General features: G+C 46.3%; 2 protein-coding genes and 4 long non-coding RNA genes across 6 annotated transcripts; 1 reads left to right on the top strand and 5 right to left on the bottom strand.

Annotated features, from left to right (window-relative positions):
* Positions 1-6,233: 6,233 nt before the first annotated feature.
* On the top strand, positions 6,234-19,043 carry LOC142923000 (uncharacterized). Its single transcript, XR_012940467.1, has 2 exons — positions 6,234-8,043; positions 18,334-19,043. It is a non-coding gene; the product is annotated as an uncharacterized LOC142923000 (long non-coding RNA).
* Positions 19,044-26,497: 7,454 nt separating this feature from the next.
* LOC142923001 (uncharacterized) lies at positions 26,498-31,951 on the bottom strand. The gene is made up of 2 exons (XR_012940468.1): positions 31,295-31,951; positions 26,498-29,078 (listed from the first exon to the last, which is right to left on the bottom strand). It is a non-coding gene; the product is annotated as an uncharacterized LOC142923001 (long non-coding RNA).
* A 10,443-nt stretch (positions 31,952-42,394) lies between these two features.
* LOC142922980 (uncharacterized) lies at positions 42,395-44,238 on the bottom strand. Its single transcript, XR_012940450.1, has 2 exons — positions 44,106-44,238; positions 42,395-43,225 (listed from the first exon to the last, which is right to left on the bottom strand). It is a non-coding gene; the product is annotated as an uncharacterized LOC142922980 (long non-coding RNA).
* Positions 44,239-56,504: 12,266 nt separating this feature from the next.
* On the bottom strand, positions 56,505-62,415 carry LOC142922975 (uncharacterized). The gene is made up of 2 exons (XM_076063909.1): positions 62,158-62,415; positions 56,505-58,972 (listed from the first exon to the last, which is right to left on the bottom strand). Exons 1-2 carry the CDS (start codon positions 62,339-62,341, stop codon positions 58,320-58,322), a joined length of 837 nt encoding a protein of 278 aa, XP_075920024.1. The 5' UTR covers positions 62,342-62,415; the 3' UTR covers positions 56,505-58,319.
* Positions 62,416-94,075: 31,660 nt separating this feature from the next.
* Positions 94,076-99,413, bottom strand: LOC142922992 (NACHT, LRR and PYD domains-containing protein 3-like). The gene is made up of 3 exons (XM_076063924.1): positions 98,873-99,413; positions 95,920-96,656; positions 94,076-95,384 (listed from the first exon to the last, which is right to left on the bottom strand). The coding sequence occupies exons 2-3, from the start codon at positions 96,550-96,552 to the stop codon at positions 94,851-94,853; spliced, it is 1,167 nt and encodes a 388-aa protein (XP_075920039.1). The 5' UTR covers positions 96,553-96,656; positions 98,873-99,413; the 3' UTR covers positions 94,076-94,850.
* A 10,554-nt stretch (positions 99,414-109,967) lies between these two features.
* LOC142922983 (uncharacterized) lies at positions 109,968-114,358 on the bottom strand. Its single transcript, XR_012940453.1, has 3 exons — positions 114,279-114,358; positions 111,675-111,767; positions 109,968-110,798 (listed from the first exon to the last, which is right to left on the bottom strand). It is a non-coding gene; the product is annotated as an uncharacterized LOC142922983 (long non-coding RNA).
* Positions 114,359-144,179: the final 29,821 nt, after the last annotated feature.

The raw sequence follows: 144,179 nt of genomic DNA on the forward strand, positions 1-144,179 counted from the left end.
CTAAATAAACACACAGAGTTACAGTAATGAAAGCAAATATAAATAATACAAAACAACTGATGCGTCACATGGGAAATCGACGTAATGGAGTTAAGGGATGATAGAATATTTGAGTAAGGTGCGACACGGGTGTCCTCTGGCCCTTTCACGACTTAACATTTTTTTTGACTACGTAGTTTGAGACGATTTCCATGGATGTACCAGTAGAATCTATATCTGGTATAGATATAATGGGAGGCTGATCGATGCCCCAGTCCGGTCATGGTATGGCTCTCTATTGTTAAACCATATTATGAATGCGGATGATCTGGTGATTACTTCCCACTCTAAGGAGAAGTTGGAGACACTACAGCTAAACATGGAGCATTCTCCTAAATTATGGGCCGTTACCATCAGCCTCACAAAAACAAATCACCTCCCTGGGTATTTTACATCATCAAAATGCTCCCCTCCCTCAATTCCCCATGTGTTTTGGGGCAGTTGTGGAGAGAGTGGAGATATTTCCGTACTTGGGCAGTGTGCTGATGACCAACTCTGTTTCAGTAGCCGAGGTCTCACTTCGAATCATTCGAGCGGCATTCTATTTTCATCAGCTGCTGAATACTGTGTGGAAGCTACCTGGCATGTCACTCCATACAAACCTTCATGTCGTCTGGACCGCAGTTATGCCCTCCCGTATCTCTCTCGAAAGGAACATCTGCACTGGGTGAAACATTTTGGTAAGCCCACGATATATCCAGGGCTTAACCAGACTGGACTTTGTGAGGAGCTCAGATTCCTGGAATATCTGGACAAATGCCCATCTGTGGGCTCCTCCAGCAATCGAGGCTGCGTTGGTTGTGTCATGCAGTCCGGATGCACAGCCACGGCATCCCCAAGCAGCTTCAATTTGGCTGGATAGATGGTGCTAAATGGGCGTGGTACGGGCTAGAGAAGAGATGGACTGATGTGGTACAGAAGGATGTGGAGCTGATTGGACTTATTGATGACTGGTATCAGCAGTGTCACGATCGGCTTCTGTGGAGGAGGTTCATGAAAAGCGCTGCTGGGGAGGTGGAGGCAGTCGCCCTCCAGCAACAGCATAGGGCAGAGGAGCAAGGCTCAAAACAACGAGCAGAGCGCCAAACAACTGACACAAATAAAGTTGGCACAGTGGGGAGCACGGCTGTTGCATCTGCCGATCATTTTCCTCAGTCAATCCATGGCACCTGCGTCTATTTACATGACCTCCTGCCAGCCAGTCTTCGACACTTCACGTGGCCTCAAAATGCACTGAGAATGGCACAAGTGCTGTGGTGATACTCTTTGGTTATATTGGATAAAGTCACGTAGGTAAAAAATAAAATAACAAAAATCACGACGTTTCGGCCACAACACAAGCGGCCTTCATCAAGTGAAGGGACGAGACTGTCTGGAGGACAGCAAAAGCTTTAAATCTGCTGTGGTGATGTCACCGCCACTTAGGGGTGAACGACGGTTGTTCCGTTGTTGTTGTGCGTGTGTGCACGGACGTATGTACGCCTGTGAGTCTCGTGTATGGAGAGAGAAAGAGAGGCAGCCGTGCGTTGTGCTGGCCTGTGTGCCATTCTGAGCTTCATAGGCGCTGCTCACTAACAGCGCTTGCCCCAATATTCTGGTAAGGCTATACGGCGAATGATTGTCGCTGTTGTGTGTGTGTATGGACGTTCACCCCCCTCCCACCGCCCCCGTGTGTGCAGTTTTAGGGACTCATTACGCCCCCTCCCGACAAGCAGGCCAGCATCCGAACTAAAGGTAAGTGACAATAAAAACAGATTTTTTTATTCCATTTAAGTAACTTTATGTTTTGCTCACAATACAGTATTTATTACATTGTTGCATGCAAATGTACGATATTTTGTCTTACATATGACTTTGACAATGTTTCCATGTTTTGCTGAACCGTGATAACATCTTTAAAAACTTACAGTATGTGGATTTAAATACAGTACACTATTGTATTCAGACTTATGAACCGTTCGACTTACGGACAGTTCTCAGGAATGGAACCGATAAGTTGTATTATTCGCTAACAGCACCTTCCATTGGTATGGTTGACTACATACAATGCAAAGAAAGTTAAATATAGATACATATATATTGTACAGCACTTTCCCCAATAGTATGTTGATGTTCTATGGGGTATGTTTGTCTTTCTGAGTAATGTTTTAATTGGGGCGGTGTCATTTTCACAATTTCCCCAATGTTTTTACATTGGCCGACTTGCGCTTCAGCAATTTTCGCACCCAATGGATAAATCTCTTCTTCTTCTTCTTCTTGGGCTTGGTGGTGGCAGAAGTGGTGGTGGAAGCTGTGGCAGCGGCGGTGGAAGGGGCATCGGTGGCATCATGGTACATTTGAGACACGGCGCATTTCAATTCTTTCAGCTGGCTACTGAGATGAAGGTTCTCTTCATGCAGCCTCTTTTCCCCATGCCACATGTCCTCGTGACGCACCAGCTTCCCGCGTAGCCTAAACTGTTCCTGGCCTCTCTGCGGATCCAGGAAGTTCAACTCCGTCAGGTGGGCGTGCAGCGACCTCCGGAGATCTTTGTTTTCACAGCGCAGCGACATTTGCCGCTGTGCTGCATTGCAGTCTCGGAGAAAATCCGCATGGAGAGACTTGCTCTCCCTGCAAGGCACTCTCGTGGACTCCATGCTGCATTGCAGTCTCGGAGAAAATCCGCATGGAGAGACTTGCTCTCCCTGCAAGGCACTCTCGTGGACTCCAGCTCCAACTGGCACTCTTTAAGCTGTTGAACCAGGCTCCTGTTCTCTCTCTGGAGAGTCTCTCGGTTCTCCATCAACTCCTCCTGCTGCTGCTGTAGCTCCAGACGGAGCATCTTGTTCTTCTGACAGAGCTCCACATTCTGCAGGCTCATCCTCTCCGTAGACAACGTCGTGACCTCATGGTCAAAGTCTGAAATGGAAAGCGTAAAAAGAAGATAAATGAAGATCCCCATCCCAAGCATGGCCAAGACCAGAACGTCAACGATCAGCAGCACCATGCTCAGCTCGTGTTGACGGCACGCGGGACGGAAGGAAGTGTGAGACGCGTCACGAAGGGGCGTGTTATTTATACAAACGTCATTACCGGATGTGACGTACGCTATGACGTAAAGCCATCCCTGCCCACTTATTGGCAATCATTGCCCATCACGTGACTCGACAGCCCCGCCCCTAACCGCGCAGCTCCTCCCCCATACTCTTCTTCCGCCTTCCCCACGTGACGCGAAGCGAGCCAATCACGCGAGAGGCGGCGCTCGGTAGGCCCCGCGTCCGCTTCCCGCCATTCTTTCAATGGGCGGCGGCGCGCAGGGGGGGGGCGGTGGGGGCGGGGCCGAGTTCACTCCACGTCGCGAGTCGGGAGGAGGAGGGAGGGGGAGGGGCCAGGAGAGACGAGGGGGAGGGGCCAGGAGGGACGAGGGGCCAGGAGGGACGAGGGGCCAGGAGGGACGAGGGGCCAGGAGGGACGAGGGGCCAGGAGGGACGAGGGGCCAGGAGGGACGAGGGGGAGGGGCCAGGAGCGGGAGGGGGGGAGCCGTGGCGCCGCTCTTGGGCCGCGAGGCCTCCCCCTGGGTCCGCGGCGCCACGCGGAGACCGCGACAGCAGCAGCAGGAGGTGGTGGTGGTGGTGTTTGTGGTTGTAGGCACGGGAGAGGTGGTGGTGGTGTTTGTGGTTGTAGGCACGGGAGAGGTGGTGGTGGTGTTTGTGGTTGTAGGCACGGGAGAGGTGGTGGTGGTGTTTGTGGTTGTAGGCACGGGAGAGGTGGTGGTGGTGTTTGTGGTTGTAGGCACGGGAGAGGTGGTGGTGGTGTTTGTGGTTGTAGGCACGGGAGAGGTGGTGGTAGTGTTTGTGGTTGTAGGCACGGGAGAGGTGGTGGTGGTGTTTGTGGTTGTAGGCACGGGAGAGGTGGTGGTGGTGTTTGTGGTTGTAGGCACGGGAGAGGTGGTCACGGACAGGCGGTGAGTGCCGGGTGATGGAGGGGGGGGTGAGGGAGTGGATTGCAGGGTGAGTGAGTTAATGAGGAGAATTAATAGGTGAGGAGGGTGAGTGAGTTGAAGGGTGAGGTGAGTGAGTGGTGAGTGGTGAGTTCACGACAGGGAGATTGGGGCTGAGTGAGTGAATGCAGCGCACGGTAAAGATCCCCTGAGAGCATTCGCAAGAGTTGGACATTGAGTGCCGCTGTCAGGGTCCACACGCAAATTACTCACTTGGCATGATATACAAATTAACAATTGTAAACGATAATTTTTAAAAAAGTACGCTATTAGTCAGAGCTAATGCGATGTGCGTTCAGCATATTTGTACCACGTTAACCAACGTCAACATCGTCATTTAGAGTAACCATTAGTCCATACGTGTCACTTGATGATAGTCCCCGGGTCAATCACAACTTTGCCGTGCGTGCAGGCTTTGTCTCTGGCTGCTCGCTAGGGCTGCGATGCCTTTCCATGCCACAAGATGACGTTCATTGCTCCTTCCACACCGCGACAATATTTACTGCAGTGTTCTATAACGCGGCAGTTGCGTTGCTGAATAACACCGCGTTGTGTAAACTCCCTCGTTACAATGACTAATACAGGGTAAAGCACAGTCCGTGATAACAGCGTGAGATGCGTGTGTCGGCTGAACAAAGACCGAGGCACGTGGGGAGCATCAGGAAGCATCCAGCAGCATCCCAATGCCTCGTGTGACGCTGTGCCCAGGCAGCCGTACAACCGCACATTCCTACTCGCGCGACGTGGTTCTGTTGACTCAACCACTTAGCATCCGCGTTATAAAACGTGTTCCCTAATACATCCATCGTGCTATATCCAAATGGCGTTATGAAAACAGCGTTGAGGCAGAACGAACTCTATAAACTTTTTATTTTACCAGGTGAGACCCCTCTGAGCTATGTGGCTGTTTTTCAGAAGCGACCTTTCCACAAATGTGTGCAGTGGTTAATTTGCTTAACAGCTTTACACCGAACTCCTTGCTTGTGGTTAAACATGTTTGCGACTTTGGTGATTGAGAACTATGCAGATTTAGATTTATAGTAACATGTACTTGGTGTGAGATGAACTTCCAAACAATTTCCTTTGCTCAACATCTTGGAATTAGTTTAACACGTAGGCTTTCGCGACCAATATTATTCATAATAAAGGTTTTTGGGTTAGATCGCGTTTATTTATAAATGTGTCGTAACCCTCCACCACCCGACACGGCCAATCAGCAAAAAAAAAAGTGTCACGTTGACAAAAGACAAATAATTCACTACTTCAGCCCACCGGTGTGTTGAAGAGTTAATCCACATTTACAGTTTGAGTACGACGTTTCGCTGGTAAATACTTCCAGCATCATCGGGCAATTCGCCAGAATGGTAAAGCCCTCGCTTTCTCCCGGTTTTATATAGAGCAGCAGGGTGACGTCATCACTTAACTCATCAGGTGCAGTGATTAGAGGCGGAGGGGGGGGTAATGTAATTATATAATCGATTAGTAATCAGTCATTGGTTATGATTAGTAATGAGTTGTAGATTAGTAATTCTTTAAATCAAAATGTAATGTGTATTATTTAATAATACGCTTCCAGGCCGCACTAAGCCGGTAGCTGTCAGGGCGATTAAAGTTATTCTTGTTCCTCTCAATTTCAATGGATTCTCTAATTAGTCTTTGCCAGTAATAATTAGTTTTACACACCACTGCAACATTGTCAAAATCAATTGAGTGTCCTTGTTGACAAGCATGTTCTGCCACTGCCGACAGTTGTGTTTGAGATAATTTAATATTTCTCTGATGTTCTTTTAGTCTTACTCTGATGTTACGTCCCGTCTGCCCAATGTAGCAGCTGCCACATGAACAATTAATCCGATATACACCTTCTGTTGATAGTTTAGGTAATGCGTCTTTAGTGCAAGATACTAGTTTTTGAATTTTGTGTACTGTACCAAATCTTACTGTAATGTTTTGCTTTTGCAAAACGCGGGCTAATTTGTCAGTTACTCCTGACATATATGGAATTTTTATTGTTTTAACAATCTGGTCGCTTTCAGTAGTATTGCTTTGCGATCGTGATTTGGCATTCAGTGCTCTGTTAATTTGAGCATTATTGTAGCCATTCTGTCGTAGTGCGTCTTTAACGTGTTTAATCTCTCTCACTAGACTCTCACCATCTGACACTGTTTTCGCCCGATGTACGAGCGTCTTGATAAGAGAGGATTTTTGAGCTGGATGATGATGTGATTCTGCATTCAGATAGGCATCAGTGTGCGTTTGCTTTCTGTAAACGCTGTGTGTTATTTTACCGTTTAGGCACAAAACCCGGCCATCCAGTTCACCATGGAAATGGAGGTGAATAACACACTCCCATTCCTAGATATTTTGCTTGGACATGGCCTGAATGCTTGTCAACAAGGACACTCAATTGATTTTGACAATGTTGCAGTGGTGTGTAAAACTAATTATTACTGGCAAAGACTAATTAGAGAATCCATTGAAATTGAGAGGAACAAGAATAACTTTAATCGCTCTGACAGCTACCAGCTTAGTGCGGCCTGGAAGCGTATTATTAAATAATACACATTACATTTTGATTTAAAGAATTACTAATCTACAACTCATTACTAATCATAACCAATGACTGATTACTAATCGATTATATAATTACATTACCCCCCCCTCCGCCTCTAATCACTGCACCTGATGAGTTAAGTGATGGCGTCACCCTGCTGCTCTATATAAAACCGGGAGCAAGCGAGGGCTTTACCATTCTGGCGAATTGCCCGATGATGCTGGAAGTATTTACCAGCGAAACGTCGTACTCAAACTGTAAATGTGGATTAACTCTTCAACACACCGGTGGGCTGAAGTAGTGAATTATTTGTCTTTTGTCAACGTGACACTTTTTTTTGCTGATTGGCCGTGTCGGGTGGTGGAGGGTTACGACACATTTATAAATAAACGCGATCTAACCCAAAAACCTTTATTATGAATCTTGGAATTAATGTCTATTTAAATGGTCAGCTTAAGTGATTCCGTGATGTTTATGTAACTTGACCATTAAGATTATCTATGGAGCACAATTATTTCAGTATTATTTTTCATAAGTAAACTTTAAACTGAACCCATATGTGATATTATATTGCCTGATTATTTTAATTTTTAATGTAGTCTACATGCTCTTCTGGGGATATTACCCCACATTTACCACTCATTGATGTTCCCTTTGACATTGGTAATTGGCATTGTCACACCATAGTAATTCATGGGCAATTATGTAATTCGAGCAGGTATTTTTAGGAAACTCACCCATGGGGGACCATTTTCAAATGTATTGCCTTAATTTAATAATACAAATAATTTATATATAATTTGACAGTTCTTATCATTGTATTGCAGAAACATCTGTGTGTCTCTCTGTGTCGTTCTCTCTGTGTCTATCTCTCTCTGTGTCTCTCTCTTTGGGTGTCTCTCTTTCGGTGTGTGTTTTTCTCTATATGTGTCTCTCTCTTGTGTGTGGCTCTGTGTGTGCCTCTCTCTGTGTATGGATGTCTCTCGGTGTCTGTGTCTCTCCTTTTCTACGATCCGGTGTTGTATGTATATGCAAATTCCACCTCTTGCTCCGCCCACTTACTCTTGGGTTGAGCTTATCTCAAGCCTATATGACTTCGTGTTTCAGCAGCTTACTCGCTATATTTTTTCACCTGATGATGGTTGCTTGTGTTGCGATCGAAACGTCGTGATCTATTATTTTTTCTACCTACGTGACTTTACAGAAAGAACCAAAGAGTATTGTGATTGTAATTTTTATTGTGATCGTTGTGGTGGAGGTGGTGATATTGATGGTGGTGTTAACGATAGCGGTGATTTCGGTGGTTGTAATGGTGGTATTGATGGTGGTAATGGTGGTTGACTATTACCCCTCTCGTGTCCTTACTTCCACCACCAGGTTTAAGAATCTGCTGGTGTCTGTGCTGGAGGTGGACGTCTGGATATCTGTGCGGTCTGGAGCGGTGGACAATAGACTTCTGCAGCTCAACCAGGTGGACGCACTGGGCAGGGGGCAAGATGGTGGTGGCCTTAGAGACCCACTTACTCCCACAGAGAGCCATAGACTCACTCACAGAGTACACTCACACAGAGAGCCAAAGTCTCACTGACACAGAGCCATAGGCTCACTCACATGGAGACACATAGACTCACTCACACAGAGAACCATTGATTAACTCATTGTTTTTTTCGGTAAAGTCACGTATGTAGAAATACCATAAAATTATATTAAAATAAATCAATCACGACGTTTCGACCGCAACACAAGCGATCTTGTGTTGCAAGATCTTGTGTTGCAAGATCGCTTGTGTTGCGGTCGAAACGTCGTGATTGATTTATTTTAATATAATTTTATGGTATTTCTACATTAGTGACTTTACCGAAAAAAACCAAGAGTAATTTATGCAGTCACGAAAGCTATAATTCTTTATTAACACACTTCTACGGGGAAGTTACCTTTACAATTCTGTACTAAACTAATTGCGCCCCCTTACATTTTCCTGCCCCTCCCTCTTCTGCTGCTGCCGTGCCCCTTGCTTTCTTCGGCCCCTCCCCCCACCTCTACTACTTATTTTAAGCCTCTGTCTGTTCATCCCTCCGGCCCCTTTTTTCTTGCTTCTCTGTCCGTCTTTCCTCTTCTTACCTCTTGTGTCCCTGTATATGTATTTCTGCTATCTTATACCTCGTATTTGTTCACTCTGTCTATGCTGGTATGTTCAACCCAGAGGATGAACACGAAATTTAGCACTCTTCTGAAATTCGTGGTCTGCCAGGCAAGTGTCTAACTGTGTCGTTGGCCGACTGGTATTGCATCACGTAAATTTTTCTTAGGTTTGTTGAATTCTCGTCTCTCATCTTCTTGTTGTATTTACCTCCGTGCAGTTTAACGCTCTCTATGTGTTGCGTTGATGTCACCATATGTGCTATTTGTTTTTTACACCTGATGAAGATCGCTTGTGTTGCGGTCGAAACGTCGTGATTGATTTATTTTAATATAATTTTATGGTATTTATACATACGTGACTTTACCGAAAAAACCAATGAGTAATTTATGCAGTCACGAAAGCTTTAATTCTTTATTAACTATTGATTAACCCACACAGAGAACCATAGAGTCACTCGCACAGAGAGACATAGACTCACTCACGCAGAGAACCATATGCAGTATATCCACGTTTTTTATGTAATGTGTTTTGCTTAGCGCACCCCACACCCACTATAACGCGAGTAGCAGAGTAGCACATGACGGACTGCTCTCATGAGTGGTGTGGGTCTTGGCAGCATTGTTCTGTATTGCTGGGAGCTGATGCTGTACCGGTGCGCGCTGTGTTACGTGGCGTGTCATCCTCTTCCTCAGCCTTTGTTCCAGCATGTGTGTAGTGTCATCTCACTCACTCCCTTATAGTTTTCACTCATCATATCTCCCTTTCACGTCCTTTGTATGTATATTGATGAATGTAACACAATTTTTTATTATTATTTGGCTGCTATAAATTTCCACGTCATAAGCCACTTCATTCAGCTATCATTTGTGGCCAGTTCGCTTCTGATAAAGAAGCTAATAGCTTAGAGGGCTTTACTTGGTAAGATACAAAATAGTTTATTTTTTGGTCATTTGCTTACCTTTCCTATACTTTGCACTTCGATTGTGTTTTTGCATCGTTTGTTCTTGTAACTTTCTGTACCACCCCAACTGGAAATCTGTGAAAAAGGGCTTTTTAGATTCCTCCAGTATAAATAAAGATTATAATATAGATCTTCTACATATACACAACACATTTAAAATAAACATAGAAAACAGTGTACTGTACTCTCAATTAAAAATAATAATAAAAGTTTGTGCTGAAACGGAGCCTCCCCCTTTACCGTTATTCCTTGTAGAAAAGTTTTCTGCTTCACGTAAAATAGCTTTAAGCAGCAATTTTCGACAACGCAACCCCCACGTTAAGCAAGGATATGTGCACAAGCTTGTGTGCATGTGTGGGTATGCGTATCATTCGGTAATTGTATAGTGTTTCGCGTATTACGCGATGAACTTGACAACACCGGGACCGATGAACTAAACTGGTTTTGGGCTAACCCTAGGTCGACTCAGCCTCCAACGAATACCTGGTGCGGTGTGTAAACATCACTACTCGGGAGATAAAGGCGGCCAGGCATGGTGCTAGCCACCCACCTCATTGTGTACCGTGCTGGCTTTCATAGGTGCTCGCTAAAGCACTTGCCTCAAGAGTCTGTTGAGGTTATACAGACAACCTTTGTCTTTGTGTTTAATGTTTTAATTGGTGGTGGTGTAATTTTAAATGTAATTTTTTTTATGGCCGACTTGCACTACGGCCACTTCTGGACCCAACAAATAAATATGTTCCTCTTCTTGGTGGCAGTGGTGGTGTATATTTATAGAGTGCCTTCTCTCTTGACATAACAAGCACAAGGTGGTGACAGAATGGAATGATTTAGATGGCAGCGGTGTACAAAGATTGAGGAATGAGTGACAGCGATAGACGGTGAAGGGATCAGAGAAGAGTAGGGACGAGAAGGAGTGGAGGCTTAAGGGGAGAGAAGAGGTAGAGAATGGGAAATGGAGAAGAGGTGGGGCTTTATGAGAGGAATGGAAGAAGGTTAAATAGAGGGACCATAAATGAGATGTGGCACAGAGAGAAGGAAGGACAGAGAGAGACAGAGAAGATTGGGAACAAAGAGGATGAGAGAGGACATGGAAGGAGATGAGAGGCAAAATTAGGTAGGGCAAGTCCATGGAGAGGTTTAAAGACCAGCGACAGGTATTTGAAAAGACAGCGGTAGTGAACGAGAAGCCATTGGAGTTGAAGGAGGAGAGGCAAAGTGTGAGAATTAAAGGGGAGATTGAAAATAACTCGTGCAGAAGAATTGTTTAATTTGTTGGGAGGGGAGTGAGGAAACCAAGAAGAAAATTACATTTGTAATTAGAGGTAGCTCTTTACATTATGAGACCTCCTTTGCCAGTAACAAGATATAGGAATAGGTTTTACCCTTTTAACTGGCACAGAAACTGACACCTTTATTCAAGGCATCATGTTTGCAATAACCACAACACAAGCAGTCAAAATGCAAACAAAAAAGACAACTCTGATAATAATATGCACTGTCCTTGAATTTGATTGGTCCACACCCGAGACGGCTTTCTTTAGAGCCTAGTCTCCATTGGTGTTGGACCAGAAGACGCCAAAAGGCATACTTCCGAGACGGCTTTCTTTAGAGCCTAGTCTCCATTGGTGTTGGACCAGAAAACGCCAAAAGGCGTACAACTCAAAAACAGCGCACTATCAGAGTATTGAGGGCTCGGAGTGAGCATTTACATTATGAGACCTCCTTTGCCAGTAACAAGATATAGGAATAGGTTTTACCCTTTTAACTGGCACAAAAACTGACACCTTTATTCAAGGCATCATGTTTGCAATAACCACAACACAAGCAGTCAAAATGCAAACAAAAAAGACAACTCTGATAATAATATGCACTGTCCTTGAATTTGATTGGTCCACACCCGAGACGGCTTTCTTTAGAGCCTAGTCTCCATTGGTGTTGGACCAGAAGACGCCAAAAGGCGTACTTCCGAGACGGCTTTCTTTAGAGCCTAGTCTCCATTGGTGTTGGACCAGAAGACGCCAAAAGGCGTACAACTCAAAAACAGCGCACTATCAGAGTATTGAGGGCTCAGAGTGAGCATTTACATTATGAGACCTCCTTTGCCAGTAACAAGATATAGGAATAGGTTTTACCCTTTTAACTGGCACAAAAACTGACACCTTTATTCAAGGCATCTTTGCAATAACCACAACACAAGCAGTCAAAATGCAAACAGAAAAGACAACTCTGATAATAATATGCACTGTCCTTGAATTTGATTGGTCCACACCTGAGACGGCTTTCTTTAGAGCCTAGTCTCCATTGGTGTTGGACCAGAAGACGCCAAAAGGCGTACTTCCGAGACGGCTTTATTTAGAGCCTAGTCTCCATTGGTGTTGGACCAGAAGACGCCAAAAGGCGTACAACTCAAAAACAGCGCACTATCAGAGTATTGAGGGCTCGGAGTGAGCATTTACATTATGAGACCTCCTTTGCCAGTAACAAGATATAGGAATAGGTTTTACCCTTTTAACTGGCACAAAAACTGACACCTTTATTCAAGGCATCTTTGCAATAACCACAACACAAGCAGTCAAAATGCAAACAGAAAAGACACCTCTGATAATAATATGCACTGTCCTTGAATTTGATTGGTCCACACCCGAGACGGCTTTCTTTAGAGCCTAGTCTCCATTGGTGTTGGACCAGAAGACGCCAAAAGGGTAAAACCTATTCCTATAGAGGTAGCTCTGTTAGATCCACTTCTATGGGTGACTGTCTAATACATTTGCGGTTCATAAAACAGTGCCCCAACCACTGCGCCACCATTCCCCACGCGAATTTACACACACAGATACAAAGTTCCCCCGTGTAGCCCGTATAGCCATAACAGACTGTGTGACCAAGTACTGTGAGCGAGCACATACGGATTGGTGGCCAGCACCACGCCTGGCCACCTTATCTTCAGAATGGCGATGTTTACACACCGCACCAGGTACTCATTTGAGGCTGAGTCGACACACAATAACACAAAGACAAAGATCCCCCATATAGCCTAAACAGACTGTTGCGAATTGCTATTTGCAAGCACCTTTGAAGGCTGGCAAGGCACACGAGGGGGTGGATGGCCAACACCACGCTCGGCCGTGTGTGGCTGAGTCGATACACAGATGTACACACACACGCGTTTACACACAGTATCACGTGTAAATGTCACAGGGACTTTATCACCACAAATAACTCTGTCAGCGCGTGATTTTATATAACAATTTAAAGGATTTCAACTGCACGGCCGTGCATACACCTGTGGACCCCTAAGTCGTATGTGCTGTGCAACTTTAGGACTTGTAAATATTCCCATGCACAGATCTTCTCGATGCGATTATGTTTTTAATTTAAGAGGATTATCATCGTAAATTTTTTTCCGAAGGTGCGTGTGTATGTATAAAAAGGATTTGATCAAGACTTGTCACACTAGACTTTCGCGACTACAATGTAGAATAGCAATGCATGGTGCTGTTTTTGTTTTATTTTAATTACTTAGATTTGCTCGGGGAGGGTACATGCGGAGTGTTTTTGTATCTGAATGTGTAAACGTAGAAATAATTAACCGACTGCTTAATTAGCTGATATCTATCTGCTTCACCGTTACACTCAACGGGAAGTGAATTACTTGGTTCATTGAGAACAGGGACATACTATTTGTAAGGGTTCAACACGACACTTGTGGCAAAGCAGAGCTCTAGGGCTGAAACCAATCAAACCTCCACACCCTCACTGTCTGACAAATTCGCCTGTCGTGTTTACTGCTGTGGATTCATATTCTGTATGTAGTTTTTGGTTTACATGTACACGATTGTCAAATACCACACGCATGCATGTGAGCACACAAGCAATAAATAGAGTTATATTCTTGGTTCTTTCGGTAAAGTCACATAGAAGGGAAACAATAAAATAATAAAAATATTATACAATGCAATTCTCACGACGTTTCGACTGCAACACAAGCAATCATCATCAGATGTGAAAACCACAACAATAAAATATGGTTGTGTACACACACCCACACACATATATAAGAGAAATGTATACATCGACACGTAGAACATCTTAACAACTCTTATTAAATTTTGATTTAAAGCTTTCGTGACTGCAGGGATTCATATTCTTGGTTCTTACCAATATATACACTGCACCAACTAAGGCCGGGTCAACCTAGGGGTAGCTCAGAACCACGCATGGCCGCCTGTGTCTCCCACGTGCTGACGTTGATGCACTGCACCAGCTAAGGCCGGGTCATCCTAGGGGAGGCTCAGTACCGTTTCATATGTTCGTCACTGATGTTAGCCGTGAGTGGACATTCAACTTGGGCATCCTGGTTAGTGACAATGCGCTGACCATTCTACTACTGCTCCGCAAACAAGCAATTTATATAGAGACATTTGGTATGTCGTTTTTAAATGCACGCTATATATACATACCCCTTTCAATTATAGGGTGCACATGTGCGTGTGGTTTGTTCACCCGTGTGTGCATGGTGCATGTGGTCCTTTACACGTGATCATCATTTTTGCAACTGAATTAAGTCTCGAGACTCCCCTTCGCACCAGTGCCGGACGATCCTAGTAGCACAAGTAGCTACAAATGATACGGGCCCCGCAATTTCAAGAACCCCGCGCGAAATGCTTTCAAGCTATCAATTCCGGTCCAGCGATTCTGCACTTGCTCTATTACTATCATACTATACTGCCTTCAACTTTTGTGAACGACTGGGTGTTTAAGTTTAGTGATTTGTCGTATTATCTTACTGTATAGCAAATGAAAAGATACAATAACTTTACTATGCAAGTTAAAAATCTGTGTTTTAATGTTTAGGTCTTTTTTTATTTACGGCCCCTTTATAACATTTGCTACAGGCTTCGCACGAGCTTAATCCGGCACTGCTTCGCACACAAGTGCACTCGCCAGAGACACCGCAGTGCTGTGGCAACTTCACTATTCCCACATTTCGCTTGACTTCCTATGACAAACGCCAATTACAATTTAGCTAAAGCGTGATGTAAAGCCATTGTAACGCCTGCCAGGGCTTCATTGCTCACTCGATATTTTCCGCAAAGCTGATGGGCCAGCTTGGAGTAGTAGGGGTGATCGGCATAAGGTACTACCACTAGAGTACAAGATACGTCTTTTAGTAATAATCCTATGCGATTGTACTCTGTTCTTCCATCTTATAATCATATGAAAATGTTTATAAGCAAGAGGGCACAGTACTGCGACATGGATGTGGCGTGATCAAAATTATTCCTGGAACATTGTTCCGGAGTGACCCGGCTGAAATAAATCAATGAGTGTCGCCGTGAACACTAAAATATCACTGAGTTCAGCAATTTTGCCGCCTATTTTACAAAGTAGATCCGTGGTACGTGAGCACAGCAACGAAAAAAACAGACAAAACCATCAAGATTGCAGATAACGAGTCCAAGGGGTATTGCACAGCTAACGAAACGAGGTATTTGATGGTCGTTAACGAGACACAGGAATATAAAAAACGGAGAATGCGTTATTACTGAAAGATGAAACAGACGAATAACTTTGGGTAAGAGTGCGGGTGCTACTGCCCAGAAGATATAAGTAGCTTTGTCTCCGTCATATATGCGTATTTATTCATAAAAAACATAATTCTTTTTACAGAACCCATTGTCCCCACGTTATTCTGAAGCGCATCTTATCAGCAGAATTGATTCAGTACAAGCAAACTCTGGACAGGTTTCGACATTCAGTATCCCATCAGCAGAGTTAGGGTGGCTTGAATCATCGCTAGGGAACTTCCAGATGGTAAAGACAAGGACCGTCCCTTGAATAATATGTATCCTAGTTCCATACAAATCTGTTTTAATACTTAAACAGAATGAGCATGAATTATATGAAGCAGACATTTCTTCGTAATTTAACTGTGTGGAGCCGGTCGCCACCTGGTGGACACACAACGATTGCATGTTGGCTGGGCGCTCATTCTCTGCTGCTGTCCTCAATATCCAGAAATCCACTTTCCGTGCCATCCGAGCTGTTTACTGCCTGTCATTTAAATGTGCAAATAACAATAGAACCCATCACAACAGAAACATCAACGCAGGCTGGATACAAATACGTTTAACAACACAAAAAGGGTGTGCATTGCTGGTGCACAAATCTATTTTCACCGAATTTTGACTTCAAACTTTCGTGACTGCAGGACTTAATATTCTTGGTTATTTCGGTAAAGTCACGTAGATATAAAATAAAAAAAATATGAAGACCGCTTGTGTTGCGATTGAAACTTCGTGGGTTTTTTGCTTTTATTATTTTCAATTTATTATTTTCAAATTATTATTTTAAATACAAATGTTCCTAAAATGTACTATTTATGTATTTATGTTCTATCTACGTGACATTACCGAAAGAACCAAGAATACTATTTTCACTGATTCTATTGTGAAATCTTTTGTTTCCAGCCTGCATAATTTATATTTGTTATGATTGGTTTTCTCATCATTTACAGATTGGGTTACTGTTGCCTTTAGCCAACCGTCAATGGGGTCACTATAGTGTAAAGGTCATCTCCATATATGGGGTTGCCAGAGGCATATAGCAAGAGAAAGTATTGATGACTGTCCTGCACTGATGAGTCCTAATTAGACGAATCCGGCCCATAGTTGCCTTTGTCTCACTGCTGCCTGTTGCTGGGACTGCCACCACGTGTCCTCAACTCTTTGAGTCTGTGGTCTAAACGACGACATGGCCACAAATTCAGTTCTTCTGAGCTGGTGGTCTAGATACGTTTGAGAGCGTGTAAACATTCATACTGCACACATCTGTATGATTCTGCATCTAAGACGACTCCCTGTACCTTCCAATGCCGTGAATCCTACACGTGGAGGGTGATGGTGGTGACGATGGTGAAAGTGGTGACGGTGGTAATGATGGTGTGGGTGGTGACGTTGGTGACTGTGGTGACGGTGGTAACGATGGTGAAAGTGGTGACGGTGGTGACGGTGGTGACGATGGTGACGGTGGTAACAGCGCTGACACTGGGACGCCTGCACGGCGCGACTGCCTCTCAAGGGCAAGGCTGGGCCACTTGGTTTGCGAGGAATGCAATCCTCTTTGCATTTCTAAAGGGCACCCCCAGTGGCAACGGTTTCTTTTTTTGCACGATAAGGCGACTCAGCATTTCACCTGCAAGTGGCTTTGCTCTGCACGTAGGGGTGCTGATTGCTCGATGTAAAATGCAATTGAGTAATGTCCGATTATCACGGTTGGCTAAGCACGGTGCGAAAGAAGTTCGACATACAAGAATCTTATTGCAGCCTCGTAATTTAATAACACACCGATGCACATTCTCGCATTTAGCCACAAACACACGCGCGCAGTAGAGCACACCCACAGTTGAGCACACCCACAGCTAGACGATAACGCGTGCTGCTCTCGAGTTATCTGCTTTCATCTGGCTCTCGTGATCGCCGGCCTTGCCTCGTCACAGCTGCTGTGGAGTCGCCTTTGTGCAGAATATAAATAACAACATAGAAACGCATACAGCCCCTGTCTACTGATCTATTTTATCATCTGTAAAACAAGTAATCCTGATTTGTTTACAGATGTTTTACTAACTAAAAGTCTATCCTTCCAAGAGCGGGTGAGTGAGCGGATGGGTGTGGGTGGGTGAGCGGGTGAATGTGTATGGATGGGTGGGTGAGCAGGTGAGTGGGTGGGTGGTGAGTGGTTGGGTGGGTGTGTGAGTGAGTGGGTGAGCGAATGGGTGGTTGAGCGAGTGGCAGGTGTGTGAGTGGGTGGGTGAGTGAGCAGGTGGGTGGTTGAGCACTTGGGTTGGTAAGCGGGTATGGTTGGTGGGCGGGTGGGTAGGCGGGTGGGTGAGAGTGTGAGTGGGTGAGCGGGTGGGTAAGCAGATGGTGAGTGTGTGAGTAGGTGGGTGAGTGAGCGAGTGAGCGGGTGGGTGGGTGAGCAGGTGGGTGGATAAGCAGATGGCAGGTGTGTGAGAGGGTGGGTGAGTGAGCGGGTGAGTGAGCGAGTGAGCGGGTGAGTGAGCGGGTGGGTGGGTGAGCGGGTGGGTGGGTGAGCAGTTGGGTAGGTGAGCGGATGGGTTGGTGAGTGGGTGGTGAGTGTGTGAATGAATGAAGGAATGGGTGGATGGTGAGTGGGTGAGTGGTTGAGAGCGTGGGTGAGCGAGTGAATGGGTGGACGAGTGAGTGGTGAGCAAATCGGCGAGCGAGTTGGTGAGCCAGTGGTGAGTGGGTGAGCGGGTAGGTGGATGAGTGGTGGGTGGGTTAGGGGGTGAGCGGTTAGGTAGTGAGTGGCTGGGTGAGCGAGTGGATGAGCGGCTGGGTGAGCGAGTGGGTGAGCGAGCGGTTGAGTGGGTGGGTGGTGAAGGGGTAGGTGAATGGCTGGGTGGTGAATGGGTAACTGGCTGGTGGGTGAGTGTGAGGGTGAGTGGGTGAGCGGGTGGGCGAGTTGTGAGCGAATGGCAGCGCTGCTCGTGAAGCTGAGTCTCTGTGAGTCTCTGTGTAAGCCTCCGTGTGTCTCCGTGTCTCTGTGCGAGTCTGTGAATCATGAGGTGAGTTTCTTTGCGATTCTTTGCGTGCGTCTCTGTGCGAGTCCCCGAGTCTCCGTGTCTCTCCCAGGACCCCCTGGATGCGTTGAGGCAGCGCTGCTCACGTAGCTGTGAATCTCTCAAGGCGGAGTTCTCCATCGGAGAGTCTCGCGTCACGTCCCGGACTCGCACCCAGGAGTCCTGCGCCCAGGAGCTCCTGGATCTGCCCCACTGCCAGGACCACTGCGTGCATCTCCACGGCAACCGCCGTAGCAATCGCTGCAACCAACATCACCGCGATGGTCACCGTAGAGACCGCCATGATTATAGCAACTTCCATCGCCATAGCAGCAACCACCATCACCGCAGTAATCACCGTAGTTACCACCATCACTGTCAGCAACCACAGCGTAGCAACCACAATCAGTCTAGCAACAACCACCATCACCACAGCCACCAATATGGCAACTACAACACAGCAATCACCATCAACATAGTTGCAATGACAGCATAGAAACCACATTCACTCTAGCAGCAAACCACCATCACCGCAGCAATCATCGTAGTAGCCACCGTCACCAAAGCAATCACCATAACTGGAACCCAATAGGAATGAGTCGTTATGTTGATGATGTTGACGATGATGTTTTTGTTGCTACAAGTTGCAAATCAACTTTTTTCTAAACTCAAATGAAGAAACACCATCTCTACCCCCCCCCCCCCCCCTTTCCTCGCGCTCAGTTGCATAGCGACGCCGTGTGTGCTGTAAGTACCAATAATAAACACCGAGTTGTCTCCAAAGTCCGTGTCTCCGCGATCTCTCTCCCTGCTATACTAAGGTTTTTTAATTTTTGCCCCCCTGATTCTGCTGAAGATTTCCTCTTCATACTTCCTCGTCTCCTTGTTCTCGAGTGCCTCCTCCTCTTCTCATTGCGTTCTGGATGTCCGTTTTAGTTTTAGTCGTAGGTTGCATAGTACCAACCACTGAGGCATGGACAGTCCTAAACATGGGATTGGAAACTGCAAAACAGGGAGTGGCTCTTCTTTTGAATAAAACAATGAATGCGGTGTGGGAAGCTGCGAATCTCAAGTAACGGTGGGCTCACCTCCCCATTATCGGGAGTCAGGTAATGGTGGCTTGGTCACAGGAAGATGCGCTTGAGAGTCTTCCACTCTGGTGGTGGGTGTCCATCTCGGACCCCATTAAAACCGACAGTGGCCTGGTTTCAGCCAGCTGATGAAAGTTGTAATAAATAATTTAATCATCACTTGCAGTTGGGGTTGGCATCGTCCCCCTCTCCTACTTATGCCCATCCATCCTGGGTTTAACCAGGCTGGATTGTGAGCTCACATCACGTGAGCTCTTCCGACGGGCAATGCTTGAGTTGACTGGGTCATCTAGCCAACATACCCAGCCACCACATGCTCAAGTAGCTTATGTTGGGGCAGATAGAGGGTTATAAACGGACATCACACAGGCTGGAAAAGAGATGGACTGATGCAGTAAAGGAGAATGTGGAGCCGAGTGTATTTGCTGAAGACGGCGCTCAGGGGAGAGCTGCATTTTGGGGACATGGGTGTTACGAGATAAGAAATAGGCTGAGCCATTGTCCCAAAGAGCACTTGACTCTAGAGCCTGTATGGGTATTAGGGGTTCTTTGTCTTAGCTTTTTGTGTGGAGGAGAGGGAAAGAGTGCTCCTAGCATAGAGAGAGAGAGAATTACAAATATAATGATAATAACAATGTTGTCCATCTATCTACGAAAACATCACCGGCATCCCAAGACTAATTTTTAAAGAAATTCCTGCCCTGGGACGGCTGACCATTTCCAAGAAACAGGTGTTTGGCTTTGTGTGGGAGGGAACCAGAGTACCGGGAGAAACTCCACGTTGCACATGAGAGGATAACACTCACAGTTCTGCAACAGATGGAATTCACAGACCCGCTTGCTGTACTGCTTGATAAAGGCCTTCCTACATATTATCTGTAGTAATGCTTTCTTGCTATATTTCATCCTTACCCCCATTATGGGTTGGTGAAGCGAGGGGGGCAGGACCGATTCTTCTGTCACTCGACTGATTTCAGGCCATGGGTTTCTAGTGCCGGTGCTCTAAGCACTGCAGCTGCTCCACCCGATATTCCTGTGCAACGTTGCACGTAAGATATTCTATCGCTATGGATTTTCCAGATGAAATATTTTCTGAAATGAAAAATGCAATGCAGGAAAAATAGAAAAACTGCCACGACACGGTGGGCAGGTGTGAGATAGAATGGATTAAAATGATCACGGCTGAACACCCATCCCGAGCACACCGTAGTGGTGTTCACTTCATCTGGTGGCGAGATGTTAACTAACACCTTGTGAAAGACCCAAGGCAGATCCCTGGGTTTGATCTTACAAGAAGCTCATGGTCCACCCTAAACCGCATCCACTGCACAAACCATGGCAGATGCGGATACCGGATGTACAAATGGAAAATGAAAAACTATCCAGTGTGCGACTGTGGTCATCCAGAACAGACCAATCAACATACAATGATGCAATGCCCGATTCCAAATATGAAGGAAACATGACAGGGACACACTGCTCTACTCTTGACGTGGTTATCTGGCTTGACCACCTGAATGTGAGTTTGTACTTGTTACTCTGCACCTATATCAGCCATACGAAAAGAATAAGACGAAATGATAGGGGAGGGAGAGGTAGAGAAAGGGAAATGGAGAAGCGGTGAGGCTTTAAGAGAGGAACAGAATGAGGTTAAGGAGGGGGACTACTTAATGTGCTGGGGAAGATTATTCCAGTGTAGGTGTGCAGGGAGAAGGATTGGATGCAGGGAGATGGAGGAACAGAGAATATTGGGAACGGAGAGGACGAGAGGGGACATGGAAGGAGATGAGAGGCAAGAGAAGGTGGGGCAAGGCCATAGAGAGATTTGAAGATGAGCATCAGACATTTGAAAAGACAATGGTCGTGAACGGGAAGCCAGCAAAGTTGATGGAGGAGAGGCAAAGTGTGAGAATAAATGGGAGATTGAAAATAACTTGTGGGAAGTCTTTTTTATTTGTTGGAGGGGAGTGAGGGCTGATGCAGGGAGGCCAAGACGACGAGAATTGGTGGTCCAGACGGTTAAAAATGAGAAAATGAACTAGCAGTGGGATAATAGTGGGAGGTATTAGTGATATAGTGGACGTGGCAAGTTATTAATTTGGCGGATCTAAATGGTAGTGGGCTGGGTTAGTGGTGGAGTGGGGGCTACGACTGGAGTGGGCAGGGCTAGTGGTGAAGTGGGTTGGACTAATTGAGGAAGTGGGCGGGCCTTGTCGCGGAGTGTGCGGGTCTAGTCGGGAATGGGCATCTCTAGTGGTAGAGTGGGCGGGGCTAGTGGGGGAGTGGCTCTGTGTACGAGTCTGGACGTTTTCGTGAGTCTGTAGCTTTGAGTTGATATACGAGCCTCTTTGTGAGTGTGTTTGTCGAAGCGAGACTGTCTGTGTGCCTCTGTGCGAGTCTATGCACATGGCCTGGCATGGCCTGGCACAAGTCTATGCAACCCTGTACGTCTAGCTCAGTGCGAGTACATTTCGCTGTTTGTCTTTTTGTATCAACATGCGTCTTTATATATCAATGTGAGTCTGTGGATCTCTGTGAGTTTATGGGTCTGTCTGAAACTGAGTGTCAGTGGAAGGCATTTGACTGGTAAGCCCTGTGATATCCACTTTTGTGGGCCACTTTCTAACACAAATGCTTGCACTGCATCATGATATATCCAAACAGATTATATTATTAGTCTCGTGACACCATTAGTAGGTCGATGAAAGTATTGGGTACAATATCAAAAATATGCAATAATATTGAAACCTTTAAATGGCAACGCCGCATGAGTAACCAGGAGAGTCCTCTTGTGAGTTACACCGAGTTTGTATTCTCCAGCACGTAGTCCATGCGAGAAGTTTGAATGCTTGACAAGCAAGAGAAGGAAGTGGAGTGAGCCATATGGAAATTTACTAAACCTCCTGCACCAAAAGCTCAATGCGCTGAAACTGAGAGCGCAGGAGTGGGGGTCACTGGGAGTCTCTTCTCTGTTTCCGTGTTTCATCATCACCACCTGCATCACGGCTACCCCCAGATACAAATACAACACAAATCCCCCATATACAGTACACACACACAAGGAAACCATACACAGATCCCTCATGTAGTCTACACAGGCTGTTGGGGAAAGTGCAGTTAGTGAGCACCTATTCAGGCTGACATGGCACACGAGGGTGTGGTGTGGCCAGTGCCATGCTCGGCCACCTTTGTCTCCGCACTACTGATGTTTACACACTGCGATGGGTACTCGGTTAAGGCTGAATATACACACTAAAAGCAGAATCTGAATATTTATACTGGAGTAATCCAATGAGTGGAGTCAAGACAGGACAGGAAGTTACAACAACCAATATAAATACACGATAAGAGTGCAAACTATAGTAAAGGTGAACAAATCACTTACAAATATGGAAACAAAATAAACTCTGTTTTATCATACCAGGTAAGGCCCAGAGCTATTATCTTGTTTTTCAGAAGCGACCTGGCCACATATAATAGCTCGAGGAAGTGGATTACCACTTGAAATTTATAGTAGCAAAATAATCTAAACGGATGTTTCTAAATGTGGAGGGAAAAACTGGAGGACCCAGAGAAAATCTCCATGTGTCCACGGAGAGAACTTGAACACTCCACATGTACAGCAGGTATCAGGGTCGGACCCCCAAACTCCTGCATACCAGCCGAGGAAGATAGCATCACACCACCGTGGCGTCACTTAATAATACATAATAGCATGCAAGTCCAAATTACATCAGATCCCAAGCTTTGGAAAGGCAGTAAAACAACAGCAATACACATTTCCAGACCACACCGAGACAATGACAGTCTCCCAATAAAATTGTACATTTAAATTTAATTATTGGTACATTTTCTGGGTTCTTTCGGTAAAGTCACGTAGAATGGAAATAAAAAAAATAAAGATAAAACAATAAAATAAAATTCTCCCTCAACGTTTCGGCCACAACACAAGTAGCCTTCTTCAGGTGAAGAAACAGAACTGTCGGGACAACAGCGCTTCAATGAACACTGCTAAGCTTGGCAGCGTCTTTAGGAAAACTACCCATATGATGCTTACTTAAAACCGGATTCCCACCACCATCCATCCCAGAAGAATTCCCTCATCAAGACTCTATACCATAGAGCCCAATGCATTTCCGACCAGGAACACATTGCCAGTGAACTCGAGCACGTACACCAAGCTCTCAAGGCTAATGGTTACTCCGACTACACAATCCACAAAGCCATCACTCCAACCAAGAAGAAGGATCCTCTTGAGGAGCCATTCAAAACCATCACCTTACCCTACATTGCGGGGGTCACAAAAAAGATCTTGAATAAAACAAGATCCAGGTCCGATTCAACACAGTACATAAAATCCGTGATCTGGTTCCGTCTGTAAAAGATGTGGTTCCAGACATACAGTACCCGGGCGTCTACAAACTAAGTTGCCTCTGTGGTAGCAGCTACATTGGAGAAACCAAACGACATATCTCGGACCGCATCCGTGAACATAAAGCAGACTTGAAGCACAGTAGGACGAATACCTCAGCCGTGGCAGATCACTGTTATAATTCAGTGGGCTCACATGACATTGACTTCTCCAAGACGGAGGTTCTCTGCAAGCCATCCGGCTACCATGAGAGATTCGTTCATGAGGCCATCCACATATACAAACACAGACAATTTCAACCGAGAAGATGGATTTTGGCTTTGTAACCATTGGAAAGACGTTATAAACCATTTCGGTTCTTGATTGATTGTATTTTACGGTGACTTTCAGACCGCAGTCCATTCGCTGGCACTGCCTCTTAGTACCTTTCACACGACGGTCAATGGTATGGTTTTTAGCATGTTGTATAATAATAAATAGTATAACAGTGTAATGTTTAACATAATTCATAAGGCAATATATAGTATCGTAATTGTATAGTGAATATACAGCAGTGTTGTATAGAGTAGGGTTGGTAGAATAATACATAGTGTAATATTACAAGTCTAATATTTTATAGTCTAAAGTATAGGGTAGTGTATAGCAATGCATTGTATAATTCAATGGTGGGGTTTGTCTATGGCAGTGTATATTACGGTGTATAGTCGTGTAATATATTAAAAAAAGTTTAATTGGAGGCATATCAATATAATGCATAATGTTAGAGCTTACATTGGGCTGTATATACGATATTATACAATGTAGTTTAGATTGGAAGGTTGTAATGTATAGTAGTCTAGTTTATAGCATAGTTGTAATGCAACACAGGATAGAGCAGCGCATCATGGCTGTTTCTCTTTCTCCCCCCTCCTCCGTTCCGAGCATAGATGGACTCGTCCGACTGAACAAAGCTTGCCGCTTTCCGTGGTGCTAACATTGAAAAGAAACCGCTACTTTTTTCGTCATAGAATTGTAATGTATAGTAACTCATTGCTCGTAGCTCAGCTGATTGGATAGTATATTGAGTTTATTGATAATGTTGATGTATACTCTTTAGTTATATTTGGTAAAGTCACGTAGGTAAAAATAAAATAACAAAAATCACGACGTTTTGGCCACAACACAAGTGGCCTTCATCAGGTGAGGGACTGGACTGTCCAGAGGACAGCGTTGGAGTGAAGACAGCCAAGCCCAGGTCGCGTCCTTTAAGCTGTGTGGGAGGAAACAAAAGACGCCTTGACAAAGGAATTAGCATAAAATGATGTACTGGACCGGCACGGTTGGGGAGGGGGGGGGGGGATTTTACATAATGTTGGGTAGAAGGGAAATAACCTGCTTTTAAAGTTTGGGATACCACTACTTGAAAAAATATACTGTACCATTGAAAATTAGTATAATGTTTGGTTTGATTTAGAGCATCTTTCCAATGATTGCTTAATTTGAAACCATCCTCTCGGTTGAAATTGTGTCTGTGTTTGTAAATCTGAATTGCCTCGTGGACAAATCTCTGATTAAAACCCGTGGGTTTGCAGAGAACCTTGGTATCGGAGAAAACAATATCGTTATCACCCACAGCGTTGTAAGTGATCAGCTACGGCAGAATAATTTGTTCTGCCGTGTTTCAAATCTGATTTGTGCTCGCGAATTCGGTCAGAGACATGTCGTTTCGTCTCCCCGATATAGCAGTCACCACAGGTGCAGCTCACAGCTTAAAGGACGCGACCTGGGCTTGGCTGTATTCACTCCAACGCTGTCCTCTGGACAGTACGGTCCCTTCACCTGATGAAAGCCACTTGTGTTGTGGCCGAAACGTCGTGATTTTTGTTATTTTATTTTTACCTACGTGACTTTACCGAATAGAACCAGAGTATGGATCCTTGCAGTCACGAAAACTTCAAATCTAGAATATTGATGTAGTTTATATTTTAGTTTTTTTATCAGTTTACTATTTGGTATTCATTATACAGTGTAGTGCATACCCAGTTACTTTACGTTAATAGCTCAACTTATTGAAGAATATATTGAGTACATGTATTATATTGATGTAGTTTATTCTTAGTTCTTTCACATCGGCTTATTGTACGACAGTTGGGTAGTTGCAGTTCTTTAGCATCAATATACTAAATGCCTCTGTTGATATGTAAACTCTGACTTTAACATAGCTACTTCCGTGACCAGTTACATGCTAATCTCCCAGTTACATGCTAATTTCTGACTTTAACACTCTGCTAATCCAACACATTAACACAGCTAGATCAATGATAAATTCTTCTGTTGATATGTAAACTCCTTTGTCAAGGCGCTCTGCTCCTCCCACCCAGCTTAAAAGACGCCGCCAAGCTTAGCAGTGTTCATTGAAGCGCTGTCGTCCTGACAGTTATGTTTCTTCACCTGAAGTAGGCTACTTGTGTTGTGGCCGAAACGTCGTGAGAATTTTATTTTATTATGTTTTATTTGTATTATTTTTTTCCATTCTACGTGACTTTACCAAAAGAACCAAGAAGATGAATCCCTGCAGTCACAAAAGCTTTAAATCGAAATTTATTGATACATTGTTAAGCATTCCGAGGCTGTTGAAGTGCTGTTATTCGGTATATAGATATATGTTGACATAGAAATTTGAAATATCAGGTGTATTTTTTAACCTGTTTTTTTACCTGGATAGCCTAATTTGCAAGTGTGACCTGACACCAAAAAATAAAACTAATAAATTAGAGCAATGAAGCAAAGAGAAATCAGAGCAAAAACAACTTTAATGCAAGAAATGAACATTCCACAATCATTAAATTTCGATTTAAAGCTTTCGTGACTGCAGGGATTCGTATTCTTGGTTATTTCGGGAAAATTCTCACGACGAAATGTCGTGAGAATTTAAGTTAAATTTTTATTATTTTATTATTTCCCTTCTACGTGACTTTACCGAAAGAACCAAGAATATGAAACAATCATTAATTAAACAAAATAAATCACATTACGGTTGCAACACAAGCGCCCGTCTTCAGGTGACAATCGCGATAGCCGCGATGTCTGCTGCGAGCAGCACGATGTCTGCAGCAGACACACCAATTGAAAGTTAAAATACATACATGTTAAACAGATATAGGGTGACTATCGAAGTCATACGTAAAGTGGCTAGGATATGTGCATGTTGTGTGATACACACCTCTATGTACGCACCAGTGATGTGCGGTGAGGTCAATGGCTGGGGAGGCACTGGCTAGTGTCAGAGCCAGATTCACATAGAGGGCGTGGCCTCACGGAGGGGGGCGTGGCCTCACTGAGGGGTGCGTGTTAGACACGTCCCCCTCAGTTATAGCTGCCTCCTCTGGTGCTTTTTCATTGCAATTTCATGACGAGACCAGCGAGCCTAAATATATTTATACACATACGTGAAATAAGTTACCTCGAGTATGGAAGGCGAGGACATGAAATGAAGGGGTCTACAAACATTACACACACGAACATATGCACACACAATTTGTGAAGTAGTGAATGCGAGGTGTGCAAGTCTCACACTAGCTCTTTACATCTGTGCAGTCCAGGCTGAAGCCTCTTCATTTCCTCGGTGCCAATGCCGCAGTCAAACAGGTTGAGTGTCTCCACAGGTTCCTCTCGATGCAGCAGGATCGAGGTGATGGCAGCGCAGTCTGGCAGGGACAGCCTTGTGAATGACAGGTCTATCTCAGTCATGGACCGAGTGGCATCACTCATGGACTTGCGGTCGTGCGGCTCGTGCACACAGTGCAGGAGACTGATGAGCCTGTGTTTGTCAACCTTCTGATTTTCCATGTTGTGATTGAGCCACTCGATTATTTCCTTTTGAGAATCTGCAGATGGAGGATCCAAGATACCCTCAAAGAACATCCATGGAGTGCTTGATGCTAGTCCACAAAAAAACCTCTGAAACACATCAAACCTCCCATCTTTGCTGTCCTCAATAGCTTTGATTATGTCACTCACTGGCCGTGTTGAATGTGTCAAATGCATGGCTATTGCTGCAAAGAATTCCTGGATTGTTAAGTGTGAAAACGAATAACAACTCCCTTATTCTTAGTTCTTTCGGTAAAGTCACGTTGAAGGGAAACAACAAAATAATAAAACGTGACTTTACCGAAAGAACTAAGAATATGAATTACTGCAGTCACGAAAGCTTTAAATCAAAACAACTCCCTTGTTTAATGCCCTCACATGTGAACACTTTGTTGATGAATGTACTTCCTAGTTCAGAAGAACTAACAACACACTCTTCTAGATCTTTTTGGCTGAACACCTGGATGTTTTGCTGAACCCCTTTCAGAGCCATATTTGCAAGAGACAATAAAATTTCCTTGGCTCCGTGGCTGCCACGTCCATGGTGTTCTACGAGCCCAAACACGTATTGTGTGAAGAGGTCGGTCATTGATTTGAGGATAATCTCAGAATGATCAGACTTTTGTAAATGTTCCTTCAGTGTAATGGCTGCTATATGACAGAATGAAGGGTTCTGGGACAATGTATTCACTGTTTCATTTTCCTGCAGGAGCTTGAGTACTCTTTCTGCTAGATTCCTATCTTTGTAAAAATTGCGTAAAAATTATATTTTATCCTCATGGGAAAACCCAGCAATTTCAACAGCTCGATCAACATTCACTCCACTCAGCTGCGCCATGGCAATAGGTCTGGTCGTTATCAAGACCGAGGCCTTGGGTAAGAGGTTTCCATTCACTAGTGCAGCAATGATGCCTTCTACTGTTGCCGTCTTACGTGGATCAGTGCAAGCATTGGCATAGTGAAGGCACTTTCCAAACTCATCCAACCCATCCATAACAAAAAGGGTTCTCTCTTGGTTTGCGTAAACCTCATCCGCTTTTTTTCCCAAACATGAGTGCAGCACAGAAAACAGCTCTGCGAGTGACACCTCTCCAACATCATTTATCTCCCTGAACGTTATGAGCACGATGTGCTCAAAGCGTCGTGCAAACACTCTCTCACCTGACAGCAGGCTGTGCACAATGAATTTGCTCAACATGGTTTTACCGCTGCCTGGAGTCCCAACTACAATAACCAGTCGGGGGTGTGTTTATTTTCCAATGAGATCAAAGATATTATTGTAAGTCATCCCTTCTCTCTGTGCTCTCTTCATCAGCTCCTTGTGCTGTTTGCCTCTCGCTAGTAACTCGTGCTGCTTGGTTTCTTGATGGCGGTAGTAGGGAACCAGAATTGGCTTCACCATTCTCTCCAGCAAAAATACTGCAGGTTCTCCAGGTCGTGCGTTGTAGTCTCGTGTTAATGATGTCAGCTTCAGCAAGAATTCTCTGTAATCATCACCAGGGTTATCTAAATTAAACAAATCATTTAAAAAACAAATTAGTTTCATTTACACTAAAAAAACATTCCTATAACAGACAAATATGTTTAAAATAAACTACGTAAAAAAAGCATATTTCATCATGGAAAATGTATTGCCATCATGTACATCACAAATTATTGTGTGGACATTTTCCCGATGTGTATTCTACATATCTCAACAAAAATTTACCACCACTTGTCTTGTTTGTTTTGCATGTGAAACAAGATAGTACCACCACATTTGAAATTACGATGTACATCAGCATAATCCCAACCTAATGCTATCAATTTGTGTCTAAAATGCACTGCTGCCTTGTCCTACAATTATTATTTTTTGTTGTTTAGGATGTTGAATTTTACTTTTTATATTTCACTGGTATTGGGGTTGTGTTTCCTTTTCCATTTCAAGCTGGCCTACATCACCTAGCAAGGGGGCTACACTGTGGTTGAGTGCAGTACACCAGGCACGGTCCTAGCAGCAGAGAAGATGAAGTGCTTTCACCTCCACAACAGCCACATGAATTACAGAATTCGTAGCATCCCACGTGTTGCATCGTAGGTTCACTTAAACTTCAAATAATCTGGTTACTGCATCATCAGCAAGCACTGTGGCATCCACTACATTGGGGAGTGTCGATTTCCAATAGCAAATTTGCTCAACAACTTCCATCTGCTTTCCAAGTAAACACTGAACCCAGAGGCGCACCACTTGGGCAATGTTGACCATAAGAACCGTGATACCTCTGTATCTGATTTTATTTTAATCTCTCGGGAATCATATATTCAGAGTCATTTAATCACGTCGACTTTTTTTCTAAATGAGAGGGATACAAATTTGACGTTTAATCTGGAGTGAATTATAACCAATCCAGTTTCAGTTTCATTTATTTTGTATAGCCCTGTGAGCCATTCGGCTCTTGAATCGGGTGCAACCGCAACAAATAAAAACAGGAAAAAGAAACATCTTAAAGTGACTACGCGCAAACAGAAAAATCCAGGAAAAAACAGCAAAGTCTTCCAGAAAAAGCACTGTATATCAATGCTGTGTGCAAAAATCCCAGTGGGATGCAAGTCAAACAATAACAACCATAAGACAATTTAGAGTAAAGTTATCAGTCTAACTCTGTACTACAACAAACAAATATGGCTAAACCAAAACGTTTTCGAAATCACCAAAAGAAAGCTATAAAAGCAATGGAACAGTGATCATAAGAACTGATTGAAATTTTACAATAAACGATATAAATAGCATGTACTACCAAACTTTGCAGCCATAGCTGGCTGCATGAGTCACTCCATAACAGCAGGAGTATCAGTAGGAGTGTCAACATTTTTAAAGAGTTAAGAGGATAGAGTAGGTTCCGTTTCATGAGTCAATGGCAATAAAAGGCTGGGTGTCCTTAGAAATAGCAGTGATAGCTAGTCAATATAAAAAAAATTAGGAGTAAAAAATGTCCACAAAGGAGGAGACATTGTACTGAGAAGAGCAGATAGCCAAGGACGGAGCCATGTGGAACACCATAGAATGGGGGCTTCTGAACGGAAGGCAGTCATTGCTTGGAAAAAATAGGGCTCACTTTTAGAGGGTGAAGCAGAAGCAGTGGGGAAGTGTGTGAGAGATGCCTGCGTAGCAATGCCGATTCAAGAGGATGGAGTAGAAGCAGCTTCCATAATTTAAGAGAGGTGGTCATTCACCCTGCAGTTTCAATGACATGGCCTTGGTGGAATCCAGATTGTACCAAGTCATGGAGACCATGGCAGCAGATGGGTTTGCTGCCATGGCCAAACATCTTGGGCTTGACACTTGAAAGAGCTTCATAGCTCATTACATTCTTCCAGCTGAAATAAAATGTCTGTGTCTGAAGAGGTGAGAGAAAATCACCATGTTTAAGTCTTTTGCAAGGAAAATGAGGTGTAGGATAGGACAGAAATTCAGGAATGTTGGGGTCCAGTGTGGATGTAATGTTTTGATACTGACACACATTTCCATTATCCATCCATCCTTTCCTCCAAGTTGCTGATTCCTTGTACATACCCTGCTATGGAATTGAATATTAATGTCCTCCTTCTGAGAGGAATGTTGTCATGCAAGGGTGGTGCAGTTTGTTAATATTAAATGACAATTCATATCAGTTCAAAGCAATTATTTCACTTAAATTTGGCAGAGACATGCAAATGAATATGTGAAGTTTAGCATCACTCACGAGAAGCTGCTCCAGGGATGGCTTTACCCGCAGTTCAGCTCAGATCGACACCCATCACGTTGAGCTGCTGCTCATGCTGTGATATCCACTGATCCATGAGAGGGATCTCGGATCTCAGCGGCACCAGCACGGCTTCAATGAATCTCATGCACACTTCTTCTCCCTTGCCGAGCACCAGGTCAACCAGGTGCCGTGTTCGCACAATGGGGTCATTCTCGTTTTTGAGGGACGCGTATTCGCCGTACAGGACTATCTCTGTTTGACAGGAATGGTCAAGCACTTCTGAAGACTTCGCCTGGAGGTATTCCTGCAGTTTCACTTTGTTGGTTCTAATAATCTCATATGCAGGATCATTTGATGCCATCACGACCAATGCATCGAGTCACCTGAGGAAAATGAAAACAAACCACGTGTCACCTGTAAGCATAGTCATGTAATTTTAGCCAGGTAAAAGAAATAATAATTATAAAAATAAAATGTTGCTACTAAATTCTAAGAGGTCTCGGTTAGGTACAATTGTGACTCTAGCTATTTGATCGTGAATACATTGGGTTATTTAAATTGTAATAAAAGCTTAAAATTGTTATTGGAATATATAGAAATACGTAAAATTGCATCGAAACACTTTAGGCATCTCAAAACACTCTTCAGTGCAAGCATTTGAACATTCACATGAACACAACACTACGATAAAAAAAAGTAAAATGTAAACCTAATTCAAAACACCACACAGGTTTAGCAGATTAAGCAGCTGTGTGACACCACGTGCTCACTGCCTCGACCATCGTGATGCCACGCAGACGGCGAATTGCGCTGTAATGTGCAATGATGGAGATAGCGTCACCTCTAGTTGAGTGACGATTAGAGGGTGGGAGCCAGGTTTGATCTTGGGTAGTCCCTATGTAGTGGGCACTCCCATGCTCTCAATGTATGGGTAGAGGGTGCTCTGAGGTTGTCTAGAAGTGGTATGACGTCACATACCGCGTTCCCAGCAACGGCTGGCGGGGCCGTTTGTGAGGGGGCCGGGGGAGCTGACGGAGGGAGCCGACGGGGCCGGGGGGGGGGGGGGGCGACGGAGCCGGGGGCGGGGGGCGACGGAGCCAGGGGGGGGGGCGACGGAGCTGGGGGGGGGCAACGAAGCCGGGGGGGGCGACGGAGCCAGGGGGGGGGGCGTGGGCGACGGAGCCGGGGGGGGGCAATGGAGCCAGGGGGGGGCGATGGAGCCAGGGGGGGGCGATGGAGCCAGGGGGGGTTCGACGGAGCTGGGAGGGGGGGGGGCGACGGAGCCAGGGGGGGGCCGACGGAGCTAGGAGGAGGGGGCGACGGAGCCGGGGGGGTGGGGGGCCGGACGGAGCCAGGGGGGGCCGACGGAGCTGGGGGGGCGACGGAGCCGGGGGGGGGGCGACGGAGCCGAGGGGGGGGGGCGATGGAGCCGGGGGGCGGGGGGGGCGATGGCGCGAGCAGAGGGAGCCGACACTGACTTTCTCATACATTATGCACTGACTCACTCACACATCATGCACTGACTCGCTCATCATGCGCTGACTCGCTCATCAGGCGCTGACTCGCTCATCATGCGCTGACTCACTCACACATCATACACTCGCACAACCACTGACCCATTCACTCATCATACACAGGTTCACTCATCGTGTGCTGGCTCACTCGCACATCATACACTCACTCTGCCGCTGACTCACTCACACATCATACACTGACTCACTCATCATGCGCTGACTAACACGTCATACACTCACTCAACCTAATACTAACTCACTCATCATACGCTGACTCGCACATCATACACTCACTCAACCTAATACTGACTCAATCATCATATGCTGACTCGCACATCATACACTCACTCACGCTGCTGCTGGCTCACTCACACATCATACACTGGGAGTGTCGTGCTGCCAGCTATGGCTGCAGGTTTTGTCGTACGTGTTATGTATATCGTTGTTAAATTTAAAATCACAGTTCTTATGATTACTGTTGTTACATTGTTTTTTTAGCTTTATTTTGGTCTGGTTGTGGTGTAATAGTTTTCTGCAATGTAGATTCATATTTTGTTTGTTGCGGTTGCACCCGACTTAAGAGCCGCATGGCTCACAGGGCTATACCTAATAAATGAAACTTGAAAACTTGAATACGCTTCACGGAAATGAGTAAACATGACCTTTTGTGGAGGTAGTGTTTGTGTGGGAAAGCCAAAACTTAAAGTACACACATGAGGCAGCGTCAATGTTACTGTAATGTTCATTATGTTAAATAAATCACTTATACAGGACAGCAGTGGTCAATGCGTCTGTGCAGCCACCTTCCTACGTCTTTGAATCTCCACCTACATTGTCTCTTAGGAATCCTTCAAAATGAGCGGCACGTTACATCATCATCAGCAGCCATTGTCTCTCTACCGCTGAATGAACGCCTCCCTATATTTGTTTAACGTGAGAAATTAATGAAAAAAAGTCTTAATTTAACATTTTTTATTAGTATCAATAATAACGAAGCATCTGGTCAGTGAGTATGCACCACGTGCATTTACAACAGCATGCAGAGCATGAGACTATAACGAGTTTTGTACATCATGTTTGTAAACCCAAGAAATCCATTCTTTAGTATGAGATATTTATACATTTAACTCTTTGTGTATTGAGCTGTGTGTATTGCATTGCTGCAAACTAAATATCTATACTGTACATATACAGGCCGGTCTGACTTAACCAGCGTTCTTTTTACAAGAATGTGCTATAACAAGCAATATTAATTTATCCCTGGGGTGTCACTATATACGTATGATTTTATGAGTAGTCAAAGAGTACGAGGAGATAATGTAATAGGGAGAAGGGGGTGAGGGCGTGGGCTTAGTCGCTTTTTCTCTCATAAAGCACACATCTCCACAGGAAATGAAAAAAATAACACCTGGCAAATGGACATACATTGATGTTTACGCCCAAGACGCAACAACTCTATTGGTTTCACTATCGTACAGCTCCACGCTACTCACAGCAGACGCGTGCTCCCTACAGAGGATAAACTGTCGAGCGTCTTCTACGCCGACAGCACGAGCTTCAACACAAACATCCCCCATGTAGCTCCACAGACTGGTGGGTTAAGTGCTGTTAGTGAGCCCCTTTGAAGACCCGCACGCAAAGTGGGGTAGAAATGGCCAGCACCACACCTGGCCACGTTTGTCTCATAGGTTATACTGATTACCCATTGTACCAGGCACTCATTTAATGCAGACACAACCTAGAGGACCCAAAACCAGTGTAGATATCACGTGCTATTGATAACTGTGGCTGAGTTTGTTGTGCAGCATGGCTCGCCACAAACACACAGGCGATGTACACAAACATACAAGATACAAATGAGAAAAATCTCCCATATCGTTTTTTACATTATTGGGATTAGTTCTGCTAGCGAGCACCTAAGAAGGCCAGTACGGCACATGAAGGGGTGGGTACATAAACACAATAACAATAAAAGCCATTCGCCACTCAAAATTGGTGACGTCAACAAAGTGTTTGTGCCAGGCTAAGTGCACATTGAGGTCATGTGGACTGTCGAAGGCTCATGGGCAGGAGGTTACAGGATAGATAAAGGTGTCATGGGTTGAGTGACAGGGATGACTGGCAGATCTACCACCTGTGCTCCCTACTGTTCCACCTTGCTGCATTTTACTCATTCTGCACTCCGCTCGTTGTTGTGAGCATCACTCCTCCGCCCTCCGTTATTGCTGGAGGCGGACATCCTTCACAAAACTCCTCCAGAGACGCTGATCTTGAAACCACTGGTCGAGCTGTTGGCAAGCCCAAACAGCTCCACCATCCTTCTGTTACACAGCAGTCAAACTCTTGCCTATAGCGATAAGCCCCTTATATCTGGACAAACAGAAGCTGTTTGGGTACACAGTGACTGGGCATTTGGGCTACATGACTCAGCCAATGCTGCCTCACCTGCCTTAGTATCTCACTGATGGGCATTTGTCCAGATTATTCAAGGATCTAAGCTGCTCACATAATCTAGTTTGTTAAGCCCACGGTGGATCGTAGACAACTTGGATATGCAAAACCAGTGTGGATGTTCCTTTAAAAGGGATCCAAATTTCTCAAATGTAGAGAAGGGAGGGAATATCTGGCTGAGAAGACCCAGAGCTTTACATGGAGCGACAGGCAATGCAGCATTCACAGTGTGTTACGCAGCTGAGATAATTATGTTCAACCGATTCGGAGCATGACCTCTGCTGCCAAACTGGAGCTAGTCACATGCACCCTTTCCAGGTATGGAAAATTGTTCTGCTCTGTCAAAAACTGCCCCACTGGTCATGGGGAGTGGAGGGATGGGAGAATACGATGACACAGAATACCCAGGCAGGTGCTTTTTTATGTGGGGATGAACGTAAACCCCATTTCTTAGTAGTACTCTCGAAGTTCAACAAAAGCTTCTCCAGCTCATACTGGATATAATTCTTATGGTGGGGATGGTTGTAATGTGGAGGTGGGCAGTGGTAATGCACACTCCTGTCTAATGAGGAACCAACAGTTTGGGACAATTTCAAGATTATGTAAACAACGCCGCCAAGACCTGCCCAACAACCTGTTGCAATATTGGAAATGAATGGATTAGTGATTAAACGTGGTGTTTAATTGAAAAAAGAACGTAAAAACTGCTACAAGGGCCTAAGAAGGCAATGCAAAACTCAGATCTGGCATGAACAGAGGGGGCCTGATGGAAAAGCTGCAGCAGTTGAACAATAACTCTCAGTCAAATAAAGGATGACTTTGCAAACTTCAGTCAGCTCAGGGGAGCCTACTTCAATATTTCCTGCGCAATTACAAATGCCAGTGGCAAGCTCCTCAGCAGTTGAAGGCAGAAACTAGCATGCTAGAAGTAATTATGCTCCCAAATGCAGAATCGCTCTTCGTCATATCCCTTTGAAGAGCTCATGCAAGCCACAGCAACCAAAGACCCTACACCTTCTGCATTGAGCCATTTGAGTATAAAGTGAGAGGTACCCTAAGAAAAATGAAAGAAATCACTAGTATCCAACACTTGCAATATCAGAGCAGAAATGCTGACACCCAGAGGCTCAACTATCATCACATGGGTGAGTAAGATCTTTTAACACACGTGGAGGGCAGGCTTGAAACCAGCTTTCAATGATGCAGCCTTTTTGGTTGGACTGCAGGCAGTCTTACTCGTGCCGTGTCAGTCATAGAGGTTGTTGGACCATGCTTATATTTGCCTCAAGCAAGTCTTGACGAACAAAGTGGGGCATAATCTGCTGAGTAGTGTAGTGGAGGCTGTGAAATGAGAAATAATCAATTAGAGTGCCTTTAAAAAGAGCCTCTGTCAAGGTGATGTGCACATCAGTGAGATACAATCATCATTGGGAACAAGGTGGTGTACATTCAGCCTACATTTCTAAAGAGAGAACATACAGTGATGATCACAGGAGAAATCTGTGGATGGTAAGTGACAGGCCCAAATAATTGCATCAAAAGAAAAGGGAATGAGTGACCTCCGAATGAGTAAAGGTTGATTAGAAGTTCCAACTGGAAGCCTTGGTTGCTGGGCGGAGAATGAGTGAAGGGGAGTAAAGCGAGATGGTAGGGACGATATAGGAGAACATTGGGAGGGGAATGAGATGATGGGAGAGGCAAACAGGAGCGTGTCCATGGTGGAACTTGAAGACAGCAAAGGGGATATTGTGCTTGATGCAGAAATTAATCGGATACCAGTGGAGGGATCAAACACGATCACAGCTTTACCAATTAAAAACCAGGCAACAGAAACAAACATGAGTACAGTATTCCCAAAGACAAGACTGTCACACTATATAAAGTCCCACTCATTTCATGGATCGTTATTAAACAAAGGTGTCGCTTTAATCGACATTGTGAACTCGGGATGTTACGGGACAATGAGTCCCATAGGCAACGCCACGGGCTGAAGGGCACAGTGGGGGCTATCACTCCCTCGACTGACTGTGCGCGAGTAACAGACTTCAGCCTCTATTGACGATCTCTGTGAACAGGGAGGTGGAAGCCAATAGAGTTCATGTCAACAACAAAAACCGTGACCTTTAAAGAGACAATGCTCCTGTTAAAATACGATTGACAGTACATTACCATTTTTACATGCTTCAGAGTACTATACCGATTTTAGAAGCAGCGTTGCTTTGTAGATTGATTTTGTTACTGATGGAGATAGTAAAAAAAGCATGTGGCAAGATGAGACGTTCATTCGAATGTCCTAGCCCCTTGGCATAGCCCCTAGGCTCGAGCACAAGACACTGATACTATTTTACTCAACACCCACCTCTATAACCCCCCTAATCGCTCCCCCTCAATCCCGCTATGTCCCCCTCCCCCCATAGCGATGTTATTTATCTTCCAAAAAAACTTCTTCGATAACACCGCTTTGAAATGAAATGTTTATAGTAAGAGACGATTCAGGCAATGGCCCTTTTGTCACAGCACTTCAGTCTCCTCGACTTGTGACATCGGCACCACCCATGAGGAGGCCGCATTTGTTGCACTCCAAGATGGCTTGGTGAACGCCCCTCCCTGCCACTACCCCGACTTTTCCTTGCCGTTTGTCCTTGATACAGATGCTAGTAACACTGGCATTGGAGCTGTTCTGTTTCAAGTTGTCAATGGCGTCGAGAGTGTTATCGCATAAGGAAGCAGAGTGCTGTCTCCGGCTGAACAGCGGTACTGTGTCACACGCTGATAACTGTTAGCTATCGTGTTTTTCTTGCAACAGTATCTTCCATATTTGTATGGGAGAGACTTTGAGATGCGCTCGGACCACGCGGCGCTGCAGTACGCGCTGCAGGTTGACCAGCCATCTGGCGAACTTTCACGCTGGTTGGAGGTCCTCCAGGACTACTCTTTTCAGGTTACCTATCGCAAAGGCTCCCATCACACGAACGCGGACGCCCTGTCGCGATTACCCACGAACGAGAGTTGCGCAAGTTTTTCGGGCTCCGGTCACTGTAAGCCGCGCAACGAAAACTCGCCCCCTACCCTTACGGCATCGGCCGAGGTTGTAACATCTGAGGGGGCTGGGGATCCAGTGGCGCGTGATGCTGTCATTGGATTGGACCACGACGAATGGGGGCGCCTCCAGGTTGAGGACGCTTCCCTGCTTAAATTGCGATGCCGTGTCAAAGAGACTGATGGGGGCGAGGATCGATGGGGTGTCGCCTCTTTCATTCTCAGAGGCGGATTGCTCATGCATTGGGGCGGAGAGATGCGATGTTCCAACATTGTTGTGCCCACCGCCCTGCGGAGTAAGGTCATTTGGGTGGTGCACGAGCGTCTGTTGCACTTGGGTGTGCATAAACTAGCATTGGCCACACGTAAGTCGGATTTCTTCTGGCCTGGCATGGCTGAGGATGCTGCCAATTTGTTGAAGGGGTGTGTGCAGTGCACGCGGTAGAAGCCGCTTGTGGGACTAAATATTTTCTGGTGGGAGTCGAGTATTTCTCATGATGGCCTGTGGCCTGGCCGCTTCCCAAACAGTTGGCGGCAAAGATCACTGAGGCATTCCTCAATGGCTACGTAATTGTAGTGGCATGGTTGAACATGATCGCCACTAATCATAGCCGTCAGTACTAGCTTGTGTCAGTAGGGAGCAGAGGGGAGGCTGAACCTGCTGGATTAATGATGACGGGCCGTTGGCCAAGGCAATCCCTGGGGGAGCATCGTGGCCAACGGTCGGGACCCCAGATCCCGGGAAGGGGGCTGGGGAGATGATGTCATTCTCCAGACCCTCGGAGACGGTCCTAGAAGGAAGGCGTGGCCAGGGGCGGAGTGAGCCAGGAGCCTATATATAAGTCAGGTCCCTGAGCGGTCCCAGCAGTTGTTGTCCGGCCGAAGACTGAAGAGCATCCTGGAGCCCTGAAGAGAAGAGCCCAATGGGCAGAGCAGAACCCCTGGCTAGGGTCGGCTCGAGCTTGTACCAGTGAAAGCTCCAGCTGATAACCCGTGAAGACTCAAGGGAAGACTCAAGCCCCAGCAGTATAGATGCCGTGATAGCCAGTGAGAGGCAAGCTAGTCTGGAGGGACTACCTCCATAGAGTATCGGGTGAAAGGGGCCATTACCCCATTGTGTAATAACCTGTTAATGTTATAATAAATGTGTTGCCTCAGAGTAAGCTTCCTCCAGTTTATTACCCACTACATTATGGACAAGAGTGCTCCCGAACGTCTTCTGAACAATCAGGGCAAAACATTTTCTTCAAAATTATTGCAAGAGGTGTGCGTTAGTTGTGAACCAAGAAAGTACGCATGTCACCGCACAATCCGCAGACGGATGGTATGGTTGAGGTGGCTGCACAGGACTCTGACCTCCATGTTGAGTCATCAGGTCAGCGAGAACACGACCCCCTGATTCATGTTCAGTTACAAGCCGCACCCAACAAGGCAAAATCTTAAATCTCTGACTCCGTGTGCTGCGAAGTGCGGGAGACTTCCAGGGTAAATTCTGATTTGTGCCGATTGGCCAATGAATGGCTGAGGGGCTTCCGTACTTCAGTGCAACCAAGCTCTGGGGACAGAGCTTGGTTGCACTGTCCACAGGTACCGTTGGGTACATCGCCCAATTTGCTCAAACCCTGGAGAGGGCTGGTTGATGTGATTCGGGTCATTCGACTGCAGTGTGTCCAGATCCGCTTGGGGCGGCGGAGTTGGTTTGTACACTCCTCTTGCCCTAAGCCCTTTATTGCTCCCTGTGAGTTTGTTCCATCTCCACACTGTGGGCGCCGAGGGACAGATGTGTCCGGCGAGCTGGCATGTGTGCCCGTTGAGGTTGATCCTCAGCGGAGTCGTGTGCTTCCTCCCTCAGGTGCCGCGCGCCTGATTTCCCCCGAGCCGCCGCCTGCGCTGTCTTCACTTGATTCGGGAGAGGAGAACCCGTCGACCCGGCCTACTGCTCTTCGACTGGACAGTTGCATATTCCCCCTGGGACCTCCAGAGAGAGTGAGCCCACCTCCACTGGAGACCCAGCCACGAGGACTCGCTCAAAAACTCTTCGGATTTTGTGACACCCATGCACACACACTCCCACACCATCAGTTGCTTGTCACACTCAGTAGGCCATATCGGTTATTGGCTGAACCTAGCCTTTGTTGTGCTTATGGGTATTGTTACACAGTGAGGATGGGAGTTGTTGGTGATGGAGGGGATTCCGTGCATTCGCGTTTTATACTTTCTCGTGTTGTTCTGTACATTTGTAGCTAGTGTATATATTGTATAGGTGGGCTTGGGTATTTATATGCTATTTGTTATTGTTAATTATTGAGGCACACATAGCGTTTAGTCACTTTTACTCGCTTTTTATCACCTTATTCACTTAAGCAACCATTGGAAAGATGTTCTAAATCATACCAAACATTAAACTAATTTTCAATGGTATTTATCCAAATAGTGATATACCAAACTTTCATAGAAGCTTATTTCACTTCACACCTACATTTGTAAACTCCCGCCCCGTGCCGGTCCTCTACGTTCCACTTAACACCCCCTCCCCCCCCGTGCCGGTCCTCTTGTGCGTTACGGTCATTTTATGCTAATTCCTTTGTCAAAGTATTTTGTTTCCTCCCACACAGCTTAAAAGGACGCGACCTGGGCTGGACTGTCTTCACTCCAACGCTGTCCTCATGACAGTACGGTCCCCTTCACCTGATGAAGGCCACTTGTGTTGTGGCCGAAACGTCATGAATTTTGTTGTTTTATTTTTTACCTACGTGACTTTACCGAATAGAACCAAAGAGTATGGATCCTTGCAGTCACGAAAGCTTCAAATCTAGAACTTATTCACTTGGTTAGTTTTAAGGGGGAGTTGACAGCCAGGACGGCTGAATGCTACGAATGGGGGGGGGAGGGGGGTAATGTAGTGACATCGGGAATGCCACTGTGTAGTGCCGGCCTGAGAGGCACGGCGTGCGATGTAATTACATCACCGACACCCCATATATGTGGGTGTAGTACCAGCCTTAGTGGGGCTTGGTGAGCGCTGAGTCATGGCGCTGAGTGGCACCACGTGTGGCGTGCAGTGCTGTTCTCTATAGGAGGGGTGTGAAAGTGTCAGCCATGAATGAGGTTAATGTGGGCCATTGCACTTTGTTTGACCATGGAAGGTACATGACGGGTAAATTCTACACAGGGGCCACAAGTTGGGGTTAGTGGGTAGTCACGTGTCAGGGCGAGATCTTGCAATAGGAATCGAGAAGGTAGTTGTGGCCAAGGGCGGAGCCGGCCACGACTGGTAAGCATATAAACCGGGTCCCCAGAGGGACCGGGGTTCAGCTTTGCTGTTGTCTTCTGAAAGATCTACATTCAACGTCCGTGAAGAGTCACCAACACATGGGCAGGACTCAAGCTGGAGTCCTGCTCGTTGTAGCTATCCCAGAGTGTTAGCGCAGATAGCCTGGTGGTCCACCACCATAGGTTGTTATCTGGTAAAAGGGAAGTTACCCCTTCGTGTTGGTATAAATACATTTGTTGCCTCCAAAGAGTATGTCTGCGACTCAATTGAACCGACTACACAATGGTGCAAAGGTCAGTAAAGTGACCGAGGCCACCAGGTGCTGTACCAGTATACCACATCAGATTAACAAGGGGCTCAGTGGTGGCAACAAGTTATCCCCTTCACCTGGAATGCAGGAGGTCGTGGGTTCGATTCCAACCCCAACGCCTGGATATTTGGAGTTTGCATATTCTCCCCGTGGTGGCGTGGGTTTTTCTCTGGATCCTCGAGTTTTTTTCCCTCCACATTTAGAAATATGCGTTTACAGTATTTGGCTGCTACAAATTTCCACGTGATAAGCCACTTCGTTGAGCTATGATTTGTGGCCAGGTTGCTTTTGAAAAATAGCTATATAGCTCAGTGGTCCTTACTTGGTACAATAAAATAAAAATCTGCCGATTCCTGGAGTTATACTATAGGAAGGCCTGGGTACCCAAGGGACCAGGTTACACCATTTGTCAGTTCAATGAAAAATCGACAAACAATAAATCCAACAAACACACCCAGTGCTGAAATGCACTGAAAAACAGTAAATGTACCAGAATGAAGCAGTACACATCTTGTCAAGTTGTATTTATACAACAAAGATAACTAAAGAAAAATAACCAAATCCACAATTAGATGTGGATGTGATAATAAAGTAAAGCCCTTCTGGATAATGGACACCCTATGCCCTGTCGGTCGTGTTGATTTTTTACCATATTTCACCACGCCGACTAGTGCGGGTTGGTGAAGCGAGGGGGGCAGAACTGATTCATTTGTCACTCGCCTCTGGATTTAGTCCATGGGTGTGTAGTGATGTGCGCTAAACACTGTGCAATTGGACGACCCCACATGCCCTGGGCACCCTTTCGCATGAGATATTCAAACTCAATCTATTTTGCAGGTGAAATATTTCTGAAATAAAAATGCAATGAAGGAAAACAGAGAAACTGCCATGACAGGGTGCACAGGTGTGAATTAATATATTATAATAATCAGTCACACGACTGACCATACAAGGCAAGCACACCATGGTGGTGCTCGCTTCATCCACCCAGCAACACACTTCAGCGCAATTGTTTCCCAGCGCCTATCTCGTGACTCGGTATGGGAATCGCTGCGGCGGTGTCCGCTCGTGCAGCTCCATGCGACCCACAGCAGACGAGCGCTCCCTATAGAGGATCCACGGTCGCGCGTCGTCTATGCCTACAGCACGAGCTCCGACACAAACATCCCCCATGGAGCTCCACAGACTGGTGGGGCAAGTGCTGTTATTGAGCTCCTATGAATGAAGCAGTACACATCTATGAAGGCCGCTGTGAAGTGTCGAGTCGCCCCGCGTCTCTCGCCCCTGACGCGGCCCAGTTCCCCGTGTAGCCTCCTCTGCTGTGCTCTCAGCCTCTGGCCCTTACGCAGCAGAAAGGAGAGGGGTGGAGGGGTGACGGGAGGAGTGAAAGGAGCGTTGAGGGGAGGGTTGGGGGGAGGATCGGTGGGAGGGGTGGGAGGGGTGGGGTGGGGTGGGTGGGGTGGGGTGGGTGGGGTGGGGTGGGTGGGTGGGGTGGGTGGGGTGGGGTGGGTGGGGTGGGGTGCCCCTTGCTTTCTTCGGCCCCTCCCCCCACCTCTGCTACTTATTTTAAGCCTCTGTCTGTTCATCCATCCGGCTCCTTTTTTCTTGCTTCTCTGTCCGTCTTTCCTCTTCTTACCTCTTGTGTCCCTGTATATGTATTTCTGCTATCTTATACCTCGTATTTGTTCACTCTGTCTATGCTGGTATGTTCAACCCAGAGGATGAACACGAAATTTAGCACTCTTCTGAAATTCGTGGTCTGCCAGGCAAGTGTCTAACTGTGTCGTTGGCCGACTGGTATTGCATCACATAAAATTTTCTTAGGTTTTTTGAATTCTCGTCTCTCATCTTCTTGTTGTATTTACCTCCGTGCAGTTTAACACTCTCTATGTGTTGCGTTGATGTCACCTTATGTGCTATTTGTTTTTACACCTGATGAAGATCGCTTGTGTTGCGGTCGAAACGTCGTGCTTGATTTATTTTAATATAATTTTATGGTATTTCTACATATGTGACTTTACCGAAAAAAACAATGAGTTAATCAATGGTTCTCTGTGTGAGTGAGTCTATGTGTCTCCATGTGAGTGAGCCTATGGCTCTGTGTCAGTGAGACTTTGGCTCTCTGTGTGAGTGCACTCTGTGAGTGAGTCTATGGCTCTCTGTGGGAGTAAGTGGGTCTCTAAGGCCACCACCATCTTGCTCCCTGCCCAGTGCGTCCACCTGGTTGAGCTGCAGAAGTCTATTGTCCACCACTCCAGACTGCACAGATATCCGACGTCCACCTCCAGCACAGACACCAGCAGATTCTTAAACCTGGTGGTGGAAGGACACGAGAGGGGTAATAGTCAACCACCATTACCACCATCAATACCACCATTACAACCACCAAAATCACCGCTATCGTTAACACCACCATCAATATCACCACCTCCACCACAACAATCACAATCAAAATTACAATCACAATACTCTTTGGTTCTTTCGGTAAAGTCACGTAGGTAGAAAAAATAATAGATCACGACGTTTCGATCGCAACACAAGCAACCATCATCAGGTAAAAAAATATAGCGAGAAAGCTGCTGAAACACGAAGTTATATTGGCTTGAGATAAGCTCAGCCCAAGAGTAAGTGGGCGGGGCTAGAGGTAGAATTTGCATGTAAATACAACACCACATCGTGGAAAAGAGACACAGACACCGAGAGACATCCACACACAGAGAGAGGCATACACAAAGAGACACACGAAAGACGCATACAAAGAAAAACACACCGGCAGAGAGAGACACCCACACAGACAGATGCAGAGAGAGAGATAGACACAGAGATAATTACATAATTGCCCATGAATTACTATGGTGTGACAATGCCTATTACCAATGTCAAAGGGAACATCAATGAATGGTAAATGTGGGGTAATATCCCCAGAAGAGCATGTAGACTACATTAAAAAATAAAATAATCAATCAATATAATATCACATATGGGTTCAGTTTAAAGTTTACTTATGAAAAATAATACTGAAATAATTGTGCTCCATAGGTTATCTTAATGGTAAAGTTACATAAACATCACGGAATCACTTAAGCTGACCATTTAAAAAGACATTAATTGCAAGATGTTGAGCAAAGGAAATTATTTGGAAGTTCATCTCACACCAAGTACATGTTACTATAAATCTAAATCTGCATAGTTCTCGATCAGCAAAGTCGCAAACATGTTTTACCACAAGCAAGGAGTTCGGTGTAAAGCTGTTAAGCAAATTAACCACTGCACACGGTTGTAAAGCTCTCTGCCTCAAAGACAGCACTCTACCAAGTGTCACGACGCAGCTGCACACGCCACATGACAATAGGCGGAGTGAGTGAATCTAAGTAGACACTGACCCTGTCAAAGGGGATCCATGTCTAGAGTATTTGTGGCTGGTGCTACACATTTCTAACGTGATTAGCCATTTAGCTGATCTATCATTTGTGGACAGGTCGCTTCTGGAAAACAGCCACATAGCTCAGTGGGTCTCACCTGGTAAAATAAAAATAGTTTATAGAGTTCGTTCTGCCTCAACGCGTGTTTTCATAACGCCAATTGGATATAGCACGATGAATGTATTAGGGAACACGTTTTATGACACGGATGCTAAGTGGATATAACGCGATTGAGTCAACAGAACCACGTCGCGCGAGTAGGAATGTGCGGTTGTACGGCTGCCTGGGCACAGCGTCACACAAGGCATTGGGATGCTGCTGGATGCTTCCTGATGCTCCCCACGCGCCTGTCTTTGTTCAGCCGACACACGCATCTCACGCTGTTATCACGGACTGTGCTTTACCCTGTATTAGTCATTGTAACGAGGGAGTTTACACAACGCAACTACCGCGTTATAGAACACTGCAGTAAATATTGTCGCGGTGTGGAAGGAGCAATGAACGTCATCTTGTGGCATGGAAAGGCATCGCAGCCCTAGCGAGCAGCCAGAGACAAAGCCTGCACGCACGGCAAAGTTGTGATTGACCCGGGGACTATTAGCAAGTGACACGTATGGACTAATGGTTACTCTAAATGACGATGTTGACGTTGGTTATAACGTGCTACAAATATGCTGAAGGCACATCGCATTAGCTCTGACAAATAGCGGACTTTTTAAAGTTATCGTTTACAATGGTTAATTTGTATATCATGCCAAGTGAGTAATTTACGTGTGGACCCTGACAGCGGCACTCAATGTCCAACTCTTGCGAATGCTCTCAGGGGATCTTTACCGTGCGCTGCGTTCACTCACTCAGCCCCAATCTCCCTGTCGTGAACTCACCACTCACCCACTCACTCACCTCACCCTTCAACTCACTCACCCTCCTCACCTATTAATTCTCCTCATTAACTCACTCACCCTGAAATCCACTCCCTCACCCCCCCCTCCATCACCCGGCACTCACCGCCTGTCCGTGACCACCTCTCCCGTGCCTACAACCACAAACACCACCACCACCTCTCCCGTGCCTACAACCACAAACACCACCACCACCTCTCCCGTGCCTACAACCACAAACACCACCACCACCTCTCCCGTGCCTACAACCACAAACACCACCACCACCTCTCCCGTGCCTACAACCACAAACACCACCACCACCTCCTGCTGCTGCTGCTGTCGCGGTCTCCGCGTGGCGCCGCGGGCCCAGGGGGAGGCCTCGCGGCCCAAGAGCGGCGCCACGGCTCCCCCCCTCCCGCTCCTGGCCCCTCCCCCTCGTCCCTCCTGGCCCCTCGTCCCTCCTGGCCCCTCGTCCCTCCTGGCCCCTCCCCCTCGTCCCTCCTGGCCCCTTCCCCTCGTCCCTCCTGGCCCCTCCCCCTCGTTCCAACTGGCCCCTCCCCCTCGTCCCTGCTGGCCCCTCCCCCTAGTCCCTCCTCCTCCCGCTCGCGACGTGGAGTGATCTCGCCCCCCCACCGCCCATCGCGCCGCCTCTCGCGTGATTGGCTCGCTTCGCGTCACGTGGGGAAGGCGGAAGAGGAGTATGGGGGAGGAGCTGCGCTGTTAGGGGCGGGGCCGTGGAGTCACGTGGTTGGCAATGATTGACAATAAGTGGGCAGGGATGGCTGTTACGTCAACGTGTACGTCACATCCGGTAAAGAAGTTATATAAATAACGCCCCTTCGTGACGTGCCTCACACTTGCTTCTGTCCCGCGTGCCGTCAACACGAGCTGAGCATGGCGCTGCTGATCGTTGGCGTTCTGCTCTTGGCCCTGCTTGGGATGGAGATCTTCATTTATCTTCGTTGTACGCTTTCCATCTCAGACTTTCACCGCGAGACCACGACGCTGCAAACGGAGAGGATGGGCCAGCAGAATGTGGAGCTCTGTCAGGGGAACAAGACGCCCCATCTGAAGCTACAGTATCAGCAGGAGGAGTTGATGGATAACCGAGAGACTCTCCAGAGAGAGAACAGGGGCCTGGTTCAACAGCTTAAAGAGCGCCAGTTAGAGCTGGAGTCCACAAGAGTGCCTGGCTGCGAGCGTGCGTCTCTCCGTGCGGATTTTCTCCGAGACTGCAATGCAGCACAGCGGCAAATGTCGCTGCGCTGTAAAAAGGAAGGTCTCCGTAGGTCGCTGCGCATCCACCTGAGGGAGTTGAACTTCCTGAATCCACAGAGAGGGCAGGAGCAGTTTAGGCTGCGCGGGAAGCTGGCGCGTCACGAGGAAAAGTGGCACGGCGAAGTGCAGATGCGCAAAGAGTGCCGGCATCTCAATAGACAGCTGAAAGAGCTGAAATGCGCCATTTCTCAAATTTACAAAGATGCCACCACCACCAACGCCACTGCCACCGCCACTGCCACAGCTGCCACCACCGCCACCAAGCCCCAGAAATGAAGAGATGTATTAATTGGGTTCGAAAATGGCTGAAACGCAAGTCGACCATTTTAAAACATTGGGGCAATTTAGAAAATGACACCGCCCCAATTAAAACATTATTCACAAAGACAAACGTTCCCCGTATAGATTCAAGAGACTATTGGGGCAAGTGCTATTAGCAAGGAGCAGCACCTAAGAAGACCTCCACAATACAATCACAAGCACAAACACAAAGGTCCCCCATGTAGCCTCAACACTGTTGGGGAAAGTGTTGTACAATATATATTTATCTATGTTTAACTTATTTTGCATCACATGTAGTCAACCATACCAATGGGAGATGTTGTTAATGAATAGTACAACTTTTGGATTCCATTACAGAGAATCGTTAGTGAGTCGAACAGTTCATAAGTCTGAATAAAATAGTGTACTGTATTTAAATTCACATACTGGAAGTGTTGTAAAATGTATTACGGTTTAACAAAAATTTTGAAGCAATGTTAAAGTCATAACACGGAATATTATACATTTGCAAATAATACTGTAATAAATACTGTATGGTAAACAAAAAATAAAGTTACGTAAATAGGACAAAAAATATGTTTTTAATGTCACTTACCTTGAGTCTGGATGTGGGACCTTTTGTCGGGAGGGGGCATAATGAGTCCCCATAACTGCACACGGGAGGGTTGGGGGTGAACGTCCGCAAGCACACACACACACAACAGCGACAGTCATCCCCCGAATAGCCTAACCAGAATGTTGGGGCAAGTGCTGTTAGCCAGCAGCGCCTATGAAGGCTGGAATGTCGCACGAGGGGGTGCGTGGACAGCACCACGCCCGGCTGCCTTTGTCTCGCCAGTGGTGATATTTACACACCACACCAGGCACTTATTTGAGGCTGAGTCAATCGACGGAAAGCCCAGCAACCATTAATATAATCGTTAAAGGTGTTGGTCGTGAGTGGGAATCGAACTGGGATCGGTGGGATGGTAGACAGTGTTCACCATTGCACTATCTCTCCCCACACACACACTCACAGGGGTATATGCGTCCGTGCACACACGCACAACAAGAAGACAATATTCGCCGTTTGCCCCTAAGTGGCAGTGACATCACCACAGCGCTTTTGTGCGGTGCTTGGTGCATTTTGAGGTCACTTGAAGTGTCGAAGGATGGCTGGCAAGAAGTCATGAATAGACACAGGTACCATGGGTTGACTTAAGGTGATGACGGGCAGATGCAAAAGCCGTGCTCCCCACTGTGCCAAATTTCAGTGTTTCAGTCATATAGCGCTCTGCTCATTCTTATGAGTGTCGCTCCGCTGCCCTACGCTATTGCTGGAGGGCAACTGCCTCCACCTCCCCAGTAGAGTCTTTCATGAACCTCCTCCACATAGGCCTATCGCGACACTGCTGCTACCAGTCATCAGCAAGTTCAATCAGCTCCACATCCTTCTGTACCACATCAGTCCATCTCTTCTGTAGCCCATGCCGCGCCTGTTTAGCATGATCTATCCGCCCAAATTGAAGCTGCTTGGGGATGCGGTGACAGTGCATATAGACTTCATGACCCAGCCAATGGAGCCTGACTTGCCGGAAGAGCCCACTGATGAGCCTTTGTCTAGATATTTTAGGAAATGTTGGCCTCCTCACAAAGTCCAGTCTGGTTAAACCCTGGTAGGCAGGCTAGACCAAATGTTTCAAACCATTGCAGATAATCCTATAGAGAGAAATAAGGGAAGGCATAACTGTGGTCCAGAAGACATGAAGGTTTGTATGGAGTAACAGATCAGGTAGCTTCCATACAATGTTACGCAGCTGATGAAAATATAATGCCACTCGAATGAATCGAAGTGAGACCTCGGCTCCCAAAACAGAGTTGGTCATGAGCACACTGCCCAAGTACGGAAATATCTCCACTCTCTCCACAACTGCCTCAAAATACATGGGGAATTGAGGGAGGGGAGCATTTTGATGATGTAAAATACCCAGGGAGGTGATTTGATTTTGTGGGGCTGATGGTAACGGCCCATATTTTAGTAGCATGTTCCGTGTTTAGATGGAGTGTCTCCAACTCCTTAGAGTGGGCAGTAATCACCAGATCATCCGCATTCATAATATGGTTTAACTATAGAGAGCCATACCATGACCGGACTCGTGCATCGATCAGCCTCCCATTATATCTATACCAGATATAAATTCTACTGGTACATCCATGGAAATCGTCTCATTACTAAGTAGTCAAAGAAAATGTTAAGTCGTGTAGGGGCCAGAGGACATCCATGTCACACATTACTCACATATTCTATCATCCCTTAACTCCATTATATCGATTTCCCATGAGACACAGCAGTTGTTTTTCTATTGTTTATATATGCTTTTCATTACTGTAACTCTGTGTTTTTATTTAGCTTTTGTTATTTTGGTGATCCAGGTCTCTCTTGCAAATGAGAATCATCCTAGTCTCTTTAGTTCTCGCCTGTTTTAACTAAATAAATTACTACTTACTCCATTATGAACTCACCCACTTCCCTTACTTTATGACTCACATAAATACGTCCTCTCCTTCCTCATGAGTCATATATTGACCTGATAACTCAGGCAACCACCTGATAATTCACTGTGCCAACATCACTCACGCACTATTTCACAATCTCACCAATGACCTACTCATCCCATCACTCACTACCTTACTCACCATCCGCTTCCCTCATTGACCCACTGGTAAAATGGAAATACGCAGTCTAACACTCACGTGTTTAAAGAAGCTCCTTCGCAGGTTAGATTGTCTAGATGATTTATTTCACGATAACGTATTTACAACGCAAAAGTACGACTCACATGAACCTTCCCTCGTACAGTACCCTGCATCTGTTCCACCCATCAACACTGACACCACTATATCCTTTGCCATCTAAGAGAAAGGACGTAGAAGACGGTTGAGTCTGCTGGAAGAATGTACCAAGGAAACTGCTGCAAGCTGCCAGGGCGAGGCTGCGTGGGTAGAAAAGGGAGAGCGAGGCCCGCAATTGGGGCGCTAGCTCGGAGACTGAAGGACGACTGCAGGTGGATGACATCGGGGCCGACTGTTGTACATGGTGGAAACCATTAAGAAAGATTGTTCGAGATGAATGTAGTGGAAAACACTGGGGCTGCAGATAGTCATACCCTTGTGAAGCGTGTGAGTTGCACTCTCTTCTCAAAAATGGAACCTGCAAAGAAGCTTCTGGTGGCAGTGGTGGGATACAGTCTACAAGTTCAAGAAGGAAGACCCGCCGAAGAGCTCCTGCAGAGAACGAGTTATCAACCCTAAGCGCTCCAGGTTTTTCAGACTCGGCAAATGGCGGGAGTGAGAGCCGGACCCCGTTGGCAGCCAAGTTCCCGATGGAAGTGGATGCTCCGCCAAAGACCCAAGAACCAGCATCGCCGAACAAAGAAAATTGGCGGCAGCTGTTGGACAGGTTGGACCACCTTACCTCAGTGGTGGATCGACTGATAATTTCGATGATGAAGAAAAGAGAAGAGGAAGGAACAGGTAGTGCGCGGCTGAAGCCAGATCCATCTCCACCATGGACCGCAATGGCGAGGAGAAAGCGCCATAGGGCAGCAGCCATCGCTTCCCCCCGTCGAGCAGCAGGCGGGAACCAATCAAATGACTCAACCACAACTAGAAGCTGTTCAACAGACCTTGACCACCATGCATAAAAATACGGGAGGTGATTGTATTGCATTCATCAAAAGATTTGAAGCAGCTGTCAGAGTCAGCCGATTGATTGACGATGAAGTGCTACGACTGCTGCCTACGGTGTTGGATGACAGAGCACTATTGGCCTTCTTTATGATCCCGGAAAATCAACCTGCCACAACCCAACAAGGTTGTCAAGGGATGGCCGATGTTTTCTGTCCTGCGTCCAGCGCAAGGCAGCAATTTTCATCCTGGAGAAGAGGAGATAGCGAGCCACTGATGGCTTATAGAAGTACCTTGCATGCGGTTGCAGATGTGGCATTTGCAAGGATGGACATGACAACCTGAGACGTGCTAGTGGCGGAGCGGCTACAAATTCTCCTCTATCAAAGTGGCATTACATTGCCGATTTTGCCAGAGAGTGAGCAAACTTCAATGTAGTTTGCTAAATGCCTCTGGGCACACACAGATCCCAGGGCACCATGTGAAGTAGCAGCCCATGTGACAAGGGTGATGGAGAATGGAGGAGCAGGACCAACGGAGCCAACAGGGACAGCAACAACAGGGACCGCCGCAATGCCCAGCATGGAGGGTGATCTGCAGGCGACCTTGGAAGAGATGGCTGTGGCCATCCAGGGGTTCAACGATTCAAGGTGTCAACTACAGCATCAGCGACCATGGCACAACCACGGAGGAATTCAGGACCATGCGGTGATGTACTGCTACCACTGCGGGAGGTCGGGCCACATCGCGAGAGGTTGCCGAGGGGAAGTCATCCCGAGACAACCAAGAAACACCCAGGCGTGTCGCCTGTACACCCAGCCAGATCACACGTGCACCTCATTTCCAAAACCCTCATCACCAACATCACTAGCACACCACTCGATCACATCGACCTGGAGTGAAACAACAGGGAAAATTCGGCCAACATCTCGGGCTAAGTGGAAAAAGTTAGTGAGATCGGTCGTAGCAGCAGCGACAGGAGCAGCATGGTGTAAACCGACCCTCCCTGACTCGCCGAGACAGGTGATGTCAATAAACACAGCAACGATAGAAAATGATGTACCACCCACAGATCATGATCTTGGGCTGATAAGGACCGAATGAATCCGATTGCAAAAACAGGATGAAATTATACAGTCATTGGCTGCACAGGCAGCTGAATGTGCTCAAACTGGTCAAAATGGGGAGCCATTCATCCCATGGCGAGGACTCCTGATGAGGTGGGACATGAAGATGCAGCGTTGTTGCCTAGTGGTGCAAAAACCCTTGCAAAAACAGTTGCTACTAGAAGTGCACGCCAAACAACAAATGCACTTGGGCCACCGAAACACATTGCTCACACTGCAGGCTCGATATTTTTGGCCAGTTATGTCAAAAGATGTACGCGAGCGGGTAATCATTGTCAGGAGTGTGCAAAAAGGAAACCTGCTCCCCATCCTATACAGGCTCCACTGCAGTCGATCGCAGTGGTGAGGGTAAACGAACTAGTAGCGTTGGATATCCTGGGTGCATTTCCTAAAACAGCAAGGATAAAATAAATATTTGCTCGAGGGGATGGAGTATTGCACACACTGGCTCGTTGCATGGCCGATAAATGACCAAACGGCTGCAATAATAGCAGAAGCCTTTCTCCATGGCTATGTATTGGACAAGGGCCCCACTGAGAAACGTCTAGCAGGCCAGGGTCAGAATTTTTCTACTAACCTGTTGCGAGAGGTTTGTAATATCGTGGGCACTAAGAAAAATTCGAACGCCACCATACCACCTGCATTGTGATGGACAAGTAGATAGGCTTAACCGCACGCTGTCCGCAATGTTGTGCCATGTTGTAAATGGTGATCAGATGGACTGGGACTTGCACATCCCAGGGGTCCTAGGGGCATATTGTAGAGTGCCACATGCATCGGCCGGGCTCTTCCCCTTCTTTTTGATGTATGGGAGAGACCCTGAGCCACCTATTGAGGACCAACTGGTGGCTTTCCCTGCTAAAGTTGTGTCGTCACCAGCCTCCCTCAGACTGCCACTAAAAAAGCTCTGTGAAGCTCGTGAAGCCGCGATAGCAGAGTCAGGCAGATCGCAAATAGCAAACAAACGGTTGCGGAAATGAACGGAGACGCCTGTACCCTTTGAACAGGGTGATCGGGCCTGGTTACACTGTCCTGAGGTCCGGGTTAGAAAATCCGCCAAACTACACCATCCTTGGCAAAGCCCAGTGGAATTGTTAAAATCCTCTGCCCGCAAAGTGTTCGCATCCAAATGGGACGCCAGAGATGGGTGGTTAATCCGAGTCGCCCTAAACCATATAGAGAACTGACGTCACAAGGGATCGTTCAGGCTCACAAAGCCGTGCCCAGGGGCGTCGTGATGAATGCCAGGGAGGGGAGCATCCTCCTCACAGAAATACTGCCCCCGCACTCTCCTCTCAGGATCGACCGGAATGAAGATGGCCACGATGAGGGAGGCCGACGGACTAATTTAGAGAGGTGCCGAGAAGGAGTGTCACCAGGTCGAATGTGCTGCTCGACCACACCTATAGTACATATTGATGGCTTGTTGTAAATGTAGGGCTAATGATGTTGCGTATTGTTTGCCTAAGAATGTACACCTTCAATAGGGCAGCCCACGTAAGAGTTTGGTGATGATACTGAATGGTCAAGTTGGGTTGTAATGCCTTCCCCCCCTTGATTCAAGCGCCTATGTTAAGCATTAACCCAGAGGTTAAATGTTTTGTACTCCATGCCCACATCACTGAATCCCGTGTGCGATCCCATTGATTCCCACATAGAGTTCCCTATTACTGGTAGGAACGAAGTTGTAAACTGAGTGTACCAGCCTGCAATAGATGAGTGTACCAGCTTGCAATAGATTAATGCGTCCGTCCGTCCCCTTTCAATACTTTAACGAAGTGAAATCTCGTGCTATTGGGGTGTAAAAATAAAATTGCGCAAAATTCCAATGTTCCTACCAGCCCACCCTGCAGGGACCTGTTAAATTAGAGTTTTAGCCGGGACAGATATTTTTATGGGCAGAAGAGGGTGATGTAGGGTACTGTACATGGCAAAAGTTATAGTGGTGTCAGTGGAGATGGGTGGAAACAGGTGCATGGTACCGTACGAGGGAAGGTTCGAGGTAGAAGACGGTAAAGTTTGCTGGAATAATCTTAAATTAAAGCTTTCATGAATGCAGGGATTCATACTCTTTGGTGGAGACGATAGCACAGAGTAGTGTACCTTCTTTATGACTCTGATATTTCCATCCTACCTGCCTATGTCAGCTGTTATTTCCGACTCTTTGTGTCTCTCTCTATGCCTCTCTCTTAGATCTCTCATGCTCACATGTCCTTTGGATTGCACTCTCATGCCTTTGGATTCCACCACTCTTCGATATTACTTTAACATGCTAATCTCTCACATTAACATAGCCCCTTTCATGCCCTCTATGAGGAGGCCGCTCTCCGTTCTTACATTTACATGCTAATTTCTCACATTAACATCACTGGCCCCGCCCACTTATTTATGGCCCTTGGGCTACACCCATTTCAAACTCTTTTAAACATTCTGCCTCAACAGCAGATCATGCTTTGCCATCTGATGACGGACGCTTGTGTTGCACCCGAAACGTCGTGATTTATTTTATTTTATACCTACGTGACTTTACCGAAAGAACCAAAGAGTATGGAAGATACCAAGTCAGCTTCATCCCAATGGTGCTGTTTAGGCGAAAGTTTATCTATGAGTATATATAGGCTGGCTGACAGGTATGAAGTTACTCCTTTGGTGTTAATATACAACAAAAACAGTGATAAATGTATAACCATTGTCATGGGTGAAGTCTTCCCATACTGGATCAGTCATGGAGATTGTTTCACCATACGCCATCATGCTTTTCAACGTGGGTTGATAACGAAAAGGCTCATGGTCAGTTTGTTTGATGTTAACTATAACCGAGAATCAAACTCAAGTGGCCTGATTCATAGTGCAATGCACAAACCATTGTGCCACCGTTTCACTCGTATGTACAAGTTAACAGGGAAATTAAAAACTATGCCATGTTTTTTGTTTACTGTCAATAAAATGAGAAAATAACATTGCCACGTTGGTCAACCCGTCGTCTGAAAATTACGAGATGTAAAAGTCAAAAGTCTTAGGTATAATGCAGACAAGGGTTTTGGTAGTTGAACGATTTCATAATGGGTTGCAGGTGACAATCCTAATCAAATGCCATTTTCAAGATCGTGTGCATAAGTCTGTTGTAGACAAAAACAACGGCCTGCTGATAAAGCATGTCCTGCATTCTTACATGTGTAAAGAAGCTCCTTCGCAGGTTTCATTTTCTAGATGATTTATTCCCGACGATAACATATTTACAAGGTGAGAGTGCAACTCACACGTTGCACAAGGCTATGACTATCTGCAGTCCCGGTGGTTTCTAATAGAGTAGATTAATCTCGAACAGTCTTTCTTGATGGTTTCCACCATGTTGATTACCAACAGTCGGCCCCGATGTCGTCCACCTGCAGTTGTTCTTCAGTCCCCAAGGCATCAGCCCATTTGTGGGCCACACTCCCCCTTATATACCCGCACGGCCACGCCCTGGTAACTTCCAGCAGTTTTCCCCGGTAGATTATCTCAGCAGACTCTATTGTCTTCTACTTCACTTCTCTTGGATGGCAAAGTTTATAGTGGGGGCAGTGGAGATGGGTTGAAACAGGTACAGGTTACTGTACGGGGGAAGGTTCGTGTGAGTCGTATTCTTGCGTTGTAAATACGTTATCGTGAAATAAATAATCTATCAAATGGAACCTGCAAAGGAGCTTCTTTACACTGATGTGAGTGTAAGCCTGAGTACAATCTCACGTGTTGTTGCTGTCGAGTATTTTAATTTTACCAGTGGGTCAATGAGGGAAGGGGATGATGATTAATGTAGTGATAGAATGGGTGGGTCATTCTTGAGAGCATGAAAAAGTGCGTGAGGTTGACACAGTGAATGATCGGGTGATTGTGTGATCAGGTAAATATATGACTCATGAGGAGAGAGAGGGAGTATTTACGTGAGTCATAGATTTAAGGAAGTGGGTGAGTTCATAATGGAGTGAGTACCAGTTTATTGAGTTGAACAAGGCGAGAACTAAAGCGACCAGGATGAGTCTCATTTGCAAGAGAGACCTGGATCACCCAAATTACCAAAGCTAAATAAAACACAGAGTTACAGTAATTAAAGCAAACATACTATTTTCTTCTTTCGATAAAGCATATATAAACAATAGAAAGACAACTGCTGTCTCATGAAAAATCGACGTAATGGAGCTAAGGGATGATAGAATGTGTGAGTAATGTGCGACATGGATGTCCTCTGCCCCCTACACGACTGAACATTTTCTTTGACTACGTAGTTTGAGACGATTTCCATGGATGTACCAGTAGAATTTATCTGGTATATATATAATGGGAGGCTGATCGATGCCTGAGCCGGTCATGGTATGGCTCTCTATTGTTAAACCATATTATGAATGCGGATGATCTGGTGATTACTGCCCACTCTAAGGAGAAGTTGGAGACACTACAGCTAAACATGAAGCATGCTACTAAAATATGGGCCGTTACCATCAGCCCCACGAAAACAAATCACCTCCCTGGGTATTTTACATCATAAAAATGCTCCCTTCCTCAATTTCTCATGTATTTGGGGCACCTGAGGAGAGAGTGGAGTGGGCAGTGTGCTGATGATCAAGTCCGTTTTGGGAGCCGAGGTCTCATTTAAAATAATTCGAGCAGCATTATATTTTCATCAACTGCTCAACAGTGTGGAAGCTACCTGGCATGTCACTCCATAAAAATCTTCATGTCTTCTCGGCCACAGTTATACCCTTCCTTATCTCTCTCGAAAGGAACATTAAGGTTAGCTTGCCTACGATCTATTCAGGGTTTAACCAGACTGGACTTTGTAAGCTCACAGATTCCTAGAATATCTGGACAAATGCCCATCTGTGGGCTCCTCCAGCAAGCGAGGCTGCGTTGATTGTGTCATGCAGTCCGTATGCAGTCACGGCATCCCCAAGCAGCTTCAATTTGGCTGGATAGATGACTGGTATCAGCAGTGTCATGATCGGCTTCTGTGGAGGAGGTTCATGAAAGGTGCTGCTGGGGAAGTGGAGGCAGTTGCCCTCCAGCAACAGCATAGGGCAGAGGAGCGAGGCTCAAAACAACGAGCAGAGCGCCAAACAACTGACACAAATAAAGTTGGCACAGTGGGGAGCACGGCTGTTGCATCTGCCCATCATCTTCCTAAGTCAATCCATGGCACCTGCGTCTATTACATGACCTCCTGCCAGCCAGCCTTCGACACTTCACGTGGCCTCAAAATGCACCGAGCATGGCACAAGTGCTGTGGTGATGTCACCGCCACTTAGGGGTGAACGACGGTTGTCGCGTTGTTGTTGTGCGTGTGTGCACGGACGCATGCACGCCTGTGAGTCTCGTGTATGGAGAGATAAAGAGAGGCAGCCGGGCAGGGTGCTGGCCATTCACCCCGTGTGCCATTCAGAGCTTCATAGGCGCTTGCCCCAACATTCTGGTAAGGCTATACAGCGGATGATTGTCACTGTTGTGTGTGTGTATGGACGTTCACCCCCCTCCCACCGCCCCCGTGTGTGCAGGGACTCATTACGCCCCCTCCCGACAAGCAGACCGGCATCCGGACTAAAGGTAAGTGACAATAACATTTTTTTTCCATTTAAGTAACTTTATGTTTTGCTCACAATACAGTATTTATTAGAGTGTTGCATGCAAATGTACAATATTTTGTCTTATATATGACTTAGTTGATGTTCTATGGGGTATGTTTGTCTTTCTGAGTAATGTTTTAATTAGGGTGGTGTCATTTTCACAATTTCCCCAATATTTTTAAATGGCCAACTTGCGCTTCAGCAATTTTCGGAACCAATGGCTAAATCTCTTCATCTTCTTGGGCTTGGTGGTGGTGGCAGAAGTGGTGGTGGAAACGGTTGCGGTGGTGGAAGCTGTGGCAGCGGCGGTGGAAGTGGCGTCGGTGGTGGTGGCATTGTACATTTGAGACACGGTCCATATTAGCTCTTTCAGCTGGCTACGGAGATGCAGGTTCTCTTCTTGCAGCCTCTTTTCCCCATGCCACATGTCCTCGTGACGCACCAGCTTCCCGCGCAGCCTAAACTGTTCCTGCCCTCTCTGCGGATTCAGGAAGGTCAACTTCCTCAGGTGGGCGTGCAGCGACCTCCGGAGATCTTCGTTTTCACAGCGCAGCGACATTTGCCGCTGTGCTGCATTGCAGTCTCGGAGAAAATCCGCATGGAGAGACTTGCTCTCCCTGCAAGGCACTCTCGTGGGCTCCAGCTCCAACTGGCGCTCTTTAAGCTGTTGAACCAGGCTCCTGATCTCTCTCTGGAGAGTCTCTCGGTTCTCCATGAACTCCTCCAGCTGATGCTGTAGCTCCAGACGGAGCATCTTGCTCTTCTGACAGAGCTCCACATTCTGCAGGCCCATCCTCTCCGTAGACAGCGTCGTGGTCTCATGGTCAAAGTCTGAAATGGAAAGCGTAAAAAGAAGATATATGAAGATCCCCATCCCAAGCATGGCCAAGACCAGAACGCCAACGATCAGCAGCACCATGCTCAGTTCGAGTTGACGGCACGCGGGACAGAAGCAAGTGTGAGACACGTCACGAAGGGGCGTGTTATTTATCGTGACGTCATTACCGGATGTGACGTACACTATGACGTAACAGCCATCTCTGCCCACTTATTGTCAATCATTGCCCACCACGTGACTCCACGGCCCTGCCCCTAACCGTGCAGCTCCTCCCCCATACTCTTCTTCCGCCTTCCCCACGTGACGCGAAGCGAGCCAATCACGCGAGAGGCGGCGCGCGGTCGGCCCCGCGTCCGCTTCCCGCCATTCTTGCAATGGGCGGCGGGGCCGCTCAGGGTGGGGCGCGGGGCGCGGGGGCGAGTTCACTCCACGTCGCGAGTCGGGAGGAGGGACGAGGGGGAGGGGCCAGGAGGGACGAGGGGGAGGGGCCAGGAGGGACGAGGGGGAGGGGCCAGGAGCGGGAGGGGGGCGGAGCTGAGAGCTGCGAAAGTTTGGGGTACCACTACTTGAAAAATATACTGTACCACAGAAATTAGTTTATGTTTAGTTCGATTTAGAACATCTTTCCAATGGTTGCTTAATTTGAAACCAACTTCTCGGTTGAAATTGTGTCTGTGTTTGTAGATCTGAATTGCCTCGTGAACAAATCTCTGATAAAAACCCGTGGGTTTGCAAAGAACCTTGGTATCGGAGAAAATTATATCGTGATCACCCACAGCATTGTAACAGTGATCAGCAAAGAATTCGTTTTGCTGTGTTTCAAATCTGATTTGTGCTCGTGAATTCGGTCAGAGACATGTCGCTTTGTCTCCCCGATATAGCAATCACCGCAGGTACAACTCAATTTGTAAACCCCGGGGTACTGTAAGTCAGGAATGCCATCCTTCACGGATGGGATCAGATCACGAATTTTGTGTACTGTATTGAACCGGACCTGGATCTTGTGTTTGTTTAGAATTTTGGAAATCTTTTTAGTAACGCCTGCTATATATGGTAGTGTGATGGTTTTGGCCGGAGTATCAAGTGGTTGTTTCTGTATGGAGGGAGAAACAGCTTGGCGGATGGTACGGTCAGAGTAACCATTCCTTTTGAGGGCCAGGTGTACATGTTTTAATTCACTGGTCAGGTGGTGTTGGTCCGAAATGCAATGAGCCCTATGGTATGAAGTTTTGATGAGAGAATTCTTTTGGGCTGGGTGGTGGTGGGAATCAGGTTTCAAGTAGGAATCTGTGTGGGTGGGTTTCCTGTAGACAGAATGCCCCAATGAGCCATCAGGTCTCCTCTCAAACAGAACATCTAAGAATGGTAGCTTAAATTTCGATTTAAAGTTTTCGTGACTGCAAGGATTCATCTTCTTTGGTTCTTTCGGTAAAGTCACGTAGAATGAGAATAAAATAATAAATTGATAAAATAAAATAACACAATAATATTCTCACGACGTTTCGGCCACAACACAAGCGGCCTTCATCAGGTGAAGGGGACGAGACTGTCTGGAGGACAGCGCTGGAGTGAGAAAGCCACGCTGAGATCGCGATCTTTAAGCTGTGAGAAGAAACAAAGCGCCTTGACAAAGGAATTAGCATTTAATTTAGCATTGAAATGGCTGAGTGATTAGCTTGTGACTGGTCACAGAAAAGGCTATATTAAAGTTAAAGCATACACATCCGCAAAGGCACCCCTTGACAAAGGAATTAGCATAGAATTTAGCATTGAAATAGCTAAGTTAAAGTATACACATCCGCAGAGGCACTCCTTGACAAAGGAATTAGCATAGAATTTAGCATTGAAATAGCTGAATGATTAGCTTGTAACTGGTCACAGAAATAGCTATGTTAAAGTCAGAGCATATACATTCACCGAGGCACCTAGTACAAATCAAACAGGAGAATTTAGCATTGAAATAACTAGGCGAATTTAGCATTGAAATAACTGAGTGATTAGCTTGTGACTGGTCACAGAAATGGCTGTTGAAGTTAAGGCCTACACATCTGAGCTATTCACTGTAACTGGGTATACAATACAATATATAATGAATACTATATCATGAACCAAAAAAAATACTAAAATATAAATTACCTCAATGTTATCAATAAACTCTATATTCTCCAATCAGCTAAGCTACCAACAATAAGTCGTTATATATCACAATGCTATATGGCGAAAAATGGGTGGATTCTTACCCTCAACTTTAGCAACACGGATAGCTTAACCGTGGTTAATGGTATGGTTTACAACATGGAGTATAACAGCGCCTCGCAGCTGTCTCTCTCCCCCTCCTCTGTTCCGACCATCGATGAACTCGTCCGTCTGAACGGGACCCGTAGCTATCCGTGGTGCTAAAGTTGAGGGTAAGAATCCACCCATTTTTCGCCATATAGCATTGTGATATATAACGACTTATTGTTGGTAGCTTAGCTGATTGGAGAATATAGAGTTTATTGAAAACATTGAGGTAATTTAAATTTTTGTATTTTTTATTGGTTCAGTATATAGTATTCATTATATATTGTATTGTATACCCAGTTACTGTGATTAGCTCAGATGTGTAGGCCTTAACTTCAACATAGCCATTTCTGTGACCAGTCACAAGCTAATCACTCAGTTATTTCAATGCTAAATTCGCCTAGTTATTTCAATGCTACATTCTCTTGTTTGATTTGTACTAGGTGCCTCGGTGAATGTATATGCTCTGACTTTAACATAGCTATTTCTGTGACCAGTTACAAGCTAATCACTCAGCTATTTCAATGCTAAATTCTATGCTAATTCCTTTGTCAAGGGGTGCCTTTGCGGATGTGTATGCTTTAACTGTAACATAGCCTTTTCTGTGACCAGTCACAAGCTAATCACTCAGTCATTTCAATGCTAAATTATATGTTAATTCCTTTGTCAAGGCGCTTTGTTTCTTCTCACAGCTTAAAGATCGCGATCTCAGCGTGGCTTTCTCACTCCAGCGCTGTCCTCCAGACAGTCTCGTCCCCTTCACCTGATGAAGGCCGCTTGTATTGTGGCCGAAACGTCGTGAGAATATTATTGTGTTATTTTATTTTATCAATTTATTATTTTATTCTCATTCTACGTGACTTTACCGAAAGAACCAAAGAAAATGGTAGCTTACCATCTTTCTCCACTTCCATGGTCTTGTTCTTCTGACAGAGCTCCACATTCTGCAGGCCCATCCTCTCCGTTTGCAGCGTCGTGGTCTCGCGGTAAAAGTATGAGATGGAAAGCTTAAAACGAAGATAAATGAAGATCTCCATCCCAAGCATGGCTAACAGAACGCCAACGGTCAACAGGGCCATGCTGAGCTCGTGTTGACGGCACGCGGGACGGAAGGAAGTGTGAGGCACGTCACGAAGGGGCGTGTCCTATATCACCGGATGTGACGTACAGCCATCCCTGCCCGCTTATTGGCAATCATTGCCCACCACGTGACTCCACGGCCCCGCCCCTTACCGCGCAGCTCCTCCCCCATACTCTTCTTCCGCCTTCCCCACGTGACGCGAAGCGAGCCAATCACGCGAGAGGCGGCGCGCGGTAGGCCCCGCGACCGCTTCCCGCCATTCTTGCAATGGGCAGCGGGGCCGCGCAGGGGGGGGGGCGGTGGGGGCGGGGGGGGCGGGGCTGAGTTCACTCCACGTCGCGAACGGGAGGAGGATTGACGAGGGGGAGGGGCCAGGAGGGACGAGGGGGAGGGGCCAGGAAGGACGAGGGGGAGGGGCCAGGAGGGACGAGGGGGAGGGGCCAGGAGCGGGAGGGGGGGAGCCGTGGCGCCGCTCTTGGGCCGCGAGGCCTCCCCCTGGACCCGCGGCGCCACGCGGAGACCGCGACAGCAGCAGCAGCAGGAGGTGGTGGTGGTGGTGTTTGTGGTTGTAGGCACGGGAGAGGTGGTGGTGGTGGTGTTTGTGGTTGTAGGCACGGGAGAGGTGGTGGTGTTTGTGTTTGTAGGCACGGGAGAGGTGGTGGTGTTTGTGGTTGTAGGCACGGGAGAGGTGGTGGTGGTGTTTGTGGTTGTAGGCACGGACGGGAGAGGTGGTGGTGGTGTTTGTGGTTGTAGGCACGGGAGAGGTGGTGGTGGTGTTTGTGGTTGTAGGCACGGGAGAGGTGGTCACGGACAGGCGGTGAGTGCCGGGTGATGGAGGGGGGGGGATTGCAGGGTGAGTGAGTTAATGAGGAGAATTAATAGGTGAGGAGGGTGAGTGAGTTGAAGGGTGAGGTGAGTGAGTGGGTGAGTGGTGAGTTCACGACAGGGAGATTGGGGCTGAGTGAGTGAACGCAGCGCACGGTAAAGATCCCCTGAGAGCATTCGCAAGAGTTGGACATTGAGTGCCGCTGTCAGGGTCCACACGCAAATTACTCACTTGGCATGATATACAAATTAACCATTGTAAACGATAACTTTAAAAAGTCCGCTATTTGTCAGAGCTAATGCGATGTGCGTTTTGCATATTTGTAGCACGTTATAACCATCGTCAACATCGTCATTTAGAGTAACCATTAGTCCATACGTGTCACTTGCTAATAGTCCCCGGGTCAATCACAACTTTGCCGTGCGTGCAGGCTTTGTCTCTGGCTGCTCGCTAGGGCTGCGATGCCTTTCCATGCCACAAGATGACGTTCATTGCTCCTTCCACACCGCGACAATATTTACTGCAGTGTTCTATAACGCGGCAGTTGCGTTGCTGAATAACACCGCGTTGTGTAAACTCCCTCGTTACAATGACTAATACAGGGTAAAGCACAGTCCGTGATAACAGCGTGAGATGCGTGTGTCGGCTGAACAAAGACTGAGGCGCGTGGGGAGCATCAGGAAGCATCCAGCAGCATCCCAATGCCTCGTGTGACGCTGTGCCCAGGCAGCCGTACAACCGCACATTCCTACTCGCGCGACGTGGTTCTGTTGACTCAATCGCGTTATTTCCACTTAGCATCCGTGTTATAAAACGTGTTCCCTAATACATCCATCGTGCTATATCCAAATGGCGTTATGAAAACACGCGTTGAGGCAGAACGAACTCTATAAACTATTTTTATTTTACCAGGTGAGACCCACTGAGCTATGTGGCTGTTTTCCAGAAGCGACCTGTCCTCAAATGATAGATCAGCTAAATGGCTAATCACGTTAGAAATGTGTAGCACCAGCCACAAATACTTTAGACATGGGATCCCCTTTGACAGGGTCAGTGTCTACTTAGATTCACTCACTCCGCCTATTGTCATGTGGCATGTGCAGCTGCGTCGTGACACTTGGTAGAGTGCTGTCTTTGAGGCAGATAGCTTTACAATCGCGTGCAGTGGTTAATTTGCTTAACAGCTTTACACCGAACTCCTTGCTTGTGGTAAAACATGTTTGCGACTTTGCTGATTGAGAACTATGCAGATTTAGATTTATAGTAACATGTACTTGGTGTGAGATGAACTTCCAAACAATTTCCTTTGCTCAACATCTTGGAATTAATGTCTTTTTAAATGGACAGCTTAAGTGATTCCGTGATATTCTTAGTTTTTTCAGTAAAGTCACGTTGAAAAGAAACAACAAAGTAATAAAATATATATAAAACAAAAAAATTCTCACGACGTTTCGACCATAACTCAAACGGTCATCTTCAGGTGTGTTGGTTTGCATAAATTAATTTTTAAACGGCGCATTTATTTATTTATAAAAAAACGTTAGCGCCACGCGCAGCGATTTGGCAGTTTACCCAGGACTAGTCCATCTATATTTTGAAAAGAGGAGGGGGGAGACGAAATTTTTTATAATGTATGCTGTCTGAAAGCCACATATACAAGCACAGAGACAATTTCAACCGAGAAGATGGATTCTATCTTAGCAATCATTGGAAAGATTTGATAAACCATTTCAGTTCTTAATTGATTGTTCACACTTACAGTAATATTATATTGCCTGATTATTTTAATTTTTAATGTAGTCTACATGCTCTTCTGGGGATATTACCCCACATTTACCATTCATTGATGTTCCCTTTGACATTGGTAATTGACATTGTCACACCATAGTAATTCATGGGCAATTATGTAATTCTCTCTGTCTCTCTCTCTCTGCATCTGTCTGTGTGGGTGTCTCTCTCTGCCGGTGTGTTTTTCTCTATATGCGTCTCTCGTGTGTCTCTTTGTGTGTGCCTCTCTCTGTGTGTGGATGTCTCTCGGTGTCTGTGTATCTCTTTCCTTTTCCACGATGTGGTGTTGTATTTACATGCAAATTCTACCTCTAGCCCCGCCCACTTACCCTTGGGCTGAGCTTATCTCAAGCCAATATAACTTCGTGTTTCAGCAGCTTTCTCGCTATATTTTTTCACCTGATGATGATTGCTTGTGTTGCGATCGAAACGTCGTGATCTATTATTTTTTCTACCTACGTGACTTTACAGAAAGAACCAAAGAGTATTGTGATTGTAATTTTGATTGTGATCGTTGTGGTGGAGGTGGTGATATTGATGGTGGTGTTAACGATAGCGGTGATTTTGGTGGTTGTAATGGTGGTATTGATGGTGGTAATGGTGGTTGACTATTACCCCTCTCGTGTCCTTCCACCACCAGGTTTAAGAATCTGCTGGTGTCTGTGCTGGAGGTGGACGTCGGATATCTGTGCGGTCTGGAGCGGTGGACAATAGGCTTCTGCAGCTCAACCAGGTGGACGCACTGGGCAGGGGGCAAGATGGTGGTGGCCTTAGAGACCCACTTACTCCCACAGAGAGCCATAGACTCACTCACAGAGTACACTCACACAGAGAGCCAAAGTTTCACTGACACAGAGCCATAGGCTCACTCACATGGAGACACATAGACTCACTCACACAGAGAACCATTGATTAACTCATTGTTTTTTTCAGTAAAGTCACTAATGTAGAAATACCATAAAATTATATTAAAATAAATCAATCACGACGTTTCGACCACAACACAAGCGATCTTGCAACACAAGATCTTGCAACACAAGATGGCTTGTGTTGCGGTCGAAACGTCGTGATTGATTTATTTTAATATAATTTTATGGTATTTCTACATACGTGACTTTACCGAAAAAAACAATGAGTAATTTATGCAGTCACGAAAGCTTTAATTCTTTATTAACACACTTCTACGGGGAAGTTACCTTTACAATTCTGTACTAAACTAATTGCGCCCCCTTACATTTTCCTGCCCCTCCCTCTTCTGCTGCTGCTGCCGTGCCCCTTGCTTTCTTCGGACCCTCCCCCCACCTCTACTACTTATTTTAAGCCTCTGTCTGTTCATCCCTCCGGCCCCATTTTTCTTGCTTCTCTGTCCGTCTTTCCTCTTCTTACCTCTTGTGTCCCTGTATATGTATTTCTGCTATCTTATACCTCGTATTTGTTCACTCTGTCTATGCTGGTATGTTCAACCCAGAGGATGAACACGAAATTTAGCACTCTTCTGAAATTCGTGGTCTGCCAGGCAAGTGTCTAACTGTGTCGTTGGCCGACTGGTATTGCATCACGTAAATTTTTCTTAGGTTTTTTGAATTCTCGTCTCTCATCTTCTTGTTGTATTTACCTCCGTGCAGTTTAACGCTCTCTATGTGTTTGCGTTGATGTCACCCTATTTGCTATTTGTTTTTACACCTGATGAAGAGCGCTTGTGTTGCGGTCGAAACGTCGTGCTTGATTTATTTTAATATAATTTTATGGTATTTCTACATACGTGACTTTACCGAAAAAACAATGAGTTAATCAATGGTTCTCTGTGTGAGTGAGTCTATGTGTCTCCATGTGAGTGAGCCTATGGCTCTGTGTCAGTGAGACTTTGGCTCTCTGTGTGAGTGTACTCTGTGAGTGAGTCTATGGCTCTCTGTGGGAGTAAGTGGGTCTCTAAGGCCACAACCATCTTGCCCCCTGCCCAGTGCGTCCACCTGATTGAGCTGCAGAAGTCTATTGTCCACCGCTCCAGACCGCACAGATATCCGACGTCCACCTCCAGCACAAACACCAGCAGATTCTTAAACCTGGTGGTGGAAGTAAGGACACGAGAGGGGTAATAGTCAACCACTATTACCACCATCAATACCACCATTACAACCACCAAAATCACCGCTATCGTTAACACCACCATCAATATCACCACCTCCACCAGAACGATCACAATCAAAATTACAATCACAATACTCTTTGGTTCTTTCGGTAAAGTCACGTAGGTAGAAAAAAAATATAGATCACGACGTTTCGATCGCAACACAAGCAACCATCATCAGGTGAAAAAATATAGCGAGAAAGCTGCTGAAACACGAAGTTATATTGGCTTGAGATAAGCTCAGCCCAAGGGTAAGTGGGCGGGGCTAGAGGTAGAATTTGCATGTAAATACGACACCACATCGTGGAAAAGGAAAGAGAGACACAGACACCGAGAGACATCCACACACAGAGAGAAGCACACACAAAGAGACACACGAGAGACACATATAGAGAAAAACACACCGGCAGAGAGAGACACCCACACAGACAGATGCAGAGAGAGATAGACACAGAGAGAATTACATAATTGCCCATGAATTACTATGGTGTGACAATGCCAATTACCAATGTCAAAGGGAACATCAATGAATGGTAAATGTGGGGTAATATCCCCAGAAGCGCATGTAGACTACATTAAAAAATAAAATAATCAGGCAATATAATATCACATATGGGTTCAGTTTAAAGTTTACTTATGACAAATAATACTGAAATAATTGTGCTCCATAGATTATCTTAATGGTCAAGTTACATAACCATCACGGAATCACTTAAGCTGACCATTTAAAAAGACATTAATTGCAAGATGTTGAGCAAAGGAAATTGTTTGGAAGTTCATCTCACACTAAGTACATGTTACTATAAATCTAAATCTGCATAGTTCTCGATCAGCAAAGTCGCAAACATGTTTTACCACAAGCAAGGAGTTCGGTGTAAAGCTGTTAAGCAAATTAATCACTGCACACGGTTGTAAAGCTCTCTGCCTCAAAGACAGCACTCTACCAAGTGTCACGACGCAGCTGCACACGCCGCATGACAATAGGCGGAATGAGTGACTATGTAGACACTGACCCTGTCAAAGGGGATCCCATGTCTAGAGTATTTGTGGCTGGTGCTACACATTTCTAACGTGATTAGCGATTTAGCTGATCTATCATTTGTGGACAGGTCACTTCTGGAAAACAGCCACATAGCTCATTGGGTCTCACCTGGCAAAATAAAATAGTTTATAGAGTTCGTTCTGCCTTAACGCGTGTTTTCATAACGCTATTTGGATATAGCACGATGGATGTATTAGGGAACACGTTTTATAACGTGGATGCTAAGTGGATATAACGCGATTGAGTCAACAGAACCACGTCGCGTGAGTAGGAATGTGCGGTTGTACGGCTGCCTGGGCACAGCGTCACACGAGGCATTGGGATGCTGCTGGATGCTTCCTGATGCTCCCCACGCGCCTCAGTCTTTGTTCAGCCGACACACGCATCTCACGCTGTTATCACGGACTGTGCTTTGCCCTGTATTAGTCATTGTAACGAGGGAGTTTACGTAACGCGGTGTTCTTCAGCAACGCAACTACCGCGTTACAGAACACTGCAGTAAATATTGTCGCGGTGTGGAAGGAGCAATGAACGTCATCTTGTGGCATGGAAAGGCATCGCAGCCCTAGCGAGCAGCCAGAGACAAAGCCTGCACGCACGGCAAAGTTGTGATTGACCGGGGGACTATTAGCAAGTGACACGTATGGACTAATGGTTACTCTAAATGACGATGTTGACGTTGGTTATAACGTGCTACAAATATGCCAAACGCACATCGCATTAGTTCTGACAAATAGCGGACTTTTTTTAAAGTTATCGTTTACAATTGTTAATTTGTATATCATGCCAAGTGAGTAATTTGCGTGTGGACCCTGACAGCGGCACTCAATGTCCAACTCTTGCGAATGCTCTCAGGGGATCTTTACCGTGCGCTGCGTTCACTCACTCAGCCCCAATCTCCCTGTCGTGAACTCACCACTCACCCACTCACTCACCTCACCCTTCAACTCACTCACCCTCCTCACCTATTAATTCTCCTCATTAACTCACTCACCCTGCAATCCACTCCCTCACCCCCCCTCCATCACCCGGCACTCACCGCCTGTCCGTGACCACCTCTCCCGTGCCTACAACCACAAACACCACCACCACCTCCTGCTGCTGCTGTCGCGATTTCTCCCCATGAGCGAAGCTCCGTGGCGAAGGTGTCAGGAATTAATTCGGATTGATGGATCTGTTGGTAATTTATGCGATTAGAAGTACAATCCAAGACAAAATAGTTTAGATGGAAAAATTATTACTATACTTATAAACGACGGATGGTTATCACTCGGTCTGTCACGATACCTTCACGGCCACCGATGGTTCCCGTCTTGAGAATTAGGCCTTTGTCAATGACGCGTGTGTTTTTAGTGATATGGATGGTGTACAGTAGGCCAGTGTTTCGCCACGGAGCTTCGCTCACGGGGAGAAATCGTATTAAACCGGTTTCCTTATACAATTCCATCCACGAATTAATTAATCTCCCGTGAGACAGCATGCACCCCACCGCACAACCTCAATCCAAGCCATTTCTGTAATCATCTGATCTTGCCGATGGATCTATTGATATATTTGTGCCTTTGGGAATAACTGTTTTGATCGCCTTTTCGTATGAATTTCGTCATGTAATCTTTAAGCACCTTCGTTAATGATCGCCGCACATACTCGCGTACTCTACAGAATACTCAACTGTTCCATGACCCAATGTGCTAACAACGTGATAAGGGTTTCTTATGATCTCTGAATGAACGCCGTACTGTGTGTGCAAATTCCAGTATAATCTTTCATAATAGAGTATCAAGGTTTGTTTTGTTTAGATGTTTAACGACTCTCTCTCTCTCACCAACTGAGCTCGCGTTATGCAGCGGAATTAACCACAGGTGCTGTTGTCAAAGTGAAACAACGCAGTCGTGATGGTTACTGTGATGATACTGTGTTGAAATTCCAAGATCGAGATTTCGCATATTATATTAGAATTAAAGTTTAGTTAGAAAATAAAATTGATTAACGCATAAGTGATTGTGTGATTCTTTCCTGAAATCTATGCATAAGAACTGGTTCTGCGTAGAGATATGAACTTGGTGACCTTACATAAACACTCTAATCCATACTCAGTAAATATTAAAGCAAGAATAATTGTATTATACTAATCGATAATACGAAGTTAAACAATGAAGCCGAGTTGACTCTGGCATACTCGCATCACACTAACATAACTGCATACGATTAATTATATTATCCCGATTGATAACCAACCCTCGTCAACGAGGCGGGGCCTGATTATCTTAAAGGCTGTCATTAACAACCACACCCACTCGCATAATTTATACGCATGATTACCCAAATTAACATAATTGCAGATAAATTATGCAAATTTAAAACTTCATTTAATATTACTATTTTCATCAAATTTTCATTACCCACATATACAACAACCTCGACATTGTCCTGCCATCCGTCGACAAAGACGACTTGTCTTCTCTCAAAGTTTCAAGATGCATCCAGGCCCACCTGCTCTTGCAACGACATAAGGGGTTGGCGGCGTATACTGTGCCTAGTGAGATGCGTGATACACCCGAAGATGTGGAGCCCATCCAAGCCTGTGCTTCAACCCAAGGCGGAGGCTGGCGGGGGGGGATGGCATGGTGTGACAGGATGAACAACTTCGATGGCAAGATACCTCTCCTCATCCTGAGAGCGGGCACCACAGTCATCCACCTGACTGTCCACCACTCCACTGCACCCGAAGGCGAGTCGCCTTCGGCCCCTGAATCCACCTCACTCATTACGTTCGGTCGGTTTTCATTCCCGTCGTGTGTCGGTGCATGAGGGTTCAGATTTTGCTCAGGCTGACTGGCTGCTCCGACCGGGTCGGTGATTGGAGTTGGTCCATAGAGCGATTGCTGTGACCGCAGGTTCATCCGCTGTTATCGGATTGATAGAGGGGGTTGAAATCAGAATGTTCGTCGATACTGGTGCATCCGCGACTATCATTTCCAAGTTGATTTTTAACATTCTGCCCCCTAAATGTCGTACCCTATGTCCCGTCAGGGTTCCGTGCTTTTATGCAAATGGATGCTCATTGGGCCTCACTGGGAAAATAAGAGCGGAGGTGTGTATTGGAGATATTAAATTGACGAGGCCAGTTCTTGTATCAACGTCCCTTGCTGTTCCTTGCTTGCTCAGGACTGACTTCTTGAGGCAGATGCCCCTGAAAATTTTGATCGATCAAGGTTCCCTTGAGTTACCATTGGGCCATCGAATGGCCTTTTGCCTTCTCCCACTCGATTGTTCTTTGCCAACGCTACTGTACAAGCGCTTGCGAGTAAGACCGTAAAGATTCCCCCCAGCATGCAAATGTTGGTTCCTTTACGATTGCGCAAGCCGCTAGACCAGGAGGCGACTGAGGGTGGAATTCTTCTAGGATCCTCAAACAAAGACATTCGTGGTTTGCCGTTGGTGGGGGCCCAAACTATCATATCCAATTGCCAGGAACCGCTCATTCAAGTCCTGAAGGCAGGGTTGGACATGTTTGTCATTCAGGAGGGCACCGTGCTAGCTCACGTGTCGTCCATCCTTCACGAGGGAAACATCATTGGCGGTGTAGGGGGTCACGTTGAATACGAAGCCGCAACAGGTTTCTGATGAAAAGTGGATGGATACGCTTTGTTCCGAAAATTCGGAATTGTTCGAGTCCCAGAGTCACCACATCGATATGGGCGACGCCGCTCCCATCCAGCAGAACCCCTACCGGCTGAGCCCTATGGAAAAAGAACACGTACAGCTGGCAGTTGATGAAACGTTGGCCGCCGATATTATCTCACCATCCACCAGCCCGTGGGGAGCCCCGATTGCTCTTGTTAAAAAGGCAGGATGGTAGTTTGCACTTCTGTGTTGACTTCTGTAAGCTTAATAAGATCTCTGTAGCTGACCCGTACCCTCTTCCTCGGATGGACGATTCCTTGGACGCTCTCGCAGGGGCATATTATTTTTCGACTCTTGACCTATCTTGATTTTCGCAGTTGCCCTTTTCGCACATCACAAGGCTTATTTGAATTAAATCAGCTTACGATGGGTCTTCACTCCACTCGGCTACGTTCCAGCGATTGACGGAACTAGTTCTGGCAGGCCTTCAGTGGGACTCATGCCTAATATATCTGGACGATGTTATCGTTTTTAGCCGTACGTTTAAAAAACATCTGCAGAAGTGTCAACCTGCTCCAAAAATGGGTTCGGTATCTTGGCCACATAGTCAGTAAATCAGGGATAGCGATGGACCTGAACAAAACCACATGTGTCCATACTTGGCTGACCCCCACGTCGGTGGGGAAGGAGGTGTGGAGTTTCATTGGATTTGCATCCTATTACCGCCGTTTTGTCACCGGGTTTGCCACGATCGCCAAACCTCTCCACGCCCTGACGGCAAAAGGTGAGAAGTTCCATTGGGGGCAGTAGGAGGAGGCCACATTTGTTGTGCTCTGGGATGGCTTGGTGAACGCCCCTCCCCTCCACTACCCCGACTTTTCCTTGCCGTTCATCCTTGATACGTATGCTAGCAACACCGGAATTGGCGCTGTTCTGTCTCAAGTCGTTATGGCATGGAAAGTGTTGTAGCATATGGCAGCAGAGTCATGTCTCCGGCGGAACTTTTGGCAACTGTTTTTTTTTGTGCAACAGTATCACGCCTATCTTTATGGCAGACGCTTTGAGATGCTCTCTGACCATGCAGCGCTACAGTACGCGCTGCATATTGAGCAACCATCTGACCAATTTTCATGTTGGTTGGAAGTCCACCAGGACTATTGCATTACTGTTTCCTTTTGTAAAGGTACCCAACACACGAACGCGGATGCCCTTTCGCGATTACCAACGAGCGACGGGTGAACGTGTTTCTCGGGCCGGGGCGCTGTAAGGCACCTGCTGAAGACTCGCCTCGTCCCCTTCTGGCATTGGCTGAGGTTGACATCTCTGAGGAAAGCCGACGGTCCTGTTGCGCATGACGCCGTTATTGGCATGAACCATGCAGACTTCGGACGCCTTCAGGTGGAAGACGCTTCCCTGTTCAAGTTACAACGCCGTGTCAAGGAGGTGGACGGGGGTGGTGAATCGACGGGGTGTAGCCTCTGTCATCCTCAGAGGCAGATTGCTCATGCATTGGAATGGAGGATTGACACGTTACAACATTGTCGTGCCTACTGCCCTACGGAGTAAAGTCATCTGGGCTGTGTATGAGCGACTGTTGCACCTTGGGGTGCATAAGATGCTAGCCACACTTAAGCTCGACTTCTTCTGGCCTGGCATGGTGGAAGATGTCGCTATTGTATTCAAGGGGTGTGTGCAGTGTGCACGGCGGAAACCCCCGTCCAAACTCTGCTGTCCACCATTGCAATCCATTCAGGTTTCCCGCATAAATGAGCTGGTCGCTCTTGTTATCCTTGGTCCATTTCCTACCACCCCTCGTGGCAATAAGTATTTACTGGTGGGCGTCAAATATTTTAGCCGATGGCTTGGCCGCCGCCCAACCAATCGGATTTGGCCATCACCGAGGCATTCCTTGATTGCTATGTGATGGACAAGGGGGGCCCTGAGCATCTTCTGACCGATCAGGGCAAGGAATTTTCTTCAGAATTGCTGCGGGAGGTGTACGACTTGTTGGGAACAAATAAAATACGCACGTCACCATACCATCCCCAGACGGATGGAATGGTGGAGCGGCTGCAGAGGACTCTGACCTCCATGTTGAGCCATCAGGTCAGTGAGTCCCAGCTTGACTGGGACTTGCATGTTACCGGGGTCCTAGCTGCCTATAGAATGGCCCCTCACCCATCCACCGGCTTCTCACCATTTTTTAAATGTATGGAAGAGAACACGACCCCCAGATTGATGTCCAATTATGAACCGAGCCAAACAAGGCTAAATCTAAAATTTCGGAGTCCATGCGCTTTACCCTTCAGAGGCTTTCAGAAGCACGCGAGGTTTCCAGAGAGAATTCCAATTCGTGCCAATTGTCAAATGAGCAGCTGAGGGGTCTCCATCTTTCCGGACATGAGTGGGCTTCAGGCGACAGAGCCTGGCTGCACTGTCCCCACATACTGGTGGGTACTTCACCGAAATTGTTTAAACCCTGGAGGGGGACGTTTGGCGTGATTCGGGTCGTTTGGCTTCAGTGTGAAAAAAATTTGCTTGGGTCGGCGGAGTTGGTTTGTACATCCCTCTCGCCTCAAGCCTTTCATCACGCTGCGTGAATTCATCCCATCTACACTACACAGGGGCCAAGTGTCAGATGTGTCTGGCGAGCTGAGGTGTGTACCCACTGAGGTTGGTTCTCAGGGGAGTCATGTGATCCCATCCTCAGATGCCGCACGTTTAACATCCCCCAAGCCGCCACCTGCGCCATCTTCACAATCTTCGGGAGCGGAAGGCTCGTCTGCCCGGCCGACTGCTCTTTGCTCGATGGGACATTTTGAAATTCCCCCTGGGACCCCCGAGGAGAGTACGCCCACCTCTCCTGGGAGCCTGGCCACAAGAACTCGATCAAAGACTCTTCGGTTTTTGTATATATTGTATATATTGTATAGATGGGTTGAAGTATTTATTTGTTGATGCACACTAACGGGTTGTTCGTTTTGTTCTTTTATTGAAGGGGGAGTTGACAAAGGGGCCCCAAGTGAGGGCTAGGGGGGGTCACGTGGTTGGGATCCAGATCCTGCTCTAGGATTCTGTAAGGTGTTCGTGACCAAGGGTGGAGCCAGCCATGCCGCAGAGAATATAAGCCGGGTCCCGAGAGGGACCAGGGTTGTTGTTGTTGTTGTTTTTCATCCTGGAAGAAACATTCGTCGACGGTCTACGTTCTATGATCTACGTTCTCCGTTCAACGAGTCTCCAACACGTGTACCTGGACCCGAGCTGTTGGTCCCGGTCTGTAGTAGCTAGTTACTTTGTAATTAGTGTAGTTAGCCTGGTGGTCACCACCATAGGTTGTTATTCTAAGGGGAAGTTACCCTGTGTGTTGGAGTTAAATAAATGTGTTGCCTCCAAGTCTACGTCTGCGACTCAGTTGAACTCACTACACATTTACAACTTAGAGCGTTATTACTACGGCTATCAGTCAGCCCTGATGGTTTCCACCTTATCGCTCCACAATTAGTTTGTCCCAATCTCGTCCACCTTGTTCTTTGTGCATCCCCGGGCAAGTGCGGAGATCGCGGGCCTCGCTCCCCTAATATACCCCCTTGGCCCCGCCCCTATCAGACAGTGCCCCCACTCCACTGTGGCAAGTGTATTGTTTATTGGATAATTTATTATCATCAATACAGTACCTTCCGGCCACCTGTTTCTAATTATCTCAACGTGTACGCTCTAGAACTTTCTCTTTACAGTTCCCTACACAAATACAATGTCACTGCTTATAGTCAACACATCTTCTATCCTCTCACATATATTCCTTCTGCATTCTCCAATCCGTACTCACCAGCAACGTGAATTATGATGAAAAAGCAACAATCGACAACTCACTTGGCATTGAAAAACCCTCTCCCAGCCTTGTTATGATAAGTTATTTTCGTGATCCTGTTCAGGTAATGCTATGAACAATTGTATATTTCTCTGTGCACTTGCACCATCCTGGATCCATGGTACCACCGTCAAATAATCATTGCAAATTCATCACCTTAATACAGCAGTAACATTTTTCCTACGGTGTTGAAGTAGACAGTGCCTCCAACTGATGAAGCAATTAAATTCTGAGTATTCCAGATGTTGGCTCTACAGATATCCATAGATTTACAGACGTTCGGATTACGGAATTTCGCGTTCATGCAATTGACAAATTCTGGACATTTTTCTATTTACGAAATCGAATTTCCATGTTAACGAAATTTTACACGGCACACGCCATGAAAGCATCAAAGAAGAAGCACCCAGGAGGATACGTCATCCATCCGCGACACTGTCACAGTATATCCCTACAGCTCACCAGTAACGCCTCACATCGCCTTTCTAGGCATTCCAACATGCAGATCGTTTGGTGAGTTCCCTTAAAAGTATGGATCCTTGCAGTCTCGAAAGCTTGAAATCTAGAATTAATTATTCGTCTTAAATTAGTTGTTATTCAATCTTCTTAACATTTATGTACTTAAAGCTTTCGTGACTGCAGTAATTCATATTCTTAGTTTTTTCGGTAAAGTCACGTTGAAGAGAAACAACAAAATAACAAAATATATATAAAACAATAAAAAAAAATTCTCACGACGTTTCGACCATAACTCAAACGGTCATCATCAGGTGTGTCGGTTTGCATAAATTTATTTTGAAAACGGCATATTTATTTATTTATATAAAAATAACGTTTGCGTCACGCGCAACGATTGGCTGTTTGCTAGGACTAGTCCATCTATTTTTTGAAAAGAGGAGGGGGGAGACGAAATTTGTTTTTATGTATGCTGTCTGAAAGCCACTGTAAGCGTGAACAATCAATCAAGAACTGAAATGATTTATCAAATCTTTCCAATGATTGCTAAGATAGAATCCATCTTCTCGGTTGAAATTGTCTCTGTGTTTGTATATGTGGATAGCCTCATGAACGAATCTCTCATGGAAGCCAGATGGCTTACAAAGAACCTCCGTCTTGGAAAAGTCAATGGCATGTGAGCCTACTGAATTAGAACAATGATCTGCTACGGCCGAGGTGTTGGTCCTACCGTGTTGCAAGATCTTGTGTTGCAAGATCGCTTGTGTTGCGGTCGAAACGTCGTGATTGATTTATTTTAATATAATTTTATGGTATTTCTACATTAGTGACTTTACCGAAAAAAACCAAGAGTAATTTATGCAGTCACGAAAGCTATAATTCTTTATTAACACACTTCTACGGGGAAGTTACCTTTACAATTCTGTACTAAACTAATTGCGCCCCCTTACATTTTCCTGCCCCTCCCTCTTCTGCTGCTGCCGTGCCCCTTGCTTTCTTCGGCCCCTCCCCCCACCTCTACTACTTATTTTAAGCCTCTGTCTGTTCATCCCTCCGGCCCCTTTTTTCTTGCTTCTCTGTCCGTCTTTCCTCTTCTTACCTCTTGTGTCCCTGTATATGTATTTCTGCTATCTTATACCTCGTATTTGTTCACTCCGTCTATGCTGGTATGTTCAACCCAGAGGATGAACACGAAATTTAGCACTCTTCTGAAATTCGTGGTCTGCCAGGCAAGTGTCTAACTGTGTCGTTGGCCGACTGGTATTGCATCACGTAAATTTTTCTTAGGTTTGTTGAATTCTCGTCTCTCATCTTCTTGTTGTATTTACCTCCGTGCAGTTTAACGCTCTCTATGTGTTGCGTTGATGTCACCATATGTGCTATTTGTTTTTTACACCTGATGAAGATCGCTTGTGTTGCGGTCGAAACGTCGTGATTGATTTATTTTAATATAATTTTATGGTATTTATACATACGTGACTTTACCGAAAAAACCAATGAGTAATTTATGCAGTCACGAAAGCTTTAATTCTTTATTAACTATTGATTAACCCACACAGAGAACCATAGAGTCACTCGCACAGACTCGCACAGAGAGACATAGACTCACTCACGCAGAGAACCATATGCAGTATATCCACGTTTTTTATGTAATGTGTTTTGCTTAGCGCACCCCACACCCACTATAACGCGAGTAGCAGAGTAGCACATGACGGACTGCTCTCATGAGTGGTGTGGGTCTTGGCAGCATTGTTCTGTATTGCTGGGAGCTGATGCTGTACCGGTGCGCGCTGTGTTACGTGGCGTGTCATCCTCTTCCTCAGCCTTTGTTCCAGCATCTGTGTGTAGTGTCATCTCACTCACTCCCTTATAGTTTTCACTCACCATATCTCCCTTTCACGTCCTTTGTATGTATATTGATGAATGTAACGCATTTTTTTATTATTATTTGGCTGCTATAAATTTCCACGTCATAAGCCACTTCATTCAGCTATCATTTGTGGCCAGTTCGCTTCTGATAAAGAAGCTAATAGCTTAGAGGGCTTTACTAGGTAAGATAAAAAATTGTTTATTTTTTGGTCATTTGCTTACCTTTCCTATACTTTTCACTTCGATTGTGTTTTTGCATCGTTTGTTCTTGTAACTTTCTGTACCACCCCAACTGGAAATCTGTGAAAAAGGGCTTTTTAGATTCCTCCAGTATAAATAAAGATTATAATATAGATCTTCTACATATACACAACACATTTAAAATAAACATAGAAAACAGTGTACTGTACTCTCAATTAAAAATAATAATAAAAGTTTGTGCTGAAACGGAGCCTCCCCCTTTACTGTTATTCCTTGTAGAAAAGTTTTCTGCTTCACGTAAAATAGCTTTAAGCAGCAATTTTCGACAACGCAACCCCCACGTTAAGCAAGGATATGTGCACAAGCTTGTGTGCATGTGTGGGTATGCGTATCATTCGGTAATTGTATAGTGTTTCGCGTATTACGCGATGAACTTGACAACACCGGGACCGATGAACTAAACTGGTTTTGGGCTAACCCTAGGTCGACTCAGCCTCCAACGAATACCTGGTGCGGTGTGTAAACATCACTACTCGGGAGATAAAGGCGGCCAGGCATGGTGCTAGCCACCCACCTCATTGTGTACCGTGCTGGCTTTCATAGGTGCTCGCTAAAGCACTTGCCTCAAGAGTCTGTTGAGGTTATACAGACAACCTTTGTCTTTGTGTTTAATGTTTTAATTGGTGGTGGTGTAATTTTAAATGTAATTTTTTTTATGGCCGACTTGCACTACGGCCACTTCTGGACCCAACAAATAAATATGTTCCTCTTCTTGGTGGCAGTGGTGGTGTATATTTATAGAGTGCCTTCTCTCTTGACATAACAAGCACAAGGTGGTGACAGAATGGAATGATTTAGATGGCAGCGGTGTACAAAGATTGAGGAATGAGTGACAGCGATAGACGGTGAAGGGATCAGAGAAGAGTAGGGACGAGAAGGAGTGGAGGCTTAAGGGGAGAGAAGAGGTAGAGAATGGGAAATGGAGAAGAGGTGGGGCTTTATGAGAGGAATGGAAGAAGGTTAAATAGAGGGACCATAAATGAGATGTGGCACAGAGAGAAGGAGGGACAGAGAGAGACAGAGAAGATTGGGAACAAAGAGGATGAGAGAGGACATGGAAGGAGATGAGAGGCAAAATTAGGTAGGGCAAGTCCATGGAGAGGTTTAAAGACCAGCGACAGGTATTTGAAAAGACAGCGGTAGTGAACGAGAAGCCATTGGAGTTGAAGGAGGAGAGGCAAAGTGTGAGAATTAAAGGGGAGATTGAAAATAACTCGTGCAGAAGAATTGTTTAATTTGTTGGGAGGGGAGTGAGGAAACCAAGAAGAAAATTACATTTGTAATTAGAGGTAGCTCTTTACATTATGAGACCTCCTTTGCCAGTAACAAGATATAGGAATAGGTTTTACCCTTTTAACTGGCACAAAAACTGACACCTTTATTCAAGGCATCTTTGCAATAACCACAACACAAGCAGTCAAAATGCAAACAGAAAAGACAACTCTGATAATAATATGCACTGTCCTTGAATTTGATTGGTCCACACCCGAGACGGCTTTCTTTAGAGCCTAGTCTCCATTGGTGTTGGACCAGAAGACGCCAAAAGGCGTACTTCCGAGACGGCTTTCTTTAGAGCCTAGTCTCCATTGGTGTTGGACCAGAAGACGCCAAAAGCCGTACAACTCAAAAACAGCGCACTATCAGAGTATTGAGGGCTCGGAGTGAGCATTTACATTATGAGACCTCCTTTGCCAGTAACAAGCTATAGGAATAGGTTTTACCCTTTTAACTGGCACAAAAACTGACACCTTTATTCAAGGCATCTTTGCAATAACCACAACACAAGCAGTCAAAATGCAAACAGAAAAGACACCTCTGATAATAATATGCACTGTCCTTGAATTTGATTGGTCCACACCCGAGACGGCTTTCTTTAGAGCCTAGTCTCCATTGGTGTTGGACCAGAAGACGCCAAAAGGGTAAAACCTATTCCTATAGAGGTAGCTCTGTTAGATCCACTTCTATGGGTGACTGTCTAATACATTTGCGGTTCATAAAACAGTGCCCCAACCACTGCGCCACCATTCCCCACGTGAATTTACACACACAGATACAAAGATCCCCCGTGTAGCCCGTATAGCCATAACAGACTGTGTGACCAAGTACTGTGAGCGAGCACATACGGATTGGTGGCCAGCACCACGCCTGGCCACCTTATCTTCAGAATGGCGATGTTTACACACCGCACCAGGTACTCATTTGAGGCTGAGTCGACACACAATAACACAAAGACAAAGATCCCCCATATAGCCTAAACAGACTGTTGCGAATTGCTATTTGCAAGCACCTTTGAAGGCTGGCAAGGCACACGAGGGGGTGGATGGCCAACACCACGCTCGGCCGTGTGTGGCTGAGTCGATACACAGATGTACACACACACGCGTTTACACACAGTATCACGTGTAAATGTCACAGGGACTTTATCACCACAAATAACTCTGTCAGCGCGTGATTTTATATAACAATTTAAAGGATTTCAACTGCACGGCCGTGCATACACCTGTGGACCCCTAAGTCGTATGTGCTGTGCAACTTTAGGACTTGTAAATATTCCCATGCACAGATCTTCTCGATGCGATTATGTTTTTAATTTAAGAGGATTATCGTTAAAATTTTTCCGAAGGTGCGTGTGTATGTATAAAAAGGATTTGATCAAGACTTGTCACACTAGACTTTCGCGACTACAATGTAGAATAGCAATGCATGGTGCTGTTTTTGTTTTATTTTAATTACTTAGATTTGCTTGGGGAGGGTACATGCGGAGTGTTTTTGTATCTGAATGTGTAAACGTAGAAATAATTAACCGACTGCTTAATTAGCTGATATCTATCTGCTTCACCGTTACACTCAACGGGAACTGAATTACTTGGTTCATTGAGAACAGGGACATACTATTTGTAAGGGTTCAACACGACACTTGTGGCAAAGCAGAGCTCTAGGGCTGAAACCAATCAAACCTCCACACCCTCACTGTCTGACAAATTCGCCTGTCGTGTTTACTGCTGTGGATTCATATTCTGTATGTAGTTTTTGGTTTACATGTACACGATTGTCAAATACCACACGCATGCATGTGAGCACACAAGCAATAAATAGAGTTATATTCTTGGTTCTTTCGGTAAAGTCACGTAGAAGGGAAACAATAAAATAATAAAAATATTATACAATACAATTCTCACGACGTTTCGACTGCAACACAAGCAATCATCATCAGATGTGAAAACCACAACAATAAAATATGGTTGTGTACACACACCCACACACATATATAAGAGAAATGTATACATCGACACGTAGAACATCTTAACAACTCTTATTAAATTTTGATTTAAAGCTTTTGTGACTGCAGGGATTCATATTCTTGGTTCTTACCAATATATACACTGCACCAACTAAGGCCGGGTCAACCTAGGGGTAGCTAAGAACCACGCATGGCCGCCTGTGTCTCCCACGTGCTGACGTTGATGCACTGCACCAGCTAAGGCCGGGTCATCCTAGGGGAGGCTCAGTACCGTTTCATATGTTCGTCACTGATGTTAGCCGTGAGTGGACATTCAACTTGGGCATCCTGGTTAGTGACAATGCGCTGACCATTCTACTACTGCTCCGCAAACAAGCAATTTATATAGAGACATTTGGTATGTCGTTTTTTAAATGCACGCTATATATACATACCCCTTTCAATTATAGGGTGCACATGTGCGTGTGGTTTGTTCACCCGTGTGTGCATGGTGCATGTGGTCCTTTACACGTGATCATCATTTTTGCAACTGAATTAAGTCTCGAGACTCCCCTTCGCACCAGTGCCGGACGATCCTAGTAGCACAAGTAGCTACAAATGATACGGGCCCCGCACTTTCAAGAACCCCGCGCGAAATGCTTTCAAGCTATCAATTCCGGTCCAGCGATTCTGCACTTGCTCTATTACTATCATACTATACTGCCTTCAACTTTTGTGAACGACTGGGTGTTTAAGTTTAGTGATTTGTCGTATTATCTTACTGTATAGCAAATGAAAAAATACAATAACTTTACTATGCAAGTTAAAAATCTGTGTTTTAATGTTTAGGTCTTTTTTTTATTTACGGCCCCTTTATAACATTTGCTACAGGCTTCGCACGAGCTTAATCCGGCACTGCTTCGCACACAAGTGCACTCGCCAGAGACACCGCAGTGCTGTGGCAACTTCACTATTCCCACATTTCGCTTGACTTCCTATGACAAATGCCAATTACAATTTAGCTAAAGCGTGATGTAAAGCCATTGTAACGCCTGCCAGGGCTTCATTGCTCACTCGATATTTTCCGCAAAGCTGATGGGCCAGCTTGGAGTAGTAGGGGTGATCGGCATAAGGTACTACCACTAGAGTACAAGATACGTCTTTTAGTAATAATCCTATGCGATTGTACTCTGTTCTTCCATCTTATAATCATATGAAGATGCTTATAAGCAAGAGAGCACAGTACTGCGACATGGATGTGGCGTGATCAAAATTATTCCTGGAACATTGTTCCGGAGTGACCCGGCTGAAATAAATCACTGAGTGTCGCCGTGAACACTAAAATATCACTGAGTTCAGCAATTTTGCCGCCTATTTTACAAAGTAGATCCGTGGTACGTGAGCACAGCAACGAAAAAAACAGACAAAACCATCAAGATTGCAGATAACGAGTCCAAGGGGTATTGCACAGCTAACGAAACGAGGTATTTGATGGTCGTTAACGAGACACAGGAATATAAAAAAACGGAGAATGCGTTATTACTGAAAGATGAAACAGACGAATAACTTTGGGTAAGAGTGCGGGTGCTACTGCCCAGAAGATATAAGTAGCTTTGTCTCCGTCATATATGCGTATTTATTCATAAAAACATAATTCTTTTTACAGAACCCATTGTCCCCACGTTATTCTGAAGCGCATCTTATCAGCAGAATTGATTCAGTACAAGCAAACTCTGGACAGGTTTCGACATTCAGTATCCCATCAGCAGAGTTAGGGTGGCTTGAATCATCGCTGGGGAACTTCCAGATGGTAAAGACAAGGACCGTCCCTTGAATAATATGTATCCTAGTTCCATACAAATCTGTTTTAATACTTAAACAGAATGAGCATGAATTATATGAAGCAGACATTTCTTCGTAATTTAACTGTGTGGAGCCGGTCGCCACCTGGTGGACATACAACGATTGCATGTTGGCTGGGCGCTCATTCTCTGCTGCTGTCCTCAATATCCAGAAATCCACTTTCCGTGCCATCCGAGCTGTTTACTGCCTGTCATTTAAATGTGCAAATAACAATAGAACCCATCACAACAGAAACATCAACGCAGGCTGGATACAAATACGTTTAACAACACAAAAAGGGTGTGCATTGCTGGTGCACAAATCTATTTTCACCGAATTTTGACTTCAAACTTTCGTGACTGCAGGACTTAATATTCTTGGTTATTTCGGTAAAGTCACGTAGATATAAAATAAAAAAAATATGAAGACCGCTTGTGTTGCGATTGAAACTTCGTGGGTTTTTTGCTTTTATTATTTTCAATTTATTATTTTCAATTTATTATTTTAAATACAAATGTTCCTAAAATTTACTATTTATGTATTTATGTTCTATCTACGTGACATTACCGAAAGAACCAAGAATACTATTTTCACTGATTCTATTGTGAAATCTTTTGTTTCCAGCCTGCATAATTTATATTTGTTATGATTGGTTTTCTCATCATTTACAGATTGGGTTACTGTTGCCTTTAGCCAACCGTCAATGGGGTCACTATAGTGTAAAGGTCATCTCCATATATGGGGTTGCCAGAGGCATATAGCAAGAGAAAGTATTGATGACTGTCCTGCACTGATGAGTCCTAATTAGACGAATCCGGCCCATAGTTGCCTTTGTCTCACTGCTGCCTGTTGCTGGGACTGCCACCACGTGTCCTCAACTCTTTGAGTCTGTGGTCTAAACGACGACATGGCCACAAATTCAGTTCTTCTGAGCTGGTGGTCTAGATACGTTTGAGAGCGTGTAAACATTCATACTGCACACATCTGTATGATTCTGCATCTAAGACGACTCCCTGTACCTTCCAATGCCGTGAATCCTACACGTGGAGGGTGATGGTGGTGACGATGGTGAAAGTGGTGACGGTGGTAATGATGGTGTGGGTGGTGACGTTGGTGACTGTGGTGACGGTGGTAACGATGGTGAAAGTGGTGACGGTGGTGACGGTGGTGACGATGGTGACGGTGGTAACAGCGCTGACACTGGGACGCCTGCACGGCGCGACTGCCTCTCAAGGGCAAAGCTGGGCCACTTGGTTTGCGAGGAATGCAATCCCCTTTGCATTTCTAAAGGGCACCCCCAGTGGCAACGGTTTCTTTTTTTGCACGATAAGGCGACTCAGCATTTCACCTGCAAGTGGCTTTGCTCTGCACGTAGGGGTGCTGATTGCTCGATGTAAAATGCAATTGAGTAATGTCCGATTATCACGGTTGGCTAAGCACGGTGCGAAAGAAGTTCGACATACAAGAATCTTATTGCAGCCTCGTAATTTAATAACACACCGATCCACATTCTCGCATTTAGCCACAAACACACGCGCGCAGTAGAGCACACCCACAGTTGAGCACACCCACAGCTAGACGATAACGCGTGCTGCTCTCGAGTTATCTGCTTTCATCTGGCTCTCGTGATCGCCGGCCTTGCCTCGTCACAGCTGCTGTGGAGTCGCCTTTGTGCAGAATATAAATAACAACATAGAAACGCATACAGCCCCTGTCTACTGATCTATTTCATCATCTGTAAAACAAGTAATCCTGATTTGTTTACAGATGTTTTACTAACTAAAAGTCTATCCTTCCAAGAGCGGGTGAGTGAGCGGATGGGTGTGGGTGGGTGAGCGGGTGAATGTGTATGGATGGGTGGGTGAGCAGGTGAGTGGTGAGTGGGTGGGTGGTGAGTGGTTGGGTGGGTGTGTGAGTGAGTCGGTGAGCGAATGGGTGGTTGAGCGAGTGGCAGGTGTGTGAGTGGGTGGGTGAGTGAGCGGGTGAGTGAGCGAGTGAGCGGGTGAGTGAGCGGGTGGGTGGGTGAGCGGGTGGGTGGGTGAGCAGTGGGGTAGGTGAGCGGATGGGTTGGTGAGTGGGTGGTGAGTGTGTGAATGAATGAAGGAATGGGTGGATGGTGAGTGGGTGAGTGGTTGAGAGTGTGGGTGAGCGAGTGAATGGGTGGATGAGTGAGTGGTGAGCAAATCGGCGAGCGAGTTGGTGAGCCAGTGGTGAGTGGGTGAGCGGGTAGGTGGATGAGTGGTGGGTGGGTTAGGGGGTGAGCGGTTAGGTAGTGAGTGGCTGGGTGAGCGAGTGGATGAGCGGCTGGGTGAGCGAGTGGGTGAGCGGGCGGTTGAGTGGATGGGTGGTGAAGGGGTAGGTGAATGGCTGGGTGGTGAATGGGTAACTGGCTGGTGGGTGAGTGTGAGGGTGAGTGGGTGAGCGAGTGGGCGAGTTGTGAGCGAATGGCAGCGCTGCTCGTGAAGCTGAGTCTCTGTGAGTCTCTGTGTAAGCCTCCGTGTGTCTCCGTGTCTCTGTGCGAGTCTGTGAATCATGAGGTGAGTTTCTTTGCGATTCTTTGCGTGCGTCTCTGTGCGAGTCCCCGAGTCTCCGTGTCTCTCCCAGGACCCCCTGGATGCGTTGAGGCAGCGCTGCTCACGTAGCTGTGAATCTCTCAAGGCGGAGTTCTCCATCGGAGAGTCTCGCGTCACGTCCCGGACTCGCACCCAGGAGTCCTGCGCCCAGGAGCTCCTGGATCTGCCCCACTGCCAGGACCACTGCGTGCATCTCCACGGCAACCGCCGTAGCAATCGCTGCAACCAACATCACCGCGATGGTCACCGTAGAGACCGCCATGATTATAGCAACTTCCATCGCCATAGCAGCAACCACCATCACCGCAGTAATCACCGTAGTTACCACCATCACTGTCAGCAACCACAGCGTAGCAACCACAATCAGTCTAGCAACAACCACCATCACCACAGCCACCAATATGGCAACTACAACACAGCAATCACCATCAACATAGTTGCAATGACAGCATAGAAACCACATTCACTCTAGCAGCAAACCACCATCACCACAGCAATCATCGTAGTAGCCACCGTCACCAAAGCAATCACCATAACTGGAACCCAATAGGAATGAGTCGTTATGTTGATGATGTTGACGATGATGTTTTTGTTGCTACAAGTTGCAAATCAACTTTTTTCTAAACTCAAATGAAGAAACACCATCTCTACCCCCCCCCCTTTCCTCGCGCTCAGTTGCATAGCGACGCCGTGTGTGCTGTAAGTACCAATAATAAACACCGAGTTGTCTCCAAAGTCCGTGTCTCCGCGATCTCTCTCCCTGCTATACTAAGGTTTTTAATTTTTGCCCCCCTGATTCTGCTGAAGATTTCCTCTTCATACTTCCTCGTCTCCTTGTTCTCGAGTGCCTCCTCCTCTTCTCATTGCGTTCTGGATGTCCGTTTTAGTTTTAGTCGTAGGTTGCATAGTACCAACCACTGAGGCATGGACAGTCCTAAACATGGGATTGGAAACTGCAAAACAGGGAGTGGCTCTTCTTTTGAATAAAACAATGAATGCGGTGTGGGAAGCTGCGAATCTCAAGTAACGGTGGGCTCACCTCCCCATTATCGGGAGTCAGGTAATGGTGGCTTGGTCACAGGAAGATGCGCTTGAAAGTCTTCCACTCTGGTGGTGGGTGTCCATCTCGGACCCCATTAAAACCGACAGTGGCCTGGTTTCAGCCAGCTGATGAAAGTTGTAATAAATAATTTAATCATCACTTGCAGTTGGGGTTGGCATCGTCCCCCTCTCCTACTTATGCCCATCCATCCTGGGTTTAACCAGGCTGGATTGTGAGCTCACATCACGTGAGTTCTTCCGACGGGCAATGCTTGAGTTGACTGGGTCATCTAGCCAACATACCCAGCCACCACATGCTCAAGTAGCTTATGTTGGGGCAGATAGAGGGTTATAAACGGACATCACACAGGCTGGAAAAGAGATGGACTGATGCAGTAAAGGAGAATGTGGAGCCGAGTGTATTTGCTGAAGACGGCGCTCAGGGGAGAGCTGCATTTTGGGGACATGGGTGTTACGAGATAAGAAATAGGCTGAGCCATTGTCCCAAAGAGCACTTGACTCTAGAGCCTGTATGGGTATTAGGGGTTCTTTGTCTTAGCTTTTTGTGTGGAGGAGAGGGAAAGAGTGCTCCTAGCATAGAGAGAGAGAGAATTACAAATATAATGATAATAACAATGTTGTCCATCTATCTACGAAAACATCACCGGCATCCCAAGACTAATTTTTTAAGAAATTCCTGCCCTGGGACGGCTGACCATTTCCAAGAAACAGGTGTTTGGCTTTGTGTGGGAGGGAACCAGAGTACCGGGAGAAACTCCACGTTGCACATGAGAGGATAACACTCACAGTTCTGCAACAGATGGAATTCACAGACCCGCTTGCTGTACTGCTTGATAAAGGCCTTCCTACATATTATCTGTAGTAATGCTTTCTTGCTATATTTCATCCTTACCCCCATTATGGGTTGGTGAAGCGAGGGGGGCAGGACCGATTCTTCTGTCACTCGACTGATTTCAGGCCATGGGTTTCTAGTGCCGGTGCTCTAAGCACTGCAGCTGCTCCACCCGATATTCCTGTGCAACGTTGCACGTAAGATATTCTATCGCTATGGATTTTCCAGATGAAATATTTTCTGAAATGAAAAATGCAATGCAGGAAAAATAGAAAAACTGCCACGACACGGTGGGCAGGTGTGAGATAGAATGGATTAAAATGATCACGACTGAACACCCATGCCGAGCACACCATAGTGGTGTTCACTTCATCTGGTGGCGAGATGTTAACTAACACCTTGTGAAAGACCCAAGGCAGATCCCTGGGTTTGATCTTACAAGAAGCTCATGGTCCACCCTAAACCGCATCCACTGCACAAACCATGGCAGATGCGGATACCAGATGTACAAATGGAAAATGAAAAACTATCCAGTGTGCGACTGTGGTCATCCAGAACAGACCAATCAACATACAATGATGCAATGCCCGATTCCAAATATGAAGGAAACATGACAGGGACACACTGCTCTACTCTTGACGTGGTTATCTGGCTTGACCACCTGAATGTGAGTTTGTACTTGTTACTCTGCACCTATATCAGCCATACGAAAAGAATAAGACGAAATGATAGGGGAGGGAGAGGTAGAGAATGGGAAATGGAGAAGCGGTGAGGCTTTAAGAGAGGAACAGAATGAGGTTAAGGAGGGGGACTACTTAATGTGCTGGGGAAGATTATTCCAGTGTAGGTGTGCAGGGAGAAGGATTGGACGCAGGGAGATGGAGGAACAGAGAATATTGGGAACGGAGAGGACGAGAGGGGACATGGAAGGAGATGAGAGGCAAGAGAAGGTGGGGCAAGGCCATAGAGAGATTTGAAGATGAGCATCAGACATTTGAAAAGACAATGGTCGTGAACGGGAAGCCAGTAAAGTTGATGGAGGAGAGGCAAAGTGTGAGAATAAATGGGAGATTGAAAATAACTTGTGGGAAGTCTTTTTTATTTGTTGGAGGGGAGTGAGGGCTGATGCAGGGAGACCAAGACGACGAGAATTGGTGGTCCAGACGGTTAAAAATGAGAAAATGAACTAGCAGTGGGATAATAGTGGGAGGTATTAGTGATATAGTGGACGTGGCAAGTTATTAATTTGGCGGATCTAAATGGTAGTGGGCTGGGTTAGTGGTGGAGTGGGGGCTACGACTGGAGTGGGCAGGGCTAGTGGTGAAGTGGGTTGGACTAATTGAGGAAGTGGGCGGGCCTTGTCGCGGAGTGTGCGGGTCTAGTCGGGAATGGGCATCTCTAGTGGTAGAGTGGGCGGGGCTAGTGGGGGAGTGGCTCTGTGTACGAGTCTGGACGTTTTCGTGAGTCTGTAGCTTTGAGTTGATATACGAGCCTCTTTGTGAGTGTGTTTGTCGAAGCGAGACTGTCTGTGTGCCTCTGTGCGAGTCTATGCACATGGCCTGGCACAAGCGTCGTGGTGATGTCACCGCCACTTAGTGGCGAATGGCGGTTGTTATTGAGTCTATGCAACCCTGTACGTCTAGCTCAGTGCGAGTACATTTCGCTGTTTGTCTTTTTGTATCAACATGCGTCTTTATATATCAATGTGAGTCTGTGGATCTCTGTGAGTTTATGGGTCTGTCTGAAACTGAGTGTCAGTGGAAGGCATTTGACTGGTAAGCCCTGTGATATCCACTTTTGTGGGCCACTTTCTAACACAAATGCTTGCACTGCATCATGATATATCCAAACAGATTATATTATTAGTCTCGTGACACCATTAGTAGGTCGATGAAAGTATTGGGTACAATATCAAAAATATGCAATAATATTGAAACCTTTAAATGGCAACGCCGCATGAGTAACCAGGAGAGTCCTCTTGTGAGTTACACCGAGTTTGTATTCTCCAGCACGTAGTGCATGCGAGAAGTTTGAATGCTTGACAAGCAAGAGAAGGAAGTGGAGTGAGCCATATGGAAATTTACTAAACCTCCTGCACCAAAAGCTCAATGTGCTGAAACTGAGAGCGCAGGAGTGGGGGTCACTGGGAGTCTCTTCTCTGTTTCCGTGTTTCATCATCACCACCTACATCACGGCTACCCCCAGACACAAATACAACACAAATCCCCCATATACAGTACACACACACAAGGAAACCATACACAGATCCCTCATGTAGTCTACACAGGCTGTTGGGGAAAGTGCAGTTAGTGAGCACCTATTCAGGCTGACATGGCACACGAGGGTGTGGTGTGGCCAGTGCCATGCTCGGCCACCTTTGTCTCCGCACTGCTGATGTTTACACACTGCGATGGGTACTCGGTTAAGGCTGAATATACACACTAAAAGCAGAATCTGAATATTTATACTGGAGTAATCCAATGAGTGGAGTCAAGACAGGACAGGAAGTTACAACAACCAATATAAATACACGATAAGAGTGCAAACTATAGTAAAGGTGAACAAATCACTTAAAAATATGGAAACAAAATAAACTCTGTTTTATCATACCAGGTAAGGCCCAGAGCTATTATCTTGTTTTTCAGAAGCGACCTGGCCACATATAATAGCTCGAGGAAGTGGATTACCACTTGAAATTTATAGTAGCAAAATAATCTAAACGGATGTTTCTAAATGTGGAGGGAAAAACTGGAGGACCCAGAGAAAATCTCCATGTGTCCACGGAGAGAACTTGAACACTCCACATGTACAGCAGGTATCAGGGTCGGACCCCCAAACTCCTGCATACCAGCCGAGGAAGATAGCATCACACCACCGTGGCGTCACTTAATAATACATAATAGCATGCAAGTCCAAATTACATCAGATCCCAAGCTTTGGAAAGGCAGTAAAACAACAGCAATACACATTTCCAGACCACACCGAGACAATGACAGTCTCCCAATAAAATTGTACATTTAAATTTAATTATTGGTACATTTTCTGGGTTCTTTCGGTAAAGTCACGTAGAATGGAAATAAAAAAATAAAGATAAAACAATAAAATAAAATTCTCCCTCAACGTTTCGGCCACAACACAAGTAGCCTTCTTCAGGTGAAGAAACAGAACTGTCGGGACAACAGCGCTTCAATGAACACTGCTAAGCTTGGCAGCGTCTTTAGGAAAACTACCCATATGATGCTTACTTAAAACCGGATTCCCACCACCATCCATCCCAGAAGAATTCCCTCATCAAGACTCTATACCATAGAGCCCAATGCATTTCCGACCAGGAACACATTGCCAGTGAACTCGAGCACGTACACCAAGCTCTCAAGGCTAATGGTTACTCCGACTACACAATCCACAAAGCCATCACTCCAACCAAGAAGAAGGATCCTCTTGAGGAGCCATTCAAAATCATCACCTTACCCTACATTGCGGGGGTCACAAAAAAGATCCTGAATAAACACAAGATCCAGGTCCGATTCAACACAGTACATAAAATCCGTGATCTGGTTCCGTCTGTAAAATATGTGGTTCCAGACATAGAGTACCCGGGCGTCTACAAACTAAGTTGCCTCTGTGGTAGCAGCTACATTGGAGAAACCAAACGACATATTTCGGACCGCATCCGTGAACATAAAGCAGACTTGAAGCACAGTAGGACGAATACCTCAGCCGTGGCAGATCACTGTTATAATTCAGTGGGCTCACATGACATTGACTTCTCCAAGACGGAGGTTCTCTGCAAGCCATCCGGCTACCATGAGAGATTCGTTCATGAGGCCATCCACATATACAAACACAGACAATTTCAACCGAGAAGATGGATTTTGGCTTTGTAACCATTGGAAAGACGTTATAAACCATTTCGGTTCTTGATTGATTGTATTTTACGGTGACTTTCAGACCGCAGTCCATTCGCTGGCACTGCCTCTTAGTACCTTTCACACGACGGTCAATGGTATGGTTTTTAGCATGTTGTATAATAATAAATAGTATAACAGTGTAATGTTTAACATAATTCATAAGGCAATATATAGTATCGTAATTGTATAGTGAATATACAGCAGTGTTGTATAGAGTAGGGTTGGTAGAATAATACATAGTGTAATATTACAACTCTAATATTTTATAGTCTAAAGTATAGGGTAGTGTATAGTAATGCATTGTATAATTCAATGGTGGGGTTTGTCTATGGCAGTGTATATTACGGTGTATAGTCGTGTAATATATATATAAAAAAAAGTTTAATTGGAGGCATATCAATATAATGCATAATGTTAGAGCTTACATTGGGCTGTATATACGATATTATACAATGTAGTTTAGATTGGAAGGTTGTAATGTATAGTAGTCTAGTTTATAGCATAGTTGTAATGCAACACAGGATAGAGCAGCGCATCATGGCTGTTTCTCTTTCTCCCCCCTCCTCCGTTCCGAGCATAGATGGACTCGTCCGACTGAACAAAGCTTGCCGCTTTCCGTGGTGCTAACATTGAAAAGAAACCGCTACTTTTTTCGTCATAGAATTGTAATGTATAGTAACTCATTGCTAGTAGCTCAGCTGATTGGATAGTATATTGAGTTTATTGATAATGTTGATGTATACTCTTTAGTTATATTTGGTAAAGTCACGTAGGTAAAAATAAAATAACAAAAATCACGACGTTTTGGCCACAACACAAGTGGCCTTCATCAGGTGAGGGACTGGACTGTCCAGAGGACAGCGTTGGAGTGAAGACAGCCAAGCCCAGGTCGCGTCCTTTAAGCTGTGTGGGAGGAAACAAAAGACGCCTTGACAAAGGAATTAGCATAAAATGATGTACTGGACCGGCACGGTTGGGGAGGGGGGGGGGGGATTTTACATAATGTTGGTGTGAAGGGAAATAACCTGCTTTTAAAGTTTGGGATACCACTACTTGAAAAAAGATACTGTACCATTGAAAATTAGTATAATGTTTGGTTTGATTTAGAGCATCTTTCCAATGATTGCTTAATTTGAAACCATCCTCTCGGTTGAAATTGTGTCTGTGTTTGTAAATCTGAATTGCCTCGTGGACAAACTCTGATTAAAACCCGTGGGTTTGCAGAGAACCTTGGTATCGGAGAAAACAATATCGTGATCACCCACAGCGTTGTAAGTGATCAGCTACGGCAGAAGAATTTGTTCTGCCGTGTTTCAAATCTGATTTGTGCTCGCGAATTCGGTCAGAGACATGTCGTTTCGTCTCCCCGATATAGCAGTCACCACAGGTGCAGCTCACAGCTTAAAGGATGCGACCTGGGCTTGGCTGTATTCACTCCAACGCTGTCCTCTGGACAGTACGGTCCCTTCACCTGATGAAAGCCACTTGTGTTGTGGCCGAAACGTCGTGATTTTTGTTATTTTATTTTTACCTACGTGACTTTACCGAATAGAACCAGAGTATGGATCCTTGCAGTCACGAAAGCTTCAAATCTAGAATATTGATGTAGTTTATATTTTAGTTTTTTATCAGTTTACTATTTGGTATTCATTATACAGTGTAGTGCATACCCAGTTACTTTACGTTAATAGCTCAACTTATTGAAGAATATATTGAGTACATGTATTATATTGATGTAGTTTATTCTTAGTTCTTTCACATCGGCTTATTGTATGACAGTTGGGTAGTTGCAGTTCTTTAGCGTCAATATACTAAATGCCTCTGTTGATATGTAAACTCTGACTTTAACATAGCTACTTCCGTGACCAGTTACATGCTAATCTCCCAGTTACATGCTAATTTCTGACTTTAACACTCTGCTAATCCAACACATTAACACAGCTAGATCAATGATAAATTCTTCTGTTGATATGTAAACTCCTTTGTCAAGGTGCTCTGCTCCTCCCACCCAGCTTAAAAGACGCCGCCAAGCTTAGCAGTGTTCATTGAAGCGCTGTCGTCCTGACAGTTATGTTTCTTCACCTGAAGTAGGCTACTTGTGTTGTGGCCGAAACGTCGTGAGAATTTTATTTTATTATGTTTTATTTTTATTATTTTTTTCCATTCTACGTGACTTTACCAAAAGAACCAAGAAGATGAATCCCTGCAGTCACAAAAGCTTTAAATCGAAATTTATTGATACATTGTTAAGCATTCCGAGGCTGTTGAAGTGCTGTTATTCGGTATATAGATATATGTTGACATAGAAATTTGAAATATCAGGTGTATTTTTTAACCTGGTTTTTTTACCTGGATAGCCTAATTTGCAAGTGTGACCTGACACCAAAAAATAAAACTAATAAATTAGAGCAATGAAGCAAAGAGAAATCAGAGCAAAAACAACTTTAATGCAAGAAATGAACATTCCACAATCATTAAATTTCGATTTAAAGCTTTCGTGACTGCAGGGATTCGTATTCTTGGTTATTTCGGGAAAATTCTCACGACGAAATGTCGTGCGAATTTAAGTTAAATTTTTATTATTTTATTATTTCCCTTCTACGTGACTTTACCGAAAGAACCAAGAATATGAAACAATCATTAATTAAACAAAATAAATCACGTTACAGTTGAAACACAAGCGCCCGTCTTCAGGTGACAATCGCGATAGCCGCGATGTCTGCTGCGAGCAGCACGATGTCTGCAGCAGACACACCAATTGAAAGTTAAAATACATACATGTTAAACAGATATAGGGTGACTATCGAAGTCATACGTAAAGTGGCTAGGATATGTGCATGTTGTGTGATACACACCTCTATGTACGCACCAGTGATGTGCGGTGAGGTCAATGGCTGGGGAGGCACTGGCTAGTGTCAGAGCCAGATTCACATAGAGGGCGTGGCCTCACGGAGGGGGGCGTGGCCTCACTGAGGGGTGCGTGTTAGACACGTCCCCCTCAGTTATAGCTGCCTCCTCTGGTGCTTTTTCATTGCAATTTCATGACGAGACCAGCGAGCCTAAATATATTTATACACATACGTGAAATAAGTTACCTCGAGTATGGAAGGCGAGGACATGAAATGAAGGGGTCTACAAACATTACACACACGAACATATGCACACACAATTTGTGAAGTAGTGAATGCGAGGTGTGCAAGTCTCACACTAGCTCTTTACATCTGTGCAGTCCAGGCTGAAGCCTCTTCATTTCCTCGGTGCCAATGCCGCAGTCAAACAGGTTGAGTGTCTCCACAGGTTCCTCTCGATGCAGCAGGATCGAGGTGATGGCAGCGCAGTCTGGCAGGGACAGCCTTGTGAATGACAGGTCTATCTCAGTCATGGACCGAGTGGCATCACTCATGGACTTGCGGTCGTGCAGCTCGTGCACACAGTGCAGGAGACTGATGAGCCTGTGTTTGTCAACCTTCTGATTTTCCATGTTGTGATTGAGCCACTCGATTATTTCCTTTTGAGAATCTGCAGATGGAGGATCCAAGATACCCTCAAAGAACATCCATGGAGTGCTTGATGCTAGTCCACAAAAAAACCTCTGAAACACATCAAACCTCCCATCTTTGCTGTCCTCAATAGCTTTGATTATGTCACTCACTGGCCGTGTTGAATGTGTCAAATGCATGGCTATTGCTGCAAAGAATTCCTGGATTGTTAAGTGTGAAAACGAATAACAACTCCCTTATTCTTAGTTCTTTCGGTAAAGTCACGTTGAAGGGAAACAACAAAATAATAAAACGTGACTTTACCGAAAGAACTAAGAATATGAATTACTGCAGTCACGAAAGCTTTAAATCAAAACAACTCCCTTGTTTAATGCCCTCACATGTGAACACTTTGTTGATGAATGTACTTCCTAGTTCAGAAGAACTAACAACACACTCTTCTAGATCTTTTTGGCTGAACACCTGGATGTTTTGCTGAACCCCTTTCAGAGCCATATTTGCAAGAGACAATAAAATTTCCTTGGCTCCGTGGCTGCCACGTCCATGGTGTTCTACGAGCCCAAACACGTATTGTGTGAAGAGGTCGGTCATTGATTTGAGGATAATCTCAGAATGATCAGACTTTTGTAAATGTTCCTTCAGTGTAATGGCTGCTATATGACAGAATGAAGGGTTCTGGGACAATGTATTCACTGTTTCATTTTCCTGCAGGAGCTTGAGTACTCTTTCTGCTAGATTCCTATCTTTGTAAAAATTGCGTAAAAATTATATTTTATCCTCATGGGAAAACCCAGCAATTTCAACAGCTCGATCAACATTCACTCCACTCAGCTGCGCCATGGCAATAGGTCTGGTCGTTATCAAGACCGAGGCCTTGGGCAAGAGGTTTCCATTCACTAGTGCAGCAATGATGCCTTCTACTGTTGCCGTCTTACGTGGATCAGTGCAAGCATTGGCATAGTGAAGGCACTTTCCAAACTCATCCAACCCATCCATAACAAAAAGGGTTCTCTCTTGGTTTGCGTAAACCTCATCCGCTTTTTTTCCCAAACATGAGTGCAGCACAGAAAACAGCTCTGCGAGTGACACCTCTCCAACATCATTTATCTCCCTGAACGTTATGAGCACGATGTGCTCAAAGCGTCGTGCAAACACTCTCTCACCTGACAGCAGGCTGTGCACAATGAATTTGCTCAACATGGTTTTACCGCTGCCTGGAGTTCCAACTACAATAACCAGTCGGGGGTGTGTTTCTTTTCCAATGAGATCAAAGATATTATTGTAAGTCATCCCTTCTCTCTGTGCTCTCTTCATCAGCTCCTTGTGCTGTTTGCCTCTCGCTAGTAACTCGTGCTGCTTGGTTTCTTGATGGCGGTAGTAGGGAACCAGAATTGGCTTCACCATTCTCTCCAGCAAAAATACTGCAGGTTCTCCAGGTCGTGCGTTGTAGTCTCGTGTTAATGATGTCAGCTTCAGCAAGAATTCTCTGTAATTATCACCAGGGTTATCTAAATTAAACAAATCATTTAAAAAACAAATTAGTTTCATTTACACTAAAAAAACATTCCTATAACAGACAAATATGTTTAAAATAAACTACGTAAAAAAAAGCATATTTCATCATGGAAAATGTATTGCCATCATGTACATCACAAATTATTGTGTGGACATTTTCCCGATGTGTATTCTACATATCTCAACAAAAATTTACCACCACTTGTCTTGTTTGTTTTGCATGTGAAACAAGATAGTACCACCACATTTGAAATTACGATGTACATCAGCATAATCCCAACCTAATGCTATCAATTTGTGTCTAAAATGCACTGCTGCCTTGTCCTACAATTATTATTTTTTGTTGTTTAGGATGTTGAATTTTTCTTTTTATATTTCACTGGTATTGGGGTTGTGTTTCCTTTTCCATTTCAAGCTGGCCTACATCACCTAGCAAGGGGGCTACACTGTGGTTGAGTGCAGTACACCAGGCACGGTCCTAGCAGCAGAGAAGATGAAGTGCTTTCACCTCCACAACAGCCACATGAATTACAGAATTCGTAGCATCCCACGTGTTGCATCGTAGGTTCACTTAAACTTCAAATAATCTGGTTACTGCATCATCAGCAAGCACTGTGGCATCCACTACATTGGGGAGTGTCGATTTCCAATAGCAAATTTGCTCAACAACTTCCATCTGCTTTCCAAGTAAACACTGAACCCAGAGGCGCACCACTTGGGCAATGTTGACCATAAGAACCGTGATACCTCTGTATCTGATGTTATTTTTATCTCTCGGGAATCATATATTCAGAGTCATTTAATCACGTCGACTTTTTTTCTAAATGAGAGGGATACAAATTTGACGTTTAATCTGGAGTGAATTATAACCAATCCAGTTTCAGTTTCATTTATTTTGTATAGCCCTGTGAGCCATTCGGCTCTTGAATCGGGTGCAACCGCAACAAATAAAAACAGGAAAAAGAAACATCTTAAAGTGACTACGCGCAAACAGAAAAATCCAGGAAAAAACAGCAAAGTCTTCCAGAAAAAGCACTGTATATCAATGCTGTGTGCAAAAATCCCAGTGGGATGCAAGTCAAACAATAACAACCATAAGACAATTTAGAGTAAAGTTATCAGTCTAACTCTGTACTACAACAAACAAATATGGCTAAACCAAAACGTTTTCGAAATCACCAAAAGAAAGCTATAAAAGCAATGGAACAGTGATCATAAGAACTGATTGAAATTTTACAATAAACGATATAAATAGCATGTACTACCAAACTTTTCAGCCATAGCTGGCTGCATGAGTCACTCCATAACAGCAGGAGTATCAGTAGGAGTGTCAACATTTTTAAAGAGTTAAGAGGATAGAGTAGGTTCCGTTTCATGAGTCAATGGCAATAAAAGGCTGGGTGTCCTTAGAAATAGCAGTGATAGCTAGTCAATATAAAAAAATTAGGAGTAAAAAATGTCCACAAAGGAGGAGACATTGTACTGAGAAGAGCAGATAGCCAAGGACGGAGCCATGTGGAACACCATAGAATGGGGGCTTCTGAACGGAAGGCAGTCATTGCTTGGAAAAAATAGGGCTCACTTTTAGAGGGTGAAGCAGAAGCAGTGGGGAAGTGTGTGAGAGATGCCTGCGTAGCAATGCCGATTCAAGAGGATGGAGTAGAAGCAGCTTCCATAATTTAAGAGAGGTGGTCATTCACCCTGCAGTTTCAACGACATGGCCTTGGTGGAATCCAGATTGTACCAAGTCATGGAGACCATGGCAGCAGATGGGTTTGCTGCCATGGCCAAACATTTTGGGCTTGACACTTGAAAGAGCTTCATAGCTCATTACATTTTTCCAGCTGAAATAAAATGTCTGTGTCTGAAGAGGTGAGAGAAAATCACCATGTTTAAGTCTTTTGCAAGGAAAATGAGGTGTAGGATAGGACAGAAATTCAGGAATGTTGGGGTCCAGTGTGGATGTAATGTTTTGATACTGACACACATTTCCATTATCCATCCATCCTTTCCTCCAAGTTGCTGATTCCTTGTACATACCCTGCTATGGAATGGAATATTAATGTCCTCCTTCTGAGAGGAATGTTGTCATGCAAGGGTGGTGCAGTTTGCTAATATTAAATGACAATTCATATCAGTTCAAAGCAATTATTTCACTTAAATTTGCCAGAGACATGCAAATGAATATGTGAAGTTTAGCATCACTCACGAGAAGCTGCTCCAGGGATGGCTTTACCCGCAGTTCAGCTCAGATCGACACCCATCACGTTGAGCTGCTGCTCATGCTGTGATATCCACTGATCCATGAGAGGGATCTCGGATCTCAGCGGCACCAGCACGGCTTCAATGAATCTCATGCACACTTCTTCTCCCTTGCCGAGCACCAGGTCAACCAGGTGCCGTGTTCGCACAATGGGGTCATTCTCGTTTTTGAGGGACGCGTATTCGCCGTACAGGACTATCTCTGTTTGACAGGAATGGTCAAGCACTTCTGAAGACTTCGCCTGGAGGTATTCCTGCAGTTTCACTTTGTTGGTTCTAATAATCTCATATGCAGGATCATTTGATGCCATCACGACCAATGCATCGAGTCACCTGAGGAAAATGAAAACAAACCACGTGTCACCTGTAAGCATAGTCATGTAATTTTAGCCAGGTAAAAGAAATAATAATTATAAAAATAAAATGTTGCTACTAAATTCTAAGAGGTCTCGGTTAGGTACAATTGTGACTCTAGCTATTTGATCGTGAATACATTGGGTTATTTAAATTGTAATAAAAGCTTAAAATTGTTATTGGAATATATAGAAATATGTAAAATTGCATCGAAACACTTTAGGCATCTCAAAACACTCTTCAGTACAAGCATTTGAACATTCACATGAACACAACACTACGATAAAAAAAGTAAAATGTAAACCTAATTCAAAACACCACACAGGTTTAGCAGATTAAGCAGCTGTGTGACACCACGTGCTCACTGCCTCGACCATCGTGATGCCACGCAGACGGCGAATTGCGCTGTAATGTGCAATGATGGAGATAGCGTCACCTCTAGTTGAGTGACGATTAGAGGGTGGGAGCCAGGTTTGATCTTGGGTAGTCCCTATGTAGTGGGCACTCCCATGCTCTCAATGTATGGGTAGAGGGTGCTCTGAGGTTGTCTAGAAGTGGTATGACGTCACATACCGCGTTCCCAGCAACGGCTGGCGGGGCCGTTTGTGAGGGGGCCGGGGGAGCTGACGGAGGGAGCCGACGGGGCCGGGGGGGGGGGCGACGGAGCCGGGGGCGGGGGGCGACGGAGCCGGGGGGGGGGCGACAGAGCTGGGGGGGGCAACGAAGCCGGGGGGGGCGACGGAGCCAGGGGGGGGGGCGTGGGCGACGGAGCCGGGGGGGGGCAATGGAGCCAGGGGGGGGCGATGGAGCCAGGGGGGGGCGATGGAGCCAGGGGGGGTTCGACGGAGCTGGGAGGGGGGGGGGCGACGGAGCCAGGGGGGGGCCGACGGAGCAAGGAGGAGGGGGCGACGGAGCCGGGGGGGCGGGGGGCCGGACGGAGCCAGGGGGGGCCGACGGAGCTGGGGGGGCGACGGAGCCGGGGGGGGGGGCGACGGAGCCGAGGGGGGGGGGCGATGGAGCCGGGGGGCGGGGGGGGGCGATGGCGCGAGCAGAGGGAGCCGACACTGACTTTCTCATACATTATGCACTGACTCACTCACACATCATGCACTGACTCGCTCATCATGCGCTGACTCGCTCATCAGGCGCTGACTCGCTCATCATGCGCTGACTCACTCACACATCATACACTCGCACAACCACTGACCCATTCACTCATCATACACAGGTTCACTCATCGTGTGCTGGCTCACTCGCACATCATACACTCACTCTGCCGCTGACTCACTCACACATCATACACTGACTCACTCATCATGCGCTGACTAACACGTCATACACTCACTCAACCTAATACTAACTCACTCATCATACGCTGACTCGCACATCATACACTCACTCAACCTAATACTGACTCAATCATCATATGCTGACTCGCACATCATACACTCACTCACGCTGCTGCTGACTCACTCACACATCATACACTGGGAGTGTCGTGCTGCCAGCTATGGCTGCAGGTTTTGTCGTACGTGTTATGTATATCGTTGTTAAATTTAAAATCACAGTTCTTATGATTACTGTTGTTACATTGTTTTTTTAGCTTTATTTTGGTCTGGTTGTGGTGTAATAGTTTTCTGCAATGTAGATTCATATTTTGTTTGTTGCGGTTGCACCCGACTTAAGAGCCGCATGGCTCACAGGGCTATACCTAATAAATGAAACTTGAAAACTTGAATACGCTTCACGGAAATGAGTAAACATGACCTTTTGTGGAGGTAGTGTTTGTGTGGGAAAGCCAAAACTTAAAGTACACACATGAGGCAGCGTCAATGTTACTGTAATGTTCATTATGTTAAATAAATCACTTATACAGGACAGCAGTGGTCCATGCGTCTGTGCAGCCACCTTCCTACGTCTTTGAATCTCCACCTACATTGTCTCTTAGGAATCCTTCAAAATGAGCGGCACGTTACATCATCATCAGCAGCCATTGTCTCTCTACCGCTGAATGAACGCCTCCCTATATTTGTTTAACGTGAGAAATTAATGAAAAAAAGTCTTAATTTAACATTTTTTATTAGTATCAATAATAACGAAGCATCTGGTCAGTGAGTATGCACCACGTGCATTTACAACAGCATGCAGAGCATGAGACTATAACGAGTTTTGTACATCATGTTTGTAAACCCAAGTAATCCATTCTTTAGTATGAGATATTTATACATTTAACTCTTTGTGTATTGAGCTGTGTGTATTGCATTGCTGCAAACTAAATATCTATACTGTACATATACAGGCCGGTCTGACTTAACCAGCGTTCTTTTTACAAGAATGTGCTATAACAAGCAATATGAATTTATCCCTGGGGTGTCACTATATACGTATTATTTTATGAGTAGTCAAAGAGTACGAGGAGATAATGTAATAGGGAGAAGGGGGTGAGGGCGTGGGCTTAGTCGCTTTTTCTCTCATAAAGCACACATCTCCACAGGAAATGAAAAAAATAACACCTGGCAAATGGACATACATTGATGTTTACGCCCAAGGCGCAACAACTCTATTGGTTTCACTATCGTACAGCTCCACGCTACACACAGCAGACGCGTGCTCCCTACAGAGGATAAACTGTCGAGCGTCTTCTACGCCGACAGCACGAGCTTCAACACAAACATCCCCCATGTAGCTCCACAGACTGGTAGGTCAAGTGCTGTTAGTGAGCCCCTTTGAAGACCCGCACGCAAAGTGGGGTAGAAATGGCCAGCACCACACCTGGCCACGTTTGTCTCATAGGTTATACTGATTACCCATTGTACCAGGCACTCATTTAATGCAGACACAACCTAGAGGACCCAAAACCAGTGTAGATATCACGTGCTATTGATAACTGTGGCTGAGTTTGTTGTGCAGCATGGCTCGCCACAAACACACATAGGCGATGTACACAAACATACAAGATACAAATGGGAAAAATCTCCCATATCGTTTTTTACATTATTGGGATTAGTTCTGCTAGCGAGCACCTAAGAAGGCCAGTACGGCACATGAAGGGGTGGGTACATAAACACAATAACAATAAAAGCCATTCGCCACTCAAAATTGGTGACGTCAACAAAGTGTTTGTGCCAGGCTAAGTGCACATTGAGGTCATGTGGACTGTCGAAGGCTCATGGGCAGGAGGTTACAGGATAGATAAAGGTGTCATGGGTTGAGTGACAGGGATGACTGGCAGATCTACCACCTGTGCTCCCTACTGTTCCACCTTGCTGCATTTTACTCATTCTGCACTCCGCTCGTTGTTGTGAGCATCACTCCTCCGCCCTCCGTTATTGCTGGAGGCGGACATCCTTCACAAAACTCCTCCAGAGACGCTGATCTTGAAACCACTGGTCGAGCTGTTGGCAAGCCCAAACAGCTCCACCATCCTTCTGTTACACAGCAGTCAAACTCTTGCCTATAGCGATAAGCCCCTTATATCTGGACAAACAGAAGCTGTTTGGGTACACAGTGACTGGGCATTTGGGCTACATGACTCAGCCAATGCTGCCTCACCTGCCTTAGTATCTCACTGATGGGCATTTGTCCAGATCATTCAAGGATCTAAGCTGCTCACATAATCTAGTTTGTTAAGCCCACGGTGGATCGTAGACAACTTGGATATGCAAAACCAGTGTGGATGTTCCTTTAAAAGGGATCCAAATTTCTCAAATGTAGAGAAGGGAGGGAATATCTGGCTGAGAAGACCCAGAGCTTTACATGGAGCGACAGGCAATGCAGCATTCACAGTGTGTTACGCAGCTGAGATAATTATGTTCAACCGATTCGGAGCATGACCTCTGCTGCCAAACTGGAGCTAGTCACATGCACCCTTTCCAGGTATGGAAAATTGTTCTGCTCTGTCAAAAACTGCCCCACTGGTCATGGGGAGTGGAGGAATGGGAGAATACGATGACACAGAATACCCAGGCAGGTGCTTTGTTTTATGTGGGGATGAACGTAAACCCCATTTCTTAGTAGTACTCTCGAAGTTCAACAAAAGTTTCTCCAGCTCATACTGGATATAATTCTTATGGTGGGGATGGTTGTAATGTGGAGGTGGGCAGTGGTAATGCACACTCCTGTCTAATGAGGAACCAACAGTTTGGGACAATTTCAAGATTATGTAAACAACGCCGCCAAGACCTGCCCAACAACCTGTTGCAATATTGGAAATGAATGGATTAGTGATTAAACGTGGTGTTTAATTGAAAAAAGAACGTAAAAACTGCTACAAGGGCCTAAGAAGGCAATGCAAAACTCAGATCTGGCATGAACAGAGGGGGCCTGATGGAAAAGCTGCAGCAGTTGAATAATAACTCTCAGTCAAATAAAGGATGACTTTGCAAACTTCAGTCAGCTCAGGGGAGCCTACTTCAATATTTCCTGCGCAATTACAAATGCCAGTGGCAAGCTCCTCAGCAGTTGAAGGCAGAAACTAGCATGCTAGAAGTAATTATGCTCCCAAATGCAGAATCGCTCTTCGTCATATCCCTTTGAAGAGCTCATGCAAGCCACAGCAACCAAAGACCCTACACCTTCTGCATTGAGCCATTTGAGTATAAAGTGAGAGGTACCCTAAGAAAAATGAAAGAAATCACTAGTATCCAACACTTGCAATATCAGAGCAGAAATGCTGACACCCAGAGGCTCAACTATCATCACATGGGTGAGTAAGATCTTTTAACACACGTGGAGGGCAGGCTTGAAACCAGCTTTCAATGATGCAGCCTTTTTGGTTGGACTGCAGGCAGTCTTACTCGTGCCGTGTCAGTCATAGAGGTTGTTGGACCATGCTTATATTTGCCTCAAGTAAGTCTTGACGAACAAAGTGGGGCATAATCTGCTGAGTAGTGTAGTGGAGGCTGTGAAATGAGAAATAATCAATTAGAGTGCCTTTAAAAAGAGCCTCTGTCAAGGTGATGTGCACATCAGTGAGATACAATCATCATTGGGAACAAGGTGGTGTACATTCAGCCTACATTTCTAAAGAGAGAACATACAGTGATGATCACAGGAGAAATCTGTGGATGGTAAGTGACAGGCCCAAATAATTGCATCAAAAGAAAAGGGAATGAGTGACCTCCGAATGAGTAAAGGTTGATTAGAAGTTCCAACTGGAAGCCTTGGTTGCTGGGCGGAGAATGAGTGAAGGGGAGTAAAGCGAGATGGTAGGGACGATATAGGAGAACATTGGGAGGGGAATGAGATGATGGGAGAGGCAAACAGGAGCGTGTCCATGGTGGAACTTGAAGACAGCAAAGGGGATATTGTGCTTGATGCAGAAATTAATCGGATACCAGTGGAGGGATCAAACACGATCACAGCTTTACCAATTAAAAACCAGGCAACAGAAACAAACATGAGTACAGTATTCCCAAAGACAAGACTGTCACACTATATAAAGTCCCACTCATTTCATGGATCGTTATTAAACAAAGGTGTCGCTTTAATCGACATTGTGAACTCGGGATGTTACGGGACAATGAGTCCCATAGGCAACGCCACGGGCTGAAGGGCACAGTGGGGGCTATCACTCCCTCGACTGACTGTGCGCGAGTAACAGACTTCAGCCTCTATTGACGATCTCTGTGAACAGGGAGGTGGAAGCCAATAGAGTTCATGTCAACAACAAAAACCGTGACCTTTAAAGAGACAATGCTCCTGTTAAAATACTATTGACAGTACATTACCATTTTTACATGCTTCAGAGTACTATACCGATTTTAGAAGCAGCGTTGCTTTGTAGATTGATTTTGTTACTGATGGAGATAGTAAAAAAAGCATGTGGCAAGATGAGACGTTCATTCGAATGTCCTAGCCCCTTGGCATAGCCCCTAGGCTCGAGCACAAGACACTGATACTATTTTACTCAACACCCACCTCTATAACCCCCCTAATCGCTCCCCCTCAATCCCGCTATGTCCCCCTCCCCCCATAGCGATGTTATTTATCTTCCAAAAAAACTTCTTCGATAACACCGCTTTGAAATGAAATGTTTATAGTAAGAGACGATTCAGGCAATGGCCCTTTTGTCACAGCACTTCAGTCTCCTCGACTTGTGACATCGGCACCACCCATGAGGAGGCCGCATTTGTTGCACTCCAAGATGGCTTGGTGAACGCCCCTCCCTGCCACTACCCCGACTTTTCCTTGCCGTTTGTCCTTGATACAGATGCTAGTAACACTGGCATTGGAGCTGTTCTGTTTCAAGTTGTCAATGGCGTCGAGAGTGTTATCGCATAAGGAAGCAGAGTGCTGTCTCCGGCTGAACAGCGGTACTGTGTCACACGCTGATAACTGTTAGCTATCGTGTTTTTCTTGCAACAGTATCTTCCATATTTGTATGGGAGAGACTTTGAGATGCGCTCGGACCACGTGGCGCTGCAGTACGCGCTGCAGGTTGACCAGCCATCTGGCGAACTTTCATGCTGGTTGGAGGTCCTCCAGGACTACTCTTTTCAGGTTACCTATCGCAAAGGCTCCCATCACACGAACGCGGACGCCCTGTCGCGATTACCCACGAACGAGAGTTGCGCAAGTTTTTCGGGCTCCGGTCGCTGTAAGCCGCGCAACGAAAACTCGCCCCCTACCCTTACGGCATCGGCCGAGGTTGTAACATCTGAGGGGGCTGGGGATCCAGTGGCGCGTGATGCTGTCATTGGATTGGACCACGACGAATGGGGGTGCCTCCAGGTTGAGGACGCTTCCCTGCTTAAATTGCGATGCCGTGTCAAAGAGACTGATGGGGGCGAGGATCGATGGGGTGTCGCCTCTTTCATTCTCAGAGGCGGATTGCTCATGCATTGGGGCGGAGAGATGCGATGTTCCAACATTATTGTGCCCACCGCCCTGCGGAGTAAGGTCATTTGGGTGGTGCACGAGCGTCTGTTGCACTTGGGTGTGCATAAACTAGCATTGGCCACACGTAAGTCGGATTTCTTCTGGCCTGGCATGGCTGAGGATGCTGCCAATTTGTTGAAGGGGTGTGTGCAGTGCACGCGGTAGAAGCCGCTTGTGGGAATAAATATTTTCTGGTGGGAGTCGAGTATTTCTCATGATGGCCTGTGGCCTGGCCGCTTCCCAAACAGTTGGCGGCAAAGATCACTGAGGCATTCCTCAATGGCTACGTAATTGTAGTGGCATGGTTGAACATGATCGCCACTAATCATAGCCGTCAGTACTAGCTTGTGTCAGTAGGGAGCAGAGGGGAGGCTGAACCTGCTGGATTAATGATGACGGGCCGTTGGCCAAGGCAATCCCTGGGGGAGCATCGTGACCAACGGTCGGGACCCCAGATCCCGGGAAGGGGGCTGGGGAGATGATGTCATTCTCCAGACCCTCGGAGACGGTCCTAGAAGGAAGGCGTGGCCAGGGGCGGAGTGAGCCAGGAGCCTATATATGTCAGGTCCCTGAGCGGTCCCAGCAGTTGTTGTCCGGCCGAAGACTGAAGAGCATCCTGGAGCCCTGAAGAGAAGAGCCCAATGGGCAGAGCAGAACCCCTGGCTAGGGTCGGCTCGAGCTTATACCAGTGAAAGCTCCAGCTGATAACCCGTGAAGACTCAAGGGAAGACTCAAGCCCCAGCAGTATAGATGCCGTGATAGCCAGTGAGAGGCAAGCTAGTCTGGAGGGACTACCTCCATAGAGTATCGGGTGAAAGGGGCCATTACCCCATTGTGTAATAACCTGTTAATGTTATAATAAATGTGTTGCCTCAGAGTAAGATTCCTCCAGTTTATTACCCACTACATTATGGACAAGAGTGCTCCCGAACGTCTTCTGAACAATCAGGGCAAAACATTTTCTTCAAAATTATTGCAAGAGGTGTGCGTTAGTTGTGAACCAAGAAAGTACGCATGTCACCGCACAATCCGCAGACGGATGGTATGGTTGAGGTGGCTGCACAGGACTCTGACCTCCATGTTGAGTCATCAGGTCAGCGAGAACACGACCCCCTGATTCATGTTCAGTTACAAGCCGCACCCAACAAGGCAAAATCTTAAATCTCTGACTCCGTGTGCTGCGAAGTGCGGGAGACTTCCAGGGTAAATTCTGATTTGTGCCGATTGGCCAATGAATGGCTGAGGGGCTTCCGTACTTCAGTGCAACCAAGCTCTGGGGACAGAGCTTGGTTGCACTGTCCACAGGTACCGTTGGGTACATCGCCCAATTTGCTCAAACCCTGGAGAGGGCTGGTTGATGTGATTCGGGTCATTCGACTGCAGTGTGTCCAGATCCGCTTGGGGCGGCGGAGTTGGTTTGTACACTCCTCTTGCCCTAAGCCCTTTATTGCTCCCTGTGAGTTTGTTCCATCTCCACACTGTGGGCGCCGAGGGACAGATGTGTCCGGCGAGCTGGCATGTGTGCACGTTGAGGTTGGTCCTCAGCGCAGTCGTGTGCTTCCTCCCTCAGGTGCCGCGCGCCTGATGTCCCCCAAGCCGCCGCCTGCGCTGTCTTCACTTGATTCGGGAGAGGAAAACCCGTCGACCCGGCCTACTGCTCTTCGACTGGACAGTTGCATATTCCCCCTGGGACCTCCAGAGAGAGTGAGCCCACCTCCACTGGAGACCCAGCCACGAGGACTCGCTCAAAAACTCTTCGGATTTTGTGACACCCATGCACACACACTCCCACACCATCAGTTGCTTGTCACACTCAGTAGGCCATATCGGTTATTGGCTGAACCTAGCCTTTGTTGTGCTTATGGGTATTGTTACACAGTGAGGATGGGAGTTGTTGGTGATGGAGGGGATTCCGTGCATTCGCGTTTTATACTTTCTCGTGTTGTTCTGTACATTTGTAGCTAGTGTATATATTGTATAGGTGGGCTTGGGTATTTATATGCTATTTGTTATTGTTAATTATTGAGGCACACATAGCGTTTAGTCACTTTTACTCGCTTTTTATCACCTTATTCACTTAAGCAACCATTGGAAAGATGTTCTAAATCATACCAAACATTAAACTAATTTTCAATGGTATTTATCCAAATAGTGATATACCAAACTTTCATAGAAGCTTATTTCACTTCACACCTACATTTGTAAACTCCCGCCCCGTGCCGGTCCTCTACGTTCCACTTAACACCCCCTCCCCCCCCGTGCCGGTCCTCTTGTGCGTTACGGTCATTTTATGCTAATTCCTTTGTCAAAGTATTTTGTTTCCTCCCACACAGCTTAAAAGGACGCGACCTGGGCTGGACTGTCTTCACTCCAACGCTGTCCTCATGACAGTACGGTCCCCTTCACCTGATGAAGGCCACTTGTGTTGTGGCCGAAACGTCATGAATTTTGTTTTTATTTTTTACCTACGTGACTTTACCGAATAGAACCAAAGAGTATGGATCCTTGCAGTCACGAAAGCTTCAAATCTAGAACTTATTCACTTGGTTAGTTTTAAGGGGGAGTTGACAGCCAGGACGGCTGAATGCTACGAATGGGGGGGGGAGGGGGGTAATGTAGTGACATCGGGAATGCCACTGTGTAGTGCCGGCCTGAGAGGCACGGCGTGCGATGTAATTACATCACCGACACCCCATATATGTGGGTGTAGTACCAGCCTTAGTGGGGCTTGATGAGCGCTGAGTCATGGCGCTGAGTGGCACCACGTGTGGCGTGCAGTGCTGTTCTCTATAGGAGGGGTGTGAAAGTGTCAGCCATGAATGAGGTTAATGTGGGCCATTGCACTTTGTTTGACCCTGGAAGGTACATGACGGGTAAATTCTACACAGGGGCCACAAGTTGGGGTTAGTGGGTAGTCACGTGTCAGGGCGAGATCTTGCAATAGGAATCGAGAAGGTAGTTGTGGCCAAGGGCGGAGCCGGCCACGACTGGTAAGCATATAAACCGGGTCCCCAGAGGGACCGGGGTTCAGCTTTGCTGTTGTCTTCTGAAAGATCTACATTCAACGTCCGTGAAGAGTCACCAACACATGGGCAGGACTCAAGCTGGAGTCCTGCTCGTTGTAGCTATCCCAGAGTGTTAGTGCAGATAGCCTGGTGGTTCACCACCATAGGTTGTTATCTGGTAAAAGGGAAGTTACCCCTTCGTGTTGGTATAAATAAATTTGTTGCCTCCAAAGAGTATGTCTGCGACTCAATTGAACCGACTACACAATGGTGCAAAGGTCAGTAAAGTGACCGAGGCCACCAGGTGCTGTACCAGTATACCACATCAGATTAACAAGGGGCTCAGTGGTGGCAACAAGTTATCCCCTTCACCTGGAATGCAGGAGGTCGTGGGTTCGATTCCAACCCCAACGCCTGGATATTTGGAGTTTGCATATTCTCCCCGTGGTGGCGTGGGTTTTTCTCTGGATCCTCGAGTTTTTTTCCCTCCACATTTAGAAATATGCGTTTACAGTATTTGGCTGCTACAAATTTCCACGTGATAAGCCACTTCATTGAGCTATGATTTGTGGCCAGGTTGCTTTTGAAAAATAGCTATATAGCTCAGTGGTCCTTACTTGGTACAATAAAATAAAAATCTGCCGATTCCTGGAGTTATACTATAGGAAGGCCTGGGTACCCAAGGGACCAGGTTACACCATTTGTCAGTTCAATGAAAAATCGACAAACAATAAATCCAACAAACACACCCAGTGCTGAAATGCACTGAAAAACAGTAAATGTACCAGAATGAAGCAGTACACATCTTGTCAAGTTGTATTTATACAACAAAGATAACTAAAGAAAAATAACCAAATCCACAATTAGATGTGGATGTGATAATAAAGTAAAGCCCTTCTGGATAATGGACACCCTATGCCCTGTCGGTCGTGTTGATTTTTTACCATATTTCACCACGCCGACTAGTGCGGGTTGGTGAAGCGAGGGGGGCAGAACTGATTCATTTGTCACTCGCCTCTGGATTTAGTCCATGGGTGTGTAGTGATGTGCGCTAAACACTGTGCAATTGGACGACCCCACATGCCCTGGGCACCCTTTCGCATGAGATATTCAAACTCAATCTATTTTGCAGGTGAAATATTTCTGAAATAAAAATGCAATGAAGGAAAACAGAGAAACTGCCATGACACGGTGCACAGGTGTGAATTAATATATTATAATAATCAGTCACACGACTGACCATACAAGGCAAGCACACCATGGTGGTGCTCGCTTCATCCACCCAGCAACACACTTCAGCGCAATTGTTTCCCAGCGCCTATCTCGTGACTCGGTATGGGAATCGCTGCGGCGGTGTCCGCTCGTGCAGCTCCATGCGACCCACAGCAGACGAGCGCTCCCTATAGAGGATCCACGGTCGCGCGTCGTCTATGCCTACAGCACGAGCTCCGACACAAACATCCCCCATGGAGCTCCACAGACTGGTGGGGCAAGTGCTGTTATTGAGCTCCTATGAATGAAGCAGTACACATCTATGAAGGCCGCTGTGAAGTGTCGAGTCGCCCCGCGTCTCTCGCCCCTGACGCGGCCCAGTTCCCCGTGTAGCCTCCTCTGCTGTGCTCTCAGCCTCTGGCCCTTACGCAGCAGAAAGGAGAGGGGTGGAGGGGTGATGGGAGGAGTGAAAGGAGCGTTGAGGGGAGGGTTGGGGGGAGGATCGGTGGGAGGGGTGGGAGGGGTGGGGTGGGGTGGGTGGGGTGGGGTGGGTGGGGTGGGGTGGGTGGGGTGGGTGGGGTGGGGTGGGTGGGGTGGGGTGCCCCTTGCTTTCTTCGGCCCCTCCCCCTACCTCTGCTACTTATTTTAAGCCTCTGTCTGTTCATCCATCCGGCCCCTTTTTTCTTGCTTCTCTGTCCATCTTTCCTCTTCTTACCTCTTGTGTCCCTGTATATGTATTTCTGCTATCTTATACCTCGTATTTGTTCACTCTGTCTATGCTGGTATGTTCAACCCAGAGGATGAACACGAAATTTAACACTCTTCTGAAATTCGTGGTCTGCCAGGCAAGTGTCTAACTGTGTCGTTGGCCGACTGGTATTGCATCACGTAAAATTTTCTTAGGTTTTTTGAATTCTCGTCTCTCATCTTCTTGTTGTATTTACCTCCGTGCAGTTTAACACTCTCTATGTGTTGCGTTGATGTCACCTTATGTGCTATTTGTTTTTACACCTGATGAAGATCGCTTGTGTTGCGGTCGAAACGTCGTGCTTGATTTATTTTAATATAATTTTATGGTATTTCTACATATGTGACTTTACCGAAAAAAACAATGAGTTAATCAATGGTTCTCTGTGTGAGTGAGTCTATGTGTCTCCATGTGAGTGAGCCTATGGCTCTGTGTCAGTGAGACTTTGGCTCTCTGTGTGAGTGCACTCTGTGAGTGAGTCTATGGCTCTCTGTGGGAGTAAGTGGGTCTCTAAGGCCACCACCATCTTGCTCCCTGCCCAGTGCGTCCACCTGGTTGAGCTGCAGAAGTCTATTGTCCACCACTCCAGACTGCACAGATATCCGACGTCCACCTCCAGCACAGACACCAGCAGATTCTTAAACCTGGTGGTGGAAGGACACGAGAGGGGTAATAGTCAACCACCATTACCACCATCAATACCACCATTACAACCACCAAAATCACCGCTATCGTTAACACCACCATCAATATCACCACCTCCACCACAACAATCACAATCAAAATTACAATCACAATACTCTTTGGTTCTTTCGGTAAAGTCACGTAGGTAGAAAAAATAATAGATCACGACGTTTCGATCGCAACACAAGCAACCATCATCAGGTAAAAAAATATAGCGAGAAAGCTGCTGAAACACGAAGTTATATTGGCTTGAGATAAGCTCAGCCCAAGAGTAAGTGGGCGGGGCTAGAGGTAGAATTTGCATGTAAATACAACACCACATCGTGGAAAAGGAAAGAGAGACACAGACACCGAGAGACATCCACACACAGAGAGAGGCATACACAAAGAGACACACGAAAGACGCATACAAAGAAAAACACACCGGCAGAGAGAGACAACCACCCAGACAGATGCAGAGAGAGATAGACAGAGCGAATTACATAATTGCCCATGAATTACTATGGTGTGACAATGCCAATTACCAATGTCAAAGGGAACATCAATGAATGGTAAATGTGGGGTAATATCCCCAGAAGAGCATGTAGACTACATTAAAAAATAAAATAATCAATCAATATAATATCACATATGGGTTCAGTTTAAAGTTTACTTATGAAAAATAATACTGAAATAATTGTGCTCCATAGGTTATCTTAATGGTAAAGTTACATAAACATCACGGAATCACTTAAGCTGACCATTTAAAAAGACATTAATTGCAAGATGTTGAGCAAAGGAAATTATTTGGAAGTTCATCTCACACCAAGTACATGTTACTATAAATCTAAATCTGCATAGTTCTCGATCAGCAAAGTCGCAAACATGTTTTACCACAAGCAAGGAGTTCGGTGTAAAGCTGTTAAGCAAATTAACCACTGCACACGGTTGTAAAGCTCTCTGCCTCAAAGGCAGCACTCTACCAAGTGTCACGACGCAGCTGCACACGCCGCATGACAATAGGCGGAGTGAGTGAATCTAAGTAGACACTGACCCTGTCAAAGGGGATCCATGTCTAGAGTATTTGTGGCTGGTGCTACACATTTCTAACGTGATTAGCCATTTAGCTGATCTATCATTTGTGGACAGGTCGCTTCTGGAAAACAGCCACATAGCTCAGTGGGTCTCACCTGGTAAAATAAAAATAGTTTATAGAGTTCGTTCTGCCTCAACGCGTGTTTTCATAACGCCAATTGGATATAGCACGATGAATGTATTAGGGAACACGTTTTATGACACGGATGCTAAGTGGATATAACGCGATTGAGTCAACAGAACCACGTCGCGCGAGTAGGAATGTGCGGTTGTACGGCTGCCTGGGCACAGCGTCACACAAGGCATTGGGATGCTGCTGGATGCTTCCTGATGCTCCCCACGCACCTCAGTCTTTGTTCAGCCGACACACGCATCTCACACTGTTATCACGGACTGTGCTTTACCCTGTATTAGTCATTGTAACGAGGGAGTTTACACAACGCGGTGTTATTCAGCAACGCAACTGCCGCGTTATAGAACACTGCAGTAAATATTGTCGCGGTGTGGAAGGAGCAATGAACGTCATCTTGTGGCATGGAAAGGCATCGCAGCCCTAGCGAGCAGCCAGAGACAAAGCCTGCACGCACGGCAAAGTTGTGATTGACCCGGGGACTATTAGCAAGTGACACGTATGGACTAATGGTTACTCTAAATGACGATGTTGACGATGGTTATAACGTGCTACAAATATGCAAAACGCACATCGCATTAGCTCTGACAAATAGCGGACTTTTTTAAAGTTATCGTTTACAATGGTTAATTTGTATATCATGCCAAGTGAGTAATTTGCGTGTGGACCCTGACAGCGGCACTCAATGTCCAACTCTTGCGAATGCTCTCAGGGGATCTTTACCGTGCGCTGCGTTCACTCACTCAGCCCCAATCTCCCTGTCGTGAACTCACCACTCACCCACTCACTCACCTCACCCTTCAACTCACTCACCCTCCTCACCTATTAATTCTCCTCATTAACTCACTCACCCTGCAATCCACTCCCTCACCCCCCCTCCATCACCCGGCACTCACCGCCTGTCCGTGACCACCTCTCCCGTGCCTACAACCACAAACACCACCTCTCCCGTGCCTACAACCACAAACACCACCACCACCTCTCCCGTGCCTACAACCACAAACACCACCACCACCTCTCCCGTGCCTACAACCACAAACACCACCACCACCTCTCCCGTGCCTACAACCACAAACACCACCACCACCTCTCCCGTGCCTACAACCACAAACACCACCACCACCTCTCCCGTGCCTACAACCACAAACACCACCACCACCTCTCCCGTGCCTACAAACACAAACACCACCTCTCCCGTGCCTACAACCACAAACACCACCACCACCTCTCCCGTGCCTACAACCACAAACACCACCACCACCACCACCTGCTGCTGCTGCTGTCGCGGTCTCCGCGTGGCGCCGCGGGGCCAGGGGGAGGCCTCGCGGCCCAAGAGCGGCGCCACGGCTCCCCCCCTCCCGCTCCTGGCCCCTCCCCCTCGTCCCTCCTGGCCCCTCCCCCTCGTCCCTCCTCCTCCTCCTGGAGTGAACTCAGCCCCGCCCCCACCGCCCCCCCCCTGCGCGCCACCGCCCATTGTAAGAATGGCGGGAAGCGGTCGCGGGGCCTACCGCGCGCCGCCTCTCGCGTGATTGGCTCGATTCGCGTCACGTGGGGAAGGCGGAAGAAGAGTATGGGGGAGGAGCTGCGCGGTTAGGGGCGGGGCCGTAGAGTCACGTGGTGGGCAATGATTGCCAATAAGTGGGCAGGGATGGCTGTTACGTCATAGCGTACGTCACATCCGGATAATGACGTTTGTATAAATAACACGCCCCTTCGTGACGCGTCTCACACTTCCTTCCGTCCCGCGTGCCGTCAACACGAGCTGAGCATGGTGCTGCTGATCGTTGACGTTCTGGTCTTGGCCATGCTTGGGATGGGGATCTTCATTTATCTTCTTTTTACGCTATCCATTTCAGACTTTGACCATGAGGTCACGACGCTGTCTACGGAGAGGATGAGCCTGCAGAATGTGGAGCTCTGTCAGAAGAACAAGATGCTCCGTCTGGAGCTACAGCAGCAGCAGGAGGAGTTGATGGAGAACCGAGAGACTCTCCAGAGAGAGAACAGGAGCCTGGTTCAACAGCTTAAAGAGTGCCAGTTGGAGCTGGAGTCCACGAGAGTGCCTTGCAGGGAGAGCAAGTCTCTCCATGCGGATTTTCTCCGAGACTGCAATGCAGCACAGCGGCAAATGTCGCTGCGCTGTGAAAACAAAGATCTCCGGAGGTCGCTGCATGCCCACCTGACGGAGTTGAACTTCCTGGATCCGCAGAGAGGCCAGGAACAGTTTAGGCTACGCGGGAAGCTGGTGCGTCACGAGGACATGTGGCATGGGGAAGAGAGGCTGCATGAAGAGAACCTTCATCTCAGTAGCCAGCTGAAAGAATTGAAATGCGCCGTGTCTCAAATGTACCATGATGCCACCGATGCCCCTTCCACCGCCGCTGCCACAGCTTCCACCACCACTTCTGCCACCACCAAACCTAAGAAGAAGAAGAAGAGATTTATCCATTGGGTGCGAAAATTGCTGACGCGCAAGTCGGCCAATGTAAAAACATTGGGGAAATTGTGAAAATGACACCGCCCCAATTAAAACATTACTCAGAAAGACAAACATACCCCATAGAACATCAACATACTATTGGGGAAAGTGCTGTACAATATATATGTATCTATATTTAACTTTCTTTGCATCGTATGTAGTCAACCATACCAATGGAAGGTGCTGTTAGCGAATAATACAACTTATCGGTTCCATTCCTGAGAACTGTCCGTAAGTCGAACGGTTCATAAGTCTGAATACAATAGTGTACTGTATTTAAATCCACATTCTGTAAGTTTTTTAAGATGTTATCACGGTTCAGCAAAACATGGAAACATTGTCAAAGTCATATGTAAGACAAAATATCGTACATTTGCATGCAACAATGTAATAAATACTGTATTGTGAGCAAAACATAAAGTTACTTAAATGGAAAAAAAATCTGTTTTTATTGTCACTTACCTTTAGTTCGGATGCTGGTCTGCTTGTCGGGAGGGGGCGTAATGAGTCCCTAAAACTGCACACACGGGGGCGGTGGGAGGGGGGTGAACGTCCATACACACACACAACAGCGACAATCATTCGCCGTATAGCCTTACCAGAATGTTGGGGCAAGCGCTGTTAGTGAGCAGCGCCTATGAAGCTCAGAATGGCACACGGGCCAGCACAACGCACGGCTGCCTCTCTTTATCTCTCCATACACGAGACTCACAGGCGTACATACGTCCGTGCACACACGCACAACAACGGAACAACCGTCGTTCACCCCTAAGTGGCGGTGACATCACCACAGCAGATTTAAAGCTTTCGCTGTCCTCCAGACAGTCTCGTCCCTTCACCTGATGAAGGCCGCTTGTGTTGTGGCCGAAACGTCGTGATTTTTTGTTATTTTATTTTTTACCTACGTGACTTTATCCAATAGAACCAAAGAGTGTCACCACAGCACTTGTGCCATGCTCGGTGCATTTTGAGGCCACGTGAAGTGTCGAAGGCTGGCTGGTAGGAGGTCATGTAAATAGACGCAGGTGCCATGGATTGACTAAGGAAAATGATCGGCAGATGCAACAGCCGTGCTCCCCACTGTGCCAACTTTATTTGTGTCAGTTGTTTGGCGCTCTGCTCGTTGTTTTGAGCCTTGCTACTCTGCCCTATGCTGTTGCTGGAGGGCGACTGCCTCCACCTCCCCAGCAGCGCTTTTCATGAACCTCCTCCACAGAAGCCGATCGTGACACTGCTGATACCAGTCATCAATAAGTCCAATCAGCTCCACATCCTTCTGTACCACATCAGTCCATCTCTTCTCTAGCCCGTACCACGCCCATTTAGCACCATCTATCCAGCCAAATTGAAGCTGCTTGGGGATGCCGTGACTGTGCATACGGACTGCATGACACAACCAACGCAGCCTCGCTTTCTGGAGGAGCCCACAGATGGGCATTTGTCCAGATATTCCAGGAATCTGAGCTCCTCACAAAGTCCAGTCTGTTTAAACCCTGGATAGATCGTGGGCTAACCAAAATGTTTCACACCAGTGCAGATGTTCCTTTCGAGAGAGATACGGGAGGGCATAACTGCGGTCCAGAAGACATGAAGGTTTGTATGGAGTGACATTCCAGGTAGCTTCCACACAGTATTCAGCAGCTGATGAAAATCGAATGCCGCTCGAATGATTCGAAGTGAGACCTCGGCTACTGAAACAGAGTTGGTCATCAGCACACTGCCCAAGTACGGAAATATCTCCACTCTCTCCACAACTGCCCCAAAATACATGGGGAATTGAGGGAGGGGAGCATTTTGATGATGTAAAATACCCAGGGAGGTGATTTGTTTTTGTGAGGCTGATGGTAACAGCCCATAATTTAGGAGAATGCTCCATGTTTAGCTGTAGTGTCTCCAACTTCTCCTTAGAGTGGGAAGTAATCACCAGATCATCCGCATTCATAATATGGTTTAACAATAGAGAGCCATACCATGACCGGACTGGGGCATCGATCAGCCTCCCATTATATCTATACGAGATATAGATTCTACTGGTACATCCATGGAAATCGTCTCAAACTACGTAGTCAAAAAAAATGTTAAGTCGTGAAAGGGCCAGAGGACACCCGTGTCGCACCTTACTCACATATTCTATCATCCCTTAACTCCATTACGTCGATTTCCCATGTGACGCATCAGTTGTTTTGTATTATTTATATTTGCTTTCATTACTGTAACTCTGTGTGTTTATTTAGCTTTGGTCATTTGGGTGATCCAGGTCTCTCTTGCAAATGAGACTCATCCTGGTCGCTTTAGTTCTCGCCTTGTTCAACTAAATTAACTGGTACTCACTCACTCCATTATGAACTCACCCACTTCCCTTACTCTATGACTTACATAAATGCTCCCTCTCCCTCCTCATGAGTCATATATTTACCTGATCATTCACACAATCACCTGATCATTCACTGTGTCAACCTCACTCACGCACTTTTTCATGCTCTCAAGAATGACCCACCCATCCTATCACTCACTACCTTAATCACCATCCCCTTATCTCATTGACCCACTGGTAAAATGAAAATACTCTACAGCAACAACACGTGAGATTGTACTCAGGCTTACACTCACATGTGTAAAGAAGCTCCTTTGCAGGTTCCAATTTCTTGATGATTTATTTCACGATAAAGTATTTACAACGCAGGAGTACGACTTTTACGAACCTTCCCCCGTAAAGTACCCTGTACCTGTCTCCACCCATCAACACTGACACCACTATAACCTTTGCCATCGAAGAGAAGGGAAGTAGATGACGATAGAGTTTGCTGATAGAATCTACCGGGGGCAAGTGCTGGAAGTTACCAGGGCGTGGCCGTAGGGGTATATAAGGGGGAGCGAGGCCCGCGAATGGGTTGATTCCTTGGGGACTGAAGAACAACTGCAGGTGGACGACATCGGGGCCGACTGTTGGAGATCTACATGGGAGAAACCATCAACAAAGACTGTTCGATATTACTCTATTAGAAACCACCAGGACTGCGGTAGTTATAGCCTTGTGAAACGTGTGAGTCGTACTCTCGCCTGTAAATATGTTATCGCGAAATAAATCTACATGAAAATGTACCCTGCGAATGAGCTTCTTTACACATGTCGGAATAGAGGACATGTTTCATCGCAGGCCGTTTTTTGTCTACAACAGACCTAAACACACGAAATATGAAAAATGGCATTTGATTAGGATTGCCACCTGCTACCCATTCTGAGATCGCCCAATTAGCAAAACCCTTCTTTCCATTATACCTAAGACTTTAGATTTGTACATTCCGTAATTTCAAGATGACGAGTTGACCAAAGTGGCAATGTTATTTTGTCATTTTATTCACAGTAACAAAAAATGGTATAGTTTTTTTTCCCTGTTAACTTATGCATACGAGTGTAACGGTGGCACAATGGTTGGCCATTGCAATATGAATCAGACCACTTTAGTTTGATTCTCAGTCATAGTTACCATCAAGCAAACTGGCCTTGAGCCTTCTCGTCATCAACCCACGTTGACAAGCATGATGGAGTATGGTCAAGCAATCTCCACGACTTATCCAGTATGGAAAGACTTCACCCATAAGTGGTATGACAAAGGGTAACAATAATTATTATTGTTGTTGTTTATTACCACCGAAGGAATAACTTCATATCTGTCAGCCAGCCTATATATACTCATAGATAAATGCTCTCCTAAACACCACCATTGGGTTGAAGCTGATTTGGTATCTTCCACTTTGAGAGCCTCGCCACAAGGACCATCCTACTCGATCCAGCGGTGTATCAGCGCTTTGTCAGGAGTGAAGCAGTCGGCAGTATTCCGGCTGTGAGACGTGAACAACGTTAGAGCGTTATATCATCCCCATTAATAGTTCAGTCATGCTATCAGTCAAGAAGGCATGAAAACAGTAGCCAGGCAGCTCCAAGGGCAGAGCGCGAAGCTGGTACTGCCAATGTCCTTCATCAGCTTCCTGTTATTGAGCGACTTTTCTAGTGCAGATATTTCATGGCCTCAGCCAGGTCATCAATGACTGCACAAATAATGAAATTGCATTTGCATCTGCACTTGATCTTACTAAATGTCACATATACGAATAAAACATTGGCTTGCCGATGGTATAATGTGCATTGCTCTCTGTAGCAGCCTCGTTGAGCGTGAAATTTTCAACGAGATTCAAGGCAGGACGCATTCTCTTTTGAGCTAAAATTGGACAAAGCATGGAACTGACCAATGGCAAAAAAAAAAATTCCGTAAAAAATCCTATATATAAAACTAGCTAGATAATCACCTGCCAACTAGAGTTGGCAGGTGATTATCTAGCACATCAGATGTAAGGTCAACATTAACAATGCAATGGTGGCCAAATTATGGAAGGGAAAAAGGAAGCAGATGAAAAAAATTAGTTGAGATGAGAAGATTTAGTGGAACACAGTGAATTTAGGTTGACAAGAGATTTCTGCATTCTCTAAATTATTCATCTGTTGTCTTCAGAAATGCTTCCAGTGGGCAGTTATTCGTTTGAACCATGTCATATTGTTCCAAATGATTTTGATGGCCATTGTCAATAGTTTTTGGAGGGTGAGGGGTCCAATAAGACAGAGAGCTAGCATTAAAGATAATAACTTAATATCTCGATAAGGTACTGAATCATCCTTTCATCCCTCTGGAGTTGATGAGTACCTCTTTGTGGGACATTAACATGAGCTATTCCTTGGAAAGTGCCAACAATGATAGGCATTCATAATTGCCATTGACCTGGTGCCACTGCCGCAGGCTCTTTTAAACAAAGACATTTCATTTTTAATATTTACGAGATGGTTACCCCTCCGATTGCCTTTTTTTCTCAATTACTGTATTTTACAGTATTGAACTGATACAATGTGTTTTTCTGTTCACTAAAGAAAGGCCATGATCATCATGAACGTCGTCAGTCGGATGTCACAAGTCCTCCAACATGATAATGTCAGATTAGACATGAGCCTGATAACATCATGCATAGTACTGGCTTCCCTCTACTTTAGAAATGGATGAGTTCTGGAAAAAACACGAGTCAAACAAAATTTCGTGATCAGAAAATATTTTCCCATTATATTCAACACAAAAAATTAGGGATGAGTTTCAGACAATCATTCCACCCCACTCCTAACCAAAAATTGTTCACATATTGACAAATCAGAAATAATAAGAAAGTACATAAATGTTAAGAAGATTGAATAACTAATTTAAGACAAATAATTAATTCTAGATTTCAAGCTTTCGCGACTGCAAGGATCCATACTTTTAAGGGAACTCACCAAACGATCTGCATGTTGGAATGCCTAGAAAGGCGATGTGAGGCGTTACTGGTGAGCTGTAGGGATATACTGTGACAGTGTCGCGGATGGATGACGCATCCTCCTGGGTGCTTCTTCTTTGATGCTTTCATGGCGTGTGCCGTGTAAAATTTCGTTAACATGGAAATTCGATTTCGTAAATAGAAAAATGTCCATCATTTGTCAATTGCATGAACGCGAAATTCCGTAATCCGAACGTCTGTAAATCTATGGATATCTGTAGAGCCAACATCTGGAATACTCAGAATTTAATTGTTTCATCAGTTGGAGGCACTATCTACTTCAACACCGTAGGAAAAATGTCACTGCTGTATTAAGGTGATGAATTTGCAATGATTATTTGACGGTGGTACCATGGATCCAGGTTGATGCAAGTGCACAGAGAAATATACAATTGTTAATGGCATTACCTGAACAGGATCAGGAAAATAATTTATCACAACAAGGCTGGGAGAGGGTTTTTCAATGCCAAGTGAGTGGTCGAATGTTGCTTTTTCATCATAATTCACGTTGCTGGTGAGTATGGATTGGAGAATGCAGAAGGAATATATGTGAGAGGATAGAAGATGTGTTGACTATAAGCAGTGACATTGTATTTGTGTAGGGGACTGTAAAGAGAAAGTGCTAGAGCGTACACGTTGAGATAATTAGAAACAGGTGGCCGGAAGGTACTGTATTGATGATAATAAATTATCCAATAAACAATACACTTGCCACAGTGGAGTGGGGGCACTGTCTCATAGGGGCGGGGCCAAGGGGGTATATTAGGGGAGCGAGGCCCCCGATCTCCGCACTTGCCCGGGGATGCACAAAGAACAAGGTGGACGAGATTGGGACAGACTAATTGTGGAGCGATAAGGTGGAAACCATCAGGGCTGACTGATAGCCGTAGTAATAACGCTCTAAGTTGTAAATGTGTAGTGAGTTCAACTGAGTCGCAGACGTAGACTTGGAGGCAACACATTTATTTAACTCCAACACACAGGGTAACTTCCCCTTAGAATAACAACCTATGGTGGTGACCACCAGGCTAACTACACTAATTACAACGTAACTAGCTACTGCAGACCGAGACCAACAGCTCGGGTCCAGGTACACGTGTTGGAGACTCGTTGAACGGAGAACGTAGATCATAGAACGTAGACCGTCGACGAATGTTTCTTCCAGGATGAAAAACAACAACAACAACCCTGGTCCCTCTCGGGACCCGGCTTATATTCTCTGCGGCATGGCTGGCTCCACCCTTGGTCACGACCACCTTACAGAATCCTAGAGCAGGATCAGGATCCCAACCACGTGACCCCCCCTAGCCCTCACTTAGGGCCCCTTTGTCAACTCCCCCTTCAATAAAAGAACAAAACGAACAACCCGTTAGTGTGCATCAACAAATAAATACTTCAACCCATCTATACAATATATACAATATATACAAAAACCGAAGAGTCTTTGATCGAGTCCTTGTGGCCAGGCTCCCAGGAGAGGTGGGCGTACTCTCCTCGGGGGTCCCAGGGGGAATTTCAAAATGTCCCATCGAGCAAAGAGCAGTCGGCCGGGCAGACGAGCCTTCCGCTCCCGAAGCTTGTGAAGACGGCGCAGGTGGCGGCTTGGGGGATGTTAAAACGTGCGGCATCTGAGGATGGGATCACATGACTCCCCTGAGAACCAACCTCAGTGGGTACACACCTCAGCTCGCCAGACACATCTGACACTTGGCCCCTGTGTAGTGTAGATGGGATGAATTTACGCAGCGTGATGAAAGGCTTGAGGCGAGAGGGATGTACAAACCAACTCCGCCGACCCAAGCAAATTTTTTTCACACTGGAGCCAAACGACCCAAATCACGCCAAACGGCCCCCTCCAGGGTTTAAACAATTTCAGTGAAGTACCCACCAGTATGTGGGGACAGTGCAGCCAAGCTCTGTCGCCTGAAGGCCACTCATGTCTGGAAAGATGGAGACCCCTCATTTGACAATTGGCACGAATTGGAATTCTCTCTGGAAGCCTCGCGTGCTTCTGAAAGCCTCTGATGGGTAAAGCGCATGGACTCCGAAATTTTAGATTTAGCCTTGTTTGGCTCGGCTCATAATTGGACATCAATCTTGGGGTCGTGTTCTCTTCCATACATTTAAAAAATGGTGAGAAGCCGGTGGATGGGTGAGGGGCCATTCTATAGGCAGCCAGGACCCCGGTAACATGCAAGTCCCAGTCAAGCTGGGACTCACTGACCTGATGGCTCAACATGGAGGTCAGAGTCCTCTGCAGCCGCTCCACCATTCCATCCGTCTGGGGGTGGTATGGTGACGTGCGTATTTTCTTTGTTCCCAACAAGTCGTACACCTCCCGCAGCAATTTTGAAGAAAATTCCTTGCCCTGATCGGTCAGAAGATGCTCAGGGCCCCCCTTGTCCATCACATAGCAATCAAGGAATGCCTCGGTGATGGCCAAATCCGATTGGTTGGGCGGCGGCCAAGCCATCGGCTAAAATATTCGACGCCCACCAGTAAATACTTATTGCCACGAGGGGTGGTAGGAAATGGACCAAGGATAACAAGAGCGACCAGCTCATTTATGCGGGAAACCTGAATGGATTGCAATGGTGGACAGCAGAGTTTGGACGGGGGTTTCCGCCGTGCACACTGCACACACCCCTTGAATACAATAGCGACATCTTCCACCATGCCAGGCCAGAAGAAGTCGAGCTTAAGTGTGGCTAGCATCTTATGCACCCCAAGGTGCAACAGTCGCTCATGCACAGCCCAGATGACTTTACTCCGTAGGGCAGTAGGCACGACAATGTTGTAACGTGTCAATCCTCCATTCCAATGCATGAGCAATCTGCCTCTGAGGATGACAGAGGCTACACCCCGTCGATTCCCACCCCCGTCCACCTCCTTGACAAGGCGTTGTAACTTGAACAGGGAAGCGTCTTCCACCTGAAGGCGTCCGAAGTCTGCATGGTTCATGCCAATAACGGCGTCATGCGCCACAGGACCGTCGGCTTTCCTCAGAGATGTCAACCTCAGCCAATGCCAGAAGGGGACGAGGCGAGTCTTCAGCAGGTGCCTTACAGCGCCCCGGCCCGAGAAACACGTTCACCCGTCGCTCGTTGGTAATCGCGAAAGGGCATCCGCGTTCGTGTGTTGGGTACCTTTACAAAAGGAAACAGTAATGGAATAGTCCTGGTGGACTTCCAACCAACATGAAAATTGGTCAGATGGTTGCTCAATATGCAGCGCGTACTGTAGCGCTGCATGGTCAGAGAGCATCTCAAAGCGTCTGCCATAAAGATAGGCGCGATACTGTTGCACAAAAAAAACAGTTGCCAAAAGTTCCGCCGGAGACATCACTCTGCTGCCATATGCTACAACACTTTCCATGCCATAACGACTTGAGACAGAACAGCGCCAATTCCGGTGTTGCTAGCATACGTATCAAGGATGAACGGCAAGGAAAAGTCGGGGTAGTGGAGGGGAGGGGCGTTCACCAGCCATCCCAGAGCACAACAAATGTGGCCTCCTCCTACTGCCCCCAATGGAACTTCTGACCTTTTGCCGTCAGGGTGTGGAGAGGTTTGGCGATCGTGGCAAACCCGGTGACAAAACGGTGGTAATAGGATGCAAATCCAATGAAACTCCGCATCTCCTTCCCCACCGACGTGGGGGTCAGCCAAGTATGGACACATGTGGTTTTGTTCAGGTCCATCGCTATCCCTGATTTACTGACTATGTGGCCAAGATACCGAACCCATTTTTAGAGCAGGTTGACACTTCTGCAGTTTAAAGTTGAGATTCGCCGCAGGCATGTTAAGAAAGACAGCACGTAACCATTCCAGATGTTTTTTAAACGTACGGCTAAAAACGATAACATCGTCCAGATATATTAGGCATGAGTCCCACTGAAGGCCTGCCAGAACTAGTTGCGTCAATCGCTGGAACGTAGCCGAGTGGAGTGAAGACCCATTGTAAGCTGATTTAATTCAAATAAGCCTTGTGATGTGCGAAAAGCTGTCTTCGGTTTAGAGGATTCATTCAAGGGCAACTGCGAAAATCAAGATAGGTCAAGAGTTGAAAAATAATATGCCCCTGCGAGAGCGTCCAAGGAATCGTCTATCCGAGGAAGAGGGTACGGGTCAGCTACAGAGATCTTATTAAGCTTACAGAAGTCAACACAGAAGTGCAAACTACCATCCTGCCTTTTTAACAAGAGCAATCGGGGCTCCCCACGGGCTGGTGGATGGTGAGATAATATCGGCGGCCAACGTTTCATCAACTACCAGCTGTACGTGTTCTTTTTCCATAGGGCTCAGCCGGTAGGGGTTCTGCTGGATGGGAGCGGCGTCGCCCATATCGATGTGGTGACTCTGGGACTCGACCAATTCCGAATTTTCGGAACAAAGCGTATCCATCCACTTTTCATCAGAAACCTGTTGCGGCTTCGTATTCAACGTGACCCCCTACACCGCCAATGATGTTTCCCTCGTGAAGCATGGACGACACGTAAGCTAGCACGGTGCCCTCCTGAATGACAAACATGTCTAACCCTGCATTCAGGACTTGAATGAGCGGTTCCTGGTAATTGGCTATGATAGTTTGGGCCCCCACCAACGGCAAACCACAAATGTCTTTGTTTGAGGATCCTAGAAGAATTCCCCCCTCAGTCGCCTCCTGGTCTAGCGGCTTGCGCAATCGTAAAGGAACCAACATTTGCGTGCTGGGGGGAATCTTTACGGTCTTACTCGCAAGCGCTTGTACAGTAGCGTTGGCAAAGAACAATCGAGTGGGAGAAGGCAAAAGGCCATTCGATGGCCCAATGGTAACTCAAGGGAACCTTGATCGATCAAAATTTTCAGGGGCATCTGCCTCAAGAAGTCAGTCCTGAGCAAGCAAGGAACAGCAAGGGACGTTGATACAAGAACTGGCCTCATCAATTTAATATCTCCAATACACACCTCCGCTGTTATTTTCCCAGTGAGGCCCAATGAGCAGCCATTTGCATAAAAGGGGACAGAATGATAAAAATCAACTTGGAAATGATAGTCGCGAATGCACCAGTATCGACGAACATTCTGATTTCAACCCCCTCTATCAATCCGATAACAGCGGATGAACCTGCGGTCACAGCAATCGCTCTATGGACCAACTCCAATCACCGACCCGTTCGGAGCAGCCAGTCAGCCTGAGCAATATCTGAACCCTCATGCACCGACACACGACGGGAATGAAAACCGACCGAACGTGATGAGTGAGGTGGATTCAGGGGCCGAAGGCGACTCGCCTTCGGGTGCAGTGGAGTGGTGGACAGTCAGGTGGATGACTGTGGTGCCCGCTCTCAGAATGAGGAGAGGTATCTTGCCATCGAAGTTGTTCATCCTGTCACACCATGCCATCCCCCCCCCCCGCCAGCCTCCGCCTTGGGTTGAAGCACAGGCTTGGATGGGCTCCACATCTTCGGGTGTATCTCGCATCTCACTAGGCACAGTATACGCCGCCAACCCCTCATGTCGTTGCAAGAGCAGGTGCGCCTGGATGCATCTTGCAACTTTGAGAGAAGACAAGTCGTCTTTGTCGACGGATGGCAGGACAATGTCGAGGTTGTTGTATACGTGGGTTATGAAAATTTGATGAAAATAATAATATTAAATGAAGTTTGAAATTTGCATAATTTATCCGCAATTATGTTAATTTGGGTAATCATGCATATAAATTATGCTAATTCGTTTTAATTTATGCAAGTGGGTGTGGTTATGGTAATGACAGCCTTGATGATAATCAGGCCCTGCCTCGTTGACGAGGGTCAGTTATCAATCGGGATAATACAATTAATCGTATGCAGTTATGCTAGTATGATGCGAGTATGCCAGAGTCAACTCGGCTTCATTGTTAACTTCGGTATTATCGATCAGTATAATATAATTATTCTTGCTTTAACATTTACTGAGTATGGATTAGAGTGTTTATGTAAGGTCACCAAGTTCATATCTCAACGCAGAACCAGTTCTAATGCATAGATTTCAGGAAAGAATCACACAATCACTTCTGCGTTAATCAATTTTATTTTCTAACTAAACTTTAATTCTAATATAATATGCAAACTCTCGATCTTAGAATTTCAACACAGTATCATCACAGTAACCATCACGACTGCGTTGTTTCACTTTGACAACAGCACCTGTGGTTAATTCCGCTGCATAACGCGAGCTCAGTTGGTGAGAGAGAGAGAGAGAGTCGTTAAACATCTAAACAAAACAAACCTTGATACTCTATTATGAAAGATTATACTGGAATTTGCACACACAGTACGGCGTTCATTCAGAGATCATAAGAAACCCTTATCACGTTGTTAGCACATTGGGTCATGGAACAGTTGAGTATTCTGTAGAGTACGCGGCGATCATTAACAAAGGTGCTTAAAGATTATATGACGAAATTCATACGAAAAGGCGATCAAAACAGTGATTATTCCCAAAGGCACAAATATATCAATAGATCCATCGGCAAGATCAGATGATTACAGAAATGGCTTGGATTGAGGTTGTGTGGTGGGATGCATGCTGTCTCACGGGAGATTATTTAATTCGTGGACGGAATTGTTTAAGGAAACCGGTGTAATACGATTTCTCCCCGTGAGCGAAGCTCCATGGCGAAGGTGTCAGGAATGAATTCGGATTGATGGATCTGTTGGTAATTTATGCGATTAGAAGTACAATCCAAGACAAAATAGTTAAGATGGAAAAATTATTACTATACTTATAAACGACGGATGGTTATCACTCGGTCTGTCACGATACCTTCACGCCCACTGATGGTTCCCGTCTTGAGAATTAGGCCTTTGTCAATGACTCGTGTGTTTTTAGTGATATGGACGGTGTACAGTAGGCCAGTGTTCGGAACGAATTCTTTGCGTCAAGCAGACGCCAGACTGGTCGTGTGGTGGGGGGCAGAGTACATCATACGTATCGTTTATTTCTTCTTTCACGGCAGTCGGTTCGGGTTCGGTTGACGTAGGTTGACGAGTTGACACGTTATTGTAGTTGCGATGGTCGTCGGTAGATTGCTGGCTGCTGGCACGGTGGTGTCGTTGGCGTGGTGACCACTGGTTGCACTATCGGGCGCTGGCGATACGCGTTCGTTGCGATGCTACTATTGATGGTGCGACTCGCACCGTGTAGCCCCGTCACTAAACAGTGAGTCCCGCCATTCTGGCGGGCGGTAGAGACTTCTTCTGCGTCGGTGGTGGTGGATCTTCTGCAGGGATGAGTTGAGCTGGTAAGCTGGTCTTGTCCGCTTGCCGATGAGCTGCTCTGCCAGCAACAACAGCGGCTGCTGCTGCACTCTGCTGCTGAGAGTCGCTCTGCTTCTGAGAGTCGCTCCGCTGATGAGAGTCGCGCTCTGCTGATGAGAGTCGCGCTCTGCTGATGAGAGTCGCACTCTGCTGATGAGAGTTGCTCTCTGCTCATAGCAGCAACAGCGGCTGTTGCTGCTTCTGCCTCTGCCTCTCCGATGAGAGGATCAGCTCCGACGACCCACTACCGTTTCAATGCTGTAGTGTCCTATTTTATGCCAAAATCCCTCCTCTTGGCTCCTCCCCACAAGGCGGAGCTTCTTTTTATTTAGCTGTGTGTCATGGTCTTGAGTGTGTGTCCGTATGTGCGTCCGTATGTGTGTCCGTCCGTATGTGGGTCCGTGTATGTGTCATTAACGGCATGGTTCGGTTGCCCTCCTCTTTCCGTAAGCCATAACAACAGGTGTTACTAATTGTCTCAAGGGCCTCTCTATGTCTTACACAATCTGGAGGGCGATGTGCGTCATGTATGACCTTCCCCGACGCCCAAAAGTTGGTTAAGGTTTTTAAGTTACATTTTATCCCACCATAGTTCATTCCATCATAGTCTTACAGTTATGATTCTGTATGTGATTCGAGGTCTGTTGTGTTAGTTTTCCATCGTGGTGTTTGATTTCATTTCAAGGGAAGGTGCTGTCTTGCACGTATGCATATTCTTATCATGTGCTACAGGAAGACAAAGGCGGCCGGGAGACTCTTTTTCTTTGGCCCCCGGTTTAACATCGCTCAAACATCATTTCGTTTTACGTCCATCAAGTTCAGTTTGTTGTAACTCTGTCCGCCGGACGCACCTCTCGGGTTATACCGAGATTCGCGTTGTTATGATGGAGGTATTATTTATTTAAAAATAATAATTTTTATCTTGAGTTATGAGGCAAGTTCCTCAATTCTGTGACATATCCCTTGGTTCTGTAAGGTTATATAACGGAATATAGTTTACGGTGAATAGCGTTAACATTGATGTTATGTATGAATTATGTATTGTGATTTCTTCAACTTAAAACCTGTTCGCCTGGTTTTGCTGACACACGTTGCGCACTCCAAGGCAATTCTCCCCACGCCCCCTCCCCTTTGCTTGCACGTGTGGTGTGTGTGTTGTTCATTAGGCTTCAGCTCTCCCTTGAACCCCGATAGCCGGTGATAATTCCTTGCCTTCTGGTGTTATCTTTTCTCCCTCACGCTGCGGGGAGACAAAGGCGCCTCTCGCCTCTCCGTTGCCCTTGGCTTACCATAACTCAATTATTCTTTGTTTATGTTCAACAAGGTGGTGATTCACCCCGCTATCCTGGCCCTTCTCCAGCCGTTATTAATTTCTGTGTGACTACGTCGTGCAATATCTTAAACTTAATTTGTCCGCTGAGGTCCGCTGATGCCCTCGCTCACAAGGAATCTCCCCCCACCCCCTCTCTGCCCGCGCGGGCATGGCGTGCCATTCGTCCAGCGGTGGTGGGGGGGGGGGTGTTTACGGAGTTGTATATATTGGTGTTGTGAAAATTGATGCAAAATAATAAAAAAAATGAAAATTGTAATTTACATAATTAATCCGAAATTATGTTAATGTGTGCAATTATGCACATAAATTATGCTAAATCGATAGATAATCATATTAATTTATGCGAGTGGGTGTGGTTATGTTAATGATGGTCTTTATGATAATTAGGTCCCGGTTCGTTGTTTAGGGTTGTGTCATCAACAGAATTAATACAATTATTCTTATGCAGTTATGCTAGTGTGATGCTAGTACGCCAGATTGGTCAATTCGGCTTCATAGTTTATCTTCGTATTGTCGATCAGTATAATACAATTGTTCTCGCTTTAACGTTTACTGAGTGTGTATTAGAGTGTTTATGTAATAGGTCACCAAGTTCATATCTCAATCGCAGAACCAGTCTTATGCAGCAATTTAGAAAGAAATCACACAACTACTTCTGCGTTAATCAATTTTATTTTCTAACTAAACATTAACTTTATAAGTTATTAAAACATGCAAATGCTATGCTAAACAAAAGCTTACACATTATAATATGAACGATTATTATGCTTGAAATCGTCAGCACAGTATCACAGGCGATTGATTAAGATGCAACGATATTCATATAAACACACGATAAAAACAGTGACTATTTCCAAAGGCATAAATGTAACAACAGATCCACCGGACAGATTATAGGATTACCGAAATGGCTTAGAGTGAAGGTGTGTGGCGGGACGTGCTATCTCACGGGAGATTAATTAATTCGTGAACAAGATTGTATCATCAGAAAACCGGTTTAGCACGATTTCTCCCCGGGAGCATAGCTCCGTGGCGACAGTGCCAAGGATTAATTTGTAGTGATGGATCGGTTGGTAATTTATGCGATTAGAAGTACAGCCCAAAACAAAATATTAAAGAAGAAAATTACGAATATGCTTATAAACGGAGTGTTCACCCTTGTCCGCTGTGGTGCCCTCACGGCAACTGATGATCTACGAACTTGAATATTGGCTTTTTGGTCAAGGACCCATGTATGCGTAAGTGATATGAATTGTCTTGGGGCGTCAGTGTTCGGAATTAATTATTTATGTTAATGCAGACCCCTGACTTGTCGTGTAGTGGGGGGCAATGTGCGTCATACGTATTCGTTGATTCTTTCAAGGTAGTCGGTTCGGTTCGGCCCACACACAGGTTGACAGGTTGACGAGTTGACAAGTTGACACAGGTTGAAAAGTTGACACGTATTTGTAGTTGCGACTGGCCTTCGGTAGATGGCGAACACAGCACGCCCGTGGCGGCGCCGTGGTGTGCTGTGGCTTTGATGGCTCGCTGCTCTCTGGTGGCTGACGGCGCTCTGTGGCTGACGGCGCTCTGTGGCTGAAGGCTCTCTGGGGCTGATGAGCAGTTGAGCTGGCCCGCTGATAAGTCGAGCTGCTCTTAGCCCTTGCTGATGATGAGGTCGTAGCAGAGCCGACCCGCAGATCGTAGCTGGTGATGAGCCGAGTTGCTCTTAGCCAGCTGATGAGCTCGGTTGATGAGCTGAGCCGAGCTGGTGAACTCAGCTGATGAGCTGAGCTCCGCTGATGGTAGCTCAGCTGAGTTCCGGACAAACTCAGCTGAGTTCCTGACGAACTGAGTTTTCAATGTTGTAGCGTTCTCTTTTATGCCAAAATCCTTCCTGTTGGCTCCTCCCCACAAGGTGGGGCTTCTTTTGATTTAGCGGTGTGTCATGGTCTGGAACGTGTGTTCGTATGTGTGTTCGTCCATATGTGTGTCCTTGTGTGCACCATTTACGGCATAGTTCTGCACAACCTTCTTCTTCTATAAACCATAACAACAGGTGCACCAAATCGTCTCACAGGTATCTCTGTCTGTCTTACACAATATCTCCTTTGGCCTTCCCTTTCCATAAACCAAAAAAAACCACAGGCGTTACAAATCGTCTCAAGGCATCTTTCTGTGGCTCCCTCCTCTCAGCTTGCCCATGGCGGCGTGTTATCCTGGCTGCGGTGGCGGAGCGTTATCTACGTTTTCCCATCCTTGTGAATGCAGGTGACTGGAATAATTGCTTGGCGTCTGTCCGCTCTCTCACACTACGATTTAGACAAAGGCCCTCTGCTTCTCTCCCCACGCCCTTGAGTCAACACTGTCCTAATATTCGCCTACGTCCTAAGGCTACAGAATTCATTTTGACTTTAGTAAAACTCTGTGTTTGTCATGCTCTTCGGTCAGGTTGTACAGAAACTTATTAAAGATTAATTAACATTCAGTATTGGATTAACAAATGGGCAATGGTTCATTTATGTAGCTCGTAACTTGGTCTCCAATTAGAGCGAGTGTGAGGATCGATAACTTTAGCCTACTCGTTGTTGAATTCCAACTTTTAACGTTACTGTAGTAGCATTGCAGGTCTATGGTTTTTAGCTGCTTCTATGTCTATCTGCTCTCTGCCTCTCTCCTCTCTGCCTGCACTTGGTTAAATTATTACTTGTTTTATGTTCAAGGTAGTTTACGGAGTCCTGGCTTTCTCGTGAGCGTAGGTGGCCGTCATTATTCTGTTTGGCTCTGGTTTCTATCATTTATTTATATATTTCAATTCAACGGCCCTTTCTCCATTTTACGTGTGGTGTGCGCGTAATTCATTATGCCATATTTCTCCCCTGGATAAGGTTGCGAGTCCGTCATCCTGGCCCTCCTTCCGTTTTATTAATTCTCAACACCTGGTGTTTTGCCGGTGCAGTTAGCTGCGTGTTTCCTTTATTAAAAAGACATATCTACCAGCAAATTTTATTAATTTTAATTTTGGTCACTATTATTAAAAATGTATATGCAAATTAGATTATTGATATAAATTATGGAAAAAGGTACATATCCAACAGAGTCCTAGCCTTCCCTTGAACACAGATAGCCGGTGATAATTCCTTGCCTTCTGGTGTTATCTTTTCTCTCTCACGCTGCGGTAATCTCTCTTTCCCTCTGTTGCCCTTGAGCGCCGGTGGTTGCGATAATTGCTTGGCGTGGTTTCTGTCCTTGAGTCCACACTGCATCATTATTTGCTTAAGTCCTCTCTTCTGTCTGCTGTGAGTCTGGCGTACGTGTTTTCATTATTATTTCTTGTTAAAAATTATCGGCAAATATTAATTTTCATTTTGGAAAAAGGGGCATATACAACAAGGTCCTTTGCCAATGTCAATACTCTCTCGAGGACCAGTGAGTCGACTCCATTGTGGTCCATCTTCGGGAAGGCAGCCTTTGCTAGCGCCAATAGTGTGCTATGGAAGGTGAGGGGCATCTAGGCCTCCCCTCTCCTCTGCGCAGCAAACTTATGGCGAGCGTTTGATGGCGGTTCGTAGATTGCCACCATTTGAGCACAGGCTTGTTGTAGCGTGGCCCTCGCCGATGGCGGGATGGTGAGAAACGCCACTAGGGCATCGTTGTCAAGCACCACGGGCAGCACTCTCAGCACCTCTGCCTCCATCCACCCCGCCAAGTCACAGTTTGTCTAGAACCGGCGCCTGGGGGATGAAATCTCAACAGGTGAACTCGACGCAGTCTCAGATTTTACGAGCTCTCCGCCCCGCTCCACGAACAAAATGGCGGCCGAATACACGGGCTGCACCACGGAGCTTTCCCGCTGGCGGGAAATGGCGATGGGATGCTCGACCCCGCGGAGTCATGCGTCGGCGCGCTGTATCCCTTTAATTACGCACGAGACGGGGTTTCACTCCGCGGGCACACTCACCGCAGCACGTCCGCCCCTGAGCCCGCGTAGCGCGTCAAAAGCGTAAAGCGGTCAGTTCCACTAAGTGAATCATGAATATGCGGGGGGCAGCAGCAAAGTCGGGGGTACAGGGGAGCGAGGAATTGGGGGGCCGTAGCCCGCACCTGACAGAGCAGTCGGGAGCAGTAACTCGGTCACGATGGAGGAGTCGGGAGACAACGGCCCCGACAAGTGTGTGTGATGAGTGTGTTAATGTTTTTGAGTGGGTCAGAGGATGTGTCTGTGTGTGTGAGTGGGTTGCTGAGAAGATGGAGTCTGCCTCAATGGCCCGCGATCACAAATCCCTATTTAGCTCCATCAAAAAAGTAACCTGCAGTGCCACAATTATTACCATCATTAGGAGAAAGAACGATGATCCAATCTGCGACCCCCAGGAACAGGTTTGCAGATTTGCTGAGCATTTATGTGTGGTCCTGGGGGAGGGGAAATCCCTCAGCCTGGAAAACATCATGGGACAAAGTTGGTATGACCCTGCTGAGGCTGCGGTGCCTCAAATATTGGAAAAGGGAAGTCACCCCCTGTGAGTGGCTGGCTGAGGTGCTATTTGTTGAGGAAGAACTAAGGCCGATCCAGAGTCTGAGATCAGGAAAGGCACCGTACAGAGATGATCTCCGAAGAGAAATGCTGAGGGATGGTGGCGGTTGTGCACAGACTGCCCGACATGACATCATAACAAGAGTCTGGGCCACTGGACGGGTTCGGCAGGATTGGAAGGATGCCCTGGAAGTCCCCCTATTTAAGAAGGGGGACCGCACAGACTTTAACAACTACAGGGGCATATCACTCCTCAGTGTGCCTGGAAAGGTCCTGGCAAGGATTATTCAACATTGCCTTGCTAGGCACGCTGAGGAGAGGCTTGCAGAGCCCCAATGCGATTTCTGGAAAGGGCGGTCCTGCACAGATGCCATCTTTTCTGTCCGTCTGCTACAGCAGAGGTGTAGAAAATTCCAACAAGACCTACATCTCTGCTTCATTGACCTGGTCAAGGCCTATGATACCATCAGCAGGCCTGGGCTCTGGGTTGTTCTTCGTGCTTTCAGAGTCCCTGACCCTCTGCTCACGCTCATTAAGGACCTTCATGATGGTGAGCGGGCCCGGGTAAAACTACGTGGCCTGGAGTCAGAGCCATTCCCTGTACACCTTGGGGTGCGACAGGGATGTCCTCTGGCTCAAACATTATTTAACATCTATTTCGACCATGTAGCTCGTGAAACCTTCAGTAGCTGAACTGGAGGAATTTCCATCTGGTACAGATACAATGGGAGTCTGATCGATGCCCGGGTGTGGTAAAGGGATGGCTCCCTATTGGTCAATTACTTTATGTATGCCGACGACATGGTAATTGCGGCTATCTCAGAGGAGGACTTGGAGGCACTGCTGCTGAAACTGGAGTGTTCCACTAAGAGGTGGGGCTTTACCATGAGCCCTACCAAAAGGAAGCACCTGCCTGGGTATTTTGTACCATGGGCACTCCACCCCCACAACTCCCAATCGGTGATGGGGCAGTTGTGGAGAGAGTGGAGCGTTTCCTATACCTGCGCAGTGTGCTCATGACCAGCTCCGGTTTAACTGCAGAGGTCTCACTCCGAATCTGTCGAGTGGCATTATCTTTTCATTGTTTGCGTAATGCTGTGTGGAAGATACCTGGTCTGTCGCTCCGCACGAAGCCTCAGGTCTTCTCGGCCACGATCATTCCTTCCCGTCTCTACGCTTGCGAAACGTGGACCCCCCTAATGGAACATCTTGGCTGGTTGGAAACATTCAGGCTGGCCTGTCTACTATCCATACTCGGTTTAAACAGGCTGGATTGTGTGAGGAGCTCACAAATCCTAGAAAGATCTGGACAAAGTCCCATCGGTGAGCATGAGAGATTCGTTCATGAGGCCATCCACATATACAAGCACAGAGGCAATTTCAACCGAGAAGATGAATTCTGGCTTAGTAACCATTGGAAAGATATTTTAAACAATTTCGGTTCTTAATTAATTGTATTTTACGGTGACCGTCAGACCGCAGCTCTTTCGCTGGCATTGTGACTGTTTCTCTCTCTCCCCTCCTCCCTTCCGAGCATGGATTGACTCGTCCGCCTGAATGTCGCTGTCCGTGGTGCTGGTGTTGAGTGGAAGAAAAAACGCATTTTTCACCATATAACATTGTGATATATAACGACGTATTGTTAGTTGCTCAGCTGATTGGAGAGTATATAGAGTTTAATGATAACATTGAGGAGCTTATATTTTAGTTTTTTATTGGTTTACTATATGGTATTCATTATATAGTGTAATTTATACCCAGTTACTGTATGATTAATAGCTCAGCTTATTGAAAAATATATTAAGTACATTTATTATATTGATGTGATATAGACTTAATTTTTTCACATCGGTTTACTTTATGATAGGTGGTTAGTTGGAGGCCTTATCGTCCATATACTAAATGCCTCTGTTGATATGTAAACTTTGACTTTAACACAGCTATTTCTGTCACAAGCTAATCCCTCTGCTATTTCAATGCTAAATTCTCCTGCTCTGATATGTAAACTCCTTTGTCAAGGCTCTTCACGCCTCTCACCGAGCTTAAAAGACGCTATTGTTTACTTTATGATAGTTGGTAGTTGGAGGCCTTTATCGTCCATATACTAAATGCCTCTGTGGATTTGTAAACTTTGACTGTAACACAGCTATTTCTGTCACAAGATAATCCAGACATGGGCAAAGTACGGCCCCCGGGCCGTATATGGCCCGTTGGGCTTTTCATCAGGCCCGCCGAACTTGTCCAAATATTATTATTAAATAAAATTTTACCTTTCTCCAGTAATGCCCCCATTAGATGGCGCACTTTAACCGGGAGTTTCAACATGTTTTTTTAATTGTTCATGTTCGTGCAATTTGTTAAATTGCCGTGCAAATAAATGCTTTGCTACCTGTTAAAGACCAAATCCTTTCATGTAATGATTTTTACATGTCATTTTAATTAGTTCACACAAACACTCCATCCATCTGTTCCTGGCCCGGCCCCTCTGTCAAATTTTAGAACCCATTGTGGCCCGCGAGTCTCAAAATTTGCCGACCCCTGAGCTAATTCCCTCAGCTTTTTAAATGCTAAATTCTCCTGCTTTAATATGTAAACTCTTTTGTCAAGGCTCTTCACGCCTCTCACCGAGCTTAAAAGACGCTGCGAATCTTAGCAGCGTTAATTGAAGCTCTGTCGTCCCGACAGTTCTGTTCTTTCACCTGAAGAAGGCTACTTGTGTTATGGCCGAAACGTCGTGAGAATTGTATTATCTTATTTTATTTTATTATTTTATTCTCATTCTACGTGACTTTACAGAAAGAACCAAAGAAGATGAATCCTTGCAGTCACGAAAGCTTTAAATCGAAAGATGGCACCCTGTCACTTAACTTCCTCTCCCCACTCACGCACTTACACTGACGCACACTCACTCTCCCACTCACACACACATTCACACACTCAAACACACTCGCTCACCCACACACTCACCCACACAGCCACTGACCCACTCACACAGTAACACACTCACACACTCATACACAATCCCTCAACCCCACACTTATCCACACATCCACTGACCTACTCACATATACATTAACACTCTCATCACACACACTCAAACACACACACTCACCCACACAGCCTCTGACCCACTCACACACAGTAACACACTCACGCACTTACAGACACTCCCTCACCCACACACACACACTGATGCACTCACACTCACACACAGCCACTGACCCACTTACACACAGTAACACACACACACGCTCACAATACATTCCCTCACCCACACACCCACTGACCCACTCACACACACACTCACACAGTAATACACTCACACACAGTAACACACACTCCCTCACAAAGATCAAAGACCCCCCGTATAGCCTTAACAGACTGTAGGGGAAAGTGCTGTTAGCGAGCACCTATGAAGGCCGGAACGGTATACGAGGAGGTAGGTAGCCAGCACCACGCCCGACCGCCTTTGTCTCCCAAGTGGCGATGTTTACACACCGCACCAGGTACTCATTTAAGGCTGAGTCGACCTAAGGGAGGCCCAAGACCAGTTCAAATAATCGTTACTGGTGTTGGCCGTGAGCGGGAATCGAACCCGAGTCGTGAGGTTCATAGAAAAGTGCGCTAAACGCTACACTACCGCTCCCCAGACCCAGGTGCCACGGGTCGACTTACTGAGATGACTGGCTGATGCATCACCTGTGCCCCCTACTGTGCCAAATTGCTGTGCTTTAGCAACCCGGCGCTCCGCTCATTGTGAGCGTTGCTCCTCCGCCCTCTGTTGTTGTTGGAGGGCGACTGCCTCCAACTGCCCAGAAGTGTCCTTCACAAGCCTCCTCAGCAGAGGCCGATCTTGACACCTATGTTACCAGTCATCGGCATGTCCACTCAGCTCCACGTCCTCCTGTACCACATCACTTCATCTCTTCTCTAGCCCGTGTCACGCCCGTTTATCCTCCTCTATCCGGCCGAACAAAAGCTGTTTAGGCATGTTGTGATTGGGCATGCGGGTTACATGACCTAGCCAACGCAGCCTTGCCTGCCGGAGGTGCTCACCGATGGGACTTTGTCCAGATCTTTCTAGGATTTGTGAGCTCCTCACACAATCCAGCCTGTTTAAACCCAGGATTGATAGTAGGCAGGCCAGCTTGAATGTTTCCAACCAGCGAAGATGTTCCATTAGGGGGGTCCACGTTTCGCAAGCGTAGAGACGGGAAGGAATGATCGTGGCCGAGAAGACCTGAGGCTTCGTGCGGAGCGACAAACCAGGTATCTTCCACACAGCATTACGCAAACAATGAAAAGATAATGCCACTCGACTGATTCGGAGTGAGACCTCTGCTGTTAAACCGGAGCCGGTCATGAGCACACTGCACAGGTATAGGAAACGCTCCACTCTCTCCACAACTGCCCCATCACCGATTGGGAGTTGTGGGGGTGGAGTGCCCGATGGTACAAAATACCCAGGCAGGTGCTTCCTTTTGGTAGGGCTCATGGTAAGGCCCCACCTCTTAGTGGAACACTCCAGTTTCAACAGCAGTGCCTCCAAGTCCTCCTCTGAGATAGCCGCAATTACCATGTTGTCGGCATACGTGAAGTAATTGACCAATAGGGAGCCATCCCTTTACCACACCCGGGCATCGATCAGACTCCCATGGTATATGTACCTGATGGAAATTCCTCCGGTACAGCTATTGAAGGCTTCACGAACTACGTGGTCAAAATAGATGTTAAATAATGTTTGAGCCAGAGGACATCCCTGTCGCACCCCAAGGTGTACAGGGAATGTCTCTGACTCCCGGCCACGTAGTTTTACCCGGGCCCGCTCACCATCATGAAGGTCCTTAATGAGCGTGAGCAGAGGGTCAGGGACTCTGAAAGCACGAAGAACAACCCAGAGCCCAGTCCTGCTGATGGTATCATAGGCCTTTACCAGGTCAATGACGCAGAGATGTAGGTCTTGTTGGAATTTCCTACACCTCTGCTGTAGCAGACGGACAGAAAAGATGGCATCTGTGCAGGACCGCCCTTTCCAGAAATTGCATTGGGGTTCTGCAAGCCTCTCCTCAGCGTGCCTAGCAAGGCGATGTTGAATAATCCTTGCCAGGACCTTTCCCGGCACACTGAGGAGTGATATGTCCCTGTAGTTGTTAAAGTCTGTGCGGTCCCCCTTCTTAAATAGGGGGACTACCAGGGCATCCTTCCAATCCTGCCGAACCCGTCCAGTGGCCCAGACTCTTGTTATGATGTCATGTCGGGCAGTCTGTGCACAACTGCCACCATCTCTCAGCATTTCTCTTCGGAGATCATCTCTTTACGGTGCCTTTCCTGATCTCAGACTCTGGATCGGCCTTAGTTCTTCCTCAACAGATAGCACCTCAGCCAGCCACTCACAGGGGGTGACTTCCTTTTCCAATATTTGAGGCACCGCAGCCTCAGCAGGGTCATCCCAACTTTGTTCCATGATGTTTTCCAGGCTGAGGGATTTCCCCTCTCCCAGGACCTCACATAAATGCTCAGCAAATCTGCAAACCTGTTCCTGGGGGTCGCAGATTGGATCACCGTTCTTTCCCCTAATGATGGTAATAATTGTGGCACTGCAGGTTACTTTTTTGATGGAGCTAAATAGGGATTTGTGATCGCGGGCCATTGAGGCAGACTCCATCTTCTCAGCAACCCAAACACAGACACATCCTCTGACCCGCTCAAACACATTAACACACTCATCACACACACTTGTCGGGGCCGTTGTCCCCCGACTCCTCCATTGTGACCGAGTTACTGCTCCCGACTGCTCTGTCGGGTGCGGGCTACCGCCCCCCAATTCCTCGCTCCCCTGTACCCCCGACTTTGCTGCTGCCCCCCGCATATTCATGATTCACTTAGTGGAACTGACCGCTTTACGCTTTTGACGCGCTACGCGGGCTCAGGGGCGGACGTGCTGCGGTGAGCGTGCCCGCGGAGTGAAACCCCGTCTCGTGCGTAATTAAAGGGATACAGCACGCCGACGCATGACTCCGCGGGGTCGAGCATCCCATCGCCATTTCCCGCCAGCGGGAAAGCTCCGTGGTGCAGCCCGTGTATTCGGCCGCCATTTTGTTCGTGGAGTGGGGCGGCGAGCCCGCAAAATCTGAGACTGCATCGAGTTCGCCTATTGAGATTTCATCACCCAGGCGCCGGTTCTAGACAAACTGTGACTTGGCGGGGTGGATGGAGGCAGAGGTGCTGAGAGTGCTGCCCGCAGTGCTTGACAACGATGCCCTAGTGGCGTTTCTCACCATCCCGCCATCGGAGAGGGCCACGCTACAACAAGCCTTTGCTCAAATGGTGGCAATCTACGAACCGCCATCAAACGCTCGCCATAACTTTGCTGCGCGGAGGAGAGGGAAGGCCTAGATGCCCCTCACCTTCCATAGCACACTATTGGCGCTAGCAAAGGCTGCCTTCCCGAAGATGGACCACAATGGAGTCAACTCACTGGTCCTCGAGAGAGTATTGACATTGGCAAAGGACCTTGTTGGATATGCCCCTTTTTCCAAAATGAAAATTAATATTTGCCGATAATTTTTAACACAGCAGACAGAAGAGAGGACTTAAGCAAATAATGATGCAGTGTGGACTCAAGGACAGAAACCACGCCAAGCAATTATCGCAACCACCTGCGCTCAAGGGCAACAGAGGGAAAGAGAGATTACCGCTGCGTGAGAGAGAAAAGATAACATCAGAAGGCAAGGAATTATCACCGGCTATCTGTGTTCAAGGGAAGGCTGGGACTCTGTTGGATATGTACCTTCTTCCATAATTTATATCAATAATCATATTTGCATATATATTTTTAATAATCGTGACCAAAATTAAAATTAATAAAATTTGCTGGTAGATATGTCTTTTTAATAAAGAAAACACGCAGCTAACTGCACTCGCAAAACACCAGGTGTTGAGAATTAATACAACGGAAGGAGGGCCACGATGACGGACTCGCAACCTTGTCCAGGGGAGAGATAGGGCCTAATGAATGACGCGCACACCACACGTAAAACGGAGAAAGGGCCGTTGAATTGAAATATATAAATAAATGATAGAAACCAGAGCCAAACAGAATAATGATGGCCACCTACGCTCACGAGAAAGCCAGGACTCCGTAAACTACCTTGAACATAAAACAATTAATAATTTAACCAAGTGCAGGCAGAGAGGAGAGAGGCAGAGAGCAGATAGACATAGAAGCAGCTAAAAACCATAGACCTGCAATGCTACTGCAGTAACGTTAAAAGTTCGAATTCAACAACGAGTAGGCTAAAGTTATCGATCCTCACACTCGCTCTAATTGGAGACCAAGTTACGAGCTACATAAATGAACCATTGCCCATTTGTTAATCCAATGCTGAATGTTAATTGATCTTTAATAAGTTTCTGTACAACCTGACCGAAGAGCATGACAAACACAGAGTTTTACTAAAGTCAAAATGAATTCTGTAGCTTTAGGACATAGACGAATATTAGGACAGTGTTGACTCAAGGGCGTGGGGAGAGAAGCAGAGGGCCTTTGTCTAAATCGTAGTGTGAGAGAGCGTACAGACGCCAAGCAATTATTCCAGTCACCTGCATTCACAAGGATGGGAAAACGTAGATAACGCTCCCCCACCACAGCCAGGATAACACGCCGCCATGGGCAAGCTGAGAGGAGGGAGCCACAGAAAGACGCCTTGAGACGATTTGTAACGTCTGTGGTTTTTTTGGTTTATGGAAAGGGAAGGCCAAAGGAGAGATTGTGTAAGACAGACAGAGATGCCTGTGTAACGATTTGGAACACCTGTTGTTATGGTTTATGGAAGAAGAAGGTTGTACAGAACTATGCCGTAAATGGCGCACACAAGGACACACATATGGACGAACACACATACGAACACACGTTCCAGACCATGACACACCGCTAAATCAAAAGAAGCCCCACCTTGTGGGGAGGAGCCAACAGGAAGGATTTTGGCATAAAAGAGAACGCTACTACATTGAAAACTCAGTTCGTCAGGAACTCGGCTGAGTTTGTCCGGAACTCAGCTGAGCTACCATCAGCGGAGCTCAGCTCATCAGCTGAGTTCACCAGTTCGGCTCGGCTCATCAACCGAGCTCATCAGCCGGCTAAGAGCAGCTCGGCTCATCACCAGCTACGATCTGCGGGTCGGCTCTGCTACGACCTCATCATCAGCAAGGGCTAAGAGCAGCTCGACTTATCAGCGGGCCAGCTCAACTGCTCATCAGCCCCAGAGAGCCTTCAGCCACAGAGCGCCGTCAGCCACAGAGCGCCGTCAGCCACCAGAGAGCAGCGAGCCATCAAAGCCAGAGCACACCACGGCGCCGCCACGGGCATGCTATATGTGAGCCATCTACCGAAGGCCAGTCGCAACTACAACAACGTGTCAACTTTTCAACCTGTGTCAACTTGTCAACTCGTCAACCTGTCAACCTGTGTGTGGGCCGAACCGAACCGACTACCTTGAAAGAATCAACGAATACGTATGACGCACATTGCCCCCCACTACACGACAAGTCAGGGATCTGCATTAACATAAAGAATTAATTCCGAACACTGACGCCCCAAGACAATTCATATCACTTACGCATACATGGGTCCTTGACCAAAAAGACAATTTTCAAGTTCGTAGATCATCAGTTGCCGTGAGGGCACCACAGCGGACAAGGGTGAACACTCCGTTTATAAGTATATTCGTAATTTTCTTCTTTAATATTTTGTTTTTGGCTGTACTTCTAATCGCATAAATTACCAACCGATCCATCACTACAAATTAATCCTTGGCACTGTCGCCACGGAGCTATGCTCCCGGGGAGGAATCGTGCTAAACCGGTTTTCTGATCATACAATCTTGTTCACGAATTAATTAATCTCCCGTGAGATAGCACGTCCCGCCACACACCCTCACTCTGAGCCATTTCGGTAATCCTATAATCTGTCTGGTGGATCTGTTGTTGTTGCTATGAGCAGAGAGCAACTCTCATCAGCAGAGTGTGACTCTCATCAGCAGGGTGCGACTCTTATCAGCAGAGCGCGACTCTCATCAGCAGAGCGCGACTCTCATCAGCGGAGCGACTCTCAGCAGCAGAGTGCAGCAGTAGCAGCCGCTGTTGTTGCTGGCAGAGCAGCTCATCGGCAAGCGGACAAGACCAGCTTACCAGCTCAACTCATCCCTGCAGAAGATCCACCACCACCGACGCAGAAGAAGTCTCTACCGCCCGCCAGAATGGCGGGACTCACTGTTTAGTGACGGGGCTACACGGTGCGAGTCGCACCATCAAAAGTAGCATCGCAACGAACGCGTATCGCCAGCGCCCGATAGTGCAACCAGTGGTCATCACGCCAACGACACCACCGTGCCAGCAGCCAGCAATCTACCGACGACCATCGCAACTACAATAACGTGTCAACTCGTCAACCTACGTCAGCCGAACCCGAACCGACTGCCGTGAAAGAAGAAATAAACGATACGTATGATGTACTCTGCCCCCCACCACACGACCAGTCTGGCGTCTGCTTGACGCAAAGAATTCATTCCGAACACTGGCCTACTGTACACCATCCATATCACTAAAAACACACGAGTCATTGACAAAGGCCTAATTCTCAAGACGGGAACCATCAGTGGCCGTGAAGGTATCGTGACAGACCGAGTGATAACCATCCGTCGTTTATAAGTATAAGTAATCATTTTTCCATCTTAACTATTTTGTTTTGGATTGTACTTCTAATCGCATAAATTACCAACAGATCCATCAATCCGAATTAATTCCTGACATCTTCGCCACGGAGCTTCCCTCACGGGGAGAAATCGTATTAAACCGGTTTCCTTATACAATTCCGTCCACGAATTAATTAATCTCTCATGAGACAGCACGCACCCCACCCCACAACCTCAATCCAAGCCATTTCTGTAATCATCTGATCTTGCCGATGGATCTATTGATATATTTGTGCCTTTGGAAATAATAACTGTTTTGATCGCCTTTTCGTATGAATTTCGTCATGTAATCTTTAAACACCATCGTTAATGATCGCCGCATGTACTCGCGTACTCTACAGAATACTCAACTGTTCCATGACCCAATGTGCTAACAACGTGATAAGGGTTTCTTATGATCTCTGAATGAACGCCGTACTGTGTGTGCAAATTCCAGTATAATCTTTCATAATAGA

This window comes from Petromyzon marinus, unplaced genomic scaffold (assembly GCF_048934315.1).
Source record: "Petromyzon marinus isolate PM22_M1 ecotype Great Lakes invasive population unplaced genomic scaffold, UKy_Petmar_22M1.pri1.0 PM_Scaffold_24, whole genome shotgun sequence".
Classification (NCBI taxonomy): domain Eukaryota; kingdom Metazoa; phylum Chordata; class Hyperoartia; order Petromyzontiformes; family Petromyzontidae; genus Petromyzon; species Petromyzon marinus.

What these genes read in the sequence shown, in the direction of transcription:
- LOC142922975 (XM_076063909.1), bottom strand. Translation starts at nt 62,341, where the DNA reads ATGGCCCTGTTGACCGTTGGCGTTCTGTTAGCCATGCTTGGGATGGAG. An exon ending in CATGGAAGTGGAGAAAGATG is followed by an intron (nt 58,973 to 62,157) that starts GTAAGCTACCAT and finishes TTTCCATTTCAG; the next exon opens with ACTTTGACCATGAGACCACG.
- LOC142922992 (XM_076063924.1), bottom strand. Translation starts at nt 96,552, where the DNA reads ATGGTGAAGCCAATTCTGGTTCCCTACTACCGCCATCAAGAAACCAAG. An exon ending in GGTTTTCCCATGAGGATAAA is followed by an intron (nt 95,385 to 95,919) that starts ATATAATTTTTA and finishes AACTAAGAATAA; the next exon opens with GGGAGTTGTTATTCGTTTTC.